The 144179-nt window shown below is 43.6% G+C and overlaps 1 protein-coding gene across 3 annotated transcripts; it reads right to left on the reverse strand.

Annotated features, from left to right (window-relative positions):
* Positions 1 to 889: 889 nt before the first annotated feature.
* Positions 890 to 111120, reverse strand: adck5 (aarF domain containing kinase 5). Of its 3 annotated transcripts, XM_059971634.1 has the most exons (15): positions 111002 to 111119; positions 82332 to 82435; positions 81074 to 81223; positions 76041 to 76116; positions 74319 to 74519; positions 70801 to 70941; positions 67344 to 67457; positions 65526 to 65657; positions 60282 to 60365; positions 51602 to 51683; positions 38135 to 38213; positions 28866 to 28957; positions 21373 to 21631; positions 16775 to 16891; positions 890 to 1496 (listed from the first exon to the last, which is right to left on the reverse strand). In XM_059971634.1, exons 1-15 carry the CDS (start codon positions 111023 to 111025, stop codon positions 1391 to 1393), a joined length of 1761 nt encoding a protein of 586 aa, XP_059827617.1. In that variant the 5' UTR covers positions 111026 to 111119; the 3' UTR covers positions 890 to 1390. The 3 variants fall into 3 exon arrangements, with proteins under 3 accessions (XP_059827617.1, XP_059827618.1, XP_059827619.1); XM_059971635.1 differs by lacking the exon at positions 70801 to 70941 and having other exon boundaries at positions 111002 to 111120; XM_059971636.1 differs by lacking the exon at positions 82332 to 82435 and having other exon boundaries at positions 111002 to 111104.
* Between the last annotated feature and the right edge of the window lie 33059 nt (positions 111121 to 144179).

The raw sequence follows: 144179 nt of genomic DNA on the forward strand, positions 1-144179 counted from the left end.
TGTCAAGAAAACAATTACTTTTTAAAAAAAAAACACAAATTAGAGAATTGAATTTCAAAGTCCAGAAAGAAAAGTATTTGCTCATTCAAGGCAGGGGTTGGTTGCAAATAGAGTACTGTCCCTGCAGATCAGTTACCAGTGGTGTTCCACGGGGATCTGTTCTAGGACCTGCTCATTGTGGTTTTTATAAATTGCTTGGATGAGGAAGTGGAACGGTGGGATAGTAAGCCTGGACATGATATAAAGGTGGTTGATGTTGTGGATAGTGTAGAAGGTTGTTGGAGTTTACATTGACAGGATGCAGCACTGGGCTGAGAAATAGCAGATGGATCTTAATCTAGAAAAAGGTGATGTGGAGTGTTGAATTTGAAGGCAGAGTACAGGGTTAATGGCAGGATTCTTAGCAATGTGGAGGAACAGGGGGATCTTGGGGTCCACGTCCATAGATCCCTCAAAGTTGCCGGGCATATTGTCAGGTAATGACGTAGCTCTACAAAACCCAGGCTACTGGTTTAAAGTCATTGTTAACTTGGTTTCAGCCTCTCCCCCTCACAACTGACTTGGGCTGAAGGCACTGTCCTGTGGTAATAAATATCTGTGGAGCACCATGGTAGCATAGCAGTTGGCATGATGCTATTACAGCCCAGGGTGGAATTCAATTCAGGTGCCGTCACTAAGGTGTTTGTACTCTCTCCCCATGGAATACGTGGGTTTCCTCCCACAGTCCAAAGACGAACCAGTAGTAGGCTAACTGGTCATTTTAAGCTGTCCTGTGATTAGGCTAGGGTTAAATAGGCGGGGTAGTGAGTGACATGGCTTGTTGGGCCAGAGGGACCACGCTGTATCTCTGAATAAATACTCAGTGTATGCACAACACAACAAAAAAAAGTAAACTTCAGTAAACATCTTTACTGAACAAAATACTTGCAGTAAAAACATTGTTTCTCTACACATGATGAAGGTTAATACTTGAGGCCGAGCCTTTGTTTCTGGGATTTTCTTACCAGGCAATCTGTTTTTGGGGAGAAATCAAGAATCTGAGTGAGCTTTGATATTATTTGGCCAAAGTCTGATCCTTAACAGAAGCTCAACTCTCCTTATTCATTGTTTTTCACGACCGTTGGTCTATGGTCTGTCCAGACTTGGCCCATGAACTGTGCTGGCAGCTGGTGTGTGTAGATCAGCAGAGTTGCACCAGGTGCTGTGCAGCCACATCACCATGGGCCATTGTTCCTTCACCGTCAGTGTGTTCCAGTACTCCTGTTCTCACCACAGCTCCATCTAAGAGGAAAGCTGCATCTTGGCATCTCTTCTGTGTCATGAGGTAAGAAAGGAAGAAGCTCCCCCAGCGAGATGGGCAGCATTCTCCCACAGCAGAGCATTCCAGCCACTACTGCACCAGGTAATTGTACAGCTCGTCATCAGGGGTCATTAGCCCAAAGTAGGCAAGCATGCGGAAGATGACCGAGATAACTTTCATCATGAGGCTTTCTGACCTGAGAGACAAACAGAGAATACAGTCACCAAACACAGCAGACAGCTCCAGCCTCGCGTTAGGGTTAGGCACGTCTTGTCACCCTGCAACCTTATCCTTCAATCTCTGAATCATGGAGGACAGCATGTGTATAAATGTCTCTCTCCAGCAGACTTCATCACGACTCCAGTATTTCTATTGTTTTTTAATGTTTAATTGTACATATGATTTTTTTTGTGCGCTATCGCTGAGCAGCAGTGAACCATCTGATTGCCCTACCAGAGTTCTCTTTAGGAACTAGTTGACTTGATCAGCATTTCTGATTTGGCTATAGTTCACAATTGCACTTAATTTTAAAAAAAAAGCCACACCTTCACTGTGATTATCCCGGCACCGAGCATGGAACAGGCTCTTCGGCCCCACTCACCTATTCCGACCAGGATGCCCACCTAGACTAACCCCGTTAATCTATGTTTGGCTCATCACCGTCAAATCTCAACCCAAGCACCACACCTGTACTTCTCCCTGATTCACTTGAAGCTAATGATATTATGATCACTAGATGCAAAGGGGTCCCCTCTGTCACCAGCCCTATCTCATTCCCTCACAGGATATCTAGTATTGCATTCTCACCAGTTAGGACTTGAATGTACTGATTAAGGAAACTTTCCTGAACACATTTGATAAACTCTATCCCATCAGCCCTCACAGTATCCGAGTCCCAGTCAATAGGTTCTTGATTAATTGAGGGTGTTAAAGGTTATGGGGAGAAGACGACAATGGGGTTGGTTGGGACAAATGGTCTAATTCTGTTCCTATGTCTTATGATCTTAAAACTTTCCTGTTCATGAACCTGTCTAATATCACAAACAGTAACTGTACCAGCCTCTACTTTTCCTCTGGCAGCTCTCGTTCCATACACTCACCTAGTTTCAGACCCTGGGGAAGAAGATTGGCCATCACATTATCTACACATGGTTTTAAAATCATACATCTGCCTCCTACACACCAGGAAAAGCAGTTCCCCCATCCAGTCTCTTTGTAACTCAAACCATCTAGTCTCAGCATCATCCAAAGTTAAAATTATATATATGTCACAGAGAAGTACAGAATATATAAATTACACCCTTTGGCCTATCTAATCTATGCAGAAACCATTTAAACTACCTACTCCTATCAACCTACAGTAGGACCACTTCTCTCATATCCCTACCATCCACGTACCTATCCAAACTGATCTTAAACATCAAAATCGAGCTCACAACCACTTCTGCTGGCAGTTCATTCCACACTCTTAAGACCCTCTGAGTGAAGAAGTTTTTCCTCATGTTCCATTAAACTTCTCACCTTTCACCCTTAATCCATGACCTCTGGTTGTAATTCTACCCAACCTCAGTGGAAAAAAACCTCCTTGCATTTACCCATCATAATTTTGTACACCTCTATAAAATCTCCTCTCAATCATCTACATTCTAAGGAACACAGTCCTAACCCATTCAATCTTTCTTTATAATTCTGGTCCTCCAGACCTGGCAAAATCCTTGTAAATTTTCACTGTACTTTTTCAACCGTGTTTACGTCTTTCCTGTCTGTGACCAAAACTGCACACAACACTCCAAATTGGGCCTCACCCACATCTTGTACAACTTCAGCATAACAACCCATCTTCTGTATTCAGTACAATGATTTTTGAAGGCCAATGTACGACCTTCCCTACCTGTGATGCTACTTTATGCACCTGTATTCCCAGACCTCTTTGTCCTACCACACTCCTCAGTGCTCTACCGTTCACTACAAGACCTACTGTGCTTGGTCCTACCAAAATGTAAAGACCCACAGTTGTCTGCATTAAATGTTATGTCATTTTTTCAGCTGATGCAGATCTCTCTGCAAGCCATGACAGTCTTCTTCATTGTCCACGACACCCCCAATAAGAATCAGATTTAATATCAGCAGCATATGTCATGAAATTTGTTAACCTTATGGCAGCAATACAACGAAATGCATGATACATAAATATAGAGTAAAAACATTAAGTTATATTAAGTATATAAATGTATTATATTTATAATTTATATAAATATAAATTAGCGCCAAAAAAAACCAGGTTGTGTTCATGGGTTCAGGTTTCATATATAAATCAGAAGGCAGAGGGAAAAAAGCTGTTCTTGAATCACTAGGTATGTGACTTCAGGCTTCTTCCCGACGGTAACAGTGTGAAGAGGGCATGTCCTGGGTGATGGGGATCCTTAATGACGGACACTGCCTTCCTAAGGTCATCCACAAATTTGCTGATCCAGTATTCTACATTGTCATCCAGATCACTGATACAGACGACAAACAACATTGGACCCAGCTCTGATCCCCATGGCACACCACTAGTCACAGGCCTCCAGTCAGAGGGACAACCCTCTACTACCACTCCCCCTCCCCGGCTTCTCCTACAAAACCAATATCTAATTCAATTTACTACCTCAGCCTGAATGCCAAGTGACTGAACCTTCTTGACCAAATTAGGAGGTCCTCCCTTGTCAAATCCCTTACTAACGTCCACGTAGATAACATGTACTGCCTTTCCTTCATCAACTTGCTCGAAAACTCTAAGATTTGTTAGACATACCTACCATGCACAAACCCATGCTGACTATCCTTAATCAGTCCATGTCTATCCAAATACTTATATAGCCAGTCCCTTAGAACACCTTCCAATAGTTTCCCACAACTGATGTCAGGCTCACCAGCCTATATTTTCCAAAGGGTTTATGTTTAGACTTTTAAAATAGCAGAATAACCTCTGGTACCTCTCCTGTTGCAATTTCTGCACTTGCCTCCTGTAAGGTCTGAGGGAGCACCTTGTCAGGCCCTGGGGATTTAATCCACCCTGGTTTGCCTCACAGTAGCAAATACCTCTTCCTCTGTAATCTGTACAGGGTCCATGAAGTGAATGCCGCTTTTCCTCAATGCTACAGGCTCTGAGTCTGTCTCCTGAGCAAATACAGATGCAAATAATGCATTTAAGATCTCCCTTATCAATTCTGGCTCTACACATGGATTACCATTCTGGTCTTCCAGAGGATCAATTTTGTCCCTCACAGTCCATTTGCTCTTAACATACTTGTAGAATCCTTGAAGATTCTCCTTCACTTTGTCTGCCAGGGCAACTTCATGACTTGTTTTAGCCTTCCTGATTTCTTTCTTAACATTCCTTGGCGTTATCATCTCAGAGGACCTGTCCTGGGTCCAGCTTGTTAAGTGCCATTATGAAGAAGACATGCCAGTGCCTCCACTTTCTTAGAAGTTTGCAAAGATTCTAAAACTGTAACAAATCTCTACAGATGCATGATTTGAGAGTAAACTGGTACCTTTAATGGAAAAGCCTTCAAGAAGTAGTGGATCACAGGTAATGCCCTCCCCACCATTGAGCACACCTATACAGAGTGCTATCACAGGAAAGTAGCATCCAACGTCAGGGTCCCCCACCATTCGGGATATGCTCTCTCATCATGGTGCAGGAGCCTTAGGACCCACATTACCAGGTTCAAGAATAGTTATTCACCCCAACACTAAACTGGTTCCACACACTGGACTCACTTTCAAGGATTCTACAACTAATGTCCTCAATACTTAGTACTTATTTATTATTATGTTGTTTCTTTTTTGTATTTCAGATCTTTCCCCACAGGCTGTTTGTCTACCTTTGTTGATTCTATTTGTACTTGCTATGAATGCCTACACGGAAATGGATCTCACAGTAGTATAAGGCCATAAAACACAGGAGCAGAACTAGGCCACTCAGCTCCATCTTTGCATCATGGCTGATTTATTATCCCTCTCAACCCCATTCTCCTGCCTACTTCCCACAACATTTGATGCCCTGACTAATTATTTTAAATATATTCAATGACTTGGGCTCCACAGCCATCTTTGGCAATGAATTCCACAGATTCGCCACCCTTCTTATCTCTGTTCTAAATGGAGATCGCTATTCTGAGGCCATTTCTTCTTGTTCTAGACTCCCCCACAATGGAAAAACAGCCGCCTCACATTCACTCTATCAAGGCTTTTCAATACTGGACAGGTTCTAATTAGATAACCCCTCACCATTGACTTTAGCATCTGAACTCCAGTGAGTACAGGCCCAGAGCCATCAAACATTCCTCATACATTAACCTTTTCATTTCCAGAATGATTCGTGTGAACCTCCTCTGAAGCCAGCATGTTTTCCTAGACAATGGGCCAAAAACTGCTCACAGTACTCCGTGTGGTCTGCCCAATGCATTATAAAGCCTCAGCATCATATTCTTGCTCTTATATATTCTACCCCTCTCAAAATGAATGCAAACATTGCACTTGCCTGCCTTACCACCAATTCAAACTGCAAATTAACCTTTCGGGAATCCTACACAAGGCCTCTCAAATTCCTTTGCACCTCTGATTTTTGAATTTTCTCCCTTTTTAGAAAATAGTCTATACTTTTATTTCTTTTATCAAAGTGCACGACCCATAAACTTCCTACATTATGTTCCACCTGACACCTCTTTGCCCATTCTCCCAATCTGTCCAAGTCCTTCTGCAGACTCCCTGCTTCCTCAGCACTACCTGCCCCTCCACCTACCTTTGTATTGTCTGCAAACCTGTTCACAAAACCACCAATTCCATCATCCATATCAATGACACACAGTATAATATGAAAAGAGGTGGTCCCAATACCAGCCCCTGCAGAACACAAGCAGCCAGCCAGAAGAGGCCCACTTTATTCCCACTCTTTGCCTCCTTGGCCAGTCTGCTAATCTTATATCTATGCTAGTATCTCTCCTGTAATATAATAGGCTCTTGTTAAGGAAAGGCCTTTTAATAATCCAAGGCAACGACATCCAGTGACTCTCCTTGTCTATCCTGCCTGTTATTTCCTGAAAGAATTCTAACAGATTTGTCAGGCAAGGTTTTCCCTTAAGAAAACCATGGTGATTTCTCCATCCTTAATAATGGACTCAAATGAAGGTCTTCTCAACCACTGAAGCCAGACTAACTGGCCTATAATTTCCTTTCTTCTACCTGCCTCCCTTCTTAAACAGTGGAGTGGCATTTGCAACTTTCCAGAAGCATTCCAGAACATAGAGACTCTTGAAAGTTCATTACTAATGCCTCCACAATCTCTTCAGCCACCTCTTTCAGAACTCTGAAATGTAACCCATCTGGTGCAGGTGACTTAGCTACTTACATAATTTTCAGCCTTCCGAGCAACTTCTCCTTTGTAATTGCAACTACACTCAACTCTGTACTCTGACAGTCTCAAATTTCTAGCATACTTGTTAGTGTCTTCTATAGTGAAGACTGACACAAAATACTCAAGTTCTTCCATTATTTCTTTGTCCCCATTTCTACCTCTCCAACGTCATTTTTCAGCAGTCCGATATCCACTCTTTGCCTCTTCTAGTCTTAATATATCTAAATAAAACTTTTGGTATCCTCTTTGATCTTCTTTGTAATAACGCCCCTATACGTTAGGATAGGACTGTTGAGTCTCATAAAAGCGGAGGTGGAGGAGTACGCCTCACAATCAACTCCTGATAGACAAATGTATCAGTGTTGTCCCAATCCTGCTCACCAGACCTGGAATAGCTTGCAATTAAGTGCTGTCCATTTTACCTTCCATGGGAGATTTCTGCAATCATTTTGGCAGCAGTATACATTCCACCTCAGGCCAATGTCAAACAGGCTCTAGATGATTTGAGTAATGGGATTAATATGCACGAAACAGCACACCCTGACACCTTCAGCATAATTTTGGGGGATTTTAACCAGGACCGTCTGAAAAAATATCACTAAATAATTACCAACAATCAATCACTTGTAGTATCGGAGGAAACAACACACTGGACCACTGTAACGCCATCACCAAAAATGCCTACCGTACTATTCCACACCCTGACTGGAAAGTCTGATCACCCGCCTGTACTTCTACTCCCTGAATACAAGCAGAGACTGAAGGCTGTAGCACCAGTAGTGAGGACCAAGAAATTATGGACAGGAGCGCTTACAGAGATTCATCTTCGAATCTGGATTAGTATGCTGCAGTTGTTATGCACTTCATTAAAACCTTTGTAGATGAGTGGGTGCCTATGAAAACTTGATGTACGTTCCCAAACCAAAATTCAGGGAAGAAGCAGGAGGTTTATCATCTGGTGAGGGTTAGATCTGTGGCACTTAATTCTGGTGACCCGCTCTGTACAAGAAAACCGGGTATGACTTGTGGAGGGCTATTTCAAGAGCCAGGAAACAATTCCAGGGGAGGTTGGAGGCAACATCAGATGCATGTCAACTCTGGCCGGGTTTGCAAGACATTACTTCCAACAAGTGAAACCCAATAGCATGAATGGCAGTGATGCTTCACTGTCAGATGAGCTCAACACATCTGGACACTACAACTTTTCCCCACTCCTCTTTACAAAACTGCTCAACCTTTGTCAGATTTCAAGGGGATCATGAGTGAATAGCCCTTTTCATATCCAGCCACAAAATTTCAATTGGATTGAGGTCTGGACTCTTACTTGGCCACTCCAGGACATTAATTTTGTTGTTTATAAGCCATTCCTGGGTAGCTTTGGCTTTATGCTTGGGGTCATTGTCTTGCTGGAAAATAAATCTTCACTCAAGTCCCAATTCTCTTGCAGACTGCATCAAGTTTTCCTCCAGGATTTCCTTTAATTTTGCTGCATTCATTTTACCCTCTACCTTCACAAGACTTCCAGAGCCTGCTGCAGTAAAGCATCCTCACAGCGTGATGCAGCTACCACCATGCTTCACGGTAGGGATGGTGTGTTTTTGATGATGTGCCAAATATAGTGTTTCGTCTTATGGCCAAAAAGCTCAATTTTGGTTTCATCAGATCATAGAACCTTCTTCCAGCTGACTTCAGAGTCTCCCACATGCCTTCTGGCAAACTCTAGCTGAGATTTCATGCAAGTTTTTTTTCAACAGTGGCTTTCTCTTTGCCACTCTCCCATAAAGCTGCCATTGGTGAAGCACCCGGACAACAGTTGTTGTACGTGCACAGTCTCTCCCATCTCAGCCACTGAAGCTTGTAACTCCTCCATAGGTCTCTTGGTGGCCTACCTCGCTAGTCCCCTTCTTGCATGGTCACTCAGTTCTTGAGGATGACCTGCTCTAGGTAGATTTACAGCTGTGCCATATTCTTTCCAGTCCTTCCATAACTGTACTCCGAGGGATATTCAGTGAGTTGAAAATTTTTTGTATCCATCTCCTGACTTGTGCTTTTCAATAAGCTTTTCGTGGAGTTGCTTGGAGAGTTCTTTTGTCTCCATGTGTGGTTTTTGCCAGGATACTGACTCACCAGTAGTTGGACCTTCCTGATACCGGTGTATATTTACCACAATCAATTGAAACACCTTTGCTGCATACAGTGATCTCCATTTAACTAATTATGTGACTTCTAAAACCATTTGGCTGCACTAGTGATGATCTAGTGTGTCACACTAACAGGGGATGAATACTTATGCAATTATTTTGTACAGGTAGTCCCCGAGTTACGAATGTCCGACTTACGGACAACTTGTACTTAAGAACTGAGGAAGGAGAACGCCGTCTGCCATTTTAAGTTGGATTGTGACGCCATCCACCATTTTAAGTTATTGCCGTCGACACTGTGTTGAGTGTGTAACTTTGTATTTGGCTTAAATTTTTCTTAGCAAGATTCACCCTGACCCGCCGCCCCTCCCCCCCCCCCCCCCCCCCCCCCCATTCCGGTCGGCTGGTGGTGCAGTGAGATCAGTGCCGGGCTTGAGAATGGAGGTTCCCAAGTTTGATCCAGTGACAGACCACTCCCGTGCCAGGTTGATGTCGGTCCAGTGACTCCCATACAATCCATGCCGGGTTGATGTCGAGCTCGCAACTCAACCTTGTAAAAAAAAAACACTGCCACCTCCAGTTTAAATTCCCACGCGGAATATTGTGGAGGATCAAATACCCAGACCCAGCACAGCCCCTACTTGTCCCATTTAACCTGTCTCAGTGTGGTGGACTTTAGGACCCAGTGAATTCAGTGCGGTGGTCCTTAGGACCCGGTGGAGCTTGGGACCCGCCACCCACACTGATTCTGTTCCGTTGATGGGAAATGATCTCGATTGAAAATAAAGTAGAAATAATGAAGCGTTTGGAAAGAGGTGAAACGCCATCGGTCATTGGAAAAGCATTAGGCTACAGTGGGTCAACAATCGGAACAATTTTAAAAGATAAAGTGAGAATAATGGAGCATGTAAAAGGCCTTGCCCCGATGAAAGCTACAATTATTACTAAGCAACGCAGTGGTTTAATTATTGGAATACATACGTATCTTAAGTGTTTTATATGCATAGAAAGATAAAATATATACTATATACTAAGACAAATGTTTGACTAACTGACGCTAAATAATACCGGATGTACTTGTTCCGACTTACGTATAAATCCGACTTAAAGACGAACTCAGGAACGGAACTCATTCTTAACCCGGGGACTGCCTGTATTTTACATTTGTAATTAATTTAGATCACTTTGTAGAGATCTTCTTTCACATAAGAGTCTCTTTCTGTTGATCAGTGTCAAAAAAGCTAAATTAAATCCACTGCTTTTCAATGTAAAACAATAAAACATGAAAACTTCCAAGGGGTATGAATACGTTTTATAGGCACTATATATATATATATATATCACAATTGATTTATTTTTTCTTTAATTTTTCTTTCTTTATTATCACATATCGCATTGAACTGCTGCTAAGTTAACAAATTCCAGGACACATGCTGGTGATAATAAACCTGATTCTGATATTATTGGTAGGCTTTCCTTCATATTTCATCTTTTCTCTCCTTGTAACGTCTTAATGCCTCCTGTTGCTTCTTAAACGCTTCCCAATCCTGTATCATATGACCTCTCTTGCTTTTATGCTGTCTTTAACTTCCCTTATCCGTCATGGTTGCCTCATCCTCCCTTTAGAATATCAATGTTCCTATATGGTAATTTGATAATGAATTTACTTTGAACTTTTTTGCTGTTTCCTTTGTCTACTTCTCCAGCTAATTTAGATCCTATTGTAACCTGAAATAATCTTCTTTACTCCACTGTAATACCAATTTTGGTGTTATCTGCAAGTTTAGTAAACAAGCCACACTCACAAAATGCTGAAGGACTCTGCAGACCAGGCAGCATCTATGGAAAAGATGTTTCATCAGACCCTTCATTAGGACTGGAAAGAAAAGATTAGGTCAGAGTAAGAAGGTGGGATGAGGTGAGGAAATAGTACAAAGTGATATATGAAACCAGGAGAGGGAGATGGGGGAGAGTGGGGAGTTGATTGGTGAAAAATAAAGGAATGGAGAATTGAATAGGAGAGGGATGAAGATCATGGAAGAAAGGGAAAGGGGAGGGAAACCAGAGAGAGGTGATGGGCAAGTAAGGAAATGAGGTGAGAGGGGGAAATGGGAATGGTGAACAGGGGGAATGGGGGGGGGGCAATTACCAGAAATTAGAGAAATTGATGTTCATGCCTTCAGGTTGGAGACTACCCTGACAGAATACAAGGTGTTGCTCCTCCAACTTGAGTGTGGCCTCATCGCAATGGTAGAACGGCCATGGATTGATGCGTCAGAATGGGAACAGAAAGTAGAATTGAAATGGGTGGCCACCAGGAGATTCTGCTTTTTCTGCCAGATGATGCTTGGCAAAGCGGTCTCCCAATCTACATTGTGTTTCACTGATATATAGAGGCCACACCAGGAACACCACATTCAGTAGATCACCCCAACAGGCTTGCAGGTGAAGTGTTTGGGGCCCTGAATGGCAGTGAGGCAGGTGGTGTAGGCGGCAGCTGTAAAACCTGTCTGCTTCCTTTTTCTGGAATAAAAACCCTCATCCAGAGAGCAGATGTAGTGGAGACAGAGGAACTGAGAGAAGGGGATGGCATTTTTACAAGTGTCAGGGTGGGAAGAGAAATAGTTTGGGTAGCTGTGAGAGTCCATGGGTTTATAATAGACATCAGTAGATAAGCTGTCTCCAGCGATAAAGACATATTTTGAGAAAGGGGAGGGAGGGGTCGGAATCAGACCAGATAAATTTGACAGCAGAGTGGAAGTTGAAGGCAAAGTTGATGAAGTCAACGAGCTCAGCTTGGATGCAGGAAGCAGCACATCGTTGATGTCGCGTAGGAAAAGTTGGTGAGTGATATCTGGTGTAGGCTTGGAACATAGACTGTTCCACGTAGCCAACAAAAAGGCAGGTGTAGCTGAGACCCATGCAAGTGCCTATGGCTAAACCTTTGGTTTGATTTTTACTAAGCCTGCCACCTACATTCACTTCTAGATAATCGATATTTATATATGGCATACAATAAGGAATCCAGCACCGCTGGACAAGGGTCAGCTATATGATCACAGGTTGTATAATGCAAAATTTGTTGTTTTGCATCAGCAGTACAGTGCAAACTCAAATTTATAAAGCACAATAACAAATAAACTGCAAAAGAGGCATAGTGAGGTGGTGTTCATGGACCTTTCAGAAACCTGATAGCAGAGGGGAAGAAGCTGTTTCTGAATCACTGAGTGTCTGTCTTCAGACTCCATTGTGGCACTGACAAGGGGGCAAGTCCTCAGTGGTGAGAGTACTTTGACTCAGCCAATATTGTACTCAATTTGCCATCTCACCCTGGATCCCATGTAATCAAGCCTACTATGTGGGACCTTACCAAAGGCCTTGCTCAAATCCACATAGGGCTTAAATCTACCATCCTATCATTATCGTTTTAATCACACTTTAATCAAATATGTCAGTCATGATTCCCCACAGACAAAGCTACGCTAACCATTCCAAATTAATTCCTATCTGCCCAAATGTAAATTAATTCTGGCCCTCAGAATTCCATCTGGTAACTCTCAAACCATTAACATTAAGCTCCCAGTTTTCACCTTGCAGTTATTAAATAAGGGCACTATGTTAGCCACTCTCCAGTCTTCTAGTACCACACCAATAGACATCTCCTGAGGGTCCTTAGACATCTCCTCTAATCTCCTGCCTGGTTAAGGAACATGTCCGAGTTATCAGACATTCTTGGTCAGTCTCACTGGGGGTATACAGGGAGGGAAATAGAGCAGGTGATGTCCGGGGATCCAGGTGCCCTTGGTCAGTCTCACTGGGGGTATACAGGGAGGGCAATAGAGCAGGTGATGTCCGGGGATTCAGGTGTCCTTGGTCAGTCTCACTGGGGGTATACAGGGAGGGAAATAGAGCAGGTGATGTCCGGGGATTCAGGTGTCCTTGGTCAGTCTCACTGGGGGTATATAGGGAGGGAAACAGAGCAGGTGATGTCCGGGGATCCAGGTGTCCTTGGTCAGTCTCACTGGGGGTATACAGGGAGGGAAATAGAGCAGGTGATGTCCGGGGATCCAGGTGTCCTTGGTCAGTCTCACTGGGGGTATACAGGGAGGGAAACAGAGCAGGTGATGTCCGGGGATCCAGGTGTCCTTGGTCAGTCTCACTGGGGGTATACAGGGAGGGAAATAGAGCAGGTGATATCTGGGGATTCAGGTGTCCTTGGTCAGTCTCACTGGGGGTATACAGGGAGGGAAATAGAGCAGGTGATATCTGGGGATTCAGGTGTCCTTGGTCAGTCTCACTGGGGGTATACAGGGAGGGAAACAGAGCAGGTGATATCTGGGGATTCAGGTGTCCTTGGTCAGTCTCACTGGGGGTATACAGGGAGGGAAATAGAGCAGGTGATATCTGAGGATTCAGGTGTCCTTGGTCAGTCTCACTGGGGGTATACAGGGAGGGAAACAGAGCAGGTGCTGTCCGGGGATTCAGGTGTCCTTGGTCAGTCTCACTGGGGGTATACAGGGAGGGAAACAGAGCAGGTGCTGTCCGGGGATTCAGGTGTCCTTGGTCAGTCTCACTGGGGGTATACAGGGAGGGAAACAGAGCAGGTGCTGTCCGGGGATTCAGGTGTCCTTGGTCAGTCTCACTGGGGGTATACAGGGAGGGAAACAGAGCAGGTGCTGTCCGGGGATTCAGGTGTCCTTGGTCAGTCTCACTGGGGGTATACAGGGAGGGAAATAGAGCAGGTGCTGTCCGGGGATTCAGGTGTCCTTGGTCAGTCTCACCGGGGGTATACAGGGAGGGCAATAGAGCAGGTGATGTCCGGGGATTCAGGTGTCCTTGGTCAGTCTCACTGGGGGTATACAGGGAGGGAAACAGAGCAGGTGCTGTCCGGGGATCCAGGTGTCCTTGGTCAGTCTCACTGGGGGTATACAGGGAGGGAAACAGAGCAGGTGATGTCCGGGGATTCAGGTGTCCTTGGTCAGTCTCACTGGGGGTATACTGGGAGGGAAACAGAGCAGGTAATATCTGGGGATCCAGGTGTCCTTGGTCAGTCTCACCGGGGGTATACAGGGAGGGAAACAGAGCAGGTGCTGTCCGGGGATTCAGGTGTCCTTGGTCAGTCTCACTGGGGGTATACAGGGAGGGAAACAGAGGAGGTGCTGTCCGGGGATTCAGGTGTCCTTGGTCAGTCTCACTGGGGGTATACAGGGAGGGAAACAGAGCAGGTAATGTCCGGGGATCCAGGTGTCCTTGGTCAGTCTCACTGGGGGTATACAGGGAGGGAAATAGAGCAGGTGATGTCCGGGGATTCAGGTGCCCTTGGTCAGTCTCACTGGGGGTATACAGGGAGGGAAACAGAGCAGGTGATATCTGGGGATCCAGGTGTCCTTGGTCAGTCTCACCGGGGGTATACAGGGAGGGAAATAGAGCAGGTGATGTCTGGGGATTCAGGTGTCCTTGGTCAGTCTCACTGGGGGTATACAGGGAGGGAAATAGAGCAGGTGATGTCCGGGGATTCAGGTGTCCTTGGTCAGTCTCACCGGGGGTATACAGGGAGGGAAACAGAGCAGGTGATGTCCGGGGATCCAGGTGTCCTTGGTCAGTCTCACTGGGGGTATACAGGGAGGGAAATAGAGCAGGTGCTGTCCGGGGATTTAGGAGTCCTTGGTCAGTCTCACTGGGGGTATACAGGGAGGGAAATAGAGCAGGTGCTGTCCGGGGATCCAGGTGTCCTTGGTCAGTCTCACTGGGGGTATACAGGGAGGGAAATAGAGCAGGTGATGTCCGGGGATTCAGGTGCCCTTGGTCAGTCTCACCGGGGGTATACAGGGAGGGAAACAGAGGAGATGACGGGGATACACTAACCCAAACTACCGTCAAACTATGAAGCAGAAAACACTGCAAACACTTAGCAAGTCAGTCAGTATCTACAGAGAGAGGTATGGAAGAGTGGTTATGGATTTATTGAGAAAGTCCAGAAGAAACAAACCTCAGGGTTGGATATGGAGACATGTATGTACTTTGATAATAAATTTACTTCGAACTTTGGTGTTTGGGTTCCAGATCTTCAAAGTTTACGAACAAAGTACAGACTGTATACGTCACCATATCCAACACTGAGATTCATTTTCTTGTGGCCGTATACACAAAGACTGCATCCAACAGGATGCAGAAACAATCATTGTGCAAAATACAACAAACTGTGCAAATACACTGAAAGAAAATAATAATATTAATAATAAACAAACAATAAATATGGAGAACACAAGCTTTTCCGTCGGAACTGGAAAAAAAGACAAGTGTGTTATACATAGGAGTGTGGGAAGACAGAAAAAGAGAATGGAGACAAAAGTTAAAAATTATTCACAAGAGCTTCTGTAAATGTTGGAAATCCAAAGCAACACACACACAATGGTGAAGGAACTTCACAGGTCAGGGAGCATCAATTTGAGAGGATTCAGTCCTGCTGAAGGGTTTTTGCCCAAAGAAGAAGAATGCCCTTAACTCCTCCTGGTGGAGTCATTGGGGTTGAGATGCCGTCATGACAAGCTTTCTACACTGATCTTTTTGGTGATTGCTCATCATGTGGCGTTTCTGTAGCATTCTCCAGGTTTTTTTTTTAAAACGGGATCGAGTTGATAGCTCAACACTCAACCTAGCATGGATGGAAAGCGTTCAAGGGAGCCGGCTGGATTCGAACTTGGGACCATTCACCCCAGAGTCAGGCGCTGATGCCACTACACCACCAGCTGGCCTCTTTGCCCAAAATATCGGCTGTTTATTCATTTCCATAGATGTTTCCTGACCTGCTGAGTTTGTCCAGCATTTTGTGTGTGCTGTTAAAAATTATTTAGCATTTGACAGTGAGCGATAAAAGAGAAATGGAAGCTTTCTGGTCTCTGACCTGTCACAGACCTTCTCCGGGTTGAACGTGCTTCTTCTCTCACTTTCCTAGCTGTGGTGAAGGGTCCCTACCCCGGCTCTGGTCCCCCCTCCACATGAGCTGCCTACCTGCTGAATGTTTATGAAGTTTCCTGGTCCCCAGACTTCCTACTCCCTCTACCTGTGGAGGTGAGGGAGGTGCAGGACAGGAGCGAGGCTGGGTCATGCAGCAATAGCTGATGTCATAAACACAAGAGATTCTGCACATGCTGGAAATCCAGAGTAATACACACAAAATGCTGGAGCAACTCAACAGGTCAGGCACTATCTGTGGAAATGAATATGCAGTTGACATTTTGGGCTGAGACCCTTCATCAGGACTGGAAAGAAAGGGAATAAGAAGGAGGGAAGGAGGGGAAGAAGTACAAGCTAGAAGGTGATAGGTGAAGGCAGGTGGGTGGGGGACGGGGGTGAAATCAGAAACTGGGAGGTGACAATTGGAAAAGGGAATGGGCTGGAAAAGAAAGAATCTGATGGAGGTGATAGGCAGCTGAGGAAAAGAGAGAAGCCTTAGTGAGGAAGTGGCATGCTCTCAATCAATTCCCAGATCACCTCATTTTTACCCAACAGATCTCCAGTCCCTATACACTCCAATCCCCCATCAAGAAGGCCTCCTGTTCTGCCACGATGAGGCCACTCTCAACACCTCATCTTCCATCTGGGTAGCCTCCAACCTGATGGCATGAACTTTGATTTCTCCAACTTCCCGAAATTAATTTTCCCCCTCCCCTTTCCCTCTTTTTCAGCTCGAGTTCCTCCAGCGTTTTGTGTGAATGGCCGTAGTGATCATTGTACTCAGGAGGCAGTGTACCCCAGTCTGCCCCTGAACCTGTGGGGAACCCCCTTTTACTTTGTACAAGCATTTATTCATCAACAAAACAATATTTAAGGTTTTATAAACTATTTAGTTTCAACTTAAAATGTGATTATTTGTATCTACAACACATTCAAGGCCCAGAGGGGTGCCACACATGACATCTCTGTGCTTACCTCAGACTAATCTCAAAATGGATCCTCGCCCACTTCATTTTCATCCACGTGAGGGGGCCGACAACCCATAATCCCCTGTTATGCTCGCTGGAGAACAGTTTGCCGCCTTGGACTGCGCTGCAAGGGAAGAGAGGCTTGGTGCTATGAGCCTGAACACATCGACTGGAAAATTTAACAACCCCCAAAATACACAAGGTGCCCAAGTTCGATCTGAACCATGGCAGTGGTGCGGGTGGCACAGTGGTCAGCGTGGTCAGGGGCAATTCCCACTGCTGTGTGTGAGGAGTTTGTTCATCCTCCCTTGGGTTTCCTCTCACATCTCAAAGACGTATGGCTTAGCGTTAGTAAGTTGTGAACATGGGGTGGGGTGCTGGAAGTGTGGTGAAACATACAGGCTGCCTCCGGCACATCTTCGGACAGTGTTGGTTGTTAATGCAGAACAACACATTCCACTGTATGTTTCGATATACACGTGACAGGCTACTGTACATGATGGAAAGAAGCTGCAGAGGGATATAAATCTAGTCAGCTCCATCTTGGGTACTAGCCTACAAAGTACCCAGGACATCTTCAGGGAGCGATGCCTCAGAAAGGCAGTGTCCATTATTAAGGACGTCCAGCACCCAGGACATGCCCTCTTCTCACTGTTACCATCAGGTAGGAGGTACAGAAACCTGAAGGCACACACTCAGTGATTCAGGAACAGCTTCTTCCCCTCTGCTATTTGATTTCTGAATGGTCATTGAACCCATGAACACTACTTCACATTTTTTAATATACAGTGTTTGTTTTTTGCATTTTTTTAATCTACTCAATATACATATACTGTAATTTATTTACTTATTTATTATTATTTGTTTTCTCTTCTATATTATGTATTGCATTGAAATGATGCTGCTAAGTTAACAAATTCCATGACACATGCCGGTGATAATAAACCTGATTCTGACAAATCTTTACCTGACAGCAGCCAGCCCTCACTCTGGGGTGACTGCTGTCTATCGATGGCAGTGTATCAGTCCAACAGTGGATCCTCTACCCGTAAGCATGCTTGCTCTTGCTGGTTGGGGTGTTGAGTATAAAGGCTGGGAAGTTATGTTGCAGCTGTACAGAACTGTGCACTTACACGGACAATGTGGAGGCTTTGGAGAGGGTGCAGAAGAGTTTCACCAGGATATTGCCAGGTTTAGAGGCTATGAGCAAAAAACAGAAGTTGGAAAAACATGAGTTGTTCTGTGTTTCAGAGAATGACGGGAGACCTGACAGAGGCGTATAAAGCAGCTCAGGACAGGAGGTGCCAGAAGCGGTGTAGCAAAGTGTCCTGCCAGAGGGTTTCAGCCCGAAACATTGACTGTGCTCTTTTCCACAGATGCTGCCTAGGCCGCTGAGCTCTTTCAGCATTGTGTGTGTGTGTAGCACATTGTCCATTCTGGTTGGGGACTGGTCTTCCCTGTCAGTGCTGTCCTCCAGTGTTCAATGGTGGAAAGACAAGCTGCATCACGTACACGTGCTCGGCTGCAGACTGCTGAGAACTGCTTGTTCTTGCCAATAACGCCCATGCACCATCAATTTACAGAACATGTACTGTGGGACCTGGGGCTTTATGTTTTTCTGTGACTGTATGTTTACTTGCTAGCTTATATGTGCTATATGTGCCTTGTGATGTGTATGAACAGGGTTTTGTTTGGCTGTATTCAGTACGATTGAATGATAAGTCAGGGGGATGTTAGAAATAATTACTTTTTTTTTACACAGAGTGGTGAGTGTGTGCAATGTGCTGCCAGGGCTGGGGTACAGGGAGATACATCAGGCACATTAAGAAAGTCTGAGATAGGCACATGGATAATAAAAAAAATGGAGGGCTATGCAGGAGGGAAGGGTTAGGTTGATCTTTTGAGTAGGTTAAAAGCTTTATAATTTCCTGCATTCACCCTATACACAGACATTCCTGTGTCTAGCATTATTTGTATTGGATATATAATCAATCTATGTATATACACTATCTTATGTAATTTTTATTTATTGTGCTTATTTTGTTATTGTTTCTTTATCTTTCTGTGCTTTTTGAACTGCATCAGACCCACAGTTACAATTATTTCATTCTCCTTTACACTCCTGTACTGGAAATGACATTAAACGATCTTGAATCCTGAAAAGGTTGGCACAACATCATGAATTGATGGGTCTGTGTTCGATGTATGAGGCAATTTTTTGCTTGAACACAGAGTGTGCTCAGTTGCTAGTATGCATTGCCTGGGAGGGCAGTAGAAGCAGATACAATATCAACTATGGAGGTCTGCATACAGGAGATGGAAGAGTGACCTGGTAGAGGTATACGAGATGATGAGAGCATACACGGGGAGAAAACACTGTGTTACATTCAGCGGACTGGCCGGATGAGATCAACAGTGAGATCCAAATGTCAAGAAGGTGGTTCCTCAATGCTCTATGAAGAGCGAATGGCACAAGGCTGAGAAGTCATGGTCATTCACGGCAAGCGAGGAAGATCACAGCGTGATGACTACTTGTACCATTGGTCCAAGGTCAAGAGAGTGGAACTGCCTCAGTGAAACACTTTTCCATTTTACAGACTCTCTAGTCATTGTTGGAAACAGACAACTAACAAAACAGATAAGTTTGTGGATAGGAGAAGCTTAGAGAGCTTGGGGCCAAACAGGGCAGATGGGACCAGCTGGACAAGCTACTTTGCACAATTCGTGCCGAAGGGCACTTCCTAGCCCACGAGTAGCTTGACCCAGAGAAAGACTTGGTCATGGCTTCCAGTCTTTGGGAGAATTATGATAACTCTGATTTTGTACATAGACCATTGAAATCAGGACAGATCTGGCACTGAATTCAGTCAACAATAAATTCCTATCACAGCTTGTCAAGGTCAGGATTTGCAGAGAACAACAGCTCTGCTAAATCGGGAAGCATCAGTAGTGATAGAGGTTGGTGTGGTCAGAGTTCAGGTACAAACACCCACTGTATCCAAGCCCAGGGAACTGGGTACAACATCAAGGATGTAACGTTGAGACTTTATAAAGCACTGGTGAGGTCCTACTTGGAGTACAGCAGGCTAGGCAGCATCTATAGGGAGAAGTGCTGTTGACATTTCGGGCCGAGACCCTTTGTCCTGAAACGTCGACAGTGCTTCTCCCCATAGATGCTGCCTAGCCTGCTGTGTTCTACCAGCATTTTGTGTGTGTTGTTGTTTGAATTACCAGCATCTGCCGATTTCCTTGTGTTTGCTCCTACTTGGAGTATTGTGAGCAGTTTTGGGCCCCTTGTCTTAGAAAGAAGGCGTTGAAGCTCGAGAGGGTTCGAAGCAGGACCACAGAAATTATTCCAGGTTTGAACAGCTTGTCATAAACCTTCTGCAGTTTTTTCCGATCCTGTGCAGTGCATTACCAACATCCACTCTGCGGTGCTACAAATGGGAAGTGGGGCAAGGGCAAGAACAACTGGATGGATATGCCACTCAGTGTGGGCTTGTCATCATAACACCACCATGGAAGGCCCCAAACCCAGCTGTGACAGGAGGAGGGTTGGGCATGGGGCTAGCAACCCCAATTGTAAAAACCCAGAGCTACAGAAACGCCACCATTAGCTCCAAAGACCTCATCCCTGGCAAAGGAAGTATCTTCAAAGATAGGCTACACTCAGGAATAACTGAGGACTCTGGCCTACACCCCTGATGGGCTTGTAATCACAAGCAATGTTGGTTAGATAAAACGTCACCAGAGAAACAGCAGCTCTTAGCAGGATCAGATGGAGAGGTGACGACTGCTGGACCAATCATGGATTATAGAACAGTCGAGCACAGCACAGATCCTTTGGCCCCTGTTTTGTGCAGACTGTCAAATCCACTCAAAACTTTGCAGACAGCAGTGGGAATTGAAGTCCAATCGGTGACCACTGGCACTGTACCACCAGCAATAACGTAATGATTAACATAAAGCTTTACAGTGCCAGTGACTCAGGTTCAATTCCCAGCACCTTCTGCAAGGAGTTTTAATGTTTTCCCCGTGACCGTGTGCATTTCCTCCCATATGCCAAAGACATACAGGTTAGGGTTAGTAAATTGTGGCATGCTATGTTGGCACCGGAACTTGTAGCGATACTTGTGGGCTGCCCCCAGCACCCCCTTGGACTGTGTTAGTCATTGACACCATCTACACATTTATGTTATATTTAAAGATACAGCACCAAACAGGGCCACCTCGGAACCACGCCACCTGGCAACCCACCGATTTAACACTACCTAATCATGGGATAATTTACAATAACCAATTAATCTACCATACCAACCGGTACACCTTTGAACTTTGGGAAGGAACCAGAACACTCGGAGGAAACCCACGCACACATGGGAAGGAACGTACAAACTTGCTTATGGAGGATACCAGAATTGAACTCGAATTCCAACGCTGCAAGCTGTAATAGTGTTGAGCTAACCGTTACACTACCATGGTGTCCCAGTTTCACTGTGTGTTTTAATATTCTGACATACATGTAACAAATGCAGCCGCTCTAAGGAGTATATCTCTATATCCTAATCTTCTCAAGTGGATTCCAACACTGCATTTGCCTGGTACCTTTTGGCCATGAGGACGTATCGGTCGACGGGCAAGCCCAGAACCATGTTGATGCTGCGCACGGTGTTGATGTTCCTGAAGACGAGCAGCATGGGCCTTGGCAAGTCCTTTAACACCTGCATGATCCTGTCAAAGTGGTGGTTGGCCATGTCCTGCATGTAAGCCCTCTCCTCATGGGTCAGGATGTTGGCCAGATGGAAGGCCGTCTCCTTCATGTTGATTGGCCGCTGCATCAAGATCTCGCAGAACAGGAAATAGTCTGCCGGGGAAGCAGGGGTGGCAAGTTAGAGGCAGGTTAAGATATGCTGGGATATCGCAGACACCCCCCAAACAGAAACTGAACATGTGCCAATAATTAAAAGATTACTGTAGTAATTCTACACCTCTGATACCCAGAAAAACCATATCACAGAGCAACAGAGCACAGCAACAGGCTCTTCAGCTCACTTGGTCCACAGCGTGGTGGCGTAGCAGTTACTGTAGCACTATTACATACTCAGCAACCCGTGATTGATTGCAGCTCTGTCAGCAGATTTCCTCCGTGTGCTCCAGTTTCCTCCCACATTACAAAGACGTACGGATTAGTACAGGGGTGGGCAAACTTTTTGACTTGTGGGCCACAAAGGGTTCTAAAATTTGACAGGGGGGCCGGACCAGGAGCAGGTGGACGGAGTGTTTTGGTAATACACTTCATAAGAGAAAATAAAATATCATGGGATATGTAGAAAACACGTGCTTTAATTTCAATTGAAAATGAACAAATGCATTACAACAAAATATCTGTCTTTGAAGTCCCATGGTATTTAGCTATTTATTGAAATGACTTTTAAAACACTGAAAATTAAATGAATAAAATACAGCTTTTTTTAATAGTAACAGTTATTATTTTAAAGCACTGAAAATTCTGTTATCCTTCAAGATATTATCATCATCACTCTCCTCCTGACTGTCTTTATTTCAAAAACAGTAGGAGATGCAGGTCTACTTGTCCTGCTCCTTCTTATTCAATTGTCCCCTGTGCCAAAACTCAACAACGACCAGCACAAAGACAGAACACTGACAGCGCGCCAGTATGCGGAGCGCGTTATTTGATCTGGAGCGCATTTTTTATTTTGAGAACGTATGTGCACCTGCGCACTACTCATGTCCATCACTTAACAGAAATGACATGTAACATGTAAGGCTTATTGAAAAAAATATTTTCAAATGCATTTTTTACATAACACAACGAAGAAACTTATTTTTAATTTCAGTGGGAACAGTGTTGTTGGTCTCCCTTTTTAGCCAGCGCATCAAAGTCTGGATTTAGTTTTGTTGTGGCGATTCTCAGGATGGATCTGAGGTGTTGGTCAGTTAACTTGGATCTATGGCTGGCTTTGTTGATGTTCATGACGCTGAACGCCTGTTCACACAAATAGGTCGAGCCGAACAAAGAGTAAAGCGCAAATATGGAGTAATACGCTGCACCTCAACAAAGGTCAATGTATATAGAGTGCGTCATCTATTGGGAAAATGCCAGAATTGCGGGGAAAAAACGTTAACAAGGTTTATTAATATAATTTCATCAAGTTCTGTGGGCCGGATTAAAAAGCTTAACGGGCCGTAGTTTGCCCATGCCTGGATTAGTAGGTTAAGTGGTCACATGGGCAGCGTGGGCCCATTGGGGTGAAAGGGCCTGTTACCAAGCTGTATATTATGCATAAAAATAATAAATTGGACTGCTTAGCCCATATCCCTCCAAACCAGAGCCCATGAACCCGTGGCTTAATGGTTGGCCTCTTTGGTCAAGAGACTTACGAATGTTGGTCAGGCACCTGCCTCAACCACTTCCTCTGGCAGCTCGTTCCTAAAGTGGTGAATTTTTAAAATTTTATTTTTTATTCAGAGTTACAATGCAGAACAGGCCCTTCTGGCCCAAAAAGCCACAAGTCCAGCAACCCACCCACACAGCCTAAGCGATTAACCCACTAAACAGTACGTCTATGGACAGTGGGAGGAAACCTACACGGGCATAGGGGGAAGCCTTACAAAGGATGCTGGAACTGAAAACGAACTCCAACACCCCGAGCTATAACAGCGCCACACTAACCGCGAAGCTACTAAGGCGCACTGGCTTCCTCTCAGATCCCCATTAAATCTCTCCCCTCTCAGCTTAAACCTCTGCTCTGCAGTTTGGTTCCCTTTCCCTGGAAAAAAAGACGGTGTAGGCATTCACCTTCTCCTTGCCCCTCATGATTTGATATACCTCTTCACTGTCACCCCTCAGTCTCCCACGTTCCAGCAAGGAAGGTTGTCACCAGCACCAGCCTACCTGCCATCAAGGGCATATAGACAGAGGTTCTCTTATCTATGCATCCCCATCCTTCCTTCTAACATGAATGTACCTTTCCCTGTGCAATTGACCCTGCACATGTCTGAAGTGAACTTGCCAGAGAATTGGTGTTCCCAATTAACGCATCTTAGTTCCTGCCTAATGCCCAGTAATTTGCCCTACTGCAATTTAAAACTTTCCCACAAGGACCATACCTATACCTATCTACAGTTATCCTGAAAGTTAAGGAGTTGTGGTCACTGTTCCCTCACGCACTGAGAGGTCAATCACTTGGCCAGGCCCCAATATGCCCCTCCTCAATATGTGAACCGTCCAAGTATTGATTTATGAAACCTTCCTGGACACACTTAACAAAATTCAGCTCTATCTAAAGAAGGTCCTAGTTTATATCAGGGAAGTTGAAATCCCCCATGACAACAACCCCAGTATTTTTACACATTTCTTAAAACTGATTACATATCTGTTCCTCGATGTCCTACTGGCTCTCTTCTCACTGCAGACGTCAGAAAGTACAGGAGCCTCAGGACCTACACCACCAGATTCAGGAACAGTTATTACTGTTCAACCAGCAGGAAGAAGGTACAGGAGCCTCAGGACGCACACCACCAGATTCAGGAACAGTTATTACTGCTCAACCAGCAGGAAGAAGGTACAGGAGCCTCAGGACCCACACCACCAGATTCAGGAACAGTTATTACTGCTCAACCAGCAGGAAGAACGTACAGGAGCCTCAGGACCCACACCACCAGATTCAGGAACAGTTATTACTGCTCAACCAGCAGGAAGAAGGTACAGGAGCCTCAGGACCCACACCACCAGATTCAGGAACAGTTATTACTGCTCAACCAGCAGGAAGAAGGTAGAGGAGCCTCAGGACCTACACCACCAGATTCAGGAACAATTATTACTGCTCAACCATCAGGAAGAAGGTAGAGGAGCCTCAGGACCCACACCACCAGATTCATGAACAGTTATTACTGCTCAACCATCAGGAAGAAGGTAGAGGAGCCTCAGGACCCACACCACCAGATTCAGAGGAGGTAACTTCACTCAAGTTCACTCACTCTATCACTGAACTATTCCCACAACCTAATGGACTCAATTTCAAGGACTCAGCTCACATTTACAATATTTATTGTTTATTTATTTACTTTTTTTTTCCCCTTTTCTATTTGCAGTTTGTTGCCTTTTGCACAGTGGCTGGCTGTCCATCTTGTTGTATCTGTTTTATTTATTGACTATTGTGTTTCTATGTGTTTATGTTGAATGCTTACAAGCAAATGATTCTCAGGGTTGTATATAGTGACATATATGTACTTTGATAATACATTTACTTTGAACTTTTTTGTATGAGGAAGGCATCTCTGAGTTTGAGTGATAGAGCAGGATTTTCAGCCCAGACTCCACATGTGCAGATCTCAGAGTAAATCTATACCTGTCATCATATACTACCTCTACAAAATGTAACACTAGACCTGACTGATGAAGGAGCTACTGGACCTTGCTGTCGAGCTCCCTGGGTTCTCCCTGTTTCGGGTAAAACCGCTCTGGGAAGAGTAAAGGAGGTGGGATATACTTCATGGTTAATAATGCGTGGTGGGACCCCTGGAATGTGCATGCCCTCAGATCCTTTAGTTCCCTGGATCTAGAGTACCTGGTGCTGCTGTGTACACCTTTCTGGCTGCCGAGGGAGTTTACGGCTGTTATCATCACAGTTGTGTATATTGTGCTGCAGGCTGATACCAACCTGGCTGTCAAGGAACTGGAAAATACACACCGGAGGCTGCCCTCATCGTCACCAGTGACTTTAATAGAGTGTCGCTGCCTAATGTTTCACTGAAGTTTTGCCAACACATCCAGGTGAGCACACGGGGAGATAGCATACTCAATCACTACTACTCTCCCTTCCGTTACGCTTACAAAATGCTCCTCCATCATCCATATGGAAAATCAGATCTCTCCTCCATTTTTCTGGTGCCAAAGAATAGACAGAAGCTGAAACAAGAGGCAGCCATAATTAAAACCGTCTACTGTTGGTCGGACCAATCGGCTGCAGGACTGCTTTGATGACGCTGACTGGAATGTCTTTCATGATGAGGATGTCTCTAAGTTCACGGATCGAGTCATGAGTTTCGTCTAGAAGTGCATCGAGGATGTTGTCCCCCAGAAATCGGTCAGGGTCTTCCTGGATCTCTCAGAAACCCTGGATGAACAGTTCCATACGAGCAGCACTTACCACGCGAGATAGAGCTTACATTGCCGGTAATCAACAAGAGCTGAAGAAATGCAGCTATGATCTGCAAAAGTCATCAAGGCAGCAAAACAACAGAGACAAGATTCAGACTCAACTTTCCACCAACAACACATGCAACTTATGACAAGGTCTGCACACCATTGCAGACTTCAAAGCTAAACGCAGTGGAGTTTCCAACATCAATGCCTCACAACCAGATGAGCAAAATCTGTTTTACGCTCGATTCGATGTCGCCAATACTGAGCCCCTGAGGAAACCTGCAGATGATGTGACCGGCAGCTTAGTCATTGAATATGCAAGTGTTTCCAACGGGTGGTCAGTCGCAAGGCTGCGGGTCTGAATGGCATCCCAGGGCGAGTACTCAGGATATGCACGGCACAACTGATAGATGTGTTTACAGATATTGTTAATCTCTCCTTCTCCCACTGTAGAGTGTCCTCCCGCTTCAAAACATCCACCATTGTCATTGTACCTAAAAAGACCAAGGTAACATGTCTGAATGACTGGCGTCCTGTTGCACCAACCTCAATAATAAGCAAATGCTTTGAGAGGCTGGTCAAGGAATACACCTTGCTATCACCCACACTGGACCCCTACAATTCACCTAATGACACAACTGATCAACAGACAATGCAAAAGCCACAGCTCTACACACCATCCTTCCACAACTGGAGAAGAGAGATGCTCAGGTGAGGATGCTGTTCTTGGACTACAGTTCAGCATTCAACACCATAATTCCTTCCAGACTCGACAAGAAGCTCAGGGACCTCGGCCTTCACCCTGCCTTGTGCGGCTGGATCCTGGACTTCCTGTCAGATCGCCAGTAGGTGGTAAGCATGGACTCCTTCACCTCTGTCCCTCAGAGCTGTGTCCTAAGCCCCCTCCTTTACTCTCTGTATAACCATGACTGTGTCACCACCCACAGCTCCAATCTGCTAATTAAATTTGCTGACTACACTACACTGCTTGGTGTAATCTCAAATAATAATGAGGCAGCCTACAGAGAAGTCATCTCTCTGACACAGTGGTGTCAAGAAAATAACCTCTCCCTCAACATTGCAAAAACAAAGGAGCTGGTTGTAGACTACAGGAGGAATGGAGACAGGCTTACCCCTATTGACATCAATGGATCTGGGGCTGAGAGGGTGAACAGCTTTTCCTCGGCATAAACATCACGGAGGATCTCACATGGTCTGTACATACCGATTGTGTGGTGTAAAAGGCACAACAGTGCTTCTTTCACCTCAGACAGCTGAAATAGTTTGGTATAGGCCCCCCCCCCCACCAAATTCTAAGAACTTTCTATAGGGGCACGACTGAGAGCATCCTGACTGGCTACATCACTGGGAAGTGATGTATGGGAAGTGTACCTCCCTTAATCGCAGGACTCTGCAGAGAGTGGTGCAGCCAGCCTAGCTCATCTGTAGATGTGAATTTCCCACTATTCAGGACGTTTACAAAGACAGGTGTGTAAAAAGGGCCCAAAGGATCATTGGGGATCTGTGTCACTCAAACCACAAACTGTTCCCGTTGCTACCATCTGGGAAACAGTGCCACAGCATAAAAGCCAGGACCAACAGGCTCCAGGACAGCTTCTTCCACCAGGACATCAGACTGATCAATTCATGCTGACGTAATTATATTTCTATGTTATATTGACTGTCCTGTTGTACATAATATTTATTATAAGTTACTATAATTGCACATTTGAACAGAAACATAACAAAGTTTTTTACTCTTCAGGTATATGAAGGCTGTAAGTAATAAAGTCAATTTGTTCAATTCCTTTCCACCATGAGGACCATAACCTCGTTGTGGTTGGAGAATTGTGTGCCTCAGTGACCTGGAGAGTAGTTGGCCGAACTCAGGGCATTATGCTTTGGCTCCTGGTCAGGTCACCCATGCCAAACAGGGTCAAAGGTTAGAGACCAGACTAAGAGTGGTCCACTGGTTCCCCGGGTTCGCAAGTTCAGCTCAGGGCAAACTGGCCAAACAAAACTGTTACAGAAATAGCAACGAAGAACCCTTCTACATCTGTGTGCAATGGTATTCAAATCTCCACCCAGGACTTGGTGGAGATTTGAGTAGTGAAAGTCGAGAGGAAGATACAGACATGATGAAGCCCTGATGGAGGACCTTCATTGCTGCCCTAAACGCCAGTGGCATACCGGGCAGCAAGTTTCTACCTTGAGATTCATTTTCTTGCAGACATAAAGAAATACATACAATAGACTTAAAACCAAAGTCTGACAAAATGTGGAAAAGACGACAAAATGTGCAATTTAAAAAAAAACTGAGAACGTGAGTTGTGAAGAGTTCTTGAAACAGAGCTTGTAGATCATAGATGTAGTTCAGAGTAACATTTGGAGCATTGAGAAAGGTTTGGGTTGCATATCTATGAAAGAATGTGCTTATGTTCGAGAGGTTCCAGCGGAGGTTCAAGACAATGATCCTGGTGATGAAAGAGTTAACAAGTGAGGAGTGTTTGATGGCTCTGCGCCTGTACTTGTTTGATTTTAGAAGAATGAGTTGAGTAATCTCATTGAAACCTACAGAATATTGAAAGGCCTGGATAGAGTGAATGTGGAGAGGACATTTCCTATACTGAGGGAGTCTAGGACCAGAGAGCACAGCCTCAGAATAGAGGTATGTTCCTTTAGAACAGAGACGAGGAGGAAATTTATTGCCACAGATGGCTGCGCAGGCCAAGTCACTAGGTATACTTAAAGCAGAGACTGATAAGCTCTTGATTACTAAGAGTGTCAAAGTTTCCAAGGAGAAGGCAGGAGAATTGGGTTGAGAGGGATAATAATTCAGCCATGATGGAATGACATAGCAGAATGATGGGCTGAATGGCTTAATTCTGCTCCTATGTCTTATGATCAAAGATGTGTTCAGACAACTCACCTTTGACTCCTAGCTCTTCGGAGTACTTCTTCATCGCCACGTCATTCAGAAGGACAATAGAACGCCAGAGTTTGCAAAGGCTCACCCGATCCCTGGAGGGGAACACAGCAGTGAGTGGCCACCAGATATATTTCAAGGTCAGGGAGGAAATCAGTCTCCCATTTTAGGAGCCTCAAGCACCCCAGCAACCTCCGGCACTGAGTGGGAGGTGGCGGCAACAGCAGGCACTCCATCTCTCAGACATGTTTCATCGTTCCAAGCAATCTATTGACAAACTTCAACTCATTCAGAACACCGCCGCTAGACTTCTAACAAAACCAAGATGACGGAACATATCATTATGATTATGATTAACATTACAATTATGTGAAGAACAAAAGGATGACAGGAGTGAAGGTAGGACCGATTAGAGATAAAGGTGGGAAGATGTGCCTGGAGGCTCTGGAAGTGAGCGAGGTCCTCAATGAATACTTCTCTTCTGTATTCACCAATGAGAGGGAACTTGATGACGGTGAGGACAATATGAGTGAGGTTGATGATCTGGAGCATGTTGATATTAAGGGAGAGGAGGTGTTGGAATTGTTAAAATACATTAGGACGGATAAGTCCCCGGGGCCTGACGGAATATTCCCCAGGCTGCTCCACGAGTCAAGGGAAGAGATTGCTGAGCCTCTGGCTAGGATCTTTATGTCCTCGTTGTCCACGGGAATGGTACCGAAGGATTGCAGAGAGGCAAATGTTGTCCCCTTGTTCAAAAAAGTTAGTAGGGATAGTCCGGATAATTATAGACCAGTGAGCCTTACGTCTGTGGTGGGAAAGCTGTTGGGAAAGATTCTTAGAGATAGGATCTATGGGCATTTAGAGAATCATGGTCTGATCAGGGACAGTCAACATGGCTTTGTGAAGGGCAGATCATGCCTAACAAGCCTGATAGAGTTCTTTGAGGAGGTGACCAGGCATATAGATGAGGGTAGTGCAGTGGATGTGATCTACATGGATTTTAGTAAAGCATTTGACAAGGTTCCACACGGTAGGCTTATTCAGAAAGTCAGAAGGCATGGGATCCAGGGAAGTTTGGCCAGGTGGATTCAGAATTGGCTTGCCTACAGAAAGCAAAGGGTCCTGGTGGAGGGAGTACATTTGGATTGGAGGGTTGTGACTAGTGGTGTCCCACAAGGATCGGTTCTGGGACCTCTACTTTTTGTGATTTTTATTAATGACCTGGATGTGGGGGTAGGAGGGTGGGTTGGCAAGTTTGCAGACGACACAAAGGTTGGTGGTGTTGTGGATAGTGTAGAGGATTGTCGAAGATTGCAAAGAGACATTGATAGAATGCAGAAGTGGGCTGAGAAGTGGCAGATGGAGTTCAACCCGGAGAAGTGTGAGGTGATACACTTTAGAAGGACAAACTCCAAGGCAGAATACAAAGTAAATGGCAGGATACTTGGGAGTGTGGAGGAGCAGAGGGATCTGGGGGTACATGTCCACAGACCCCTGAAAGTTGCCTCACAGGTAGATAGGGTAGTTAAGAAAGCTTATGGGGTGTTAGCTTTCATAAGTCAAGCGAAAGAGTTTAAGAGTCGCGAAGTAATGATGCGGCTCTATAAAACTCTGTTTAGGCCACACTTGGAGTACTGTGTCCAGCTCTGGTCGCCTCACTATAGGAAGGTTGTGGAAACATTGGGAAGGGTACAGAGGAGAGATTTACCAGGATGCTTGCTGGTTTAGAGAGTATGCATTATGATTAGAGATTAAGGGAGCTAGGGCTTTATTCTTTGGAGAGAAGGAGGAGACATGATACAGTTTACTCAGAGAGTGATTGGTGCGTGGAATGCACTGCCTGAGTCAGTAGTGGAGGCAGATACACTAGTGAAGTTCAAGAGACTACTAGACAAGTATATGGAGGAATTTAAGGTGGGGGATTATATGGGAGGCAGGGTTTAAGGGTCGGCACAACATTGTGGGCCGAAGGGCCTGCACTGGGCTGTACTATTCTATGTTCTATGTAATATATAGATAAGCCTACACGAGGAGAGGCTGTACTTGATCTGGTATTGGGAAATGAACCTGGTCAGGTGTCAGCTCTCTCAGTGAGAGAGCATTTTAGAGATAGTGATCACAATTCTATTTCCTTTAGCATAGCATTGGGGAGGGATAGGAACAGATAAGTTAGGGAAACATTTTATTGGAGTAAGGGGAAATATGAGGCTATCAGGCAGGAAATTGGAAGCATAAAATAGAAACAGATGTTCGTAGGGAGATGTACGGAAGAAATGTGGCAAATATTCAGAGGATATTTGTGTGGGGTTCTGAGTAGGTACATTTCAATGAGGCATGGAAAGAATGGTAGGGTGCAGGAACCATGGTGTACAAAGGCTGTTGTAAATCTAGTCAAGAAGAAAAGAAGAGCTTAAGTAAGGTTCTAAAAACTAGGTAATGATAGGAATCTAGAATATTATAAAGCTCGCACGAAGGAGCTTAAGAATGAAATTAGGAGAGTCAGAAGGGGCCATGAGAAGGCCTTGGTGGACAGGATTAAGGAAAACCCCAAGGCATTCTACAAGTATGTGAACAGCAAGAGGATAATACATGAGAGAATAGGATCAATCAAGTGTGAAAGTGGAAAAGTGTATATGGAACCAGAGGAGATAGCAGAGATATTTAATGAATACTTTGCTTCAGTGTTCACTATGGAAAAGGATCTTGACGATTGTAGGGATGACTTGTAGTGGACTGAAAAGCTTGAGTGTGTAGATATTAAGGAAGAGGATGTGCTGGAGCTTTTGGAAAGCATCAAGTTGGATAAGTCACCGGGACCAGACAGGATGTACCCCAGGCTACTGTGGGAGGCAAGGGAGGAGATTGCTGAGCCTCTGTGGCAATGATCTTTGCATCATCAATGGGGACGGGAGAGGTTCCGGATGATTGGAGGGTTGTGGATGTTGTTCCCTTACTCAAGAAAAGGAGTAGGGATAACCCAGGAAATTATAGGCCAGAGAGTCTTACTTCAGTGGTTGGTAAGTTGATGGAGAAGATCCTGAGAGGCAGGATTTATGAACATTTGGAGAGGTATAATATGATTAGGAATAGGCAGCATGGCTTTGTCAAAGACAGGTCGTGCCTTACGAACCTGATTTAATTTTTTGAGGATGTGACTAAACACATTGATGAAGGTCGAGCCGTAGATGTAGTGTATATGGATTTTAGCAAAGTATTTGATAAGGTACCCCATACAAGGCTTATTGAGAAAGTAAGGAGGCATGGGATCCAAGGGGACATTGTTTTGTGGATCCAGAACTGGCTTGCCTACAGAAGGCAAAGAGTGGTTGTAGACAGGTCATATTCTGCACGGAGGTCGGTGACCAGTGGTGGGCCTCAAGGATCTGTTCTGGAACCCCTACTCTTTGTAATTTTTATAAATGACCTGGATGAGGAAGTGGAGCGATGGGTTAGTAAGTTTGCTGATGACACAAAGGTTGGGGGTGTTGTGGATAGTGTGGAGGGCTGTCAGAGGTTACAATGGGACATTGATAGGATGCAAAACTGGGCTGAAAAGTGGCAGATGGAGTTCAAACCAGATAAGTGTGAGGTGGTTCATTTTGGTAGGTCAGATATGATGGCAGAATATAGCATCAATGGTAAGACTCTTGGCAGTGTGGAGGATCAGAGGGATCTTGGGGTCTGAGTCCATAGGACACTCAAAACTGCTAAGCAGGTTGACTCTGTGGTTAAGAAGGCATACGGTGTATTGGCCTTCATCAATCATGGAATTGAATTTAAGAGCCGAGAGGTAATGTTGGAGTTATATAGAACCCTGGTCAGACCCCACTTGGAGTACTGTGCTCAGTTCTGGTTGCCTCACTACAGGAAGGATGTGGAAACCATAGAAAGGGTGCAGAGGAGATTTACAAGGATGTTGCCTGGATTGGGGAGCATGTCTTATGAGGATAGGTTGAGTGAACTTGGCCTTTTCTCCTTGGAGCGACGGAGGATGAGAGGTGACCTGATAGAGGTGTATAAGATGATGAGAGGCATTGATCGTGTGGATAGTCAGAGGCTTTTTCCCATGGCTGAAATGGTTCCCACAAGAGGACACAGGTTTAAGGTGCCGGGGCGTAGGTACAGAGAAGATGTCAGGGGAAAGTTTTTTTTTTTTTTTTTTTTTTACACAGAGAGTGGTGAGTGTGTGGAATAGGCTGCCGGCGATGGTGGTGGAGGCTGAAACTACAGGGTCTTTTAAGAGACTCCTGGATGGCTACATGGAGCCTAGAAAAATAGAGGGCTATGGGTAAAGCTTAGGTAGTTCTAAAGTAGGGACATGTTCGGCACAGCTTTGTGGGCCAAAGAGCCTGTATTGTGCTGTGGAGTTTTCTATGTTTCTATGTAACAGGTGGGCTAAATGAGGTGAAGGTCACCAACATCATGAACTGCACAAATCTGTCATCATGGTATATGACGGACAGCCAACTGTTTATCTGTAACTTATTGTCATTTTTGTGCCTTGCACTGAACACACTTTCCCTGGATGAGGCTCATCAGCCATGGTTGGCAGTTCATCTAGAAGGAAAACTTGGATCTCACACTGCTTTGTAGCTATACCCACTCGGGGGGGGGGGGGCGGCTTTGGAAGTAAACCACGCAGGGTAAATCAAAGCTAGAGACTCTCAAAGGCTGTCATACGTTGAGTTCAACACTGACTGGCAACTCCTGAAATACTGACAGTGCCAAACTGTATGGGTTTCCCCATTCCTTCAGATTTATCAGCTGCATGGAGAGAGACTCCTGGATGGCTACATGGAGCTTAGAAAAATAGGGGGCTATGAGTGCAGGGGCAACAGCTTGCTCTCCATATTGTACTGCACTGGTTTTCACATCGCATAGACAGCTGGGACGCGACATCCATGGACTCACTTTCCCTGAAGGTTAGTACAGTCCTTTCTGAATTACTAAAACACAGGGACTGCAACAGAACAAGAAGCTAAAACAGAGGTGGGGAGAGACTGCCCCACAGCAGGAAAGGAGCGAAGCGGCAGAAATAATTGTGTATTTGTGTCTCTCACGGGCTTTTCACTGAGGTGGGTTTCACCTTTTTGTTCGGTCTTCTTGCATCTGTCGAGAGATTGAGAGAGGGACAAATGCAGTTTTATCAATCCAGTCCTGTGCTAAGTAGTTCCTGGCACCTGGTTTTCGAGGAAGCTTGCTCTTGCGAAAGACCACTGATAGCAACAACACTCTGAAAACTGATAATTTGTCAAGGCTGTTTCCCAATTTCCAAAACAAAAAGACATGTTTTCTCTGGAGTATAGGAGATTGAGGGTAGACTTGATAGAGGGATACAAAATTATGAGGGATATAGATAGGGTAAATGCAAGCAAGTTTTTCCACTGAGGTTGGATGGGAATACAACTAAAGGTCACGGGTTAAGGTGAAAACATAGAACACAGAACAGTACAGGCCCTTTGGCCCACTATATTGTGCCAACCCTTTAACCTACTCCAACATCAAACTAACTCTTCCCTTCACATAGCCCTCCACTTTTCTTTCATCCATGTGCCTATCAGAGCCCTTTAAAAATTCCTAACGTATTTGCCTCCACCACCAACCCTGGCAGTGTGTTCCAACTGTGAAAAAAAACACTACCTCTGACATCCCCCTGACTGTCCATTCCACCTCACCACAGATGCTGCCTGACCTGCCATGTTCTTCCAGCATTGATGGTGAAAATAGGAGATGTAGGCCATTTGGCCCCTCAGGTCTGCCCTGCCCAAAAATTTCTACAGATGTCCCGTGGAGAGCATTCTGACTGGTTGCATCGCCGTCTAGCATGGAAGGGAGCAGAAAAAGTTGTAGAAAGCTGCAAACTCACCCAGAATATTAAACCCGATTGTGATTTAGTGTGATTGATGATCAGCTCATCTACCCCAGGCCTCAACTCTCTTCTGTGGCAGTACCCCACAGCCCTCGTCTTTTCCTTATAAAAATGTATAGATTGGCTAATTGAGTGGTGTTGCAGCAGCAACCTTGCATGCAACCTCCATAAGACCAAGGAACTTCAGGAAGGGGAAGTCAAGCAAACACACGCAGGAAGGAATCAGCAGTTGAAAGGATGAGCAGTTTGAAGTTCCTGGGTCTCAACATTTCAGATGATTTAGATGAATCCCTTTAGATGAAGGGATTAAAAGTAACATTAGCAAATTTGCAGATGACACAAAGCTGGGTAGCAGTGTGAAATGTGGGGAGGATGTTATGAGAATGCAGGGTGACTTGGACAGGTTGGGTGAGTGGGCAGATGCATGGCAGATGCAGTTTAATGTGGATAAATGTGAGGTTATCCACTTTGGTGGCAAGATCAGGAAGGCAGATTACTATCTGAATGGTCTCAGTTAGGAAAAGGGGAAGTACAATAAGATCTAGGTGTTCATCAGTCACTGAAAGTAAACATGCAGGTACAGCAGGCAGTGAAGAAAGCTAATGGCATGTTGGCCTTCATAACAAGGGGAGTTGAGTATAGGAGCAAAGAGGTTCTTCTGCAGTTGTACAGGGCCCTGGTGAGACCACAACTGGAGTATTGTGTGCAGTTTTGCTCTCCAAATTTGAGGAAGAACATTCTTGCTATTGAGGGAGTGCAGCGTAGGTTCACAAGGTTAATTCCCAGGATGGCGAGACTGCCATAAGTTGAAAGATTGGAGTGACTGGGCTTGTATACTCTAGAATTTAGAAGGATGAGAGGGGATCTGATTGAAACATATAAGATTATTAAGGGATTAGACACGCTAGAGGCAGGAATCATATTCCCAATGTTGGGGGAGTCCAGAATCAGAGGCCACAGTTTAAGAATAAGGGGTAGGCCATTTAGAACGGAGTTGAGGAAAAACTTTTTCACCCAGAGATCTATGGAATGCTCTGCCTCAGAAGGCAGTGGATGCCAATTCTCTGGATTCTTTCAAGAAAGAGTTAGATAGAGCTCTTAAAGATAGCGGAGTCAAGGGATATGGAGAGAAGGCAGGAATGGGGTACTGATTGTGGATGATCAGCCATGATCACATTGAATGACAGTGCTGGCTCGAAGGGCCGAATGGCCTACTGCTGCACCTATTGTCTATTGTCTAAGATCCATCCTGGTCCCTAACTATTGATGCATCACAAAAAAGGCACAACAGCAGCTGTATTTCATTAGGAGTTTGAGGAGATTTGGTTTATCATTTAACCATATAACAATTACAGCATGGAAACAGGCCATCTCGGCCCTTCTAGTCTGTGCCGAATGCTTACTCTCACCTAATCCCACTGGCCCGCACTCAGCCCATAGCCTTCCATTCCTTTCCTGTCCATATACCTGTCCAATTTTACTTTACTATCCAGTTGTAAACTCAGCCAGCTCCACCATGGGGTTAGCCTCCCCAGCACCCAAACGGTGATGCCTTTGAGACTGAGATTAGCTTTATTTCTCACAGAAACATTGAAAAATAGTGAAATGCATTATTTGTGTCAAATCTAATCAGTGATGATTGTGATGGGCGGCCCGCAACTGTTGCCACACTTTTGGCACCAACATAGTATGTCCACAACTTACTCACCCTAACCCATACATCTTTGAAACGTGGTAAGAAACCCACAAGGTCAGGGAGAACATACAAACTCCTCAGACAGCAGGGGGAATTGAAACCTAGCGCTGTAAAGAGTTGCACTAGTTGCTATGCTATTTGTGTCAATCTCTTCTCATTGTTACCATCATGGAAAAGGTATAGGAGCCTAAAGACACACACTCAACACCCCTCTGCCATCAATTTCTGAATGATCCATGAACACTACCTCACTATTTTGCTTGCTTTTTGCATTACTTTTTGTAATTTACTGTAATTTTTGTGTATTAAACTCTACTGCTGCTGCAAAATAACGTATTTTGATGATAATTGAGGTGGTAATTTGAAAGGAGATGTGAGGGGAATTTTTTTTTATATACAGAGAGTGGTGGGTGTCAGAAATGCACTGCATGGGGTGGTGGTGGAGGCAGATACATAAGAGAGGTTTGGTCCTAAGTTTGGCCCTTCTGAGAGGTGGATGGTCCTGAGTTCAAACCTAGCCGGGTCCCAACCTGGATAGCAGCAATATCTGTGCAGGGGAAAGGCCTGGCAATCTACTTCCATATCTTACACTATAACCATACAACAATTACAGCACGGAAACAGGCCATCTTGGCCCTTCTAGTCCGTGCCGAACGCCTACTCTCACTTAGTCCCACCGACCTGCACTCAGCCCATAACCTTCCATTCCTTTCCTGTCCATATACCTATCCAATTTTACTTTAAATGATAATATTGAACCTGCCTCTACCACTTCTACTGGAAGCTTGTTCCACACAGCTACCACTCTCTGAGTAAAGGAGATCCCCCTCATGTTACCCCTAAACTTTTATCAACTCTCAACTCATGTCCTCTTGTTTGAATCTCCCCTACTCTCAATGGAAAAAGCTTATCCACGTCAACTCTATCTATCCCCCTCATAATTTTAAATACCCCTATCAAGTCCCCCCTCAATTTTCTACGCTCCAAAGAATAAAGACCCAACTTGTTCAACCTTTCCCTGTAACTTAGGTGCTGAAACCCAGGTAACATTCTAGTAAATCTCCTCTGTACTCTTTCTATTTTGTTGACATCTCTGCTATAATTCGGTGACCAGAACTGTATGCAATACTCCAAATTTGACCTCACCAATGCCTTGTACAATTTTAACATTACATCCCAACTCCTATACTCAATGCTCTGATTTATAAAGGCCAGCATACCAAAAGCTTTCTTCACCACCCTATCCACATGAGATTCCACCTTCAGGGAACTATGCAACATTATTCCTAGATCACTCTGTTCTACTGCATTCTTTAATGCCCTAACTATCCATAAGGTCACCATGAGTCGACGACAACTCAACAGCACTCAATGAGACGTTTCGATAGGCATATGAATGTGAGGTAAATGGAAGGATATGGACATTGTGTCGGCAGAAGATTTTAGTTTAGTTGCCCATTTGATCACTAATTTAATTAGACAGGTACAGCATTGTGGGCTTAAGGGTCTGTTCTTGTGCTGTACTGCTCTATGTCCTATGTTAATAAACCAGATTCTGATTTCGGTCTTCTCTGGGAGAGAGAACTCCAGAGGTTCACAACTCTCTGCAAGAAGAGATTCCTACCCAAGGTATATCTGAGACTGTATTAATGACAGAAAGCTCCATATTGATGTTGCACCATACTAACAAACAAAAACTCTTACTTTGCACTCAGGGTTTCATACAATCCATGGTCCAGCAATACCAGTTCTGCTTTCCCATCCGGACCCTTTCGAACCAACACTGCAACGAGAAGGGAATTTATAATCTATTAGTAGCAAAGAGGTGAAGGAATTAGACACAGAGTAATAGAGTAACATGGGGAAATTTTCTCACAGTCCCTGATGAAGGGTCTCGGCCCGAAACGTTGGCTACTCTTTTCTCACGGATGCTGCCTGACCTGCTGAGTTCTTCCAGCGTTGTGTACGTATTCTTTGATCCACAGCATCTGCAGTTGTATTTTTGTGTTCTCACAGTCCCTATATATCTTCAAGCTGGGCGTTTCCCTTTGGAGTGACACAGGAAAATCTTCACGCAGTCCTTACATATCTCCAAGCTGGGGCGTTTCCCTTTGGAGTGACACAGGAAAATCTTCACGCAGTCCCTACATATCCCCAAGCTGGGGCGTTTCCCTTTGGAGTGACACAGGAAAATCTTCACGCAATCCTTACATATCCCCAAGCTGGGATGTTCCTCTTTGGAATGAAGGTAGATGAGAAGCAACTTGATTGAGGTGTACGGAAAGGTAAGAGGCACAGAACAGAGAGATCTTGGGGGAGAGTGGTCCATGTCCATAAGTCCCTCAAAGCTGCCGCACAAGTTAACAGGGTTGTTAAGAAAGCATATGGTGTGTTGTCCTTAGGGAGCATGTCTTATGAAGACAAGGTGAGCGAGCGAGCAAGGGCCTTCTCTTTGGAGTGAAGGAGGATGAGAGGTGACTTGATTAATATGTACAAAATGATAAGATCATAAGTCACAGGAGCAGAATTAGACCATCTGGCCCATTTAGTCTGCTCCGCCATTCAATCGTGGCTGATCCTTTTTTCCTATCTCCTCCTCAACCCCAGTTCCCGGCCTTCTCCCCGTAACCTTTGATGCTATGTCCAATCAAGAACCTATCAAACTCTGCCTTAAATACACCCAACAACCTGGCCTCCACAGCTGCACATGGCAACAAATTCCACAGATTCACCACCCTCTGGCTAAAGAAATTTCTCTGCATCTGTTTTGAAAGGGCGCCCCTCTATCCTGAGGATGTGCCCTCTTGTCCTAGACTCCCCCACCATGGGAAGCATCCTTTCCACATCTACTCTGTCTCGGCCTTTCAACATTTGAAAGGATTCAATGAAATCCCCCTTCATCCTTCCAGCGAGTACAGACCCAGAGCCATCAAATGTTCCTCATATGATAATCCTTTCATTCCTGGAATCATCCTTGTGAACCTCCTCTGGACCCTCCCCAATGCCAGCACATCTCTTCTATGATGAGAGGCCCAAAACTGTTCACAATACTCAAGGTGAGGCCTCACCAGTGCCTTACAAAGCCTCAGCATCACATCCTTGCTCTTGTATAAAAGACATAGACTGCATGGACAGCCACAGACATTTTCCCCCAGGGCTGAACTGGTTCACACAAAAGGACATAATTTTAAGGTGACTGGAAGAAAGCATGGGGGAAGGGTGGTAGTTTTTTTTAAAACAGAGCATGGTGGGTGCACAGCATCTGCCAAGGGAGGTGGTAGAGGCAGAAACATTAGGGAGATTCAGAAATTCTTAGATAGCCACATGGATGATTTGGAAAAAAATGGAGGGTTATGTGGGAGGAAAGAGTTAAATTGATCTTAAAGTAGGTTAAAGGGTCAGCACAAAAGTATGGGCTGAAAGGCTTGCATTGTTCTGATAGTGTTGTAAAGATTCCTTACAAAAAGCAGAAGAATGCTCTGTGGTGCCTTTCGAAATCCAATGGAATGGTCATGTATTTCGCTGCTGTTTATGAGGCTGAATCCTGTAAAAGAGGGCTGCCTCATTGATCTACGTGTGTCAAACATGGTGAGGGACAATCAGAATGAAAGAGAATCAAATCCATTTCCCTTGAACACCAATGTTCTTGAATGAAAATTATCCTACACATCGATAGGGTTTCGGCCTTAATTGTCAACTGTACTTTTTCCATAGATGCTGCCTGGCCTGCTGAGTTCCTCGAGTGTTCTATAGGTGTTACATCGATACGGAACATTGTCACAGGAAAGCAGAATCCATCTTCAGAGAATCCCACCACCTAGGCCATGCTCGCTTTTCGCTGCTGCCACCAGGAAGAAAGTACAAGAGCCTCAAAGCCTGCATCGCCAGGATCAGGAACAGTTATTACCCCTCAGGTCCCACATTTGAGGTTGGTCAAGAAGGTTCAGTCGCTTGCCATTCAGGATGAGGTAGTAAATTGGATTAGATGTTGGATTTGTGGGAGAAGCCAGAGAGTGGTAGTAGAGGGTTGCCTCTCTGACTGGAGGCCTGTAACTAGTGGTGTGCCACAGGGATCGGTGCTGGGTCCATTGTTGTTTGCTATCTGTATGAATGATTTGAATGATAATGTGGTTAACTGGAACAGCAAATTTGCAGATGACACCAAGGTTAGGGGTACAGTGGACAGTGGAAAAGGCTATCAGTCCTGATGAAGAGTCTCAGCCCAAAATGTCGACTGTTTTCCATGGATGTGGCCTGGCCTGCTGTGTTCCTCCAGAATTCTGTGTTTTGCATAGCTTGCAGATGGATCTGCATCAGCGGGAAATATGGCAGATGGAATTTAATGCAGACAAATGCAAAGTTTTGCACTTCAGTAGGACCAATCAGGGTAGGTCTTACACAGTGAACGGTAGGGCACTGAGGAGTGTGGTAGAACAAAGGGATCTTGGAATACAGGTACATAATTCGTTGAAAGTGACATCGCAGGTAGATAGGGTCATAAAGAAAGCTTTTGGCAGATTGGCCTTCATAAATCAATTTATTGAGTACAGAAGATGGTATATTATGTTGAAGTGGTTTCAGACCTTGGTGAGATGTTGGGAGTATTGTGTGCAGTTTTGGTCACTTAACTACAAGAGAGATGTAAATAAGGTTGAAAGAGAACAGAGAAAATTTACATGGTTGTTGCTGGGTCAGAAGGACCATAACACAAAGGAACAGAATTAGGCCATTCGTCCCATCCAGTCTGCTCTGCTATTCCATCATGGCTGATCCCGGATCCCACTCAACCCCATACACCTGCCTTCTCACCATAACTTTTGATGCCCTGACTGATCAGGAAACTATCAACTTTTGTTTTAAATATGCCCATGGACTTGGCCTCCACTGCAGTCTTTGGCACAGCATTCCACAGATTCACTCTCTATCAGGCTAAAAAATTCTTCCTTACTTCTCTTCTAAAAAGGTCACCCCTCTAGTTCCAGGACAACCCACCAAAGACAACATCCTCTCTACATCCACCTTATCTAGTCCTTACAACATTCAGGAGGTTTCAATGAGATCCCCCACATTCTTCTATATTCCAGTGAGTATAGGTCCAAAGCTGCCAAATGCTCATTATGCTAACCCCTGCATTCCTGGAATCATCCTCATGAACCTCCGCTGGACTCTCTCCAATGAAAACATATCCTTTCTGCGATATGGGACCCAAAACTGTTGACAATACTCTAAGTTTGGCCTGACTAATGTCTTATAAAGCCTCAGCATTATCTCCTTGTTTTTATATTCTATTCCCCTTGAAATGAATGTCAACATTGTATTTGCTTTCTTTACTACAGACACATTAACCTTATGGGAGTCTTGCACGAGGACTCCTAAGTCCCATTGCACCTCTGATGTTTGATTTTTCTCCCCATTTAAGTAATAGTCTGTACTATTGTTCCTTTTACCAAAATACATTATCATACATTTCCCAACACTGTATTCCATCTACAACTTTTTTGCCCATTCTTCCAATTTGTTCTTCTACAATCACATTGCTTCCTTATCACTACCTACCCCTCCACCAATCTTGGTATCACTCACAAACTTTGCCACAAAGCTATCAATTCCATTATTTAAATCACTGACAAAGTAGCAGATTAAATATTGACCCCTAAGGATTACCACTCATCACTGGAAGCCAACCAGAAAAGGTCTCTTTTATTCCAATTCGCTGCCTCCTGCCTGTCAGCCATTCCTCTATCCATGCCGGTATCTTTCCTGTAACACTATAGGATTTTAACTAGTTAAGCAGCCTGTGTGGCACCTTATCAAATGCCTTCTGAAAATCCAAGTAAATTACATCCGCTGCCTCTCATTTGTTCATCCCAACCCTTCCCTCTCCATGACACTACCAGCCTCCCTCCCTCCTCTGATCCCATCTCTCATCCGTGCCGGGTCTTTACCATTCCCTCCAACCTTCAACTCTCTGAGGCAGAGCGCTCTGTCCTCAGTAAGGGCCTCAGCTTTGTCCCCCTTCACCCACACCTCAGGAGTTCTGCCTACGCCATGACGCTGAACTCTTCTTCCGCCGGCTCCGTCTTTGCGCTTACTTCTTTGGCAAGGACTCTCCTACCCCCACCGATGATCCCTTCTCCCATCTTCAACCCTCCTCCTCTTCATGGACACCCCGCTCTGGTCTTCTGCCTGCTCTGGATCTCTTTATTGCTAATTGCCGATGGGACATCAACCGTCTCAACTTCACCAAACCTTGCTCCAATTCCAATCTCATTCCTTCCGAACGCTCTGCTCTCCGCTCCCTCCGCACCAATCCAACCTCACTATAAAACCCACTGATAAGGAGGGAGCTGTTGTAGTCTGGCGTACTGACCTCTACCTGGCCGAGGCACAGCAACAACTCTCTGATACCTCCTCTTGATTTACCCCTTGATCATGACCCCACTAAGGAGCACCAGGCCATCATCTCCTATACCATCACCAGCCTTATCAGCTCTGGGGATCTCCCATCCACTGCCACCAACCTCATAGTTCCCACACTCCACACTTCCCGTTTCTACCTCCTACCCAAGATCCACAAACCTGCCTGTCCAGGTAGACCTATTGTCTCAGCTTGCTCCTGCCCCACAGAACTCATTTCTGCATACCTTGACACTGTCTTATCCCCCCTTGTTCAATCTCTTCCCACTTATGTTCGTGACACTTCTCACGCTTTGAATTTTTTCAATGATTTTAAGTTCCCTGGCCCCCACCGCCTTATTTTCACCATGGATGTCCAGTCCCTATATACCTCCATCCCCCACCCGGATGGTCTCAAAGCTCTTTGCTTCTTTTTGGATTCCAGACCTAACCAACTCCCCTCTACCACCACTCTCCTCCGTCTAGCGGAATTTTTCTTACTCTCAATAATTTCTCCTTTGGCTCCTCCCACTTCCTCCAAACCAAGGGTGTAGCCATGGGCACCCGCATGGGTCCCAGTTATGCCTGCCTTTTTGTTGGCTTTGTGGAACAGTCCATGTACCAAGTCTATACGGGTATCCATCCCCCTCTTTTCCTTCGCTACATGAACGACTGCATTGGCACTGCCTCCTGCACGCATGCTGAGCTCATTGACTTCATTAACTTTGCCTCCAACTTTCACCCTGCCCTCAAATTTACCTGGTCCATTTCCGACACCTCCCTCCCCCTTTCTTGATCTTTCTGTCTCCATCTCTGGAGACGGCTTATCTACTGATATCTACTCTAAGCCTACAGACTCTCACAGCTACCTGGACTATTCCTCTTCCCACCCTGTCTCTTGCAAAAATGCTATCCCCTTCTCACAATTCCTCTGTCTCCACCACATCTGCTCTCAGGAAGAGGGTTTTCATTTCAGAACAAAGGAGATGTCTTCCTTTTTTAAACAAAGGGGCTTCCCTTCTTCCACCATCAACTCTGCTCTCAAACGCATCCCTCCCATTTCCTGCACATCTGCCCTCACCCCATCCACCCACCAACCCACTCGGGATAGGGTTCCCCTTGTCCTCACCTACCACCCCACCACCCTCCAGGTCCAACGTATAATTCTCCGTAACTTCCGCCACCTCCAATGGGATCCCACTACCAAGCACATCTTTCCCTCCCACCCTCTTTCTACTCCCTACGCGACTCCCTTGTCCCCCCCATCCCTTCCCACCGATCTCCCTCCTGGCACTTATCCTTCTAAGCGGAACAAGTGCTACACCTGCCCTTACACTTCCTCCCTCACCACCATTCAGGGCCCCAGACAGTCCTTCCAGGTGAGGCGACACTTCACCTGTGAGTCGGCTGGTGTGGTATACTGCGTCTGGTGCTCCCGGTGTGGCCTTTTATATATTGGTGAGACCCGACACAGACTGGGAAACCGTTTCGCTGAACACCTATGCTCGGTCCGCCAGAAAAAACAGGATCTCCCAGTGGCCACACATTTTAATTCCACATCCCATTCCCATTCTGATATGTCTATCCATGGCTTCCTCTACTGTCAAGATGAAGCCACACTCAGGTTGGAGGAACAACACCTTATATACCAGCTGGGTAGCCTCCAACCTGAAGGCATGAACATTGACTTCTATAACTTCCGTTAATCCCCCTCCTCCCCTTCTTACCTCATCCCTGACTTATTTAGTGGTTTGTTTTTTTCTCTCTGCCCATCACCCTGCCTGTTCTCCATCTCCCTCTGGTGCTCCCCACCTCTCCCCACTACTTTCAAATCTCTTAGTATCTCTCCTTTCAGTTAGTCCTGACGAAGGGTCTCGACCCAAACGTCGACTGTACTTCTCCCTATAGATGCTGCCTGGCCTGCTGTGTTCCACCAGCATTTTGTGTGTGTTGTTTGAATTTCCAGCATCTGCAGATTTCCTCGTGTTTGCTCTTTGTTCACCCTGTTTATTACTTCCTCAAAGTACTCCAACAGAATTGCTAGGCAACATTTCCATTTACAGAAACCATGCAAATTTTTACTTATTTTATCATTAGTCTCCAAGTACTCCAGAACCTCATCCATATAATAGTCTCCAACCCTCTCTCAATCACGGAGGTTAGGCAAACTGGCCTATAATTCCCTTTCTTTTGCCATCTTCCCTTCTTAAAGAGTGAATCAAAATCAAAATCAGGCCTGTGACGTGAAATTTGTTAACTTAGCAGCAGCAGTTCAATGCAATACATAATATAGAACAGAGGAAAAAAAAGTAAATCAGTTACAGTATACGTATATTGAATAGATTTTAAAAACATGCAAAAAACAGAAATAATGTATATCACAAAAAGTGAACTAGTGTCCAAGGTTTCAATGTCCATTTAGGAATCGGATGGCAGAGGGGAAGAAGCTGTTCCTGAATCACTGAGTGTGTGCCTTCAGGCTTCTGTACCTCCTACCTGATGGAAACAGTGAGAAAAGGGCATGCCCTGGGCGCTAGGGGTCCTGAATAATTGTCAATGCCCTTCAGAGACACTGTGCCCTGAAGATGTCCTGGGTAATTTGTAAGCTAGTACCCAAGATGGATCTACAACCCTCTGCAGCTTCTTTCCGTCCTGAGCAGGAACCGCCCCATACCCGACAGTGATGCAGCCTGTCAGAATGCTCTCCATGGTACAACTATAGAAGTGGAGTGATATTTTCAATTTTCCAATCCTCCACAACCATGCCAGAATCAAGTGATTCTTGAACGATCATAACCAATGCATCTGCTATCTCTTCAGTAACCACTTCTCAGAAATCTGAGATATAGTCCATCTGGTGCCGGTGACTTATCCACCTTAAGACTTATCAGCTTGCCTTACACTTTTTCCTTTTGTAATAGCAATGGCATGCACTCCTGCTCCCTGACTGTCACAGACCTCCGGCTAACTGCTAGTGTCTTCCACAGTGAAGACTGATGTAAAGTACTTATTTAGTTCATCTGCCATTTATTTGTCTCCCATTACTACCTCACCAGGATCATCTGCCAGTGGTCCAATATCAACTCTCACCTTCCTTTTACTCCTTATACAATTGAAAAAACTTTTGGTTTACATTATTGGCCAGCTTGCCCTCATATTTCATCTTTTCCCTCCTGATGGTTTTTTAGTTGCCTTTTGTTGGATTTTAAAAGCTTCCCAATCATTCAGCTTTCCACTCAAGTTTGCTACATTATATTCCTTTTCCTTGGCTTTTATGCATTCCTTAACTTTTCTTGTCAGCCATGGTTGCCTACCCCACCATTTGAGAACTGCTTCTGTGGGAGATATCTATCCTGCACCTTGTGAACTATTCCCAGAAACTCCAGCCACCTCATCTCTGCCATCATCCCTACCAGTATCCTCCTCCAATCCACCTGGGCAATCTCCTCTCTCATGCTTCTGTAATTCCCTTTATTCACAACTGAGGTCTTCCTTGCTCACAGTGGGGACCAAAGGTGACATTCATGGTGACTGTGGATTCTTTCAAAGTCTCTGAAGTTCCTAACTAGTAAAATCGTTTCATTTTCACTCCCAGCTGTTTCTGGTGTCTCCAAGACAGAATGCTTGAAACTGCAGTGAGAAAAACAGTTCTGAACTGTCTTACTGCTTATTTCTTGCCAGTTATCAGTGACAAAAATCACTGCTTTTTGAACACAAACAAATGCAACTGATGCTATTTGAAATCTAAGCACTCTGTGGAATCTAACGGCCACACATACACGTGACTAACGCGAGTTAGAACCTATTCAGCAACAGTCTCCTATCCCAAATAAATGAAGGTAATCCCAGCAATTTTCTCAATTTATTTTTGTTCTTTAAGAGTTTTTCCAAATAAGCAGCTTCCCCAATTAACCGCTAGCCCAATGAACTGGAATCCATTGTATATACATTTTTTCTTAGTGTAAACAGTTTTTTTATTATGTATTGTACTGTACTACTGCTGCAAAACAACAAATTTCTCAACATATGCTGGTGATATTAAACCTGATTCTGAATCTGCTAACTCTTGCCTTAAAGCTCACCCCTCCCCCGAGAGGATAATCTTGGCTGTACTTGGAGTGGATGATAGGTTCTCTTATGCTCTGTGGAGGGTGATCTGTACTGAGAATTTGTGTCTGTCAGGTACAGATGCTGCCAGGGTAGAATATAACCTGCTAATGTTTTTATTGCATTCAGAGCAGGGGTTCCCAAACCTTTTTGTGCCATGGAGCCTTACATTAACTGAGGGGTCCATTGTCCCCAGGTTGGGAAGCCCTGATTTGGAGATACAGCAACCCAGCAATTTAACCCTTCCTAATCACAGGACAGTTTACAATAACCAATGAGAGGGATAATAACTGAGCCATGATGGAATGGTGGAGCAGACTCCATGGGCCAGAAGGCCTAATTTTGCTCCTCTGCCTTAGGATCTCATTAACTTTCTAACCAGTATGTCTTTGGTCACAGCGCCCAGAGGAAACCCCCACATACAAGGGAAAGAACGTACAAACTTGTTTACAGAAGACCCTGGAATTGAACTCCTGAAGCCCCAGACTGTAATGGTGTTGCACCAAGCGCTGCACTACCATAAGATATAAGAGCAGAATTAGGCCATTTGGCTCATCGAGTCTGCTCCACCATTTCATGACTGATCTATTTTTCATCTTGGCCCCAATCACCTGCCTTTTCCCCATATCCCTTCCTGCCTTGAGCATTCGAGACTCTATCAACCTCTGCCTTAAATATACATAAAGACTTGGCCCCCACAGCTGCCTGAGGCAAAAAATTCCACAGGTTTACTCTGGCTAAAGAAATACTCCTCAACTCTGTTCTAAAAGGATGCCCCTCTATTTTAAGCCTGTGTCCTCTGGTTGGAGACTCTCTCACCATAGGAAACCTCCTCTCCACATCCATTCAATCAAGGCCTTTCACCATTCAATAGGTTTCAATGAGGTCACCCCTCATTCTTCTCAATTCCAGTGAATACAGGCCCAGAGCCATCGAACAATCTTCATATGACAAGCTGTTCAAACCTGGAATAATTTCTGTGATCCTCCTTCAAGCCCTCTCCAGCTTCAGCACCTTCTTTCTATGACAAGGGGCCCAAAACTGTTCACAATACTCCAAGTGAGGCCTCACCAGTACTTTATAGAGTCTCAACATTACATCCTTGATGTTCTACCCAGTTCCCTGAGCTTGGATACAGTGGGTGTTTGTACCTGAACTCTGACCACACCAACCTCTATCACTACTGATGTTTCCCGATTTAGCAGAGCTGTTATTCTCTGCAAATCATGACCTTGACAAGCTGTGATAGGAATTTAGGTGTGACTGAATTCTGTACCAGATCGGTCCTGATGTTAATGGTCTATGTACAAAATTAGAGTTATCACGATTCTCCCAAAGTCTAGAAGCTATGACCAAGTCTTTCTCTGTGTCGAGCTACTCATGGGCTAGGAAGTGCCCTTCGTCAGCCTGTCCTGGGGATGGAGGCCAGTCTGTATGTGTAAATGGGTGGGTTGGAAAAGGGCTTGTTTTACGGCTGTTGTTATTTATGTTGTTCTATTGAACATGGTGGGCATGTAATGTTGGCACCAAAATGTGTGGCAAATTTTACAGGCTGCCCTCGGCACACCCTTAGGTTGTGTTGGCTTGTTACCACATTCCACTGTATGTTTCCATATACCTGTGATAATTGAATTTGAAGCTATTACCACCAGCTGTGGAATTTTCTCCATAAACCCTTGGTCTCTCTGCCTCTAATTTTTTCTTTTTCAATCTTTTTATTGAATTTCTTATATATAAAAAAACATATTGTGAAATTGAATAGGTTATGGGTACATTAGACTTAGTTAAATTAGTAATAGAATAACAATATCTTATTAAAATATCAGCAAAGAAAAGTAGTACATTAATCAATGTAACCTATATTAATTATACATGAAAAAAAAACAAGAATAATCATCAAAAGAAGAAAAAAAATTTTTAAAAATGCAAGAAAAAAATATATATTAAAAAAAACCTAAACTAAACTAACATGGGCAATAATAACAGTTTATATATATATGATAGTGTCAAAAACTCCGGAACTCCATACAAGAACAAGAATAAAAAGAGAAAAGGTCTGGAAGAGATCAAATTAATTCATATGAAAATGTCGAATGAACGGTCCCCAAGTTTCTTCAAATTTAATTGATGAATCGAAAATAGTACTTCTAATTTTTTCTAAGCTCAGGCAAGAAATAGTTTGAGAGAACCACTGAAACGTGGTAGGAGGGTTTACTTCTTTCCAATTTTGTAATATAGACCTTCTGGCCATTAATGTTGCAAAGGCGATCATTCGTCTAATTGAAGGGGAAAACTGGTTACCATCCTCATTTGGTATACCAAAAATTGCAGTAATAAAATGAGGTTGTAAATCAATATTCCAAATTGAGGAAATAATAGCAAATATGTCCTTCCAATAGTCATGTAAAGTGGGACATGACCAAAACATGTGGGTCAATGAGGCCACATCTAAATGACATCTGTCACATTGAGGGTTAATATGAGAATAGAATCGAGCAAGTTTATCTTTAGACATATGGGCTCTATGTACAACCTTAAATTGTATTAAAGCATGTTTAGCACACATAGAAGAAGAATTAACCATTTGTAAAATTTTTCCCATTTTTCTGTTGATATATTGTATTGAAGTTCTTTTTCCCATTCTTGTTTAATTCTACCTGATATTTCTGGTTGTATTTTCATAATCATATTATAAATAAGAGCCACTAATCTCTTCTGACAAATCATATCTGAAAAGTCTATCAAAGTTGAATTGGGGAAGGATGGTAGAACTTTATGTAAAAAATTTCTGATTTGTAAGTATCTAAAAAAATTAGATTTAGTTAACTTAAATTTGTTGGAAAGTTGGTCGAAAGACATCAAACTACCTTCAAAAAAAAGAACTCGAAAACATATTATACCTTTCCTTTTCTATATGCTAAAAGCTTGATCTGTCAGAGAAGGTTTAAAAAAGCAGTTAAGTAAGATAGGGCTATCTAGAACAAAGTTTTTCAGAGTAAAAAACTTATGAAATTGAAACCAAATTCGTAATGTGTGCTTGACAATAGGATTGGATAACTGTTTATTGAATTTAACTAAATCAGCAGGAAGAGAAGAACCAAGAACAGAGAATAGAGAATATCCTTGTGCATCATTGCATTCTAAATTTACCCACTGTGGGCACAATGGTGAATCCAAATCTAATTTCCAATATATTAAATTTCGACTCTGCCTCTAATTTTAACTGTGCAAAGCATTACGCACAATTTACTGCAACACAAACCCTTCTTCTTGCTGAAACCTAAGTTAGATACGGAAATGCGCTGCCACGGGAAGCTTTTTCTCTTAATAATGGCCACCACAGCTACACAACCTGTAGGCAAAGGAACTCTGATTGCATTGTGCTAAACAATCAATTAACTAGAAATAGACACTACCTCATTTGATCAAGAATCATTATACAACCATTGCTCTGTTGGTTTCCAGATTAATTCTATTAGGTGGCCTCCTGTCGTGAATGGATATCCTGCAATTATTGTGCTTGGTAAACGAGTCTAGTTTATTTTATTTTCTTCAAAATTACAGCACAATAACAGGCTCTTCTGACCCAACAAGGCCTCACCGTCCAATGGCATCCATGTGACAATTAACCTACGAACCAGTATGTTTTTGGAATGCCAGAGAAAACTGGAACACCCACAAGATACCGACATGGTCACGAGGAGAACGCTTAAACTCCTTACAGGAAATAAATCCGGGTCACTAGCACTGTATCTATATATATTTTGTTTTATATAAATTCCATATGAGTAAAAATTTCACTCTATTTACACCAAAAGACATGGGAGGTGAATGAAGGCAAACACACCATATGCCTTTGTAACCACCCTATCAACTTGCATGGCAACATTGAGGGATCTATTGACATGGACCCCAGGATCTCTCTGTTCCTCCACACTGTCCTGTCACTAACCCAGTCCTCTGCCTTCAAGTTCCACCTTTCAAAATGAATCACTTCGCACCATCTGCCATTTCTCAACCAACTCTGTATCCTATCAATGTCCTGTTGTGGACTATAACAATCTTTAATAATATAAGACCTTAGACCTGGGAGCAGAATTAGCCCATTGAGCCACTCCATCATGGCTGTTTTATTATCCCTCTCAACCCCATTCTCCCATAATCTTTGCCATCCTTACTAATCAACCAATAAACCTCCCCTTTAAATATACCATGGCCTCCACAACCACCTGGCAATTAATTTCACAGATTCATTATCCAATGGCTAAAGAAATTCTTCCTCATCTCTGTTCTAAAGGGGCATCCTTGTATTCTGAGGCTGTGCCCTCTGGTCCTTGACTCCTCCACTTTAGAAAACATCATCTCCACATCCACTCTATCAGAGTTTCAATATTTGACAGGCTTTAATGAGATCCCATCTTATTCTTCTGAACTCCATCGAGTACAGGCTCAGGTTCCACATGCCAACTTTTTTGGGCTGGTTTATGAATTCTGTGAGAGTGAATTTTTTGTTTCTTCAATTTGCTGTAATGTGGAGGGAGTGGGGAACAACACTGCACCAACAATGCTTTCCCTTTTCCACCAATATCTGAATGTGGGATCTACCCCTTAAAGAGACACTCATTCAAACTCGAGCAAGATTGCGTTCTCCCATAGACGAGCACTTACCGTTCCCAGGGTGGGGGTCAGCGTGGATGAAGCCGGTGTAAAATAACTGCTCTGCAAACGTCCTCACCAGTTTGTCTGCAACCTGAGGATGGGGAGGAGGAAAGGAGAGAGCCAGTCAGTTTGTGGTTCTACACTCAAAGCTGCACCACAACCTACCATGTATTGGTGTGCATTACACAGGATCTGGTGTCACACCCTGAATAATGAAAGGACAAGCACTTTTTAAACAGCCCTTGCTGCCCAAGAAACTCTCCCTGTATCATTAAAAGCCCCCAGTGTCAAATAAGTCCTTTCCCCTTCAATGTATCCAGTGGCCCTTGAAAGTGTGACAGGACATTTGCCTGAATCATAGCATCAGAGAGCAACACAGCACAGAAATAGGCCCTTCAGCTCATCTAGTCAATGCCGAACCGTTATCCTGCCTACTTCCATTGACCAGCATCTGGGCCAAAGCCCTCCCTACACCACTCATCCATGGACTTATCCAAACATCTCTTCAATGTTGCAATCAAACTCTCAACCACCATTCCACACTCCCACTACCCTCTGAGTGAAGAAGTTTTCTCTCAGGTTCCCTTAAATATTTCAACTTTCACCCTTAACCCATTTCACACATAACCTCAGTGGTAAAATCTATTATCTATACCCCTCATAGTTTTTGTGCACCTGTATCAGATCTCCCCCCAGTCTCCTAAACTCCAGAAAATAAGGTCCTTTCCTATTCAACATTCCTCTATAACTCAGGTCCTCGAGTCCCAGCAACATCCATGTAAACTTTCCCTGTACTCTTACAATCTTCTACTACATTCCACATGAAAAAGGTGCTCACAGTGTTGTACCAGAGGGCGTGGTGAGAGCGCAGCTGGGAAACCGTGTACAGATCTGATCTGTTTACCTTGGAAACTGCCGTATCAGACTGATTGTGTAGCGAATCGACTGGGCCTCCTATGAGTGGGAGGTACTGTCTTTTGGGCATGGGCCTTTGAATGAGTGTGTTTTTCGTCTCGACGGGCCCAGTTCATCACTCCCACACTGTAGGTTGCCCAGCGTGTACCATTACTAATGTGATTCAGTAAAAACGTTTAATCATACTACTCCATTGTCGTTCGTGCTCTGCACACACGTAACGTTTTGGCAATGAGGATCAAAATAAGAATAGCCACTCTACTTCAAGTATCCAATCCATTTCGGACTTCAGCTAAGGCAAAAACAAGATTGGACCTTATCTTTCAGAGGTTGATCATGGCTAGATTTAACCCTGGTCTCAGCAATTTGCTTATTGCCACAATGGGTCTACAGCAGACGTGATCTCATTGGCTCTTCACGTGGCCTTGGGTCACCTGGACAATACAAACACCTATGTCAGGACGCTGTCCATTGATTATAGCTCAGCATTTAACACATTTTCCCTACAATCCTGATCAAAAAGTTCCAGAACTTGGACCTCAGCACCTCCCTCTGCAACGGGATCCTCAACTTCTTAATTGATATACCACAATCCATACCGATCGGAAACAACATCTCCACTTCACTGATGATTAGCACTGGCGTACCTCAGGGATATGAGCTTAACTCTCTCTCTCTACACCCATGACTGTGTGGCTAGGCACAGCGCAAGTGGCACCTAAAAATTCACTGACAATGTAACTGTTGTTGGCAAAATTTCACGTGGTGGCAAGAAGGCATACAAGAGCGAAATATACCAGCTAGTTGAGTGGTGTTGCAGCAACAACCTTGCACTCAACGTCAGCAAGACCAAAGAACTGACTATGGGCTTTAAAAAGGGGAAACAAGAGAACACACACCAGTGCTCATAGAGGAATCAGAAGTGAAGACAGTGAGTAATTTCAGGTTCCTGGGTGTCAACATCTCTGAGGAGCTAACCTCGACCCAACATATCGGTGCAGCGACAAAGAAGGCATGACAGCAGCTACATTTCATACGGAAAACACAAAATACTCCACAGATGCTGGAATCAAAGCAACACAAAGCTATAGGGAATAAAAATGCTATTCCCTATTCCCAGTTCATCCGTCTCTGCCGCATCTGCTCCCAGGATGAGGCTTTCTGTTCCAGAACATCTCAAATGTCCTCTTTCTTTAAGGATCATGCTTTCCCTTCTGCCATCATCAATGATGCCCTCACCTGCATCTCCTCTCACCCCATCCTTCCGTCACCACTACAAGGACAGAGTTCCCCTTGTCCTCATCTACCATCCCACCAGCCTCCGAATCCAGCACATTATCCTCCGCAACTTCCACCACCTTCAACAGGACCCTACCACTAAACTCATCTTTCCCTCTCTACCCCTCTCCGCTTTCTGCAGGGATTGCTCCCTCCACAACTCCCTGGTCCAGACGTCCCTCCCCACGGATCTCCCACCTGGCACTTATCCCTACAAGGCTAAGTGCTACACCTGTCCCTACACTTCCTTTCTCACCACCATTCAGGGCCCCAAACAGTCCTTCCAGGTGAGTCAACACTTCACTTGTGAGTCTGTTGGGGTAACCTATTGCATCCGGTGCTCCTGGTGCGGCCTCCTCTACATCGGCGAGACCCGACGCAGATTGGGGGACCGCTTTGTCGAGCACTTCCGCTCTGTCCGCCACAACAGGCAGGATCTCCCAGTTGCCACCCACTTCAACTCTGCTTCACATTCCCATTCGGGTATGTCCATACATGGCCTCCTCTACTGCCATGATGAGGCCAAAGTCAGGTTGGAGGAGCAACACCTCATATACTGTCTGGGTAGTCTCCAGCCCCTTGGCATGAACATTGAATTCTCCAATTTCTGGTAATTCCCTCCCCCTTCCTTCCCCCATCCCAGTTTCACTCTGCCTCCTCCTCCATCTGCCTATCATCTCCCCCATGGTTCTGCCTCCTTCTAAGTAAGTGCTTTCCCCTTACATTCCTCCTTCACCTTTCCCGCCTATCCCCTCCCCCACACCTTAATCTTTCCTCTGATTGGTTTTTCACCTGGCACCTACCAGCCTTCTCCTTCCTACCCTCCCCCCACATTCTTTATAGGGCCCCTGACCCCTCCCTCTTCAGTCCTGACGACGGGTCTCGGCCCGAAACGTTGACTGTTCATTTCCACAGATGCTGCCCAACCCGCTGACATTTCATTTGGAGTTTGAAGAGATTTGGTATGTCACCAAAAAACACTCGCAAATTTCTACAGAAGTAATGTGAAGAGCCGTCCAACTGGTTGTATCACCATCTGCCCTGGCGGGGGCTCCTGCACAGAATCAAACTAAGCTGCGGAGAGTTGTAAACTTAGCCAGGTCCATCATGGGCACCAGTGTCCATAGTATCCAGGACATCTTCAAGGAGTGATGCCTCAAAAAGGCAGCGTCCATCATTAAGGACTCCCATCACCAAGCTCATGCCTTGCTCTCACTGCTACCATCAGGAAGTGTGAAGACACACACTCAACGATTCAGGAACAGCTTCTTCCCATCTGCCATCCGATTTCTGAATTGACATTGAACCCATGAGCACTACCTCACTACTTTTTTAATATCTATTTTGCTAGTTAGTTAATTTAACTATTTTACATATATTACACTTGCTGTGATTTTTTCTATTATTACATATTGGATTGTACTGGCGCTGCAAAGTCAACAAATTTCATGACATTGCCAATGATATTAAACCCAATTCTGATTCTGGAGCTTGGCTGCAAAGGAAGAAAACATTCCTGGACTGAATCAAACTCCCACCAATTACAACATCAGCAGCAAAGCTGGCGGAAGCATTAAAATTTCCAGCATTTTGTCTGTGTTGCCTTAGATTTCCAACATCTTCTCGTGTTTGTGCCTAAAACGTTGACTATTTATTCCTTTCCATAGATGCTGCCCGGCCTGAGTTCCTCTAGCATTTCGTGTGTGTTACCTTTGATTTCCAGTACCTGCAGATTTTCTCATGATTGTAACATTTCTTCTAATTTACCCCTTGAACAGGGCTCCACTAAGGAGCAGCAACCATTGCCTCCCACACCATCACTGATCTCCCATCCACTGCCTCCAAATTCATAGTTCCCTTACCCCACACCTCCCTTTTCTAGCTCCTGCCCAAGATCCATAAGCTTGCCCGTCCAGGTAAACCCAATATTTCTGCTTGTTCCTGCTCCACCAAACTTACATCTGGATACCTCAACTCCGTTTTATCTCCCCTGGTTCAGTACTTAGTACCTATATCTGTGACAATTCACACATTTTTTTCTGATCACTTTAAGTTCCGTGGTCCAGATCGTCTCGTTGTCCAGCCCCTATACACCTCTATCCCCTAACAGGAGGGCCTTAAAGCTCTCTTCTTCTTTCTTGACAACGGATCCACTCTCCTCCATCTGGTGGAACTCGTCTCACTCTCAATAATTTCTCCTTTAGATCCTCCCACTTCTTTCAAACCAAAAGTGTAGCCATGGGCACTCATACGAGTCCCAGCTATGCCTGCCTTTTTGTAAATGTTCCAAGCCTACACTGGTACTGCTCCCCAACTCTTCCAACTGCACTGGTATTGCTTCATGCACCCAACTGAGCTCGTTGACTTCATTAACTTTGCCTCCAACTTCCATTCTGCCCTCAAATTTACTTGGTCCATTTCCAATATCTCCCTCCCCTTTCTCAATTTCTCTGTTTCTACCCCTGGAGATTGTATCTTTTAGAAACACACTGATTTTCACAGCTATCTGGACTATACCTCTCCCACCCTATCACTTGTAAAAATGCCATCCCCTTCTCTCAGTTCCTCTGTCTCTGCTGCATCTGCTCTAGGATAAGGCTTTTCATTCCAGAACTAATGAGGTGTCCTCCTCCTTCAAAGAAAGGGGCTTGCCTTCCTTCTTCGAAAGAGGACAACACCTCATTAGTTCTGGGACTTCTTTCCTCCCCTCCACTTTCCACTTTTCACAGGGATTGATCCAAATGTGACTCCCTTGTCCACTCGTCCCTCCCCAATGATCTCCCTTCTGGTATTTATCCTTGCAAGCGGAACAAGTGCCACAATTGCCCCTACACTTCTTCCCTCACTACCGTTCGGGCCCCAAACAGTCCTCGCAGGTGAGAACATACTTCACCTGAAAGTCTGTTGGGGTCATCTACTGTATCGAATTGAATTGACTTTATTCTTACATCCTTCACATATGCGAGGAGTAAAAATCTTTATATTATGTCTCCATCTAAATGTGCAATGTTCGATTTATAGTAATTTGTGATAAATAGTATGTACAGTAAGATATACAATAGAACAGTCAATATAGCTTAGAAATACAATTGCGTCTGTGTGAATTAATCAGTCTGATGGCCTGATGGAAAAAACTGTCCTGGAGCCTGTTAGTCCTGGCTTTAATGCTGCGGTACCATTTCCCGGATGGTAGCAGCTAGAACAGTTTGTGGTTGGGGAGACTTGGGTCTCCAATGATCCATGGGGCTCTTTTTACATACCCGTTGCTGTAAATGTCCTGAATAACGGGAAACTCACATCCCCAGATGCGCTGGGCTGTCCGCACCACTCATTGCAGAGTCCTGCGATTGAAGGATACAGTTCCCAAACCAGGCAGTGATGCAGCCAGTCAGGATGCTCTCAATCATGCCCCTGTAGAAAGTTCTTAGAATTTGGAGGCCTATACCAAACTTCTTCAACCGTCTGAGGTGAAAGAGGCGCTGTTATGCTTTTTTCACCACACAGCCAGTATGTACAGACCACATGAGGTTCTCAGTGATGTGTATACCGAGGAACTTGATGCTGTTCACCCTCTCAACCACAGATCCGTTGATGCCAATAGGTGTTAGCCTGTCTCCATTCCTCCTGTAATCCACATCCAGCTCCTTTGTTTTTATAACTGAGGAAAAGTTTGTTTTCTTGACACCACTGTGTCAGGGTGATGATTTCTTTTCTGTAGGCTGTCTCATTATTATTTGAGATAAGGCCAATCAATGTAGTATCATCTGCAGATTTAATTAGCAGATTGGAGTGGTGGGTGGCAACACAGTCATGGGTATACAGAGAGTAAAGGAGGGGGCTTAGGACACAGCCCTAATGGGGCTCCTGTGTTGAGGGTCAGAGGGACAGAGTTAAGGGAGCCCACTCTTACCACCTGCTGGCGATCTGACAGGAAGTCCAGGATCCAGCTGCACAAGGCAGGGTGAAGTCCAAGGTCTCTGAGCTTCTTGTCAAGGCTGGAGGAAATTACGGTGTTAAATGCTGAACAGCTTCTCACATAAGCATCCCTCCTCTCCAAGTGTGTAAGAACAGTGTGTAGAGCTGTGGCTATTGTGTCATCTGTTGATCGGTTGTGTCAGTTGGCTCTGCACCTGCAGAACAAATCTGAGCTTACCGATGTGTTTGAAGCCCTGGACAACACTTAGGGGATGCAGGGCGATGTACTTCAGGCTCAGAATCAGGTTTATTATCACTGGCATGTGTTGTGAAATTTGTTCACTTCAGGTTCTCATAGCTGCAGCACACCCCAGATGATTTCATCACAAGACTGAACCTAGCACACAAGAATGCAAATCATTCTCCCGAGCAAATTTGGAGAAGCAATGCTTATCCAAGCATTGCGTGTTGGAATCCAAGGTGGGACGCCTCCCGTCCAGAAACCATGATTTGCATGCTCCACAGCTCATTACCGGGGCGGCGGTCAAGAGTGTACCTCCTGCCACATAGCAGGCCCAATCGATTCACCGATCGATCGATCTGATACGGTACATCTAAACAACAGAGATAAAGTGTAGAAGCACAGAAGGCTCTTGGGTCCCACGTCCATAGATCCCTCAAAGTTGTCGCGCAAGTTGATAGGTCTTATGTTGACCTGAATTGTCATGGGATTGAGTTCAAGAGATGCAGGATAAAGTTGCAACTTCATAAAACTCTGGTTAAACAACAATTAGGAGTACTGCATCAGGTCTGGTCACCTCATTATAAGTAGGGTACGGAAGAGGTGCAGAGGAGATTTGCCAGGATGCTTCCTGCACTGGACAGGATGTCTTACAAGCAAAGATTGAGTGAGCTAGGGCTTTGCTCTTTGGAGTGCAGGAGAATAAGCTGTGACTTGATGGAGGTGTAAAGGATATGAGATATAGATAGAGTGGGCAGCCCCAGAATGGAAATTGCTAATACAAGGGGGATATAGCTTTAAGGTGATTGGAGGAAAGTACGGGGGGGGGGGGGGATGGGATGTCGGAGGTAGGTATTTTGTACACAAAGAGTGGTGGTTGTATGTTAGGGGTGGTGGAGGCAGATACATTTAATAAACTCTGTGATCGGCACAAGGAAGATAGAAAAATGGAGGACTTTGTGGGAGAGAACGGTTACATTGATTTCAGAGTAGGTTAAAAGGGTGACACAACATCATGGGCTGAAGAGTCGGTACTGTGTTGTAGTACCGTTCAATGTATACAATGTTCAATGTATAATGAACCTGAACAAAATTTGGATGGAGTAATTACTCTGCAATTAAACTACCAAAGCAAAAGCATTAAAATACAATAAATATGCCCAGATACTGTTCTGGCCAAAAGTCAACCACATCAAGTACATGCTCAATGTTTCAGTATACTGGAACTATAATAAACCCTAGAGACTAGGCACAACACAGAAACAAGTCCTTCAGCCCATCTTGTCTACGCTGACCAAGATGACCTATACAAAGCTATTTCCGTTTCCCAGCATTTATTTAAAGATACATTTCTAAATAAACACTTCCTCTCCCATGTACCTGTCCAACTGTCTTTCAAATGTTGAAATTAATATTACATCAACCACTTCCTCTGGCTGCTTGTTCCACACACGGACCATCCTTTATGTAAAAAAAATGCCCAAGTTGATAGCTGCCAATCAACACAGAGGTGCATAGTCCACGCTCTACTCTCTGTACACTCATAACCACGTGGCTGAGAGCTGCTGTTCCTGTTGAGGAGTCAGTAGTGAAAAGGGTGAGCAGCTTCAGGACCTCGTGTGTGAAGATCTCTGAAGATCTATCCTGGGACCAACATATTGGTGCAATTACAACGAAGGCACGGCGGCAGCTACATTTCATTGAGAGTTTGAGGTTAGGTATGTCACCAAAGACTCAAGTAATTTGCTGCAGATGTACCATGGAGAGCATTCTGACTGGTTGTATCAGAGTGTTGTAGACTCTGCCAGCTACGTCATGGATACTAGTCTGCCCAACATCGAGGACATCTTCATCATATATTCAGTATCTTAAGGAACAGCTTTTCCTCTCAATATCAGATTTCTGAATAGTTCATAAACACTTGCTCTCTTTTTGCACTATTAATTTTTGATATATCCTTACTGCAATTTATAGTAATTTTTATATATTTTACTGTACTGCTATTGCAAAACAACAAATTTCATGACACAAGTCAGTGCTAATAAATCTGATTCTGAGTCTATTTAATCTCTCCCCTCTTACTGTAAACCTCTGCACTCTGTTTCTCGATTTCCCAACCATGCAAAAAAGACTGACAGCAATCACCCTATCTATGTCCCTCAAGACTGGACGGGGAAAAGCAAAAGTAATCTTTCAGAATTTCAATTCATCCTCAGCTGACCCTCAGGCACTGACCTGCGATCCTCTCTCCCCTCAAGGTCACATTCAAAGGGGACTAGTACCTGAGCTACTGGAAGGAAACAAGGCAGGCTGCCCACATGGGACAAAGACCACACTTACGTCTTTCACTGTCAAACCCTGTTGTTTGATTTCATCAGTGCTGGTGACTTTGCAGCCCTCACAGTAGTCGGCAGTCAAGATCCGCTGAAAGGGAAAGTCCACAGGTCAGAGAGGCAGATCAAATATTCACAGTTCAAGTACATTTATGTAGAGAAAGAGGAAGGCAGATTTTGTGTGTGTGGATCCAGATTTCCAGCATTTGCAGAATCTCTTGTCTCTCCAATAATAAACCAGATAGATAGATAGATAGATAGATAGATAGATAGATAGGTAGATAAATAAATAAATACTGAGAACTTGAGTTGTAGAGTCCATAAGTTGTGATCAGTTCAGCATTGCGGTGAGAACAATCTAGGTCTCAATGTAGGTCTTAGAGCTCGCTGATTTTAAATTCTGTGGGGATGATAGTGTTAAATGTTGAGCTGTAGTCAATAAACCAGCATACCCAAGGATCGAAACCTGAGGACGAATTAGAAGCCTGGAAGTCAAGACCCATTGGCCAGAGGCAAGTCTGAGTTCAAGTCCACTGAAGGCTGGAGGCCTGTACTGGGGTTAAATGTCTACGTATGTCTGTGTTTGGGAGGGAGGAATGAAGCTCGATTTGCTGTTACTGTTTTGTTACTTGTGTCCTGTGCTGTTCTGCTGAACATTGTAGGATAGCTATAATGGGGCTGGAATGCGTGGCAACATTTACAGGCTGCCCCCAGCACACCCTTGAGTTAGCTAGTTCTTAACACAAACAATGCTTTTCACTGTATGCTTTGATGTGATAAATAAACTTGAATCTTGAATGTCATGGGCTCAGATGGAAGACATGAACCACGAGCACTCACAAAGCTGAGTACAGGGGGCAAGGTAGCGAGAGAGAAGACAGAGGGGCAGGGCCAAGGGGGTCAAGGTCTGGCATGGGTAGCAAAGAACATAGTACAGTATAGGCCAGGGGTCAGCAACGTTTACCACTGAAAGAGCCAATATGGACCCATTTCCCACAGAAAAGAAAACACTGGGAGCCACAAAATGAAATAACACTGCATACAACGGGTTTTTTTTTTGCCTTTATGCTATGTATAAACAAACTATAATGTGTTGCATTTATGAAATTGATGAACTCCTGCAGAGAAAACGAAATTACATTTCTGCATGCAACAAAAACATTTTGAACTCCGAAAAAAAGACGTTGGGTTGAAGGTTACTCCATAGGTAGCCTACCTTGGATCGAAGAATTAAAAGAAAGCGCGCACTGGCGGGTGTCAGGCATTGGCAGTGGTGATGTATATTAATAGCGATCAAAAACACGTTGTAGCGGTATAGCGCTACACGCAGCGCTAAAATAAAGACACTGCAGTCAAAGGTAACTTTACTTGAACTAAACAGCCTTGATTTAAAGCCTCCCTCAACCCGTCCCCGTGGGCGCGGATGCTCCAAAAGACACGTACTCACAAACCCCCGTAGGCTATCTCCCTTAGCCGGAACGGTGGCTAATTGTGAGCCGGTTCGGATGTGCCAGGAAATGGGTCGCCACAACGTTTTTAGATTGTACAAGATCACCATAATCTTCAAATTTCGAATTACATTTCAAAAACTAACAAACTACGGGGAGCCGCAGCACAGAGATCAAAGAGTCGCATGCGGCTCCGGAGCCGCGGGTTGCCGACCCTTGGTATAGGCTATACTGCCCACCTTGTGTGTGAAGTAGGAAGTACGCAATTCTGCAGTAAGTCAAACTCCACTCAGTTGAACACAGGAATCAAGATATAGTGTCCAAGCTCCAGGTGCTTTATTGGGCAGCACACACGTACAAATGAATAAGATTAAAACGGACAGAAACTGAAATATACTATCAAGTACTTAATGTAGCAAACTTATAACAATTAAGTCACACATTCTAAAGAAATTATGAATATATCAGAATCAGAATCAAGTTTATTATCACCGGCAGCTGACATGAAATTTGTTAACTTAGCAGCAGCAGTCCAATGGAATACATAATCTAGCAAAGAAAGAAAAAAAAGATAATAAATAAAACATAATAAGCAAGTAAATCAATTACGTATATTGAATAGATTATTAAAAAGTGTGCAAAAATTTAGAAATACTGTATATTTAAAAAAGTGAGGTAGTGTCCAAAGCTTCAATGTCCATTTGGGAATCGGATGGCAGAGGGGAAGAAGCTGTTCCTGAATCGCTGATTGTGTGCCTTCAGGCTTCTGTACCTCCTACCTGATGGTAACAGTGAGAAAAGGGCATGTCCTGGGTGCTGGAGGTCCTTAATAATGGACACTGCCTTTCTGAGACACCGCTTCCTAAAGATATCCTGGGTACTTTGTAGGCTAGTGCCCAAGATGGATATATGAGGCTAGACTTAAATGTAAAATATCCAAAAACTATAAATAACATGAGTAAGCGAAGGAATGAACTTTTACATAATATTAACACAAAATTCTGCCCAAATACATTTCTCCTTTATCAACTAAAATAGCACTTTAGACGATGATTTTGATGGCACAAATGAAAGAAACGACACAGAATTGCATACATATACTTCAGTCTGACTGAAAAATTCTATTAAAAACAAAAATGGCTGCTTTTCTGCTGTGGTCCAACTGAATTTCAAAATACAAGTTAGCAGGGCTATCTGACTTTTAACCTACTTCATGATCAATCTAACCTTCCCCTCCCACGTAGCACTCGACTTTCAGGAGTACTGTGAGATGGTGGGAAGTCACTCACAGTGAAAGGCAAGGTCCTGGGAAGTGTTGTAGCACACCTAGAGTACAACTACCTCGTCCACTGAAAATGGAGTCACAAGGCGGCTTTTGGCACATCAGTCAGGTCACGAGTATAAAAGTTGGGAGGTCGTACTGTGGTTGTACAGGACGCTGGTGAAGACTACACAGACTACTATGTTCAGTTTTGGTCACCCAGCTGTGGGAAAGATGTTACGGAACTGGAAAGAGTGCAGAAAAATTTACAAGGATGTTGGTGGCACTGTTCCTTCCAGGCTGCGTGAGTGCACAGCCACGAAGCAACTGAAATACTCCCACACACTCCGCCTTTGTTGCCACACAACTAGAAAAAGCGTATGAAATGAGATCAATTTTCATTATGGTACTGTATTTTATTATATTCAACTAATAAATAAAGAATGTGATTTTTCAATTTCCTACTCTAAATATTCATAGTATGCCTACTACAAAAAAAAGTGCAGTGCAGCTTTTAGGCCATGTAAAAATTTCCTGCCATACAAGTGTGTAAAAAAAATTAGAGGGAACAATGGCTGTTACATAAGAACATAAGAGATAGAAGCAGGAGTAGGCCAATCAGCCCCTCAAGCCTGCTCCGCCATTCAACAAGATCATGGCTGATTCAATCTTAACTCTAGTTATCACCGAATCCCACAAGGCAACAGTGCCAACCAACAGGGCACCATGCCGCCCATTTTATTTTATTATTCATCCCGCCCAAACCCATGTGATCACCCGGGGGAAAAAAAACGATTTGCCAATTGAGGAAAAAAAATCTGGAAAATTCCTCTCGGACCCATCCAGGCTATCGAAAACTGGTCCAGGAGATCACATGGCTGATCTAAACCTAGCCTCATGTCCACTTACCTGCTCGCTCACCGTATCCCCTAATGCCTGTTGGGGTATTATTTCTTGGAGTAGGAGGCTGAGAGATGATAGGTGAATGCACACAGTCTTCTTCCAAGGGTTTATAAAATGATGAGGGCATAGATAGGATGGACAGTCACAGTCTTTCTCCCAGGGTCGGTGAGTCCAACTAGAGAGCAAACGTTGAAGGTGAGAGGGGAAAGATTTAAAGGGGATTTGAGAGCAATGCTTTCACACCTACTGGTGAGGATATGGAAGGAGTAGAGATGGATACAATTACTACGTTTGAAAGACATTTGCACAGGAAAGGTGTAGAAGGAAACAGGCCCAGCATGGGCAAATGGAACTAGCTCAGGTAGACATCCTGGTGAGTATGGGTGAATTAGGCCGATGGGCCTGTTTCGTGCTCTATAAGACTACGATCAGGATCTTGGCAGATCCTGGAAAGAAGGTCTGATGAGCAAGAGGGCAAGTCATTAACTATAATGACCGGGGAGTGGGATTGAAGTCACAGTGGTCTACATATTACATGGCAATCACTGCACAAGAGGCTGTAGAGGAGATGCATGAGAGTGTTGTTAGAATCAGATAGTTACTATAGATCAAGCAACTATGTCTACAACAGCTGATGCTTGAAATCTAAAATACAAACAAATTACTGAAACACAACATGCACAAAGCACTGGAAGACCTCAGCAGGTCAGGCAGCATCTATGAAGGGAAATGGACAGAAGACATTTCAGGCCAAGGCCCTTCATCAGGATGGAGTTACTCAGTAGGTCAAGGTAACTCTGTAGAGAAAGTGAGCTAACATTTTAGACTGAAAACCATTCATCAGGAGGTATAGTCATGGAGAGAAGGATTGCTTCCATGGATACTGAGGGGAGATTTAATAGAGGGATCAACACAGGGCAAAGAAGGGCCCATTTTCCTCAACGCAGGATATTTAGTGGCTTTATGGTCAATGTTAGAAATGTGTCGGAGGAGCCAAAGGGGGAGACCGGGAAAACAGGTCAAGAAGAAATATTTGTAAAGCATTAAAGATCTGGAATTCACTGCCTGAAAGTCTTGGAACGTGAAGATTCGCATCATCGGTAACAGTCCTGTTTTAATTTTATTGGAAGTAAAAACCACCAAGAGGATCATCAGGTCTCCCTCCCTCCCATTTGAGACTGTTACTGGGACTGATGCAGACAGAGGGCTCAAAACATTGTTCAGGATCCCCACCACTCCAACCACAATTTCTCTGACCCACTACCATCAGGAAGGTAATACAGGAACATCAAGTCTAGGACTGCAGACTGAGTAACAGCTTCTTCCCTCAAGGCTGTGAAACTAATGAATACCCTGCCATCGCTGAGGTTATGTCACTAGGGCAGCAAGCTGTTTACTGTTTACCTGTGCTGCACACTACATTATATTTTATTAACTAGTTTATTGTAATATTTTGTTTTATGTGCTGTGTGTGATTCGTGTTTTGTGGGTGCACAATGGCCCGGAGGAACATTGATCCAACCCATTGTATATATGTAGTCAGATGACAATAAAGCTGAAGTTGAACTGTTGGTAAAGAGAGCTGTTTTCAGCACAATCCAGATACATTCTACATTCCCCTAACCTCTGCAGAGCTCACCTTACTGGTGTGCTCCCAGTACACCTTGGGAATGATGATAAATTTGAAGTGACTGAGATCTCGTGCACAGCGCTCTGCATTACGGCCTTCGTTCTCGAAGTCCAACTCCTGGGCCAAGGTTCCCTTCAGGTCCTGTGAACACAACACAGACACGGACTCTGTAATCACTGAGTCACTTGGGACATACTGTGACAGGACCGTCCATTCTGCTATTACTTACAGGTGACGGGAACTTTGCTTTCTATCAGTTATCATTTAACCAGAGATCTGAACTCTAAAAGCTGAACTGCAGATTATTTATTAAAATAAAACATGCAATAAAAAATATCTTCAGGGAGTTTTACCCAGTGCCCAACTATTTTACTTCCAATCCTCATTCCCATTCTGACCCTTCAATCCACGACCTCCTGTCATAATGAGGCCACTCTTAGAGACAGTGGAGGAGCACACATCATATTCTGTCTGTGTAGCCTCCAATCTGATGATATAAACATTGATTTCTTCAATGTTCAATAATTTGTTTCCCCCACCCCTTCCCTCTTCTTCCATCCTCTACTGTGGCCCCCTTCTTACCTCTTCTTCTCTCAACTGCCTATCCTCGCCTCCTGGTACCCCTCCTCCTCCTCCTCTTTCTGCCATGGCGCGCTCTCCTTTCCCAGCAGATTCTTTCTTCTCCAACCTTTTACCTTTTCCACCTATCACCTCCCAACTTCTCATTTCCACTCTCCCCGACCCCTCTAGCTTCACCTTTCACCTTTGAGCTTGTCCTCCTTCCCCTCCCCCACCTTATTCTGACTTCTGCCCCCTTCCCTTCCAGTCCTGATAAGGTTCTCAGCCCGAAATGTCAGCTCTTTATACCACTCCATAGATGCTACCTGTCCTGCATTTTGTGTCTGTTGCTCTGGATTTCCAGCATCCACAGAATCTCTTGAGTTTCTGACAATTTGTTTCTTTAAACAACAAGCTGATACCATCACAAACACAAAATACTCTGCAGATGCTGGGGTCAAAGCAACACGCACAACACACTGGAGGAACTCTGCAGGTCGGGCAGCATCCGTGGAAACGAACAGTCAACGTTTCGGGCCAAGACCCTTCGTCAGGACTGAAGAGAGAGAGGGGCAGGGGCCCTATAAAGAAGGTGGGGGAAGGGTGGGAAGGAGAAGGCTGGTAGGTGCCAGGTGAAAAACCAGTAAGGGGAAAGATCAAGGGGTGGGGGAGGGGAAGCAGGGAGGGGATAGGCAGGAGAGGTGAAGGAGGAATGTAAGGGGAAAGCACTATGGGTAGTAGAAGGAGGTGGAACCATGAGGGAGGTGATAGGCAGCTGGAGGAGGAGACAGAGTGAAACTGGGATGGGGGAAGGGAGAGGGAGGGAATTACTGGAAGTTGGAGAATTCAATGTTCATGCCAAGGGGTTGGAGACTACCCAGACGGTTTATGAGGCATCCTCTACGTTGGTGAAACCCGACGCAGATTGGGGGACCGCTTCGTCGAGCACCTCCGCTCCGTCCACCACAACAGACAGGATCTCCCAGTTGCCACCCACTTCAACTCTGCTTCAAATTCCCATTCGGATATGTTCATACATGGCTTCCTCAACTGCCATGATGAGGCCAAATTCAGGTTGGAGGAACAACACCTCATATACCGTCTGGATAGTCTCCAGCCCCTTGGCATGAACATTGAATTCTCCAACTTCCAGTAATTCCAGCATGTTGTGCGTTAAACTGATACCATCATAAGCACTATCTGAAAAAATCTGGCACCAAATAAGTATAATGATATGTTCAGCATTCACTTAGCAAAGGTAACACCCACCTGCAAGACCCAGCTGAAAGCAAACTTTGGATGCATTAGCTGAATTATGGTCAAGAGGAATTCCAAGGTCAAAATATCTCCATCAAACCGGTCCCGTAGATCAATAAACTGAACCTGAAACAGGAGGATTCTATTGATTCTATTGTGGTTATTGGATTTATTGAGTATGACCATGAGAAAATGAATCTCAAGGTTGTATATGGTGATATATATGTACTTTGATAGCAAACTTACTTCAAATTTTCAGGAGTTCACCATATACTACCCTGAGATTAATTTTCTTGCAGGCATTCAGAATGTAATGCCCTGGCTAAGATTAATATCGCTATGGTGTAGGTATTTCACTTCAGCAGTTTTCTGCAAGGGCAGCAAGTCCTGCTGGTAGAATGCTTGGGTTTCGGCTAGCGATCAGAATCAGAATTATTATCGCCAGCATGTGACGTGAAATTTGTTAACTCAGCAGCAGTTCAAAGCAATACATAACATAGAAGAGAGAAAAAAATTTAATTAAAAATCATGCAAAAAACAAATACTGTATATTAATAGTAGTGAGGTATTGTCCATTTAGTTCAATGCAATACATAATCCAGCAAAGAAAAAAATAACATTAATAAAATAAAATAAAACAGAACTTAATAATAAATAGACAAGTAAATCAATTACATTTATTGAATAGATTTTAAAAAGTACAAAAACAGAAATGCTGTATATTAAAAAAAAAGTGAGGTGGTGTCCAAATGTTCAGTGTCTATTTAGGAATCGGATGGCAGAGGGGAAGAAGCTATTCCTGAGTCGCTGAGTGTGTGCCTTCAGGCTTCTGTACCTCCTACCTGATGGTAACAGTGAGAAAAGGGCATGCCCTAGGTGCTGGAGGTCCTTAATAATGGACCATGTCGTTCACTTTAGGAATGTTGTGTCAGCCTATCAGGATGTGGGATTGGAAGAATGTTCTAAAGTGAGCAGGGATGACAAGGTTTGGTGGTGGACAGTAGTCTGGTTCGCGGGTCTTTTGGAGGGAGCTGGGAGAGGACAGGAGGGAAGATGCCTGAGGATGCCGTGGGAAGGAGTGCCCCTATTGCACGAAATGCGTTATGCAGATGAATTGCTCCAAGGAGGAAGGGCCAGTACTCGTGAGAGAGAGCCCACTTATTTGAAGTGGATTTCAAGTGAAGTTTGGAATGTGGTGCGTGCATTCACACAGACCGTGGGTCCAGCGTGAAGAACGACAACTCCAGGATGGGCTCCAACTTTGTGTACACATTGGATATGTTTAACTGTAATGGGCCCTTTTTTCTTCCTCTTTTCTGCTAACTCTTCCATAAAGCTGAAATTTGTGAATTTCTTGCCAACCAATGATTGTGTATGGGCAATATTTACACAGCCTTCACTCAAACTGAGGTTTTTTTAAAAATCGGAATATCACGATGTTCCTGTTTGGTTGAACTCCAAATAACACTGATCTTACGAATATTGTTTATGAAAGGTGGCATTCTTACTGCTGAATCATGTGGCTGTCAACAGAGGTGGTTAACAAGCCAAGTTTGCTTACGAGCCCAATGAAGGGGCTACAATAGTAAATACAAAGAAACACAATAGAATCAATGAAAAATACACACGACAGAAACAGACAAACAACCAATGTGCAAAATACAAGCTGTGCCAATACAAAGAGTTAAAGAATAATAAATAAATAAATAAGCAATAAACATCAAGAAGAGAAGTTTTAGAGTCCTTAAAAGTGAGTCCATAAGTTGTAGAATCAGTACAGTATTGGAGTCAGTGAAGTTAAGTAAAGTTAATCCCCTCTGGCTGAAGAGTCTGAAAGTTAAGGTGTAATAACTGTTCCTGAACCTGGTGGCGTGGGTCTTGAGGCTCCTTTACTTCCTTCCTGATGACAGCAGTGATAAAGAGAGCATGCTGTGGATGGTCGGGGTCCCTGATGATGGATGCTGCTTTCCAGTGACAGTGTTCCATGCAGATGTGCTCAGTAGTGGGAAGGGCTTTGTCTCTGATGAGCATTTTATTATCTCCATCTTGGAGCTGAACACAGTGGTGATGTAAGGAGCAAATGAAGCTCGCAGGCTTCTGGTAGGAAAGTCACCTCAAGAGTCGAGAGGTAATAGGTTGTGCAATACTGAGGAGTGGGAAAATAGAGAGTGCAAAAAAGAACCAGGACCAGGTTCATTATTATTGACGTATGTCATGAAATTTGTTGTTTTGTGACAGTAGTACAGTGTAACAAATTATTATAAGATACAATAATATACAAAAATAAATACGTTGTGCAAAAAGGGAGCAAAATAGTGAGGTAGTATTCATGGACGATTCAGAAATATGATGATAGAGGGGAAGAAGCTGTTCCTGAGTGTGTGTCTTCAGACTCCCGTACCACCTCCTCAATAGTAGCATAGCAATGAGAAGAGGCCATGTCCTGGGTGACGGGGCACCCAATGATGGATGAAGCCTTTCTTGAGGTTTTGCCTTTTGAAGATGTCCTCAATACTGGGGAGGCTGGTGTCCATGATGGAGCTGACTGAGTTTACAACTTTCTGCAGCTTTGTCTGATCCTGTGCATTGGAGCCTCCATGCCATACGGTGATGAAGCCAGTCAGAATACTCTCTGTAAAAATTGGCTTCAATCTTTGGTGACATAGCAAATCTCCTCAGACTCCTAATGAAATAGAACTCAAAGTGATTTAGAGAGGTTGAACATGCTGGGACTTTATTCACTGGAGTCTAGGAAAATGAGGAGGTCTTTAGAGGTTTTCTAAAATCATTAGGGGTATAGATAGGGTGAATGTACAGTCAGAGGAGGGGGAAGCAAGAACTAGATGGGATAAGTTTAAAGTAAGAGGGTAGAGATTTATTAGGAGCCCAAGGAGCAATTCGGTTAGTCTGGTACCTCAAATGGATAGATTATTTAGAACTCAAAACAGTGCAGGTTGTTCATGGACATTAGACAGGGCGCTGGAAGAAATCCCCTGTTCCTTATCAGTATAGTATTGTGGGTTCTTTTCTGTCACTTGCCAGAAGATATGGGCTTTGGTTTTAAAGTGTCCTTCAAAAAACAGAATTACCAATGTCACAGAATTCCCTTGGGGTTGCAGTGAGGAATTGAGGGAATTCAGTATTTAGAAAAACACTTGATATTGCCAATTATTAATGAAGCACCATTGAAAATACCCTATCCAGATGCATCATGGCTAAAAATAACAACTGTGTCCGCAAGAAACTGCAGAGAGTTGTGAACACAGGTCAGCACATCACAAAATCCAGCCTCCTCTCCAAGGACTGTCTCCACTTTCCACTGCCTTGGTAAAGCAGCCAGTATAGTCATAAGCTTCCCCACCCTAGACATTCTCTCTTCTCACCTGAAGTCAGTAGTGTTTGTTTTTTTTTGGCAATAACATTCAGGGAGTGATTTTGTGTTTGTACAGCAGGGGAGGGAGGGACTTACTTTAACTGCCACAACAGTCCCGTCGTGCAGTTCGGCCTTGTGAACTTGAGAAAGACTGGCAGCTGCAAACGGCTCTGGGTCAAAGTGTTTGAACATTTTGTCTGGGGTGGTTTGAAAATCTTCAAGGAACAAGGAATCGATCTGCCAACATCAGAGAGAGACAGAGAGAGAGAAAGAAAGAGAGAAGGTTAAATTAAAATAAACTTTATACAAGGATTTAAAGATTAGCTTTATTTGTTATATATACCATATAACAATTACAGCATGGAAACAGGCCATCTCGGCCCTTCTAGTCCATGCTGAACGCTTACTCTCACCTAGTCCCACTGGCCCGCACTCAGCCCGTAACCCTCCATTCCTCTCCTGTCCATATACCTATCCAATTTTGCTTTAAATGACAATACCGAACCTGCCTCTACCACTTCTACTGGAAGCTCATTCCACACAGCTACCACTCTGAGTAAAGAAATTCCCCCTCATGTTACCCTTAAACTTTTGCCCCCTAAGTCTCAACTCATGTCCTCTTGTTTGAATCTCCCCTTCTCTCAATAGAAAAAGCCTATCCATGTCAACTCTATATATCCCCCTCATAATTTTAAATACCTCTATCAAGTCCCCCCTCAACCTTCTAGGCTCCAAACAATAAAGACCTAACTTGTTCAATCTTTCCCTGTAACTTAGATGCTGAAAACCAGGTAACATTCTAGTAAATCTTCTCTGTACTCTCTCTATTTTGTTGACATCTTTCCTATAATTTGGTGACCAGAACTGTACACAATACTTCAAATTCAGCCTTACCAATGCCTTGTAGCAATTTTAACATTGCATCCCAACTCCTATACTCAATGCTCTGATTTATAAAGGCCAACATACCAAAAGCTTTCTTCACCACCCTATCCACATGAGATTCCATCTTCAAGGAACTATGCACCATTATTCTTAGATCACTCTGTTCTACTGCATTCTTCAATGCCCTACCATTTACCATGTATGCCCTACTTGGATTATTCCTACCAAAATATAGCACCTCACACCTATCAGCATTAAACTCCATCTGCCATCGCTCAGCCCAATCTTCTAACTGGCCTAAATCTCTCTGCAAACTTTGAAAACCTACTTCATTATCCACAACGCCACCTACCTTAGTATCATCTGCATACTTACTAATCCAATTTACCACCCCATCATCCAGATCATTAATGTATTTGACAAACAACATTGGACCCAGTACAGATCCCTGAGGCACACCATTAGTCACCGGCCTCCAACCTGACAAACAGTTATCCGCCACTACTCTCTGGCATCTCCCATCCAGCCACTGTTGAATCCATTTTACTACTTCAATATTAATACCTAATGATTGAACCTTCCATGCACAACCTTGTCAAAGGCCTTACTGAAGTCCATATAGACAACATCCACTGCTTTACCCTTGTCAACTTTCCTCGTAACCTCTTCAAAAAATTCAGTAAGATTTGTCAAACATGACCTTCCACGCACAAATCCATGCTGACTGTTCCTAATCAGACCGTGTCTATCCAGATAATTATATATACCATCTCTAAAAATACTTTCCATTAATTTACCCACCACTGACGTCAAACTGATAGGCCTATAATTGCTAGGTTTACTCTTAGAACCCTTTTTAAACAATGGAACCACATGAGCAATACACCAATCCACCGGCACCATCCCCGTTTCTAATGACATTTGAAATATTTCTGTCAGAGCCCCTGCTATTTCTACACTAACCTCCCTCAAGGTCCCAGGGAATATCCTGTCAGGACCCGGAGATTTATCCACTTGTATATTCCTTAAAAGTGCCAGTACTTCTTCCCCTTTAATCGTTATAGTTTCCATAACTTCCCTACTTGTTTCCCTTACCTTAACACAATTCAATATCCTTCTCCTTAGTGAATATCAAAGAAAAGAAATTGTTCAAAATCTCCCCCATCTCTTTCGGTTCCACACATAGCTGTCCACTCTGATTCTCTAAGGGACCAATTTTATCACTCACTATCCTTTTGCTATTAATACTTCAAAACATTTGAACATACAGTGAAACGCTTTGTTTGTGTCAATGACCAACACAGTCCTAGAATTGTTCTGAGGGCAGCCCGCAATTGTTGTCATGCTGTTATGCTTCTGGTACCAACATAGCAGGCCCACAACTTACTCACCCTAACCCATTTGTCTTTGGGGATGTGTGAGTAAAGTGGAGCACCCATTGGAAACTCACAAAGTGATGGGACAAATGTACAAACTCATTACAGACAGCACTTGGAATCAAAACCCGATCAGTAGTCATTGGCGCTGTAAAGAGATAGCACTAACCACTACACTACCATGATGCCCCATTACAATCACCTACCACAAGAACGTGGTACAGTGAAAGAGTCATCCTTTCTTTCTGGTGCGAGGACAGATAATGCTGCATAGGGATAGACTGTCATCCCAGACTACAGAAGGTCAGTGCTCCAGGTGGTCAGAGACAGAGTCCAGATGAATGGCCTCAAACCTAAATGTCAACCACCCACTTCCCTGCACAGATTCAAAGGAAATTAATTATCAAAGTATGTATATGCCACTGTATGCTACCCTGAGATTCAGATTTAGATGCTGCCTGATCCATTGGGTTCTTCCAGAATTTTGTATTTCTGCTCAAGATCCCAGCATCTGTAGTCTCTTGGGTGTTTGATCAGACTGCAGAAGGTCCTGGCATAGAGTCAGACCAGGAATGAATAAATAAATAAAACTGAGTCCAGTTCAAACCCCAAGCAGAGAATGGTCATGGAGTCAGACTTAATCCATTCAGGGGCAACACTCACGAACTTGAGCAGGCGTTCATCACTTCTGATGGCCTGATATGGAGAGACCGGCCTGAATAACAGGAAGGGAAGCTGTGTGCATGAGGTGGGAGCTTGATACACAACTGAGAGAACAGGTTTCGTCACCAAAAGACCTGATATTGCCACTGGAAACACAGCTTCCTGGTTAGCGTAAAGATTTACAGCACCAATGACCTGTGCCCGCATGGGTTCCCTCTGGGTGTTCCAGTTTCCTCCCACTTTCCACAAACATACAGGTCATCAAGTGGAAAGCATGCTACATTGGCACCAGAAGCACTGCAATACTTGCTCACAGCCCCCAGTACAATTCTCCAGTTGTGTTGGTTGTTGATGCAAATAATACATTTCACTGTACATTACGATGTAACTATGACAAATAAAGCTAATCTTTATAAATCTCTAACTTTTAAAAAGAGACTGTCTCCTGGGTCGCTGGGTTGGACATTGGGAGAGTTCCGCAGCACTCCAAAATAATGGGATTGTTCCTGTCCACTCAGACAACTCTGGGCAGCCCATCTAACTGTGCAGTATCCCCACAGTCCAGCATTCCTCGGTCATGTGACAAATAAAGCTGATCTTTAAGTGAGCCATAAGTGATCAGAGGTTTAGACATCATTACCGTGATCACAGCTTCCAAAGGGCAGCCTGACAAGAAAGGAGCAGACATACCTCCATGTACCTCCTGTTGATGGCCTTGTCCTCGAGGACACGCAGGGAATTGATGTACTCTGGAGGGAGCAGGTGATTGAAGGAGCACAGACCCTGTCCCAGCTTGATGTACAGACCAGCATTCTTAATGGCACCTTCCACAATGAGGTCTGCAGCTCGCTGGTGACAGGCAGACATGGCAGCAATGAAGTCTGGACTATCCTGGCAGGACCCAAGAGCACAACATGGATAACTGACCTTTGCTTCTTAATTCATTTATTTATTTAGCAATACAGCATGGAGTAGGCCACACTGCCCCAGAAATCTCCAACAAACCCAATTAACCCTAACCCAACCACAGAACAATTTACACTGGCTAGTTAACCTACCCTGCACATCTTTGGCCTGTGGGAGGAAACCAAAGGACCTGGGGAAAACCCACACATTCCCGCAGGAAGTATAGAGACTGCTTACAGTGTGCACAGGAACTGACCGCTGGATTACCCCGAGTTGTAATAGCCTCACGCTAATTGCGACACTACTGTGGTGCCCTTCACTGGCTCTTACAATTACCTCTTCTTTTGCAATTTACACACAACTATTGATAGGATGACCAGCTAATGCACCATCGAGGTCTTCTTCAAAAGGTGATGCCTCGTGAAGTCAGCATCCATCATTAAGGGCCCTCACCACCCAGAAAATGTCCCCTTCTCATTGCTACTATTAGGTACAGGCATCTGAAGGCACACACTCAACCTTTTACCAACAGTGTCTTCTCCCTCACCCTCAGATTTCCAAACACTCCATGAACACTACCTCGCTATTTTGATCTATATTTGCTCGTGAAACAAAGGGGGTAATTTCACTCAACCTCACTTCCCCCATCATTGAAATGTTCCCACACCATGGACTCACCTCCAAGGACTCTTCACCACATGTTCTCGATTTTATTGTTTATTTATTATTATTACTATTATTTAATATTTGCACAGTTCATTGTCTTCTGCACTCTAGTTGAACACCCAAGTTGTGCAGTCTTTCATTGATTCTATTATGGTTATTATTTTATAGATTTATTGAGCACGCCCACAAGAAAATGAATCTCTGAGTTGTATATTGTGACATACATGTATGTACTTTAATAAATTTACTTTGAACTTAATATTTTTTAATATTTCTTATTTTTACAGCTAATCATCACTTATGTAAGGCAGAGTCCTGCTGCTGCATAACAAATTTAACAATCTACGTTAGTGATCATAACACCTGATTCTGGCACTGAAGCCATACAGCACAGAAACAGGCTGTGCCGACAAAGATGTTCCATCTGCACGCATTTGGGCCAGAACCATCTTACTCTTTCCGTTAAATTCCATAAAATCCAACCAATCAGTGGAACTGATTGCCACAGATGGCTGTGGAGGCCAAGCAGCATCACAGTAGTGTAGCTGATAGAGCGACGTTATTAGAGATTGGGGCATCGGAGCTTGGAGTTTGATCTCAGCATCCTTTGTAAGAAAGTTTGTACGGTGTGCCCACGCTGCTCTGGTTTCCTCCCACTGTCCAAACACATACTCCTCAGCCTTCATTGTACTCACTATTATGTTCTCCTTTTGTACTCCCTAATATAATTATATATGACACGATCTGTCTGGATAGGTCATAAACATACGCCTCTCACCGCATTTCAGTACAGGTGACATTATTAAACCAATACCAATATTGATAAGGCCTAAAGCTTACCTCATCTACTCCATGTAGTTTAACGTTAATGGTCCACCAGTAATCAGTAGAAATTTTTGTCCCAATGTAAACAGACCTGGATAAACAAGAACAGACCAGTGAGATGAAAAATTTGTCCAAGCATTTGCACCAATTATTCAGCCTGTTAGGTAACAATATCCTACAGGGCAGCTAAAAGTGCACACGGTGGCTAACAATTCTACTTGAACAACTCTCACCATGGATCAAATAATCTGTATCACTCATCTCCACTAGGGGAGTCCATAAAACTACAAGACATAGAAGCTGAATTAGGCCATTCTGCCCATCAATACTGTTCTGCCAGTTGATCATAGCGGAATTATTTTCCCTCACAGCCCCATTCTCCTCCCTTCTCTCGGTAACCTTTCACTCCCTGACTAATCTGAAACGATTGAATCATGGATTTTAGAAAAATGGATGGCAATTTGGGAGGGAAAGGCTGTATTGATCTTAGCTAACACAACATCATGGACTGTGCAGTATTACTCTATCGTATGTTTACCTATCAATCACCACTTTAAATATACCCAATGACTTGGCCTCCACAGCTGTCTGTGGCAGTGAATTCCACAGATTCACCACCCTCCGGATAAAGTATTCTCTCATCTCAGTTCTAAATGGACCCTTCTATTCTAAGACTGTGCCCTTGGTCCTAGACTCTCCCATCATTTGAAATGTCCTCTCCATGCCCACTATATATAGGCCTTTCAATATTCGATAGGTTTCAAAGCGATCCCCTCCCAATCTTCTAAACTCCAGAGAGTACAGGCCCAGGACCATCAAACACTCCTCATATGTTAACTCTTTCACTCCCAGATTCATTCTCATAAACCTCCTCTGGATCCACTCCAATGCCAGCACATCCTTCTTTAAATAAAGGGCTCAAATTGTTCATAATGTTCCAAATGTGGTCTGACCAATGCCTTATAAAACTTCAGCATTGGAAAAGGAAGAACTGGCAGGCGTGAGGGCAGAGATGTAACCTCACTGCTCTGACGACTCCGACCTCTGGGTGCTGTCTGTCACACGTTCCATCTGTCACTGCATGGACTTCCTCACATCTCATAGATGCGTGGGCTGGGTCTGCACATTAGCATGGCAGTTGGTGTAACACTTTACTGCACCAGCGATACAGTAAAATTTCCATTTATGTTTGTAAGGAGTTTGTACATCCTCCAGCATGGGTTTCCTTCCACATTCCAAAGAAATAAAGATTACGGCTAGCAAGATGTTGACATGCTATGTTACTGCCGGAGTCGTAGCGACACTTATGGGCTGCACCCAACACACCCTCGGACTGTGTTGGTCATTGACACAAGCGACACATTTGAATCAAAGGGGATAATGTCACTCAACTTCACTTGCCCCATCACTGAAATGTTCCTACAACTAATGGACTCACTTTCAAGGGCTCTTCATCTCATGTTCTTGATATTTATTGCTTACTTATTATTATTTCCTTCATTTTGTTGTCTTCTGTATTCTGACTGAATGCCCAAGTTGGGCAGCATTTCATTGATTCTGTTATGGCAATTACTCATAGATATATTCAGTATGCACACAAGAAAATAAATCTCAGGGTTGCATATGGTGATATAATTAAGTAGTGTAAAAAGAGAGGAAATAAAAACAGTGGGGTAGTGTTCATACTTTAATTGTTGATTCAGAAACCGGATGGTAGAGGGGAAGAAATTGCTCCTGAATCGCTGAGTATGTGTGCTTAGGCTCCTGTATTTCCTCCCTGATGGTAGCAATGAGAAGAGGGCATATCCTGGGTGATGGGGGATCCTTAATGATGGATGCTGCCTTTTTGAGGCATCGCCTTTTGAAGGTGTTCTAGATGCTGCAGAGGCTAGTGCCCATGATGGAGCTGACTGAATTTACAATTTTCTGAAGATTTTTACAGTTCTGTGCAGTGGCCCCTCCATTGCAGACGGTGATGCAACCAGTCAGAATGCTCTCCACGGTACATCTGTAGAAATTTGCTAGAGTCTTTAGTAATATACCAACTTTCCTCAAACCCCTGATAAAATACAGCCACTGTTGTGCCTTCTTATAATTGTACCAATATGTTGGGCCCAGGACAGGTGAGCGGGAAACCGGAGGACTGGGAAGCTTTTAAAGAGCAACAGAAGATAACAAAAAAGGCAATATGCCAAGAAAAAATGAGGTACGAAGGTAAACAAGCCAAGAATATAAAGGAGGATCGTAAAAGCTTCTTTAGGTATGTGAATAGCAAAAAAATAGTTAAGACCAAAATTGGGCCATTGAAGACAGAAACAGGTGAATATATTATGGGGAACAAGGAAATGGTAGATGAGTTGAACAGGTACTTTGGATCTGTCTTCACTAGGGAAGACACAAACAATCTCCCAGATGTAATAGTGGCCAAAGGAACTAGGGTAAAGGATGAACTGAAGGAAATTTATATTAGGCAAGAAATGGTGTTGGATAGACTGTTGAGTCTGAAGGCTGCTAAGTCCCCGGAACCTAATGGTCTGCATCCCAGGGTACTTAAAGAGGTGGCTCTAGAAATCATGGACGCATTGGTAATCATTTTCCAATGTTCTATAGATTCAGGAACAGTTCCTGCTGATTGGAGGGTGGCTAATGTTGTCCCACTTTTCGAGAAAGGAAGGAGAGAGAAAACAGGGAATTATAGACCAGTTAGCCTGACGTCAGTGGTGGGAAAGATGCTGGAGTCAATTCCCGGAATGGCAGGACTGTCATATGTTGAAAGATTGGAGCGACTGGGCTTGTATACACTGGAATTTAGAAGGATGAGAGGGGATCTGGTTGAAACGTATAAGATTATTAAGGGATTGGACACACTGGAGGCAGGAAGCATGTTCCCGCTAATGGGTGAGTCCAGACCCAGAGGTCACAGTTTAAGGATAAGGGGTAGGCCATTTAGAACAGAGATGCGGAAAAACTTTTTCACCCAGAGAGTGGTGGATATGTGGAATGCTCTGCCCCAAAAGGCAGTGGAGGCCAAGTCTCTGGATGCATTCAAGAGAGACTTAGATAGAGCTCTTATAGATAGTGGGGTCAAGGGATATGGGGAGAGGACAGGAATGGGGTACTGATTGGGTATGATCAGCCATGATCACAGTGAATGGCGGTGCTGGCTAGAAGAGCCGAATGGCCTACTCCTGCACCTATTGTCTATTGTCTATTCTCTATTGGAACACGGGGAGAATAATATCAGAGTACAAGGTTTTCACACTGTATAATTCAATGTCTTACAGAGGACAGTGTTGGCCAGAAAGAATGACTATCTACAAATCAGTGAATTCAAATGAATCAATGACAGTGGAAGCAGACAGACGAATTGTCTTTGTTCTTGCCGCATACTTGGGGATGGAAGCTGCCATTTTGTGAAGACACTCTACTCTCCATTTCATGAGCTTGACATGCTGGGCTTGATCAATGTTTTAAAGAAGATACAATGATACTTCAGGTAATCTACTGGACTGGAGATCGTTTCCAAATAAGAAGTTATTTGTGAGATGTTCCTTGGTTGGCTATAACATGCAGGTTTGTGAATGTTGGGGTTGTTGCCTGCCTGAAGTGATTCGAGCTCATTGCTGATTAAGAACAAAGAGCCATAAATTAATCGACTGTCACTTGATGGGAAGAGGGCAATAAATGGATGCTGGCTTGGAGCAGAGCCAGTAACAAGGTGTTAAAGGACAGACACAGGACCTGTGGCCAATGACGATGGAATGCGATATTTGAATTGATAAGGAATCGATATAAAAGTGAATGCTTTGTGTGTGCTGGTAGCGGTAACTTCGAAGAATAACCATCACAGATACAAGTGAAACACGCGGCAAGTGAATCAGGACAACGAAGAACGCCTGGCCAGCGTAAACTTCCTTGCCCGGGTAATATCCTTGCTTTTCTTTGACTACTCAGGAGAGTCAGGGATATTTAGCGGGTGTGCACATAAGGTACTTAGTGTATGAATTCACGTACTTGTTAGTTTAAACAATAAAGGTACTTGTCAGTAAATACAGATCTCTCTGTGCCTCACTAAGCATCATTATAGAACTTAAGTATTTTTTTTACAAACACAGATTAGATGAGCCTTTATAAGGCATTCATCAGACTGCTTTTGGAGTATTGAGAGCAGTTTTGGGCCCCCTATCTAACAAATCACATCTGGCATTGGAGAGGGTCCAGAGGATGTTCATGAAAATTATCCCAGGAATGAAAGGATTAAGGTATAAGGAACATTTGATGGCTCTGGGTCTGTACTCACTCAAGTTTAGAAGAATGGTGGAGGTGGCCTAGATAGAATGAATGTAAAGAGATGTTTCCAATAGTGGGGGAGTCTAGGACCAGAGGACACACCCTCAGAATAGAAGGACATCCTTTAGAACAGAGGCAAGGAGGAATTTCTTTAGCCAGAGCATAATGAATTTCTGGAATTCATTGCTACAAATGGCTTTGGAAGCAAAATCATTGGGTATATTTAAAGCAGTAGTTGGTAGGCTCGAGACTAGCAAAGGCAGCGAGAGAAAGAGTTTGACAGGAATACCAGTATGATTAAATAGCCTAATTCTGCTCCTATGTATTATGTCTAGGTACACATATAATCCTGAACATCGTTTCTGTTTTAGAAATAAATTTATCCCGCAGGTAGATCCAGTCCTTAAATGTCATATCAGCTTATCTACTGAGTGCAACCATGACAACAGAATCAGGTTTAACATCACCGGCCTATGTCATGAAATTTGTTAACTTTACGGCAGCAATATGATTTAATACATGATAATCAAGAGAAAAACTGTGAATTACAGTAAAAATATATATAAATTAAATAAGCTGAGTAAAAAAAAAATCTATAGTCGAGTCTAAAGCTTGAGAGCATTCTCTGTCCTGGCTTCTGAGAACAGGATGGAAACAACTGAAAGACCTGCTGGAAGCAGATTCACCAGAAGATACCCATGGAGAGAACTGGGCCAGAAGCAGTAAACCGCAGGAGGACGCCACAACTGGCTGTTTACCTGTAGAAGCGACCAACACCTTCCACCAGAATCCTCATCCTTCTGCGGTCCTGCGTGTCAGACACGTACCACACAGCGCCAGCAGCAGGTGGCGCAGAGAGCACCAGACCCAGCAGCACCTTTTTATACAGGCCGCGGCGATGAACATTGCTGCGGAAGCACAGGAACAGCATCACAACAGAGCTCCACACAGCATTACTGCAGCAAATAACTCTGGAGGCCTGCAGGTGGCCTGCCCTGGGGTTGGAGGTGTGCATTTCTGTCTATAGGAAGGAGGAAAGGGGAGTAGGGTGTGTTGTGCTTGTTGTTCTGCTGAACATTGTGGGCATGCAATGTTAATGCCGGAATGTGTAGTGACACAAGACATAGGAGCAGAATTAGGCCATTCAGCCCATCAAGTCTGCTCCACCATTCCATCATGGCTGATTTATTATCCCTCTCAACCCTATTCTCCTGCCTTCTCCCTGTAACCTTTGATGACCTGACTAATCAAGAACCCATCAACCTCCACATTAAATATACCCAATGACTTGGCCTCTACAGCTGTCCATGGCAATGAATTCCACGGATTCATCACTCTCAAACCTAAGTCTCCCCTACCCGACGCTGGAGTGCAGATACATCTCTACCAAAGGAGATGTCAGGAGTTCCTTCCCTCTGCTAGCCTGCAGGTCACCCTTGGCCAAGGTGTAGCATCTGCTTAGCCCCCCCACCCCCAATTAGAGTCATGTGAAGCCATGGGAGCAGTTGGTGCATATCACAAGTCATGGTTATGTAACCACTGACGCCAGGCAGACAGTCTCTGAAGAGTATTGATAACAAGCTGGGGTCACCAGTCTTGTAACGACACTGCCCAGAAAAGGCAATGGCGAACCATTTCTGTAGAACTTGCCAAGAACAATCATGGTCACGGAAAGGCCATGATTGCCTATGTCAGCAGACATGGCACATAATGAACTAATGAACCCTGGGAGAAAGAATATGACTATTTATCCTACCTTCTCATAACTGTATAAACCAATAAAAATTCACAACTCAGCCTCCTTCATCCCATGGAACAGTTCCAAGCTAATGCTTAAGCCCTCCAGTCCAAGCAACATTCCCGTGAATCTTTTTGTCAACTTCTCTAGCTAAATGACATCCTACCTATAGTGTGGTGACCAAACCTGCACACAATTCTTCAGGTAGCCTGCACGGACCTGATGGACCAGAGGGCCTGCGTCCGCGCTGAGTGACTGTGCTTGCTTCTGTAACGTACCTTATGGGCTGCGACCCAAGTTGCTGCTTGAAAACAATGGTCGGGATCAGCGGGACACGCCTCGTCCTCTGAAGTAACATACAGTGATGTCTGCACAAGCATGCCTAGCAAAGAAGAGTAACTTCGATTCACATTTCATTTGGTAAATCCCTCAAGGAACTTCATACCAGTCTGGAGCACCATTACTGAAGCCTGTGGTACAGCCGGACGGTAAATAACTCTCAACCATCAGGCTCTTGAATCAGAAGGCATAACCACACTCACCCTAACATATCTCAAGTACTCCAATCCAATTTGCCTCAAACTAGGACAAAACTTCCCCTCCACAATCAGATTTCAGAACAGTCCATGAGAACGACCACTTTTTCCACTTTTTTAAAAAATTTATAGTAATGTTTATGTATTGCAGTGTGTGTGTGTGTGTGTGTGTGTGTGTGTGTGTGTGTGTGTGTGTGTGTGTGTGTGTGTGTGTGTGTGTGTGTGTGTGTGTGTGTGTGTGTGTGTGTGTGTGTGTGTGTAGCCATGGTGCCCAAGAATTTTGCACAGTACTGTAGTAACCTTATGTATTGCACCGAACTGCTGTTGCAAAAAAAAATTCATGACACACATGAGTAATGATAAACCTGATTCTGATATGGGTCTCTATTGTGGACTGAGAGTGGGAAGAGGGCAGGGAGAATCATGGTAGGGAAATGGGGAAGGGAGCAGGAAGCATCAGAGAGACAGAATGTAATAATCAATAAACCAATTGTTTGCAATCAAATGACCTTGCTTGGTGTCTCAGGGCTGGATGTATCTACACCCATACCAAACCCCCACCCCAGCACTCCTCTGCCAGCTGTCCCAAGCCCTTCCCGTGGGGCTACACCCTTGCCATTCCCAACATCCTTTGGTCCCATCAGATTTACAAACTCACTCTCCGCTCCACATTGATGAAAATAGTACTGTGCCAAGTCTTAGCTAACCTCGCTATATGTGCCAAACACTTTTGCTCCATACTGCATGTCAGAGATAGTAAACCTGGTCCTGACTCTGAACAACTGGGATTTAAGACATATCATAAAGAAATTGGGATTTGGTAAATTGGTTTATTATTGACAGTTACTGAGGCACAGTGAAAAGCTATCTTGCATTACAACAGTGCATGGAGGTAATACAAGAACACAAAGTGGAATGTAATGTCACAGTTACAGAGGAGGTGCAATGCAGGCAGACGATAAGGTGCAAGGCCAGGATGAAGTAGATTGTGAGGTCAAGAGTCTATCCTATTGAACTAGGGAATCATCCGATAGTCGGATAACAGCTGACCTTGAGATGGTGATACTGTGTGTTTTCTATCTTTTGCTTGATGAGAGGGAGGAGAGAGAGAATGCCCTGAGTGAGATGGCTCATTTGTTATATTGGCTCCTTTACAAAGGCAGCAAGAAGCACAGACAAAGTCCATGGAAGGGGGATATGCTGAGCTGTGCTAAACGTGAGTTTATCAGTCACGTGCAGAGTGGTTACCATACCAAGCCATGATGCATCTGAATAGGATACTAGCCAGGGCACATTTCCTTTGCCACTTGAATAAGAAGAGGTGTTGCTGAACTTTCCTGGCTGTGGCATCCATTTGGTTAGAACAGGACAAGCTAACCTTCCACTAAACCAGGGGTCGGCAACATTTACCACTGAAAGAGCCAATATGGACCCATTTCCCACAGAAAAGAAAACACTGGGAGCCACAAAATGAAATAACACTGCATACAACGGGTTTTTTTTGCCTTTATGCTATGTATAAACAAACTATAATGTGTTGCATTTATGAAATTGATGAACTCCTGCAGAGAAAACGAAATTACATTTCTGCATGCAACAAAAACATTTTGAACTCCGAAAAAAAGACGTTGGGTTGAAGGTTACTCCATAGTTAGCCTACCTTGGATCGAAGAATTAAAAGAAAGCACGCACTGGCAGGTGTCAGGCATTGGCAGTTGTGATGTATATTAATAGCGATAAAAAAACACGTTGTAGCGGTGTGCTACACGCAGCGCTAAAATAAAGACTGCAGTCAAAGGTAACTTTATTCGAACTAAACAGCCTTGCTTTAAAGCCTCCCTCAACCCGTCCCCGTGGGTGCGGATGCTCCAAAAGACACGTACTCACAAACCCCCGTAGGCTATCTCCCTTAGCCGGAACGGTGGCTAATTGTGAGCCGGTTCGGATGTGCCAGGAAATGGTGTCTCCACAAAGTTTTCAGATTGTACAAGATCACCATAATCTTCAAATTTCGAATTAAATTTCAAAAGCTAACAAACTACGGAGAGCCGCATCACAGAGATGAAAGAGCCGCAGGTTGCCGACCTCTGCACTAAACTATAAGTAGTCATGACACAGTGACCTTTGCCTGTGGGGCAACAATTCTGAGTGCTCACTGCTGCTCTGTATTCATGAACCGGCTGCTGTCGATGCTGACTGAGCTGTAGGCTGACTCTGAAATGTGGTGATCTGGCTGCCCTATCACAGTGCCACGTGGCCTCATGACTCTACACCAGCACGACAGTGACCCTCTTCTTCTTGTTCCTAAGTTCTACCCATAAGGCTTCACTGCATGAACCCCAAAAATGTCATCTCTAAGTACAGTGGTACCATAAGATCATAAGACATAGGAGCAGAATCAGGCCATTTGGTTCATTGAGCCTGCTCTGCCATTCCATTATATCTACAGTCCTTTCAACTCCATTCTCCTGCCTTCTGCCCATAACCTTTGGCAACTTTACTAATCAAGAACCAATCCACTTCCACTTTAAATGTACCCAGTGACTTGGGCAAATGAATTCCACAGATTCACTGCTCTCTGGCTAAAGAAATTCCTCATCTCTGTTCGAAATGGACATCCTCTATTCTAAGGCTGTTGCTGCTGGTCCTAGACTCTCCCACTATAGGAAACATCCTCTCCACATCCACTCTATTTTGGCCTTTCAATATTCGATAGGTTTCAGTGAGATTCCCCCCCCCCCACCATCAAAGGCTCATCAAACATTAACCCTTCCATTTCGGAATCATTCTCGTGAACCTCCTCTGCACCCTCTCAAATGCCAGCACTACTTTTCTTAGATATGGGGCCCAAAACTGCTCACAATACTCCGAGTGCAGTCTGACCAATGCTTTATAAAGCTTCAGCATTACATCCTTGCTCTTATATTCTAATACTCCCAAAATGAATGCTAAGATTGCACTTGCCTTCCTTACCACAGACTCAACCAGCAAGTTTACACCCTTCCTTATCAAAAAGGCTTACCTGTACATTTGTCAATCCAGCAGCATCTGTGTCCTGCTAGTCCAGCCCTTCCCTCAGCCATGTTTGTTATGGCTGTAACATTACAGTCCTCACAGCCAATCCACACTATGAATTTGACTGCTTAATAAGGGGTATAGATAGGGTAAGGCAAACAGGGCTTTTCCACTGAGATTGGGTGAGATTAGAACTAGAAGTCAAAAATTAAGGATGAAAGGTGAAATATTTAAGGGGTATCTGAGGGGGAACTTGGTACAAGCATGGAATGAGCTGCTAGCAGAAGTGGTGGATAAGAGAAATGTGGAAAGTAGATGTATGGAGGGCTATGGACTGGGTGCAAATCAATAGGACAAGGCAGAATAAGAGTTTGGTAAGGACTAGATGGGCTAAAGGGTCTGTTTCTGTGCTGTAGTGCTCTATAATTATTAGAGAGAATATGACAAAGGGTTAAATTGAAAAGTAATCGGATGCAGCAGCAAGAAAATGTTGAGCTGATTTACCATTTCGGGTGCTGTAAATAAAATATCAGAAGATTACAAATGCCTGTGGCTCTCAATGAATGATGATGCTTATGTGTGCATGGGGTAGGGTGTGGAGTGTGGCAGTAGTATGGAATCACTCAAAATCAGATTAGACCGAGTGTGAATGAAAACTTGATTCCTATAGTTCCACCTCTTAGCTCTTGGTTGACAGTCACAGATTAAAGCAGCTATTTATAGATGTTCCAGAGCCAGAGACTGAAATATATTGCAGAGTCAGGGCCGAGTCACAGTCTGGTGTTAAACAGAATAGTGGGGAAAGGTGAAGGAAATATTAGGTTTTGCTGTGCAAGTGTCTAGGAGGGTGGTTGGAAAGATTCTGGGAAGCTTGTACAAATGATGAGGCACAGAAAGGGTAAATGGTCAGAAATTTTCTCTTCAGAAGTTGTATAAAACTTGATAAGGCCACATTCGGAATACTGTATGCATTTCAGGTTGCCCATTATAGGAGGGATGTGACTATAAGACATAGAAGTAGAATTAGGCCATTCAGCCCATCGAGACTGCTCTGCCATTCCGTCATGGCTGATTTATTATTCCCTTCAACCTCATTTCCCTGCCTCCTCCCCTTAACCTTCGATGCCCTGACTAATCAGGAGTCTATCAACTTCCGCTTTAAACATACCCAATGACTTGGTCTCCATAGCCATAGCCATCTGTGACAATGAATTCCTCAGATTCACCACCCTCTGGCTAAAAGAAATCCTTCCTCGTCTCTTTTCAAAATAATCGACTCTGTATTCTGAGGCTGTGCCATCTGGTCCTAGACTCTGCCACTCTTGGAAACATCCTCCCAACATCCACTCGATCTGTGTCCAATGGTCCTAAACTCCCTCACTACAGATGATATCCTCTTTACATTCACTCTATCTAGGCCTCTCCCCCCCACCCCCATTCTTCTAAACTCCATCAAATACAGGTCCTGAGCCATAAAACGCATGTCTTTTCATTCCTGGAATCATTCTCGTGAACCTCCTCTAGACTCTTTCAAATGCCAGCCCCAAGCGCAGTCTGTGCTGTTTTTGAGTCTGGTGGTCCTGGAGTGGATGCTATGTAGCCTCCTCCCTGATGGGAGTGGGACAAAGTGGTTGGGATTCTTCATGGTGTCACTGGTCTTTTTTCGCCACCCTTCCGTGTTGATGATGAATGGGCTGATGTTAGGTGGTGACGGTATTCTCCCTCATATTAGCAACTTCAGAACCTAACAACTGGAATGGAAACAAATCATTCTTGATCCTAAGGTACTGCTTGAGAAACTGATCATTTTCTTTTAAACATATTATAGGTCCCCTCTGGTTATGAACACCTGATTTACAGACAGCCTGTACATACAAACAAGCATTTGGGAGACTGGCAGGAAGGAAGGGGATGGATATCCAGTTGCTTGGCAGTGTGGAAGATCAGAGGGATCTTGGTGTCCGAATCCATAGGACATTCAAAGCTGCTGCACAGGTTGACTCTGTGGTTAAGAAAGCATATGGTGCATTGGCCTTCATCCATCGTGGGATTGAGTTTAGGAGCCGAGAGGTAATGTTGCAGCTATATAGGACCCTGGTCAGACCCCACTTGGAGTACTGTGCTCAGTTCTGGTCACCTCACTATAGGAAGGATGTGAAAACCTTAGAAAATGTGCAGAGGAGATTTACAAGGATGTTGCCTGTGTACAATGTACTGTGTATGTTAATCAAAATGGCTTCTTTGGTTTGCTAGAGTAGGAATGCTTTTATGTTTGATAAATGTTTTCTCTCGCAGTTGTTTAGCTTTGGACTTGCTGATATGGGGATTGTATTCATTTGTTAACCAATGGGGAATGTTATTTTGTCTTGTGAGGCTGGAAGCTTGGGGGTTTTCGCGGTCTTTTCAGGCGAGTCAGGAAGGAGACGCTGAGGAAGGTGGACGTGTGCTGCAATGCTCGGTCGACCACTGGGTAGGTCCCAGGTGCGAGGAAGTGGAGGTCGGAGGAAAGTGACGAGGGGTCGAATGGTTCGATGGTTGAGCTCCAACGATGTGCACTAAACTGACTGAACTTTGATAAGTTGGCGCCTTTTACTTTATTTTCTTTTCCTTCATATATACTGTATTGCATAGTACACTTCTGGTTTTAGTAAAATCTTTAAAGTGTATTCCATAACGGTATCTGGTGTGAGTTTGATATGGTGTGTGTGCGTGCAGCATAAACTTGATTCTCACAGCACCTGCGTGTACGGGAGGTGGGGTTGGTGAGTGGCTGGATCTCTTTTTCCCCTAGACATATACCAGCCTGTTGAGTAAGTGTTACACCTGGATTGGAGAGCATGCCTTATGAGAATAGGTTGAGTGAACTTGGCTTTTTTTTCTTCGAGCGACAGAGGATGAGAGGTGACCTGATAGAGGTGTATAAGATGATGCGAGGCATTGATCGTGTGGATAGTCAGAGGCTTTTTCCCAGGGCTGAAATGGCTAGCACGAGAGGGCACTGTTTTAAGATACTTGGAAGTAGGTACAGAGGAGATATCAGGGGTAAGTTGTTGTCTTTTTTTTTTAAAAACGCAGAGAGTGGTGAGTGCGTGGAATGGGCTGCCGGTGACAGTGGTGGAGGCGGATACAATAGGGTCTTTTGAGAGACTCCTGGACAGGTACATGGAGCTCAGAAAAATAGAGGGCTATGGGTAACCCTAGGTAATTTCTCAGTTAAGGACATGTTCAGCACAGCTTTGTGGGCTGAAGGGCCTGTATTGTGCTATAGGTTTTCTATGTTTCTATAATGTTCGCTGTGGTGACCGTAGTTCAATCTTACTAGAGTTCTCTCAGCCCAGTGTGGCAGTACGCAGTCGCGTGTTTATTTGGTTGAGTCCACTCTCAATTTTTGACATGAGATATTGGAAGCCATTGATAATCGGTGAGCACTGTATGACACAGAGGGTCGGTGCGCTCTGTATTGCATGGAGGAGAGGAGGGTAGGCTGATAACTGGTGATCACTCTGTATTGTATGGAGGAGAGGACTGTCAGCTGATAATAGGTGAGCACTGTATTGTACAAGGGGTGGTGATGGTAGGCTGATGGTGAGCGCAGTATTGCATAGGAAAGGACAGTAGGCTGATAATTAGTGAGTGCTGTTTTGCATGGAGGTGAAGACGGTAGGCTGCTGTCGAGAGTGAAGAGGGTTTTCTGAGCATCAAATGAACTTGCCCAATTTGGGCTGTGACATCCTCTCCCTCTTGAATTACATTCCCTTTACATGCCACTGACTGACTTATGGGAGCAAACATATTCCACTGGTGTGGTAGAAAATTGGAGCAATTTTTTCATTCTAAAGGCAGTCCAGTGTGGTGATTTTTGAAGAAGAGGTGTGAGATTGTCCTAGGACTACAGACAATTCTGATAAGGTTAATGATGGAAAATTACAATCTCCTGAGTCATTTCACTGTACTAGTGACACAGAAAAGTCTGTCTTTACAATTAAAGCTACTTATCAATGGGTTTTACATGGACTGGTGATCCAAGTTGTCCTGTTCCATTGTGCCTGTTCTGTGGCAAAAACTTACAAATGTAGCAATGGTCAATGGATCCAACAAAGTTGAAAGACACTTAACTACAAATCACAGCCATGTGAAACGTAAAAATGCTGATTATTTTAAACAGGTATTAGAATCTCAAAACAAACCAAGTGAAGCTTTTGTCATAGTCAGTAAAAAGTTTCAGGAAGCAAGTTATTTAGCAGATTTAAAACCAGTTCACTTGAGAATTTTTAAAAACTGTGAAAAACTGAACAAAGAGCACACCCATCTCCTGCTGCATACAGAAATCCAGTGGCTTAGCAGAGGAAGAATTCTCAACAGGGTGTTTGAGCTGAAAAATAAATTCCAGGAGTACTTTCAATAAAATAGTAGCCAGATTTTGCTAAGTGCTTTGAGGATGAGGAATAGCTGCAGAAATGAGCCTACTTAACAGACATTTCTCATCATATGAACCAGTTGAACAAGTCTCTGCAAGGCCCTGAAGGAGATGGTTTGACTTCAAGTGATAAGATTCACTTGGGATCTTAAAAGGAAACTGAATCTTTGGAAAAATCATGCTGCAAAAGGAAATCTTGAAATGTTTCCACTGCTGCTTGAGAGTGAGGAAGGGTATCAGAAAGTCTCGAGTCTTATTGAAAGCCACCTGGGAAAACTGCAGAACAAAACTGAACGTACTTTTCCTCCATTTCAATCCAAGTATATGACTGGGTGAGGGAACTTTGCTCTGAATCTTCTACTCAGTCTGACAACTCAACTTTGAGAGAAGCAGAAGAACTTTGTGAGCTTCACTCTGATCGTGCACTCAGGATGAGATTTACTGACCTGCTCCTGAACAAGTTCTGTTTTTTATGAAGGAGTATCATGCCATTCATAGGAAAGCAATGTACATTTTGCTCAGTTTTCAACTTCTTACATGTGTGAGCAAGCTTTTTTTTTTGTTTAACAACCATCAAGAGCAAGGATAGAAATCGTCTCACTTCAGTTGAAGGTAAAATCCATGCATGCTTAATCTCAATTTTGACCCAGAATGGAGAACTCATTGTTTACCTTATGAGTTTTTAAAATTTATGAAAGAGAGATTAATTTCAAGAAAGGTAAGCTAAGCTTAACGATCTGTTTTTTCAAGAAAGGTTGACTAAAAAATTCATTCTCTACTCAAAAAAGCATTGACAATTTTTTTTGGATTATTATATCTACAACTTACTGATTACGCTAACAGACTGTGAATTATACGGGGTTCCCTGAAACCTGAACATTATTTCAAAGGTTCCTCCAGGGCAAAAAGGTTGAGAAAGGCTGCCTCAGAGACAGCAGCAAGAGACTGAACCTTGATAGGTGATCAGTGCTGCTGTAAATGTATTACACTAACCACTATGCTGCCATGCTGTCCTGTACAGCTCTCAGGAACAGGACCATGTCATAACCTGGGACATCCTGTATCTGGTCACTCCCTGGTTCTGGCTAAATGATAATTTGGCAGATACATTTCTTACTTACATGACTAAACTTTATAAGGGAAAAGCAAAGAAACCAAAGATGTTGACAATATGAAGTAAAAATGCCAGAAATGCTCAGCAAGTCAGGCAGTATCTGTGGAGAGAATGTTAGCATTTTGGATGGAAAATCCTTCAACAAAACTGGTTCAAGTTGAGCTTATTGTCATCTGACTGGGCATATATACAACCAAACGACACAACATTCCTACAATTTCAGATAGAAATTTCTTTGTGGAGAGGGTGATGAGTCTTTTCCTCCCTACAGGTCTTTGGAGGATGTCAATTAGTTCATTCACACTCGAGCTCATTAGGTTTCATAGGTCACAATTTTATGGAGCATTAAGGGAATTACAGCATGGAATTAAGGACAGCACGCTACTGTAGTGGTTAGCATACTGCTACTATAGCACCAACAACTCCCATTGCTGCCTGTAAGCAGATTTATACATTCTCTCCGTGATTGGGTAGGCTTCCTTTAGGTGATCCTCCAAAAATGTACAGCACGGTGACACTCGCGGTCTACTCCAGCACATCAGAAGCCAGTGCAAGTCACTGACACAAAGCAATGCATTGCTCTGTATGCTTCCATGTACAAAAAGTTAATCTTGAATAAAGCTGACCTTTAATCAAAGTGTACGGTGATGATGTTGGATAATGGTGCCGAAGCCAAGATTAGCCATGATCTTGGTAATTAATGGAATAATTTCAAAGGGCTGGAAGGCCTAACTACACTTATTTCTGGTTGGGTTGAGTTGTTCTCTGATCTTGGCAATCCAGGATCAACCCTCAACCACCCAAGCTACACATTTTCTGAGTCATTTCCAACGCTTAGATTCTTGTAACACCTTAGTGAGACCCAAATTATTCTTGGGCCTATGTTTCTAAATTGAAGATTTTCTGTGGGTTATGTGCTAAAATCAAACAACAGAGGTGTTTAAGGAGTGCTCAGATAGGCATATGAATCTATAGATAAATATAAAAATTACCTTTATTTGCCACATACATCAAAACATAGAGTGATTTATGTCAAATCAAATCTGCAAGGATTATATTGGGCAACCCCCAAGTGTTGCCACACTTTCAGCACCAACACAGTAAGCCCACCACTCACTAACCCTAACCATACATCTTAGGAATGTGGGAGGAGAGGTTCCAGTGACGTCATCATCGAGAATGGCGGCTTAAGTCACTAGCTCCTCCGGAAAAATGTGTATTAAACCCTGTTAATCCATCAAATATAGTATTTTTTGAAAAATATTTGAACTGAAAAGAGAGGCAAGAATGGGGAAAAAGAATGGAAATACAAAAAGCGACACTGCGGAGCCTGCGGCCAAGAGGAGTGCAGCCAGCGGCTCTCCTACCCAACGGTGTGCTAGCGAGGCAGATGCTGGGCCTCGTTCAGGCGAAGCGGCGAATATGATCGAAATTCTGAAAGAGATGAGGGAGTTTCAGAAAGAAATAAAGCAACAGCTACATGATATTAAGTCAGAGCTCACCAACATCAATCAAAAAATAGCGGTGGCAGAGACTCGAATTGAGAAGGTGGAAGATCGCACTCAAAACGTGGAACGGATACTGAGTAAGACAATAAAAATATTAAATCACCAAGAAGGTAAACTGTTTGACCTGAAGGGAAGATTACGGCGGAAAAGTATCAGAATCTACAATATTTCCAAAGGAGCAGAGGGCTCGTCTATGACAAAGTTTGTCAGAAAGTTTCTGCGGAACGCGCTGGATCTTCCCTCGGCTATGGAGCTGGAAATCGGAAGAGCCCACCGTGCGTTAGTCCCGAAGTCTACCCATGATAAGCCACTCTCAATAATAATTAAATTCCTTCGGTACAGCACCAAGGCGGAGATTCTACGAAGGGCCTGGGGTAAGAAGGCAGTGTTTTTAGAGGATAAATTAATATATTTCGACCAAGATTACCCCCCCCCCCCTCGTGCTCCTGCAGAAACGTAAAGAACACTCTGAAGTAAAGTGAGTACTAAAGCAAAAAAAGATTAGGTTTCAAACTCAGTACCCTGCTAAACTTGGAGTGTTTTATGACGACGGGACGCGGTTGTACCAGACAGTGGAAGAGGCAACTACAGACATGAAGGCCAGAGCATTGCCTGTCAGCATGACCAAAGTGAGGGAAAGCCTGGCAGAGGAATTATCCCGCTCCGCTTGGGAAATAGTGCGAGAATCGAGATGGCAGGAGACGGGAGGAGGCCGAGTGAAATATATCAGGAAGAGACCGGGAGTTTCCCCAAAGTCAGACCTCACCCCCTTCAGAAGAGCCAAAAGGTTTGGCTAACTTTAAAAATGTTGAGATGCTAAACGGAAGCAAAAGTAGACGGTTATATACCTATCTCGAGAAATACTTATAATGTGGATTTTATATTACTTAGTTGTTATTCTTTATTCGCTCACTTACTCCTTTTTCCCCACCAAAATGAGAATATATGTGTGCATATATGTGTATGTATGTAATGTGTGTGTGTGTGTGTCTGTGTGTGTATGTGGAGTACACTGGGAAATCTTTTCTCTGTAATGGATTTGTTCACTGACTTTTATGAATACTGCAATGGGGGCCCTCAACTCACAAGTAGGAGGGGTTATTCCCCCACAGCTAGACAATTCCTCTAGCAAAACGCAGGGTCATCTACTAGAGACCTCAGCCTTGGAATCACACGTTCATTGCCATTTTTTCTATTATTTGCGTTTCTTGGTTCTTATTTGTTCAGGGAATAGATCGAAGTTTTATTCTAATTTCAATGACACATTGACAGATAAATACAGATGGCTAAGGACAAGGTAAAATTCATTTCTCTGAATGTCAATGGGCTACTAAATCCAATCAAACATAAGTGAATTTTATCCAAAATGAAAAAAAGAACAAGCTCATGTAGTATATTTACAGGAAGCTCATTTAAGTGATAATGAGCATAAAAAACTAAAGAGAATGGGCTTCACTAATTTGTTTTTCTCCTCATATAAATCAGGACATAGGAGAGGAGTTGCTATTCTTATCTCAAGTAAGCTCAATTTTGAAAAAGTATTCGAAACGGGAGATAAAGAGGGCAGATATATTCTGGTAAGGGGGAACATAGATGGAAATTCAGTTACTCTTTTGAATACATACGCACCCCCGGGACGTGATATTAGTTTCTTTCAGAAAATTACCGATATTATGGTAACGGAAACAGAAGGTCTCCTGATATGTGGGGGAGACTTAAATTTACAATTACAACCAAACTTAGACTCTTCCAATAGAAAAACCTATGAAACAAAATCTTTACATAAGAAAGTGAATACACTTTTTGAGAATGTTGGTTTAATTGATATATGGAGGGTCGTTTCCCCGTCAGAAGGGATTACACTCATTATTCTGCTCCCCATTCTGTATGTACAAGAATAGACTATTTCATAACATTTGGAAAAGACAAAGACAAAATAAACACCTGTGGAATTGGGACAATAGATGTAAGTGAACATGCACCTATATATTTATCTGTTGATTTTGACCTACAACCAAAGAACACTATTTGGAAACTAAATTCAAGTCTACTCAATGATCTGTACTTTAAGGAACAAATTAAAAAAGAAATTGGTCTCTCCTTAGAATTTAATGATAATGGAGAGGTTTCACCTCCCATTTTATGAGATACTCTGAAGGTGGTCTTAAGAGGGAAAATTATAGCGGTATCTTCATATAAGAAAAAAATAAGGAATAAAACATTAGAGGAATTACAAAATAGGCTGAAGGAACCAGAGGAAAAACACAAATTGAATTTGGCACAGGACACATTGGGGGAAATTAAAAGAATTACGAATGAAATTAATAGTTTGGCTATGCAAGAAATCAGGAAAAATTTAATGTTTCTGAAACAGAGACATTATGAAAGTGGATCAAAATCTATGAAAATACTGGCATGGAAACTAAAAAAAAACATAGCAGAAAATACAATTCATAGAATTAGGGACCCAAGAATGAAAATGATAAAAAATAAGCTAAGTGAAATTCAAGAAGCTTTTGAAGTGTTTTACAAAACTCTATATTCCAAAGTTCCAAGGGGAAGCATAACCCAAATTGACACCTTCTTGAATTCTCTAGTTATCCACTTTAAGCGAAGAACAAAATAGAACGATGACTGCTGACATAACTGAAGTTGAATTAAAAGCTGCAATTAGTAGGCTTAAATTAAGCAAGTCACCAGGATCAGATGGGTATACGACAGAGCGGTACAAAGAATTTTAAAATGAGTTAATTCCTGTTTTACTCCCCACACTGAACTGGGCTCTAAAAAAGGCACAAATGCCACCCAGTTGGAAGGAAGTGATAATCTCAGCTATACCGAAAGAAGGCAAGGATAAAACGAATGCGGGTCATTTAGACCAATATCCGTTCTTAATGTAGATTATTGATTATTTACCTCCATCATGGCCAAACGATTAGAGGAGTTTCTACCCATACTGATACATAACGATCAGACAGGTTTTATACGACAACGCCAGACACAAGACTATATACGAAGGGCACTCCACATTATGGATCTTATACAAAAAAAAAATCGAAGCAATAGTGATGTGTGGATGCTGAAAAAGCATTTGATTCGGTTAATTGGAATTTTCTTTACAGAGTTTTACATAGATTTGGTTTCCAAGACACAATTATTAAAACTATACAGACACTATATGACAATCCTACTGCTAGGATTAAAATCAATGGATATTTATCAAATAGTCTTACCCTAGAAAGGGGCATGAGACAGGGTTGTGCATGGTCACCACTACTCTTTGTGTTATTTCTGGAACCATTAGCTCAACACATCAGACAAAATGAAGATATCAGGGGAATTACTATTAAAGGGGCAGAGCATAAATTGGCTTGTTATGCAGATGACATTTTGATCTATCCAGGGCAACCAACATACTCTTTACATAAATTGATGCAATCTTTTGAATAATATGGTCAATTATCAGGATACAAGATCAACATAGATAAAAACCCAATAGCCCACCAAGAGGAATTGAAAGTAGATACCCCTGGGCATGGCACAGAGAGTCTTTCAAATATTTGGGCATCATTATGCCAAAAGATTTGGCAAAATTATTAGAATGTAATTATCAGCCTTTATATAAAAAAAATTAAGGAAGATGTGGCAAGAGGGAACCTGATTCCTTTTTTCCATCTCAGTTCAAGGATTGAGTCTATTAAAATGAATATACTGCCCAGACTTTCAGATCTTACCAATAGAGATTAATCAAAATCAATTCAATGAATGGAACAAGATGTTATCAAGGTATATTTGGCAGGGTAAAAGGCCTGGAGTTCGTCTCAAAACTTGGCGATTAGCAAAGGAAAAGGGGGGATGAGGTCTCTTAGAGATTATTATTTTGCAGCACAGTTGAGAGCTGTGATATGTTGGTGCAACCCATCTTATGACACTCAATGGAAAAACATTGAGGAGCGGGTACTTCCCATCCCCATACAAGCAATTTTGGCTGATAACAACCTGCAAAGGTACATAAACACTATTGATAACCCATGGGTGAAATTGACTCTTAAAATATGGAAAACTACTATAAAAGAATATAATCTAGAGGGAGATATTGCAATTCTTAAATGGTGTGCATATGACTCGGGTTTTACACCAAATAAATTGGATGCTAGATTTAAGGACTGGACAGCTAAAGGAATAACAATTCTTTGCAACATAATGAAAGAAGGAACATTGTTCAGTTTTGAAATGCTTAAAGAGAAACACATTAGAAAAACAAGATTTTTTAAATCGGTGTTTACAGATGCGACAATATGTTAATAAGATGCTTAAAAATGTAACCAAGGCAAGTACATGCTTGATAGAGCTATTTAGAAAAGCATATAATTCAGATAATGGTAGTAGAATCATTTCAAGCATGTATAAGGGGTTGTCAAATCTTAAAACATATTCGACCATACATTAAAACAAAATGGGAGAAGGAGGGAGGGATAATTATATCTGAGGAAGGATGGACAACAATATGGAGGTATCAATGGAAGCGTACCAGATCACAGAAATGGAGGAAGTTTGGATGGAAAACCTTGATAAGATATTTTATTACACCCTCTCAGAAATCTCATTATGATAGTGACCTCCCTGTTTGCTGGAGAAATTGTGGAAATCAAAATGCATATCATTATCATATTTTTTGGGACTGCCCTGTTATCAAAGACTATTGGAGGGGGATACACAATGCCCTACAAGACATCTTTAAATATGAAATACCCTTAGAGAGTAAGAACATATATTTTGGATATATACCTCAAGAATGGTTGAAAAGAGATAAATATTTAATGAATATACTGTTGGTGGCTGGTAAAAAGACACTTACTAGGAAATGGTTATCACAGGAGAGCCCAATTTTAAATACATGGATGGAAATTACAATGGACATTTACAAAATGGAGAAGATAACAGCATCTGTTAATCATAAGCTGGAACAATTTGATTCATACTGGGAAAAATGGTTTAACTACATAACACCTCATAGGCCTGATTTTATCCTCACAAATCAATGAATATGTTGTAAAAAAAAAAGATCACTCCCTACTTGTACATAGTTCTTTCATTTTGCTTTTTTTTCTTTCCACTCTTTTCTATAAGTCTGTACCTCAGATAAATACTTTGTGGAGATTTGTGATTTATATGATTATATGATATATAAGTACAATGTCTGAAATACATCTTATGGAAATGTTTGTTTGATGATAAACTTCAATAAAAAAATAAATTACCAAAAATAAGGAATGTGGGAGGAAACCGGAGCACCTATAGAAAACCCACATGGTCACGGAGAGAACGTAGAAACTCTTTACAGACAGGGGCAGGAATTGAACCTCGATCTTACAGTTAGCAGTGTAATAACTACACAATGTAACAACATTATACCAACCATTTAGCAGGGATGCGTACACAGAGGGACTAACTAAATAGGCACAGAAGTTTCTGCAGATGCTGGCAATCTTGTAACAATATACACAAAATGCGAGAGAAACTGAACAAGTGAAGCAGGATCTATCCAGGGGAATAAACAGTTGATGTTTCGTGCTGAGACCTTTCATCAGGTTTAATAGGATTTTAATAACTGGTTTAAATAGATGGCGACAATATGGTGGGCTGAGTGGCCTATTTCTGTGCTGTACTGCTCTATTTTCTATTCTATGAAGCTTTCTATTTTGTAAAAGGTTCCTTAAGATGTTATAGTCCAGGAAGGTAGTGGGGATAAGGTCCCACTGCCCATTAAATGCTCCTAATAGTGTGCGTCTCAAATAGCTTCTGATACCAATGCCAGCTACTGACCATCATGGGTGGCTTAGCTACTAAGCCTGGTGGAACCATTTCTACTGACAGGAGAAGGGGCGAAGGTGCATTACTGGCACCTTAAAACCATTTGCTTCAGGCAGATGGGGCCCTTCATCAGTGAAAAACTCTGATCTCAAACTTCAGCTGCCTTGCAGCTACACCCACTCACGGGGAAGACTTTAGGAATAAACCCATGGGGGGGAAATCTGGAGCTGCAGTCCCTAAGGCAGTCCTACATCAAGTTCAATGTTGACTGGCAACTTCTGTGACACTACTGGTGCCAAGCTTTATTGCTCTCTGCCATTCCTTTGGATTCACCAGCTCTGTAGAGAGAGGGATCCTCCGACACGGGCAATAACTTGCTCTCCATATCATACTGCCCTAACTCGTGCATCGCTTAGACACCTAGGGTGCAACATTCTCAGTCAACCCCGACCAATGGAGGGCCTCAAAAAAACTCTTCAAAATAACTTTCCAAGGTCTTTCTAATTCCAAAGATATTTACAGCACGATTTCTTCCTACTTTCCAGGCCATTATGTTAGTGCCTCCCAGAATAGAAAGCTGCTTGGGGCAAATAAGAATTTCTCTGCTTGTGGGATTATTGTGTGCTCAATTTAAGGTAGGTCAAGGTGACCTCTTTGAACTTCTGCCAGCTCCTGAAACTGGCCACTGGATCATACATTTCTGCCAAGTACAAATTCCACATTTCCAGTGCTCTCTGAGCAGCTGCAGAGAATTCTCAGGGGGTGGGGGGATAAAAGGCCAGAGGTTGTTGTACTTGTTGGTACAAACATCATACAGTAGGCAGAATGAGGGATTAGGACCTGAAGAATGAATACAGGGAGTTAGGTAAGAAGCAGGACCTCGAGTGTGGTGATCTCTCAATTACTCCCAGTGCTACATGCTAGTGAGGTCAATGATGGCACAGCCAGGTATATTAAAGGCATTTAAGAGACCCATAGATAGGTACATGGATAATAGAAAAATTAAGAGCTATGTGAGAGGGAAAGTTTAGATTCATCTTAGAGTAGGTGAAAAGCCCAGCACAACATCATGGGCCAAAGAACCTGTACTGTGCCGTACTGTTTTACCAGAATAAATTTGTGGCTGAGGTGCTGGTACGGGGACAATGATTCAGGTTCTTCGATCATTGGGATCACTTCTGAGGGAGAGACAACCTGTACGAGAGGGGCAGGTTGCACTTCAATCAGAGAGGAACCGATATCTTTGGAAGTAAATTTGCCATTGTAGTGCATAGGAGGGTTTCAACTAGACTGAGAAGGGTCGGGACTCAGAGCAGGAGAAAGTCCACCCCACCAAAGTTTTTAAATTACTAGGGGTGTATTAGTGGGAGAATTTAATTTTCCCAGTATTGGCCCACTCAGAATGTTGAGCCTTTCCCCTTTCACCTTAAACCCATGGCCTCTTATATTTAATTCCCGAATCCTGGGATAAAAAGACTGTATGCATTCACCCTATTAATGCCCCTCTTGATTTTATACACTTCTATGAGATCACTTCACAGACTCTTATTGTTCAATAAAGTCCTGGTCTATCCAATCTCTCCACAGAACTCAAACTTCAAGTCCTGGTAACATCTTTGTAAACTTTTCTGCACATTTTCTAGTTTAATAACATCTTTATTTGCAAGGCACCCAAAACTGAACTACAATGGTCTTTGTTCTGCTTAGTATTAATTGTGTTTCCTTCAAAGGTTTAGAGTTCATTTATTATCAAAATATACAATACTGAAATTCTTCTTCTCCAAGGCAGAAAACCAAGAGAGAAAAAAAAAGCAGCATGTTCATCAACCCCCAAATCCCCCTCCCCTAACAAAAAAATGGGGTGAAAAACACATGAAAAAAGTCTATAGCAGGCTCTTCCCTCTCCATAGCAGAGCAATCCCCAGTGATCAAAAGGCAGGCAGCAAGCGCTCACCCTCCACAATTGCCTCAATGTTTCAATATCCCTCGTTGCTTTAATCTGCTTGCGACCCTTCCCGCAGCCTGCTCTCCATGAGGTTCACATACACCGTCTCTGCTCCCCGGAATCCTCTCGGATACCGCAGAGCACTGAAGCACCAAAACAAACTCCAAACTTCTGCACTCATCTCAATGTTTCAATCTCCCTCATTGCTTATTCAGCAAAATGGAAGCTTTAATTGGCGAAATGGAGTCAAACATTGGCTCGCAACCCTTCCCATAGCCTTCTTGCAATGAAGTTCATGCACGCTGTCTCTGCCTCCTGGAATCCTCTCTGAGATGACAGAGCACCTCTGCCCCTCAACACTGGTGCCCCTTCCTTTACTCTCTGTATACCCATGACTGTGTCACCACTCACAGCTCCAATCTGCTAATTAAATTTGCTGACGACACTACACTAACTGGCCTAATTTCAAATAATAATGAGGCAGCCTACAGAGAAGAAGTCATCACCCTGACACAGTGGTGTCAAGAAAACAACTTCTCCCTCAATGTAGCAGAAACAAAGGAGCTGGTTGTGGACTACAGGAGGAATGGAGACGGGCTAACCCCTATTGACATCAATGGATCTGGGGCTGAGAAGGTAAACAGCTTTAAGCTTGTCGGCATAAACATCGCCAAGGATCTCATATGGTCTGTACACACCAGCTGTGTGGTGAAAAAGGCACAACAGAACCTCTTGCACCTCAGATGGTTGAAGATTTTTGGTATGAGCCCCCCAAATTCTAAGAACTTTCTATAGGGGCACGATTGAGAGCATCCTGACTGGCTGCATCACTACCTGGTATGGGAACGGTGCTTCCTTAATCGCAGGACTCTGCAGAGAGTGGTACGGACAGCCCAGCGCATCTGTAATTGTGAACTTCCCACTATTCAGGACATTTACAAAGACAGGTGTGTAAAAAGGGCCCGAAGGATCACTGGAGATCCAAGTCTCCCCAACCACAAACTGTTCAGGCTGCTACCATCCGGGAAGCGGTACCGCAGCAAAAGCCAGGACTAACAGGCTCTGGGACAGCATCTTCCACCAGGCTATCAGACTGATTAATTCATGCTGACACAACTGTATTTCTATGTTATATTGACTATGCTGTTGTACATACTTATTATAAATTGCTATAATTATACATTTGAACAGAGACATAAAGATTTTTACTCGTGTATCTGAAGGATGTAAATAATAAAGTCAATTCAATTCACTGAAACACCCAAACGATCTCTAAACAGTAAATCACAGGCTCCAATAGTTTCAGAAGTACATCCAAGACAAAAAAAATTTTTAAAAATAATGAAATAAGTGATATGCATGGTTCCATGATCTATCCAGAAGATATTAACTGAAGGAGCGTTGTATGCAGGCACAATCTTGAACAAAAATATAATTATTGTTTTATTTCCAGTATGTGTTTCTTTTGAATATTGAGTCTCTAATGCTGTGTACCTGTGATATGCTCCAAGTACGTTTTACATTGTCCATACCTGTATTTGTACATATTACAATAAACTTGACTTGACACATACTGCCCTTGGGACAGTTGTGCTAAGACTGAGATTGTCAACTACCTCTCTAAACCATATGTCTGAAAAGGAGGTCTGGGTTGAATAGGTTAGGACTTTACTCCTTAGACCGTAGGAAAAAGAGTGGAGATTTGATATGGGTATACAAAATAAGAGGCATCATGGAGATCGTGATCACATGAAGCCATGGCAGCTGATGGTGGATGATCGTATGAGTAGCTGGCGCATATCACAAGTCCTGGTGATGCGACCACTGACACCAGGCTGACTATCTCTGAAGAGTAATCATAATGGCTGGAATCACCCGTCTTGTAAAGACACCACCCAATAGGCCACAATGACAAGCCTCTTCTGCAGAAAAATTTGCTAAGAACAATCACAATCATGGAAGGATCATGATCTCCCACGCCATATGACACTGTATATAGAGAATAAAACATAGTCTGTATATAGAGAATAATACTCTGCCATAGTTGGATGCATCAGCAAGGGAGATGAGGCTGAGTACAGGGCTACGGTGGGAAACTTTGTCACATGGTGCAAGCAGAATCATCTGCAGCTTAATGTGAAAAAGACTAAGGAGCTGGTGGTGGACCTGCAGAGGGCTAAGGCACCGGTGACCCCTGTTTCCATCCAAGGGGTCAGTGTGGACATGGTGGAAGATTACAATTACCTGGGGATATGAATTGACAATAAACTGGACTGGTCAAAGAACACGGAGGCTGTCGACAAGAAGGGGCAGAGCCATCTCTATTTCCAGAGGAGACTGAGGTCATTTAACATCTGCCGGAAGATGCTGAGGATGTTCTATGAGGCTGTGGTGGCCAGTGCTATCATGTTTGCTGTTGTGTGCTGGGGCAGCAGGCTGAGGGTAGCAGACACCAACAGAATCAACAAACTCATTCGTAAGGCCAGTGATGTTGTGGGGGTGGAACTGGACTCTCTGACGGTGGTGTCTGAAAAGAGGATGCTGTCCAAGTTGCATGCCATCTTGAACAATGACTTCCATCCACTCCATAATGTACTGGTTAGGCACCAGAGTACATTCAGCCAGAGACTCATTCCACTAAGATGTAACACTGAACGTTATAGGAAATCATTCCTGCCTGTGGCCATCAAACTTCACAACTCCTCCCTCAGAGTGTCAGACAACCTGAGCCAATAGGCTGGTCCTGGACTTATTTCCACTTGGCATGATTAACTTATTATTATTTAATCATTTATGGTTTTATATTGCTATATTTCTGCACTATTCTTGGTTGGCGCGGAACCCAATTTCCCTCGGGATAAATAAAGTATGTCTGTCTGCCTGACTGTCATACAAAATTATGAGGGGTATAGATAGGGGAAATTCAAGCAGGCTCTTTCCACTAAGGTTGGGTAAGACTAGAACTAGAGATCATAGGTTAAAGGTGAAAGGTTAAATATTTAAGGTGAACACGATGGGGAATTTCTTCAGTCACAGGGAAGTGTGAGTGGAATGAGGTGCCAGTGGAAGTGGTAGATATGTACTTGATTTTAACATTTAAGAGAAGTTTGGAGAAGTACATGGATGGCAGGGCTATAGTCCAGGTGCGGGTCAACGTGACTAGTCAGAATAACAGTTTGGTATGGACTAGATGGGCTGAATGGCCTGTTTCTGCACTTTCATGCTGTGTCTCTATAAGTTTCCAGAGGTCTTACTCGAGGTTCACCCAAAGCAGCTGAGTAATTGGGGTAGCTCTGACCTGCTGGGTGCCGACTGAGGCAGACATTAAGTGCTGCTGAAGGATCATTAACTCAGTGAAACCACACTCCATTCTGCTGAAGATTTGCTCGTCTTCCAGTTCGAGATGTCCAACTGCGGGAAGAAGATGGAGCCAGCCAGCAACGCTATCATAGGCGCCGTCCTCAAGACAGGTCACAAAGCAATTCCCTTCACTTTCTTCACATCTTGATTTTTTTCCAGATATGGTTCTGCTACTGTTAGAGCCTGTAATTGACATCCTGGTGGTGTTATCTTGGACCAATCGGGCAATCTAGTGCTTTAGGGTTCCATAAGGCTGCAACCAAAGCAAGCAGCACAGAGGCCAGGAAGCCTGGAGCCACGTGCGATTCCATCTTTCGCCAATCAAAGCACCGAGGAAGACTGAAATAATCGAGGTGGGTGTTCAGCGCTGTCTACCAGCCCCTCACTTGCTGCTGCCAGAAAAGGTGGCTGCATGTGGCGGTCTTTCGCTCACTGCTCCCAAGGTCTTTGCATTTGAGTGATCTTTTTCTCACACAATGTTGTCGGCGGATGGGGCCAGAGCAAGGTTTAATCACTGTGGATTGTAGATTTCAGTTTTTATTATATGTTCTAGCTCTGGTTCCTCTTTTTTTGTTACTCCTATTGGGCGATTTTAGACTCAGGTAGCCTGCAGATAGTGAACAGTGATCTTAGCTGTACCAAAACGTGTATTTTAATAAGCAGATAATCAACACTGACTGATCTGATTGTACTAAAATATGCATTTTGTGTTTTATATTGTTTTTTGTTGCTGTTTGTGTGTTTTTTTGCATGTATGATGTTTGGTGTTTTTCTTTGAACGGGTTAGTTCCATGATTTTTCTTTCTTTCTTGGCTGTCTGTGTGGAAGGGTCGTAAAACACATACATACTGTGATAATAAATGTACTTTGAACTGGAACATTTCAGGCTGTAGGAGTTCATGCCGAGGGATGCAATGGAGCTTTGCGCAAGTCTTTGTAGGGGAAGAACTGCATCTCAGACTGTGGCTGCTAATAGTCATCCAGGGCACATGCCCCATAGTGGTGCAGCATGGCTGTCTAGCGGTTAGCGTAATGCTTATGACACCAGTGATCAGAGTTCATTTCCCACCACTGCCTGTACGGAGTTTGTATGTTCTTCCCATGACCGCGTGGGCTTCATCCAAGTGCTCCGGTTACTTCTCACATTCCAAAGATGTACAGGCTAGAGTTAGATATGAGTATACTATATTGGTGCCAGACACTTGCAGCCTGCCTCCCACACATCCTCGGTCTGCTGGTCATTGACACAAAGAATCCATTTCAATGTACTTATACCAAATAAAGATCATCAACACACACAAAATACTGGAGGAACTCAGCAGGCTAGGCAGCATCTATGAAAAAGAGTAAACAGTTGATGTTTTGGGCCAAGACCAAAGTACAAGGTGGTAGGTGATAGGTGAAACTACAAGAAGGGGAAGGGGGAGGATTAAAGATCATGTTTAATCTTTAAAAGTAAAAGCCCACAAACACTATAAGGTTTGCATGACTCAAAGATTGGTGCCCTGTATACAGAAAAGAGCAAATGCATAGGAAAGGTAATACTATGAACATACAGAATGATCTATAAAGTAAGTCCAAATAACCTTCACCAACTTACACAGATGCACCAGCCAGCTCAGCCTGTCCAGATACATCACAGCTTGGTACGTCAGTTGCTCTGCCCGAAACAGCAAGAAACACAACTTAGTCCATCGCTGAAACCAGATACGCCTCCATGGACTGTGTCTACACTTCCCGCTCCCTCAGGAAAGCACCGGCATAATCAAGGACTCTCCCAATCCAGTAAAAACCACCAAGAGGATCAACAGGGTCTGCTTCATCCCTATTTGTGACATTTACCGGGAGTCTTGACCCACTACCATCAGGAAGGAGGTACAAGAGCATCAGGACGAGGACTGTTAAACTGGGTAACGGCTTCTTCCCATAGTCTGTGAGACTAATGAACAACCTCCCACCACCAAGGTCTCGCCACTAGTACATGAACAATTTACTGTAGGGTTTACCTGCGCTGTGCAATACATCCATTTTGAATCATATTTTATTAACTTATTTATGATAGTCCTTTGCTTAATGTGCCATGTGTGATAAACGATTTGTGGGTGCACCATAGTCCAAAGGAATTTTGTTTTGTTTGGTTGTATCTATGTACAGTCAGATAACAATGAACTTGAACTTTATTCCCTTTTTCTCCCCCTCACCAGTCGAGTAGAAGATAACAAAACTCTGAAAATAGAAACAGCCAGACACAAGGACAGCTTCTACTCCACTGTTATCAGAATCTCTGACAATAAAAGATAAAGTCCCAAATCTAACTCCCAAGTCCCAAACTTTACCCCACTGTGGCCCTTGTGGCCCTGGATTTTGCTCTGTTGCTATAACACTATAGTCTGTTTTCTTTTGCATTTCCTTGAGGAACGATTGGAAAGCAGGAAAGAATTTCACTGTATCTTGGTACATGTGACAGAATCAGATTTATTATCACTACCCTATATGTGGTGAAATTTGTTGTTTTGCAGCAGCAGCATAAGGCAGAGACAAAATTACTAAAAATTACAAAGATAATGAATGATGCCAAAAAAAAGGAACAACATTCAGAAATCTAATCACAAACAAGAGAAAGATGCTGGAAATCTGAGCAAATACACACAAAATGCTGGAGGAACTCAGCAGGCCAGGCAGCATCTATGGAAATGAATAAACAGTCGACGTTTCAGGCCAAAATCTTTCGGCAGGACTGGTGAAAAAAAGCTGAGGAGTAGATTTGAAAGGTGGGGGAGAGGGGAGAGAGAAACACTAGGTGATTGGTGAAACCTGAAAGGGGTGGAATAAAGTAAAGAGCTGGGAAGTTGATTGGTGAAAGAGACAGAAGGCCATGGAAGAAAGAAAATGGAGGAGGAGCGCCAGATGAAGGCAATGGGCAGACAAACAGATAAGGTGAGAGAGGAAAAGGGGAGTGGAAATGGTGAAGGGGGGCTGGGGGGGCATTACCAAAAGTTTGAGAAATCGATGTTGGTGCCATCAGGTTGGAGACTACGCAAATGGAATACAAGGTGTTACTCCTCCAACCTAAGTTGCTTCATCATGACAGTGGAGAAGGCCATGGATGACATATCAGAATGGGAATTGGAAAAGGAATTAAAACAGGTAGCCACTGGGAGATCCTGCTTTTTCTGGCATACAGAGCGTAGATGCTCAGCGAAGCAGTTTCCCAATCTACACCAGGTCTCACCAATATACAGGAGGCCACACAGGAGCACCAGACACAGTATATGACACCAACAGACTGACAGGTGAGGTGTCGCCTCACCTGGAAGGACTGTTTAGGCCCCGGAATGGTAGTGAGGGAGGAGGTGAGGGGGGCAGATGTAGCACACATTCTGTTTACAAGGATAAGTGCCGGGAGGGAGATCAATGGGGAAGGATGAATGGACAAGGGAATAACATAGGGAGCGATCCTTGCAGAAAGCTATCTCCAACGGAATCCCATCATCAAGCCCTTCTATCTCTACCCCCTACTTTCTGCTCTCCGCAGGAATCGCTCCCTATGTGACTCCCTTGCCCATTTGTCCCTCCCCATTGCCCACTGATTACCCTCCTGGCACTTATCCTTGCAAGTGGAACATGTGATACACCTGGCTCTACACCTCCTCCCTCACTACCATACAGAGCCCTGAACAGTCCTTCCAGGTGAGGTGACACTTCACCTTTTTACTGTGTTTAGTGCCCCTGGTGTGGCCTCCTATACATTGGTGAGACCCAACGTAGATTGGAGACCACCTCGTCGAGCACCTATACTCCATCCACCAGCAAAAGCAGGATCTCCCAGGGCCACGCATTTTAATTCCACTTCCCATTCTGAAATGTCCATCCATGGCCTCCTCCACTGTTGTGATGAGGTTGAAGGAACACCTTATACTCCTTTGGGTTAGGCTCCAGCCTGACGGCACAAACAATGATTTCTCAAACTTCTGGTAAACCCCCCACCCCCTCTCCTTTACCATGTCCCAGCCCCTTTCCCCTCTCTCACCTCATCTCCTTGCCTGCCCACCTTCTCTCTCTGCTGCTCCTCCCCACCTTTCTTTCTTCCATGGCCTTCTGTCTCTTTCACCAATCAACTTCCCAGCTCTTCACTTCACCCCTTCTCCTCCTCCAGGTTTCGCCTACCACCTGTGTTTCTCTCTCCCTTCCCCAACCTTTTAACTCGACTCCTCAGCTTTTTCTCCCCTCCTGCCGAAGGGTTTCAGCTCGAAACGTCGACTGTACTCTTTTCCATAGATGCTGCCTGGCCTGCTGAGTTCCTGCAGCATTTTGTGTGTATTGCTCACATTTAGAAATATGATGGTGGAGGAGAAGAAGCTATTTCGGAATCACTGAGAGTGAGTCTTCAGACTCCTGTAACTCAACCCTAATGGGAGGAACGAGAAGAGGCATGACGATAATGAAGCAGCGTATATTAAAACCCTTTGCACGAGTCGAACACTGGCAAGACAATAACTCACAAAACTCCAGAACGTACTCACATTACAAATACATAGAACTATGAATGTAGGGACTACAACCTATAAATAAAGTCATGCACTTTTTTAAATTTCTTCTACACATTTTTTAAAACAGAGATGAGCAGAGCTAAAGCTGGCGCCAGAGGGCAACTTCTTGCAGCTCATCAGTGAGACAGTTAAATTCTTCTATTCTGATGTCTCTCTTTTCCTTTTCAGATGGGTGGGGTCCTATTGGGATCTTTGATCTACAATGGCACACCAAAACTGCAGTTCTGCATGACAGTGTGTTCCCATACTTGGAGCTTGCCAACCAGCTGCATTTCGGTATGTTTAGATTCGGCCTGAAGTCAGGCTCTGGACACAAATTCTCGCCAGTGTCGCGTAGTGAGAGGCAGAATATCGAAGACAATGAGAGCGACTATCAGAGGCTCTGCACTGACTAATCGATTTGCCATTTCTCAAGTCAGGGAACTTGAAGTAAAAAGCAATGCTTCAGACTGACTGTTACATCAAAATAGTGACTGTTGTCTCCCCTGACACTGTGGGAAGAGTGATACCTTGTTAGTGAGAGACAGAGTTGCAGGATGTCGAAATGTTGAAGTGAACAGTTAGTGTTTTTTTTAGGAACTGTAGACCATAGTCTCTCCTTGGAGGCTCTGCTACCGCTGGCATGGTGGGTCATGGGAATGCTAATGCTTTGTGCTAGAATAATTTGGGGTGGGGGAAGGGGAGGGTTGATGCTGCTTTGTGTGGGGGGGCAGGAGGCGTTAAGGTTTGTATGTCTTTTTTCTGTCATTCATTCTTTAGGGGTTTTTCTTTTGTTTCGAGGATGTCTGCAGAGAAGAATTTCAGGTTGCATATTGTATACATTCTCTGATATTAAATGGAACTTTTGAATTATATTTATTTAGTGATACAGCGCAGAGTAGCCCTTCCAGTCCTTCAAGCTGTCCCTCCCCGAATAACCCTAATCGAATCATGGGACAATGACCAATTAACCTGCTCAGTACGTCTTTGGACTGTGGCAGGAAACCAGGGCACCCGGAGAAAACTCGCACATCCCACAGGAAGGACATACAGAGACTCCTTACAGAACGGCACCTGAATCGAAATCCGAACTCCAAAATTCCCCAACCTGTAATAGTGTCACGCTAACCGCTATGTTAAGGCGGCATCCATCATTAAGGATCCTCATCACCCAGGAAATGCCCTCTTCTCATTACTACCATCAAGGAAGAGGCACAAGAGCCTGAAGACACACACTCAGTGATTCAGGAACAGCTTCTTCCCCTCTGCCATCAGATTTCTGAATGGACAGTGAACCAGTGAATGCTACCTCACTGTTTTTTCCCTCTGTTTGCACTGCTTAATTAATTAAATTTTTTAATGTATACTGACTGTAATTAATATTTTTTATTTTGTATTGCAATGTACAGCTGCCGCAAAACAACTAATTTCACGACATGTGCCAGTGATATTAAACTTGTTTCTGTAAAAGTGGCCTCTATTTATAAAGCCAATAATGGGTATGATGTTTAACCCAAATGGCTTGTCTTCACCAACACCACGTCCAGGTCCACAGCCATTATGTTGATGCCACGGCCAAGAAAGCTCAGGAGGCTAAACAAATTCAGCCCGTCCCCTTTGACTCTCACCCATGCTCCACAGAAAGCATCGGAGGATGGTTTGGCAACTGCTCTGCCCGTGACCACAAGTATCGGCAGAGTTGTGGTCACAGCTCAGCACATCACAGAAACATCTCCATGGACTCCACAACTGCAGCAACAAAAAGAAGGCACGATAGCAGCTATATTTCATTAGGAGAGATTTATTTGGTACGTCACCAACGACAGTCACAAATTTCTACAGATGTATCATGAAGAGCATTTTAACTGGCTGCATCACTGTGTGGACTGGGGGAGGTGGGGGGGGGGTTACTGCACAGGGATCAGAGAGTTATAAACTTAGTCAGCTCCATAATGGGCACTACCCTCCAGAATATCCAGGGCATTTTCATGGAGAGATGACTCAAAAAAGGAGGCACACACTCAGTGACTCAGGAACAGCTTCTTCCCCTCTGCCATCCAATTTCTGAATGGACACTGAACACTACCTCTACTTTCATTGCTATTTTTGCACTACTTATTATGTTTGCCTATTCATCATACATACTTACTGTAATTGAGATGTTTTTCTCTAGTATTATGTATTACATTGTAGTGATATTATGCCATATGCCAGTGATATCAAACCTGATTCTGGTCCTGGTACCCCACTTCTCTGTAAGGCGACCAGCATAATCAAAGACCGCCCCCCAACCATTTCACTCAAAGCCTGAAAGCACGTACCACTAGGCTCAAGGACAACTTCTGTTGAACGGTCTTATACAGGTACATTAAGATGGATTTTACTTCAGTCTACTTCAGTATGAACTTGCACCTCACTGTCTACCCGCACTGCACTTTCTCTGTAACTTTATTCTACATTCTGTTATTGTTTTACCTTGTTCTACCTCAATACACTGTATTATATGATCTGTATGGGCAGTATGAGCTTTCACCGTATCGCGACATATGTGACAACATTAAACCAAGACTGCCCATCACCCCCTCTCCCCCTCTCCCTCCCCGTTTCCCTGCCCTGCATAGGGCGCCCTCTGCCACCTCCATCCCGGCTCGTGATCCGCCTCCTGCCCCACCTTCCTCCCTCCACAGTGCGATCTCGTCCCCGCCTTTACCTTCAGCAGCGTGTCCCTCCACATGCTTCAGCCCCCCAAGATGCCGGACAACCCGCAACGCCTGTCTCCGTCTCGCTCCTCCGCCTCCTAGCAACAATCCGCCCCTTCCCTTTACGTCATCCTGCTGAGGGCGAGAACTAGTGGAGCCACGTGATACTGATCTCGCCCCACTGGTTGATGGATGTTGTAGTCCGTTCCGCTTGCCGCCCGAGACATTTCCGCAATTTCCTGACGCAGGGTCTCGGCCCGAAACGTCGACAGCGCTTCTCCCCGTAGATGCTGCCTGGCCTGCTGTGTTGTTGTTCCGCAATCTACAACAGGTTTCTCATCACCAGCAAGTGTGACATTTGTTAAGTTAGCAGCAGCAGTTCAATGCAATACATGATAATATGGAAAGAAAACAGTTAAACAATCACAGTAAGTAGATATATATAAAGTAGATTTAAAATTGTGCAAAATCAGAAGTTATATATAAATATTAATAGTAATATAAAATATAATCATATATCAATATACATTAACTCAACCTATCACTTAAAATAAATGCTTAGAAACCAGATAGAGTTTATGTTGACTCTTACAGATGCAGCTTGAACTGCTATTCCCAAGATTTTCTTTTATTCTCTGAGTGACGTTTCCAGCAAACGCCAGTGTTTTTATTTTCAAGCATTTACCATAAATTGACAGTCCAAGAAAACTACTCTACCGTGTTTCTCTCTGCACTTTGTGTGTGTAGTCTTTAAGATTTCAGTATTACACAAAAACAACATTAAAATTATCTTTTTATAAATATCCATTGAGTCCAGGGCTTAAATCGGTTGATCATAGAAACATAGAAAACCTACAGCACAATACTGGCCCTTCAGCCCACAAAGCTGTGCCAAATATGTCCTTACCTTAGAAGTTACTAGGCTTACCCATAGCCCTCTATTTCTCTAAGCTCCATGTACCTATCCAAAAGTCTCTTAAAAGACCCTATCGTATCTGCTTCCACCACCATTGCTGGCAGCCCATTCCACGCACTCATCACTCTCTGAGTAAAAAACTTACCCCTGACATCTCCTGTCTACCTACTCCCCAGCACCTTAAACCTGTGTCCTCTTGTGGGAACCATTTCAGCCCTGGGAAAAAGCCTCTGACTATCCACACGATCAATGCCTATCATCTTATACACCTCTATCAGGTCACCTCTCATCTTCTGTCGTTCCAAGGAGAAAAGGCCAAGTTCACTCAACCTATCCTCATAAGACATGCTCCCCAATCCAGGCAACATCCTTGTAAATCTCCTCTGCACCCTTTCTATGGCTTCCACATCCTTCCTGTAGTGAGGTGACCAGAACTGAGCACAGTACTCCAAGTGGGGTCTGACCAGGGTTCTATATAGCTGCAACATTACCTCTCGGCTCCTAAATTCAATTCCATGATTGATGGCCAATACACCGTATGCCTTCTTAACCACAGAGTCAACCTGCGCAGCAGCTTTGAGTGTCCTATGGACTTGGACCCCAAGATCCCACTGATCCTCCACACTGCCAAGAGTCTTACCATTATTGTTGCCACAGTTTTAGAGATACAGCACAGAACGAGTGCTTCTGGCCCAAGGAGCCTAGCAACACACCGATTTAACCCTGGCCTAATCACAGGACAATTTACAAAGACCAATTAGCCTACTGACTGGTTCATCTTTGGACTGTGGGAGAAAACCAGAACACCTGGAGAAAACCATTCGCTGATGGGAAGGAACATACGGGCTTGCTTACAGAGGCCAGAACTGAACTCCGAACTGGTTTAAGATGACATTGGTGAAGCACAGTGACAACTTGCAAGGAAGAAACAAAACAAAAAAAAAATCACTGTACTAAGCATACTTTTTTCCGGCTGCAATTGCTGCAGTCAATAGCCTGCAACATCTCTTCTGGAGTTAAGCTGTTGAACCGCCTGTGCAACCTGGCTGAAGTGTCAAAGGTGAAGGATGGTTGTGGTGTGGCATGTATGGACTGAATCGAGGCAGCAGGGCCCAGGTCTGGAAGTAGGAGTGAGCCATTGTTTAGCTGTTGCTGGAGTAGACTGGTTCAATGCAAGAGAACCATGTCGTGGCAGCAGGGCCTGGGCCCAACAACAAGGAAAGACGAGAAGTTTGATCGATTTAAGAGCCCAGCACAATTGGGACGGTCAAGTACGGGCCAACTCGATGCAGTGGGGACCAGGCACAAAAGTATATCAAAGCAGGAGGGCAGTCCAAGAGTGAGGAACAACCTGAGGTTCATTTGATTCAAGTTCGGCCAGCCGATGTTCACATTAAAAAAGTCAGGGTGTCAAGGTCAGGTTGTCAGGGTCACGGCTGAGGGAAAGGCCTGTGTTCAGGTTAAAAAGGTCAGGATGTCAAGGCCATGGGAGAGGGACTGGCTGTTATTCAGATTAAAAAGATTAAGGTGTTGGGGCAACAGGAGAGGGACAGGTCAGTGTACAGATTAAAGAGGTCAGGGTGTCAGGGCCATGGGTGAGGGACAGGCAGGTGTTCAGATTGAAATGGTCAGGATGTCGTGGCTGAAGGAGAGGGACGGGCTGGTATTCAGATTATAAAGGTCAGGGTGTCGGTGCTGAAGGAGAGGGACGGGCTGGTATTCAGATTGAAAAGGTTGGGGTGTCGGGGTTGAAGGAGAGGGATGGGGCTGGTATTCTGATTACTGCTTCACATGGTTTACTCATCCCTGCGCTGAACTGAGACTGTGGCCTGCAACTAACAGGCTCCTGGACTGACTGCAGTGATGACTGGCTTCATGGCTCTGGACTCACTTTCGTGAACTTCAGTTCTGAACGTTATTCGCTTTCTTTCATTGTTTGCATAGTTTGGTTGTTTTTCTGCATAGAGGGTGTTTGGCAGGCTTTTTTTTAAAACTGGTTCTAATGTTTCTGTGCCTTGTGTCTGCCTGAAAGGAGACGAATCTTAAGATTCTATATAGTATACATACTTTGATAATAAATATACCTGGAACTTGTTATAGTGTCTCTCTAACCTTTATGCTCTGTGTCAATCTACCCCAAGTACCTAGCTTCAGTGAGAAGCTGATTGAAGTTTTCTTACTTCACTTATTTTCATGTTCAGCCACTTACCCTAAGGTTCCTGGTCAGGCTCCGATTCAGATTCAGCTATCAGACGAAGTGTACATTGAAACATAGCATGAACTACGTCACAGACAGCAACATACAAGAGTGTTCTGGGAGAAGCCCGCAGATCAATTTCAGTTCAAGTTCAAGTTTAATTGGCATTCAACCATAAACATTCAGGAGTACAGCCAAACTACAGTCCTGTGCAAAGTCTTATTCACGTATATATAGCTAGGACACCTAAGACTTTTGCACAGTACTGTAGTAACTTTATGTATCTCACTGTACTGCTGCCACATAAAAAGCACAAGCAAATTTCAAGACATACGTGAGTGATGATAAACTTGATGCTAATATGGGTTTCGCCTACCGACACAACTGATCGACAGATGACGCAATAGCTACCGCTCTACATACCGTCCTTACACATCTGGAGAAGAGTGAATCTTATGTGAGAATGCTGTTGTTGGACTACAGTTCAGCATTCAACACCATAATTCCATCCAGGCTCAACAAGAAGCTCAGAGACCTCGGCCTTCACCCTGCCTTGTGTAGCTGGATCCTCGACTTCCTGTCAGATCACTAGCAGGTTGTAAGAGTGGGCTCCCTCACCTCTGTCCCTCTGATTCTCGATACAGGACACCCTCAAGGCTGTGTACTGTCTTTTCCTTTACTCGCTGTCTACCCATGAGTGTATCGCCTCCCACAGGTCCAATCTGCTGATTAAATTTGCTGATGACATTACATTGATAGGCCAAATCTCAAACAATAAACGAGGTGGCCTACAGGGAAGAAGTCATCTCTCTGACACAGTGGTGTCAAGAAAACAACCTCTCCCTCAATGTCACAAAAACACAGGAGCTGGTTGTGGATTACAGCAGGAATGGAGACGGGCTAACCCCTACTGACATCAATGGATCTGCGGTTGAGAGGGTGAACAGCTTCAAGTTCCTCAGCATCCACATCACCAAGGACCTCACATAGTTTATACATACCAGCTGTGTGGTGAAAAAAGCACATCGCCTCTTTCACCTCAGATGGTTGAGGAAGTTTAGTATGGGCCCCCAAATCCTACAACTTTCTACAGGAGCACAATTGAGAGCATCCTGACTGGCTGCATCACTGCCTGGTTTGGGAACTGTGCCTCCCTCAATCGCTGGACTCTGCAGAGAGTGGTGTGGACAGCCTAGCACATCTGTAGTTGTGAACTTCTCACGGTTCAGGACATTTACAAGAACAGGTGTGTAGGAACATTGGAGACCCAAGTTATCCCAACCACAATCTATTCCAGCTGCTACCATCCGGGAAACGGTACTGCAGCATGAGAGCCAGGACCAACAGGCTCCAGGACAGCATCTTCCACAGGCCATCAGACTGATGAACTCACGCTGTTTTCAGTGTACTCTATGTTACATTGACTGTTCTATTTATTATAAATTGTTGTAAGTTACTATGATTGCACATTGCACATTTAGATGGGGACGTAACAAAGATTTTTACTCCTCATGTGTGAAGGATGTAAGAAATAAAGTAAATTCAATTCAATTCTCTGTTGTGGACTGAGAGTGGGAAGGGGGCAGGGGGAGGGGAATCATGGTTGGGAAAAGGAGAAGCGGGGGGGAGTGGGAAGCACTAGAGCGACATTCTATAAACCAACTGATTGGAATCAAATGGCCTTGCCTAGCGTCTTAGGGCTGGGTCACGTCTGCAACTGCACCATCACCTCCCACACCCCCTCCATCCCCGGCACTCCATCTCTGCCACTCTGCCTCCCACGGTGCCTCACCCTCACCATTCCCAACATCCTTTGCTCCTGCCAGATTTACAAACTCCCTCTCCACTCCACATCAACAAATTTCACAACATGTGCTGGTGATAATAAACCTGATTGATTCTTCTGACAAATACAGTACAGTGCAAAAGTCTTGGGCACCTTAGCTTTATATACATATATAGCTACACAAAAAGGTAATTGTGTCAGGAGGTGGGGACAAGGGTGTTGGGAGAGGACCCTCAAGCAGGACACAAACAAGTCTTTCGTAGGTACAATAAAATATCGTTTATTACTCGCTACACAGAAGATCAGGAAATCAAGGAGGACAAAGAGGAACACGAACCTTGGACTAGGGGACTAGGGACTAGGATCACCGCGGACCTGGGACTTGGAAACAGGGAACTGGGATTGCCACGGCCATGACTTGGACAGGGGGAACATGGACAGCCGCGGACCTTGGACTTGGAGACTGGAACCTTGATTCACCGCCGCCAGACACTTGGACACCATGGATCGCTGCAGCCAGAAACGTGGACACCAAAACAGAGGATAAGGAACCTTGAACCAGGACTCCTCCTTCAGATCAGGCATCGAGCCGGGACTCTTCGAGGGGTAGACACAGACAATGGGCAGGAACGTCGAGCCAGGACTCCGCCTCCAGATCAGGCATCGAGCCGGGACTCTTCGAGGGGTAGACACAGACAATGGGCAGGAACGTCGAGCCAGGACTCCGCCTCCAGATCAGGCATCGAGCCGGGACTCTTCGAGGGGTAGACACAGACAATGGGCAGGAACGTCGAGCCGGGACTCCGCCTCCAGATCAGGCATCGAGCCGGGACTCTTCGAGGAGTAGACACAGACAATGGGCAGGAACATCGAGCCGGGACTCCGCCTCCAGATCAGGCATCGAGCTGGGACTCTTCGAGGGGTAGACACAGACAATGGGCAGGAACATCGAGCCAGGACTCCGCCTCCAGATCAGGCATCGAGCCGGGACTCTTCGAGGAGTAGACACAGACAATGGGCAGGAACGTCGAACCAGGACTCCGCCTCCAGATCAGGCATCGAGCCGGGACTCTTCTTCAGGGAGTAGACACAGACACTGGGGCATAAATGTCGAGTCAGGACTCTGCTTTCAACTCAGCCCTGGTAGATTGACCTTGACCGGACCCACTCTGGTGACGGAAGGCTAATTGCTGGTACTCCGATGCGGGCTGGATCACTCTGGCTTGTCGTAGCGACGGCAGTGACTTGCGATGACTTCTTAACACTCTCGCCCCAAACGGCTAAAGCCAGGGGCTTATAAGCTGCCGGTTCAGGTCAAGGGTAGATTACCTTGATTGCCAAGCTCAAACGATGCGTGAAACGAAATTAGAAGGGAACAAGGAGTCAATGGTCTGGATCGCAACCTAACTAAATTTAAAGGGGGACCGATCCGGACCATGACAAATTGCTTAATAAATCTCAAAGTTTGAAATGAATTGGTTTACTACTGTCACAGATGGTGACTAGTGGTGTGCCTCAGAGATCTGTATTGGGTCCAATGTTGTTTGTCAAATACATTAATGATCTGGATGATGGGGTGGTAAATTGGATTAGTAAGTATTCGGATGATACTAAGGTAGGTGGCGTTGTGGATAATGAAGTAGGTTTTCAATGTTTGCAGAGTTAGGCCAGTTAGAAGAGTGGGCTGAGCAATGGTAGATGGAGTTTAATGCTGTGCTACATTTTGGTAGGAATAAACCAAATAGGGCATACATGGTAAATGGTAGGGCATTGAGGAATGCAGTAGAACAGTGTGATCTAGGAATAATGGTGCATAGTTCCCTGAAGGTGGAATCTCATGTGGATAGGGTGGTGAAGAAAGCTTTTGGTATGCTGGCCTTTATAAATCAGAGCATTGAGTATAGGAGTTGGGATGTAATGTTAAAATTGTACAAGGCATTGGTAAGGCCGAAATCGGAGTATTGTGTATATTTCTGGTCACCTAATTATAGGAAAGATGTCAACAAAATAAAGAGAGTACAGAGAAGATTTACTAGAATGATACCTGGGTTTCAGCACCTAAGATACAGAGAAAGGTTGAACAAGTTAGGTCCTGAGAGGCAGGAATTATGAACATTTGGCGAGGTATAATATGATTAGGAATAGTCAGCATGGCTTTGTCGAGGACAGGTCGTGCCTGATGAGCCTGATTGAATTTTTTAAGGATGTGACTAAACACATTGATGAAGGAAGAGCAGTAGATGTAGTGTATATGGATTTCAGCAAGGCATTTGATAAGGTACCCATGCAAAGTTTATTTAGAAAGTGAGGCACGGAATCCAAGGGAACATTGCTTTGTGGATCCAGAACTGGCTTGCCCACAGAAGGCAAAGAGTGGTTGTAGACGGGTCATATTCTGCATGGAGGTCAGTGACCAGTGGTGTGCCTCAGGGATCTGTTCCGGGACCCTTACTCTTTGTGATTTTTATAAATGACTTGGATGAGGAAGTGGAGGGATGGGTTAGTAAATTTGCTGATGACACATAGGTTGGGGGTATTGTGGATAATGTGGAGGGCTGTCAGAGGTTACAACGGGACATTGATAGGATGCAAAACTGGGCTGAGAAGTGACAGATGGAGTTCAACCCAGGTAAGTGTGAAGTATTTCATTTTGGTAGGTCAAATATGATGGCAGAATATCGTATTAATGGTAAGACTCTTGGCAGTGTGGAGGATCGGAGGAATCTTGGTGTCTGAGTCCATAGGATGCTCAATGCAGCTGCACAGGTTGATTCTGTAGTTAAGAAGGCATACGGTGTATTAGTCTTCATCAATTGTGGAATTGAATTTAGGAGCCAAGAGGTAATGTTGCAGCTATATAGGACTCAGGTCAGACCCCACTTGGAGTACTGTGCTCAGTTCTGGTCGCCTCACTATAGGAAAGATGTGGAAACCATAGAAAGGATGCAGAGGAGATTTACAAGGATGTTGCCTGGATTGGGGAGCACGTCTTATAAGAATCGGTTGAGTGAACTCGGCCTTTTCTCTTTGGAGAGACGGAGGATGAGAGGTGATCTGTTAGATGTGTATAAGATGATGAGAGGCATTGATCATGTGGACAGTCAGAAGCTTTTTCCCAGGGCTAAAATGGCTGCCACGAGAGGGCACAGGTTTAAGGTGCTTGGGAGTAGGTACAGAGGAGATGTCAGGGTAAGTTTTTATGCAGAGAGTGGTGAGTGTGTGGAATGGGCTGCCGGCAACAGTGATGGAGGCAGTTACGATAGGATCTTTTAAGAAACTTTTGGATAGGTACATGGAGCTTAGAAAAATAGAGGGCTATGGGTAACCCTAGTAATTTCTAAAGTAGGGACATGTTCGGCACAACTTTGTGGGCCGAAGGGCCTGTATTGTTAGATTATGAGGACTCTCAGTCCTTGTTCGTTGTCATTTAGAAATGCATACATGCATGAAGAAATGATACAATGTTCCTCCGGAGTGATATCACAAAATAATAAAAAGGACAAACCAAGACTCACACTGACAAAACCACATAATTATAGCATATAGTTACAGCGGTGCAAAGCAATACCGTAATTCGATAAACGCAGACCATGGACGCACTTTAAAAGTCTCAAGTCCCGATCGACTCCAATCGTCCCGATATCAGGCAGCAAACGGGACAACTCTCCCTACTATAAACTTCCAGGCACTGACAATGCCTCGGAAGTACCCAACGACAGCAGACTCTGTCCATCCGAAAACTTAGAGCCTCCAACTAGCCCCTCCGATACAGCCTCCCAAGTGCCATCCTCTGCCAAGCACCTTCGACCTCGTCCCAGCCGCCAAAACAAGCAAAGCCGAGGTCTCGGAGGCCTTCTCCTCCGGAGATTCCGGACCGCACAGTAGCAGCAGCAGCGAAGCGGGCATTTCAGAAGCTCCTCCAGATGTTCCTCCACGCTCTCACGTCTGTCTCCATCAAATCAGGATTGTGCACGGATCCCTACTTAACAAGAAACGGATATCCATCTCCAGAGAGGCCGCGCGCACTGCATCGCGCCGCCAGCTTCTCCTCCTCTTTGTGCTGTAGGTTTTCTATGTTTCTATATTTCTAACATAGAAATACAGTTGTGTCAGCATGAGTTAAGCAGTTGGATGGCCTGAAGAAGCTGTCCCAGGGCCTATTGGTCCTGGCTTTTATGCTGCAATACCGTTTCCCAAATGGTAACAGCTGGGCCAGTTTGTGGTTGGGGTGACTCGGGTCCCCAAAGATCCTTCGGGCCCTTTTTACATACCTGTCTTTGTCTTTGTAAATATTCTGAATAGTGGGAAGTTCACATCTACAGATGCGCTGGGCTGTCCACACCACTCTCTGCAGAGTCCTGCGATTGAGGGAGGTACAGTTCCCATACCAGGCAGTGATGCAGCCAGTCAGGATGCTCTCAATCATGCCCCTGTAAAACGTTCTTATGATTTGTTGGCCCATGCCAAACTTCTTCAACCATCTGAGGTGAAAGAGGCACTGTTATGCCTTTTTCACCACACAGCTTGGTGATGTTTATGCTGAGGAACCTAAAGCTGTTCACCCTGCCAACCCCAGATCCATTGATGCCAATAGGGGTTAGCCCGTCTCCATACCTCCTGTAGTCCACAACCAGCTCCTTTGTTTCTCTGACATTGAGGGAGAGGTTGTTTTCTTGACATCACTGTGTCAGGGTGATGACTTTTTCTCTGCCTCATTATTATTTGAGGTTAGGCCAATCAATGTAATGTTTTCAGCAAGCAAAGAAATGGCTCCTACAATTGTTCAACCACTGTCCGGCAACACACAAGCTACCTTATATTTGGCCGAAGTCACGTGTAATAGCAGTATTAAGGCCCAGAAAAGATCCCTCAGATCCGAAGAGTTTTTGGCCAATCTCACTGCTTTGCCACATCAATAATCTGTCTGAACGCCTGATTCTCAATAGGATAGCACCAACTGCAGATGGGAAGATAATTCCAGAGCAAGCAGGTTTCCGCCCCAGCAAATCAACAACGAGACAACTGCTCAACTTCACACAATATATCGAAGATGGTTTTGAGCCAGGGATGGTAACAGGTGCTGTTTTTGTAGACTTGTCAGCAGCTTACGATACACTGAACCATAGACGTCTCCATCTGAAAGATACTAGAGATGACAAAAGATATTCACTTAACACAGCTGTTAGAAAGCACGCTTCAGGATCACCGGTTCTGTGTGGAACTAGGTGGGATCACAGCAGGCGATCCTAGTTCGAAAGAATGACCTTCCTCAGGGAGGTGTGCTCGTTCCGCTGCTGTACAACACCTACACGGATGACCAACCTATAGATGGCATCACATGCCGTTTTATATATGCTGATGACTTATGCATCACTGCCCAAAGCACTGATTTTAACACCGTAGAGAAAACGCTTTCTGAGGCCTTGGAGGGACTAACATCCTACTCTGAAGAAAACCACCTCCATGCAAACCCATCAAAGATGCAAGTTTGTGCATTCCACCTCAGGAACCGTGAAGCCAAATGACAGCTTGAAGTGACCTGGTGTGGAGCCACACTGACGCATCGCGAGCACCCTGTCTACTTAGGAGTTGCCCCTGACAGATGCCTCACTTTCAAGAACCACATCAATAAGACAAGGGCAAAAGTGAGCACAGCAAACAACATCCTGAATAAGCTCACCAACACAAAATGGGGAGCAAGCTCAAAAACATTGCGAGCCAGTGCACTTGCTCTTTGCTGTTCCACTGCCGAATACGCCTGTCCTGCACGGGAAAGATCTCATGCTAAGAAGATGGATGCCGTTCTGAATTCAAGCTGCCGACTTATCACAGGTTGTTTAAAACCGACAAACACCAACAGCCTATATATCCTGGTGGGTTTTGCTCCCCCTGATATAAGAACGGTAGCCAGCAAGAAAGAATGACTCCGTCAAACATCAGATGAGAAGCATCCTCTACTTGGTCGTACACCTACACCCAGCTGCCTGAAGCCAAGGAAGAGCTTCGCGAACAGTGTTGTTCCATTACAATCAACCCCATCTGAAGCCTGCATCACCTTGTGGAAAGATCGGCTCGCCAGCCTCAAACAACCCCCAGTGATGGAAATTCCACCGGATGAAAGCCTTCCCCCAGGAGCTAATGGCAACTGGACAACCTGGAAGTGCCTTAACAGACTGAGGACCGGTGTAGGTCACTAAGCAAACGGGGATGTACAACCAGCCCGACAACTTGTGAATGTGGAACTGAGCCGCACACGATGCAATGTCTCCCGCAGAGCCCCTCGCTAGAGGAACCCTGTACTGTTGCAGATCTTGCTGAATCCAGCAACAAGGTGCAGAAATGTGTCCAGTTCTGGCTGGGCCATGTACAGACCGTCCGTGGACAAGATGAGAAGAGGAAGCAAATTTAATTAGATTGGAACTGTGGTGGTGACGCAATTGTGGGTATGCAGAGAGAAAAGGAGGAGGCACCTGTGACGAGGGGCAGGGATGGTCTACAGTCTCCAAAAGGACTCCAGGAGGTAGAGACAGCATGTATGAACTTCATTTTGAGAAGGCTGCGGGGGTCATGGGTATACAGAGAGTAAAGGAGGGGACTCAGTACACAGCCATTCTTTTTAAATTTAATTTTTTATTGAAGGAATGACACAATACAGAATACATAATGCATTACATTTTCCTCCATTTTGCTTTTATATCTTACCCCTAAACAAACTGCCCCTCACCCTCCCTCCATGAACATACCATGGCAGCTAATGTATTCATAATATAACAGTTCGCAAATACAAGTACGGACATTTCACAGCCAAACCCCAACACTACTTCAAGACGAAGGCCCACACACATCCGCAACACGTCAGATGATCCAGAATATACTCATATTACAATTCATCAGCCACCCTGTGAGGTAAACCATATGCGTGTTAAAAGAGAGGCAACTTCCCAAGTACAATCAAGTGCCCTCAACTAGTAGGTAATTCCTTAAGACTCCCAAAATATGACAAAAAAGATCCCCATTTCGAATAGAACTTTCTCACAGACCCTCTCAGAGTGCATTTAATCTTTTCTAGTTTCAGAAAAAACATTACGTTCTCTAACCAAGCAGCAGCAGTTGGAGGAGTGGCAGATTTCCAGACCAGCGAGGTTCTCCCACGGGCCAAAAGCGATGTAAATGCAATGATATCCGACTGGTTTGCATTTAAACCCAAAGCATCATCCGCCACACCAAATACAACTATAAGCAGGCAGTGTCACCCCCAAAACGTCACTGATAATTTTAAAAACCAGAGCCCAATAGCCATCAAGCCGAGGGCAAGACCAAAATGTATGCACTAAACCAGCCAGAGAGAAGGAACACACACAAAATGCTGGTGGAACGCAGCAGGCCAGGCAGCATCTATAGGAAGAAGCACGGTCAACATTTTGGGCTGAGACCCTTCATCAGGACTAACTGAAAGGAAAGATAGTAAGAGATTTGAAAGTAGGAGGTGGAGGGGGAAATGCGAAATGATAGAAGACTGGAGGAGGTGGGGTGAAGCTGAGAGCCAGAAAGGTGATTGGCAAAAGGGATACAGAGCTGGAGAAGGGAAAGGATCATGGGATGGGAGGCCTCGGGAGAAAGAAAAGTGGAGGGGAGCACCAGAGGGAGATGGAGAACAGGCAGAGTGAGAGAAAAAAAGAGAAGGGGGGAAAAACTAAATATATCAGGGATGGGGTAAGAAGAGGAGGAGGGGCATTAACGGAAGTTAGAGTAGTTTTTTGAAGAAGTTACGAGGAATGTTGACGAGGGTAAGGCAGTGGATGTAGTCTATATGGACTACAGCAAAGCCTTTGACAAAGTTCCACATGGAAGGTTAGTTAAGAAGGTTCAGTCGTTAGTTATTAATGTTGGAGTAATAAAATGGATTCAACAGTGGCTAGATGGGAGATGCCAGAGATTAGTGGTGGATAATTGTTTATCGGGATGGAGGCCGGTGACTAGCGGGGTGCCTCAGGGATCTGTTTTGGGCCCAATGTTGTTTGTAATATACATAAATGATCTAGATGATGGGGTGGTAAATTGGATTAGTAAGTATGCCGATGATACTAAGGTAGGAGGTGTTGTGGATAATGAAGTGGGTTTTCAAAGCTTGCAGGGAGATTTATGCCGGTTAGAAGAATGAGCTGAACGTTGGCAGATGGAGTTTAATGCTGAGAAGTGTGAGGTTCTACATTTTGGCAGGAATAATCCAAATAGAACATATAGGGTAAATGGTAGGGCATTGAGGAATGCAGTGGAACAGAGAGATCTAGGAATAACAGTGCATAGTTCCCTGAAGGTGGAGTCTCATGTAGATAGGGTGGTGAAGAAGGCTTTTGGAACGCTGGCCTTTATAAATCAGAGCATGGAGTACAGAAGTTGGGATGTAATGTGGAAATTGTACAAGGCGTTGGTAAGGCCAAATTTAGAATATTGTGTACAGTTCTGGTCACCAAATTATAGGAAAGATATCAATAAATTAGAGAGAGTGCAGAGACGATTTACTAGGATGTTACCTGGGTTTCAGCACTTAAGTTACAGAGAAAGGTTGAACAAGTTAGGTCTCTATTCATTGGAGCGTAGAAGGTTGAGGGGGGATTTGATCGAGGTATTTAAAATTTTGAGAGGGATAGATAGAGTTGACGTGAATAGACTGTTTCCATTGAGAGTAGGAGAGATTCAAACGAGAGGACATGATTTGAGAGTTAGGGGGCAAAAGTTTAAGGGAAACATGGGAGGGTATTTCTTTACTCAGAGAGTGATAGCTGTGTGGAATGAGCTTCCTGTAGAATTAGTAGAGGCCAGTTCAGTTGTGTCATTTAAGGTAAAATTGGATAGGTATATATACAGGAAAGGAGTGGAGGGTTATGGGCTGAGTGCGGGTAGGTGGGACTAGGTGAGATTAAGAGTTCGGCACGGACTAGGAGGGCCGAGATGGCCTGTTTGCGTGCTGTGATTGTTATATGGTTATATAGTCAATGTTCATGCCATCAGTTTGGAGGCTACCCAGCCGGTATATAAGGTGTTGTTCCTCCAACCTGAGTGTGGCTTCATCTTGACAGTAGAGGAGGCCATGGATAGACATATCAGAAAGGGAATGGGTTTTCCGGTGACATCATTGTTGAGAATGGCAGCTTAAGTCACTAGCTCATCCAGAAAAACATCTATTAAGCCCCATTAACCTATCAAATATAGTATTTTTCAAAAAATATTTGAACTGAAAGGAGGGGCAAGAATGGGGAGAAAGAATGGAAATAAAAAAAGCGAGACTGTGGAGCCTGTGTCCGAGAGGAGTGCAGTGAGCGGCTCTCCTACCCGACCGTGTGCTGGTGAGGCGGACGCTAGGCCTTGTTCAGGCAAAGCGGCAAATGTGATCAAAATCCTGAAAGAGGTAAAGGAGTTCCAGAAGGAAATAAAGCAACAGCTACATGATATTAAGTCAGAGCTCGCCAACGTCAATCAAAAAATAGCGGTGGCAGAGACTCGAATTGAGAAGGTGGAAGATCACGTTCAAAACTTTGAACAAACACTGAGTAAGACAATAAATATATTAAATCACTAAGAAGGTAAACTGCTTGACCTGGAGGGAAGATCACGGCAGAAAAATATCAGAATCTACAACTTTCCCAAAGGAGCGGAGGGCTCGTCTATGACGGAGTTTGTCGGATAGTTGCTCCGGGACGTGCTGGAGCTTCCCTCAACTATGGAGCTGGAAATGGAGAGGACCCATCGCGCGTTAGTCCCGAAGTCAACCCAAGATAAGCCACGTTCAATAATAATTACATTCCTTCAGTACAGCACCAATGCGGAGGTTCTACGAAGGGCCTGGGGTAAGAAGAGAGTGTTTTTAGACAAAGTAATATATTTTGACCCTCCCCCCGCAGTCCTGCAGAAAAGTAAAGAATACTCTGAAGTAAAGCGAGTACTAAAGCAAAAAAAGATAAGATTTCAAACTCCATACCCTGCTAAACATCGAGTGTTTTATGACAATGGGACGCAGTTGTACCAGACAGTGGAAAAGGCGACTACAGACATGAAGGCCATAGGGTTACCTGTCAGCGTGATCAAACCAAGGGAAAGCCTGGCAGAGGAATTATCCCGTTCCGCTTGGGAAATAGTGCGAGAATCGAGAAGGCAGGAGACGGGAGGAGGCTGAGAGAAATATATCAGGAAGAGACCAGGAGTTTCCCAAAGACAATCCTCACCCCCTTCAGAAGAGTGATAAGATTTGGCTAACTTTAAAAATATTGAGAAGCTAAACGGAAGCAAAAGTACATAGTGATATACCTATCTCAAGAAATACTTGTTATAATGTGATGTGGATTTTATATTACTTAGTTGTTATTCTTTATTCACTCACTTACTTCTTTCTCCCCACCAAAATGAGAATATATATGTGTGTATATATATGTGTGTGTGTGTGTGTGTGTGTGTGTGTGTGTGTGTGTGTGTGTGAATACACAGGGAAATCTTTTCTGTGCAATGGATTTGTTCACTGACTTTTATGAATACTGCAATGGGGGCCCTCAACTCACAAGCAGGAGGGGTTATCTCCCACAGCTAGATATTTCCTCTAGCTCAACACAGGGTCATCTACTAGAGACCTCAGCCTTGGAATCACACGTTCGTTGACATTTTTGTTATTATTTGCGTTTCTTGGTACTTATTTGTTCAGGGAGCAGATCGATTAAGTTTTATTCTAATTTCAATGACACATTGACAGATAAATACAGATGGCTAAGGACAAGGTAAAATTCATTTCTTTTAATGTCAATGGGCTATTAAATCCAATCAAACATAAGAGAATTTTATCCAAAGTGAAAAAAAGAACAAGCCCATGTAGTATATTTACAGGAAACTCATTTAAGTGATAATGAGCATAAAAAACTAAAGAGAATGGGCTTCACTAATTTGTTTTTCTCCTCATATAAATCAGGACATAGGAGAGGAGTTGCTATTCTTATCTCAAGTAAGCTAAGTTTTGAAGTATTTGAAATAGGAGATAAAGAGGGCAGATATATTCTGGTAAGGGGGAACATAGGTGGAAATTCAGTTACTCTATTGAATATATACACTATTGAATATAAGTGATATTGGTTTCTTTCAGAAAATTACCGATATTATGGTAACAGAAACAGAAGGTCTCCTGATATGTGGCGGAGACTTAAATTTACAATTACAACGAAACTTAGACTCTTCCAATAGAAAAACCTATGAAACAAAATCTTTACATAAGAAAGTGAATACACTTTTTGAGGATGTTGGTTTAATTGATAAATGGAGGGACCTTTTCCCCAGCAGAAGGGATTACACTCATTATTCTGCTCCCCATTCTGTGTATACAAGAATAGACTATTTCATAACATTTGGAAAAGATAAAGACAAAATAAACACCTGTGGAATTGGGATGATAGATGTAAGTGACCATGCACCTATATATTTATCTGTTGATTTTGACCTACAACCAAAGAACACTATTTGGAAACTAAATTCAAGTCTGCTCAATGATCTGTACTTTAAGGAACAAATTTAAAAAGAAATTGGTCTCTACTTAGAATTTAATGATAATGGAGAGGCTTCACCTCCCATGTTATGGGATACTCTGAAGGCGGTCTTAAGAGGGAAAATTATAGCGATATCTTCAAGTAAGAAAAAAATAATAAAACATTAGAGGAATTACAAAATAGGCTGAAGGAACTAGAGAAAAATACTAATTGAATTTGGCACAGGATACATTAAAAGAATTACGAATGAAATTAAAAGTTTGGCTACACAAGAAATCAAGAAAAATTTAATGTTTCTGAAACAGAGACATTATGAAAGTGGATCAAAATCTATGAAAGTACTGGCATGGAAACTGAAAAAAAAAGATAGCAGAAAATACAATTCATAGAATTAGGGACCCAAGAACAAAAATGATAAAAAATAAGCTAAGTGAAATTCAAGAAGCTTTTGAAGTGTTTTACAAAACTCTATATTCCGAAGTTCCGGGGGAAACATAACCCAAATTGACATCTTCTTGAATTCTCTAGATTTACCCACTTTAAGTGAAGAACAAAATAGAACAATGACTGCTGACATAACTGAAGTTGAATTAAAAGCTGCAGTTAGTAGGCTTAAATTAAGCAAGTCACCAGGATCAGATGGGTATACGACAGAGCGGTACAAAGAATTTTAAAATGAGTTAATTCCTGTTTTACTCCCCACACTGAACTGGGCTCTAAAAAGGGCAGAAATGCCACCCAGTTGAAAGGAAATGATAATCTCAGCTATACCAAAAGAAGGCAAGGATAAAACGAATGCGGGTCATTTAGACCAATATCTGTACTTAATGTAGATTATAGAATATTTACCTCCATCATGGCCAAATGATTAGAGGAGTTTCTACCCATACTGATACGTAACGATCAGACAGGTTTTATACGACAACACCAGACACAAGACAATATACAAAGGACACTTCACATTATGGATCATATACAAAAAAATAAAATCAAAGTAATAGTGATAAGTGTGGAAGCTGAAAAAGCATTTGATTTGGTTATTGGAATTTTCTTTACAGAGTTTTACATAGATTTGGTTTCCAAGACACAATTATTAAAACTATACAGACACTATATGACAATCCTACTGCTAGGATTAAAATCAATGGATATTTATCAAATAGTCTTACCCTAGAAAGGGGCATGAGACAGGGTTGTGCATGATCACTGCTACTCTTCATGTTATACCTGGAACTATTAGCTCAATACACCAGACAAAATGAAGATATCAGGGGAATTACTATTAAAGGGACAGAGCATAAATTGGCTTGTTATGCGGATGACTTTTTGATCTATCTAGGGCAACCAACATACTCTTTACCTAAATTGATGCAATCCTTTGAACGATGTGGTCAATTATCAGGATACAAGATCAACATAGATAAAACCCAATTACTTTCATATTACTATAGAAAGAGAAATTGAAAGTAAATAAGGAGATATCAATGGAAGTGTACCAGATCTCAGAAATGGAGGGACTTTGGATGGAAAAACTTGATAAGATATTTTATTACACCCTTTCTGAAATCCCATTATGATAGTAACCTCCCTGTTTGCTGGAGAAATTGTGGAAATCAAAATGCAAATCATGATCATATTTTTTTGGGACTGCCCTGTTATCAAAAACTATTGGAGGGGGATACACAATGCCCTACAAAGACATCTTTAAAAGTGAAATACCTTAGAGACTAAGACCATATATTTTGGATATATACCTCAAGAATGGTTGAAAAGTGATAAATATTTAATGAATATACTGTTGGTGGCTGGTAAAAAGACTCTGACTAGGAAATGGTTATCACAGGAGAGCCCAACTTTAAATACATGAATGGAAATTACAATGGACATTTACAAAATGGAGAAGATAACAGCATCTGTTAATCATAAGCTGGAACAATTTGATTCGTACTGGGAAAAATGGTTTAACTACATAATGCCTCATAGGCCTGATTTTATTCTCACAAATCAATGAATATGTTGTAAAAAAAAATCACTCCCTACTTGTACATAGTTCTTTTCTTTTGCTTGTTTTTTCTTTCCACTCTTTTCTATATGTATATCTCAGATAAATACTTTGTGGAGATTTGTGATATATATGTACAACGTCTGAAATACATCTTATGGAAATGTTTGTTTGATGATGAACTTTAATTAAAAAAAAAGAATGGGAATGGGACGTGAAATTAAAATGTGTGGCCACTGGGAGAGAAGGAACACCTGTCACAGCCAGCGTCTGTCCCGGGATATATGTCAGCAAGCCTGGCTTTACTTAAATGTACCCTGTGTAAAACTTTAAAGTGTATGAGCCCCAGTCTAGCACATGATGACGAGGAATGAACCCTATTCAATGCTTTTGCCCAATATTCCTCAGCCAGATCCATACCAAGGTCATCCTCCCACCTACTCTTAGTTTTGTTTAGATCTAAAGACATCAGCTGAAAGTATAGTGCAGAGATCAGCCTTTTATTATTAAAGCTAAGAGTGAGTTTTTCCCACAACATAGCAGATGGTAGATCAGGAAAAGAGGGAAAATTTTCCTTGACAAAGTGGCGAATCTGCAGGTATTTAAAAAAAAGATTATGCGGGAGGCCATATTTACTGCACAGGTTATCAAAACTATCAAATATATTATCAGTGTACAAATCCTTCATGCGCATAAGACCATTCAAACCCCATTGTCTAAAAACTGAATCAAGTGTGGAGGGAAGAAATAGATGGTTTCTATGAATGGGACCCAAAACTGAAGCTGATGTGAACTTATAGTGGCAGCGAAATTGATTAAAAATTTTGAGGGTGGAGAGCACAACCGGGTTAGATGTGAATTGAGATGTTCAATGGCAAGGAAGAATATGCTAAAGCTGGGAGAGACGAGGAGTAGCAAGACCCTGTCTCAAGCAGGCACCAGTTTATATCAGGCCGGTGGAGCCAAAATAATACCTTTTGAATGTTTGATGCCCAGTAATAATGAATAAAGCTAGGAAGGACCATTCCACCTATGTCATGACCTCTTTGGAGAATGTGCTTATTAACCTTTGGGATCTTATTTTCCCGAATAAAGGAGGTTATAGCTTGGTCAACTGATTTGAAAAATAACTTAGATCAGAAAACTGGCAAGCACTGGAACAAGTAAAGAAATCTGGGAAGTATAGTCATTTTCACTGATTGGATTCTCCCAGCTATAGTAAGGGGTAAACTGCACCATCTCTCAAAATCAGCCTTCATTTGGCTAACCTGAGGCCTGTAGTTAGCTTCAAACAGAGATGTAAAAGAGCGAGTAACGTGTATTCCTAGGTATACAAAACCATCTTGAGATAAAGGAAAAGGCAAAGATTCCTGTTGGATCTGTAGGGCCAAGTTATTAATGGGAAAGCATTTGCTTTTTTGAAGGTTCAGTTTATAGCCAGAGAAGGCTCCAAATTGACCGAATAATGACACAATAGCAGGACTGCTACCTACAGGGTCACTAACATAAAGTAAGAGGTCGTCAGCATATAGGAATACACGGTGTTCTATGTCCCCTTTCCTAACGCCTTGGAGTAATGTAGTTGACTTCAGTGCAATAGGAAGAGGCTCAGTTGCAATTGCACAAAAGAAGGGACAATGAGCAGCCTTGGCGACTGCCATGTGTTAATGGGAAATAGATCAAGAATAATTCGACTGTATACATGCTAAAGGCAAGTGATATAATAGCTTAACCCAGGCTACAAATATTCTGCTAAATCCAAATTTCTCCAAAACACTAAACAAGTATACCTATTCCACTCTATCAAATGTCTTCTCCGTGCCCAAGGAGATAACAACCTCCAGACTCGGAGAGTCACTGGGTGAATAAACCACATCAGCCAGTCGGCGGACATTTTTAAAAAAGTGGTAGTTTTTAATAAAACCTGTTTGATCATCTGAGATTATCTTGGGAAGGGGGTGTTCTAAATGGTACGCAAGCACTTTAGCCAAAATTTTCATGTCCACATTCAAAAGTGAGATGGGGTGATGTGATCCGCATTGAGTCGGGTCCTTGTCCTTTTTAAGAAGATGTGAAATAGATGCCTGTGAAAGAGTAGGGGGTAAGGAACCATTCTCCAAAGATTCCTGAAATACTTTTAGAAGCACCGGTCCAAAGATTCCTGAAATACTTTTAGAAGCACCGGTATGAGCTTATCCTCAAATTTCTTATAAAATTCTATCGGATAACCATCAGAGCCTGGGGACTTACACTCTGCATAGCCATATTGGCATTATTAATCTCTTCCTGCCCAAGAGCCCAATCTAAATTCTCCACCTCCTCTGGTTCAAGAGTTGGTATTTCCAAATTATCTAAAAAAGGTTCCATATTTGTTATATCTGAAGGAAACTCTGAGGTATACAGAGAGGAATAAAAAGTTGCAAAGATGTTATTAATGTCTTTTGGATTGCTTGTCAAGTTTTGGTGCATGTCTCTTATCTGGGGAATAAGTCGTGATGCAGCTTGATGCTTCAACTGATGAGCCATAAGCCAGCTCGCCTTATCACCATATTCATAATAGAGGCCACATGTCTTAAGAATTAATTGTTCTGATAGGTTTGTAGATAGAAGATTAAACTTCGCTTGCAAATCAGCCCGACTTTTATATAATCCCGCAGTGTGTGCCTCAGAATATTGTCTATCCAGATCCAAAATAGATTGTGATAACGCTTGTATTTCCTTCCTACGCTCTTTATTGGCATGTGAAGTATAAGATATTATTTGACCTCTCAAGTAAGCTTTTAAAGTTTCCCAAAGTAAAGAGTACGATACTGACTCAGTTTTGTTAGTCTCAAAGAATGTGTCAATGTTAGCTGATATATAACTACAAAATTTCTCACTGGAAAGCAAAAGGAGGTTAAGTCTCCACAGAGACTGTTTTCTGATGTTTAAAGGAAAACATAAGTCCATTTTCACGGGCGAGTGATCAGATATAACTATAGCAGTGTACTCAATTTGTCTAATCATTGGTATCAAGGAGCTATCTATAAAGAAATGGTCTAGCCTGGAATAGAAGTGGTGAACATGAGAAAAGAAAGAGAATTGCCTAACTGATGGATTCAAATATCTCCAAGGATCCATATAACCATTTTGTTCCATAAACATTGAGTAGGCTTTTGCCATATCAGAAGATGTTCCCTAGAGTTAGACCTATCAAGCAGTGGGTCAATAGCACAATTCAAATCTCCTGAAAAGATTAGCTGGTGTGTATCCAGGTTAGGTATTAATGACAAAACCCTATTTGCAAGGTGGACGTCATCCCAATCAGGGGCATAAATATTTACCAAAATGGCAGGTATCTGAAAAAGAGATCCAGGAGACTATAATAAAGCAACCATTAGGGTCACTGATTACATCAGATGATGTAAACTGCATTCTTTTGGTGATTAGTATTGCCACCCCCCTGGACCTATTATGAAATCTGGAATGAAAAACCTGACTAATCCATGCTTTACGTAGTCTGTTATGGTCTTCCACTCTTAACTGTGTCTCTTGTAGAAATCGTATATCTGCTTTTAATTGTTTCAGATGAGAGAAAACTTTAGCTCTTTTAACAGGACCATTGAGCCCCTTTACATTCCAAGAAATAAACCTCAGAGGTTTACAAACCTCAGCATCACCCATGTTAACCACATCAAAAGACACACCGGGCCCACAATCCAGAACAGTGCGAGGGTACAAGCTGCACACAATAACGCACAATGGAAAGAAAGTCTGGCCAATCCGTAACACACGAAAGGATAAGCTGCCATGGTAATCCCCCAAAACACTCCCCCCACCCCTTTACACAAACAAGAAAAAACAATTAACCCCCAAAACCTAGATCTGCCTCCCCAACTGAGGATGATCACAAACATTACCAAACAAAAAACATCCAAAGTGTTCCCCATAAAACCAAAACTTTCAATCTAATCTAGAGTGGCTCCCCTCTTTAAAATTTGTACACTCCCTTAATCTACCTTTAATATATATAGACTAAAGATAACACAGGTTAAGCAAAGCATGAAAAACAAAAACACTAGGAAACTAAACACCAGAGATACAAATCTCAAATATTAACATTTTGCGGGTTGAAAGTTCTTGTTAGTCAGATTCCGCAGCATGGCAGTTCAACCGGATTGCTTTCCACAAATTAATCAGGAAAAAATTAACAAAGAAGTGGATTGCGTAAATTACAGTTTGCCTCGGCAGGAGGATGCTTCAAGGCTGCATGAATAACCTAAAAAAGTCATTGCTCTTCTCGTTCTTCTTCTCCCCGGCGCAAATGATAAAACTCTTTGGCTACCTCTGGTGTATCAAAACAATGCTTTTTACACTCATGGATGACCCAAAGCCGGGCAGGATACACGAGGCCGAACCTGACCCCTTTCCCGTAAAGCAGGGATTTCACCTCCTTGAACGCTGCTCGTTTTTTCCCCAGCTCCGCACTAAAATCTTCATGAAAAAACACCCGATGCCCGCAGAAATACAACCCCTGCTTCCATCTACTGATGATGCATTGCTTATCTTGAAAGAAGTGAAAGAGAACCAGGAACGTTCTTGGCCTCGTTTGCTTGGCTTCAGAGACACTAAATGGTTTAGGCCCGACTCGGAGAGCGCGCAAAAGCACGAGAGGCCTTGGGAAGAAATTTGCCCCTAGCACCCCGTCAAAAAATTCGGTCATAAATTTAACAGGGTCCAAACCTGCCAACATTTCAGGAATGCCGCCCACTCTCAAATTGGATCTCTGTGATGGATTTTTGAGATCATCTAGCTTTCCCTTCAGAAATGCATTTTCGCTCTGCGACGCTGCAATGGCAGCTTCAACACTCGCCAGTCAGTCACTATAGTCATTCAGGCCATCTTCAACCTCACGAATGGGTTCATCATGTGACTCGTAATAAGACATAATTTGTTCCATGGTAGCATTCACTGGTGACAAAGCATCCTCAAGTTCTCTTTTTAGGGCAGAATGCACCGCTTGTGTCATGTCAGTAGGAAGCACTAACTGAAGCCTCTCCAGGTCATTGGGTAGCGCAGGTCCAGCACCATGCAATGGTGCCATTACCGTAACATCAGCTTTCTTGCTCGAGGCTTCGCTGTCTTTTATATAACCATATAAGCATATAACAATTACAGCACGGAAACAGGCCATCTCGGCCCTTCTAGTCCGTGCCAAACGCCTACTCTCACCTAATCCCACTGACCCGCAGTCAGCCAATAGCCCTCCATTCCTTTTCTGTCCATATACCTAACCAATTTTGCTTTAAATTACAACACCAAACCTGCCTCTGCCACTTCTACTGGAAGTTCATTCCACACAGCTACCACTCTCTGAGTAAAGAAACTCCCCCTCATGTTACCCTTAAACTTTTGCCCCCAACTCTCAAATCATGTCCTCTTGTTTGAATCTCCCCTACTCTCAATGGAAAAAGCCTATCCACGTCAACTCTATCTATCCCCCTCATAATTTTAATTACCTCTATCAAGTCCCTCCTCAACCTTCTATGCTCCAAAGAATAAAGACCTAACTTTTTCAATCTTTCCCTGTAACTTGGGTGCTGAAACCCAGGTAACATTCTTATAAATCTCTTCTGTACTTGCTCTATTTTGTTGACATCTTTCCTATAATTCGGAGACCAGAACTGTACACAATACTCCAAATTTGGCCTTACCTATGCCTTGTACAATTTTACCATTACTTCCCAACTCCTATACTCAATGCTCTGATTTATAAAGGCCAACATACCAAAAGCTTTCTTCACCACCCTATCCATATGAGATTCCACCTTCAGGGAACTATGCACCATTATTCCTAGATCACTCTGTTCTACGGCATTCTTCAATGCCCTACCATTTACCCTGTATATTCTATTTGGATTATTCCTACCAAAATGTAGAACCTCACACTTATCAGCATTAAACTCCATCTGCCATGGTTCAGCCCACTCTTCTAACTGTCCTAAATCTCTCTGCAAACTTTGAAAACCTACTTCATTATCCACAACGCCACCTACCTTAGTATCATCAGCATACTTACTAATCCAATTTACCACCCCATCATCCAGATCATTTATGTATATTACAAACAACATTGGGCCCAAAACAGATCCCTGAGGCACCCCGCTAGTCACCGGCCCCCATCCTGATAAACAATTATCCACCACTACTCTCTGGCATCTCCCATCCTGCCACTGTTGAATCCATTTTACTACTTCAATATTAATACCTAACAATTGAACCTTCCTAACTAACCTTGCATGTGGAACCTTGTCAAAGGCCTTACTGAAGTCAATGTAGACAACATCCACTGCTTTAGCCTCATTAACTTTCCTCGTAACCTCTTCAAAAAATTCAGTAAGATTTGTCAAACATGACCTTCCACACACAAATCCATGTTGACTGTTCCTAATCAGACCATGTCTATCCAGATAATTATATATACCATCTTTAAGAATACTTTCCATTAATTTACCCACCACTGACGTCAAACTTACAGGCTGATAATTGCTAGGTTTACTCTTAGAACCCTTTTTAAACAATGGAACCACATGAGCAATACGCCAATCCACCGGCACCATCCCCGTTTCTAATGACATTTGAAATATTTCTGTCAGAGCCCCTGCTATTTCTACACTAACCTCCCTCAAGGTCCTAGGGAATATCCTGTCAGGACCTGGAGATTTATCCACTTGTATATTCCTTAAAAACGCCAGTACTTCTTCCCCTTTAATCGTCATAGTTTTCATAACTTCCCTACTTGTTTCCCTTACCTTACACAATTCAATATCCTTCTCCTTAGTGAATGCCGAAGAAAAGAAATTGTTCAAAATCTCCCCCATCTCTTTCGATTCCACACATAGCTGTCCACTCTGATTCTCTAAGGGACCAATTTTATCCCTCACTATCCTTTTACTATTAATATAACTGTAGAAACCCTTTGGATTTATTTTCACCTTACCTGCCAAAGCAACTTCGTATCTTCTTTTAGCTTTTCTAATTTCTTTCTTAAGATTCTTTTTACATTCTTTATATTCTTCGAGCACCTCATTTACTCCATGCTGCCTATATTTATTGCAGATCTCTCTCTTTTTCCAAACCAAGTTTCCAATATCCCTTGAAAACCATTGCCCTCCCAAACTTTTAACCTTTCCTTTCAACCTAACAGGAACATAAAGATTCTGTACCCTCAAAATTTCTCCCTTAAATGACTGCCATTTCTCTATTACATCCTTCCCATAAGACAAATTGTCCCAATCCACTCCTTCTAAATCCTTTCGCATCGCCTCAAAGTTAGCCTTTCTCCAATCAAAAATCTCAGCCCTGGGTCCAGTCCTATCCTTCTCCATAATTATATTGAAACTAATGGCGTTGTGATCACTGGACCCGAAGTGCTCCCCAACACATACCTCCGTCACCTGACCTATTTCATTCCCTAACAGAAGATCCAACACTGCCCCTTCTCTAGTCAGTAGCTCTATGTATTGCTGCAAAAAACTATCCTGCACACATTTTACAAACTCCAAACCATCCATCCCTTTTATAGTATGGTCTTCCCAGTCTATGTGTGGAAAATTAAAATTTCCCACAATCACAACCCTGTGCTTACTACAAATATCTGCTATCTCCTTGCAAATTTGCTCCTCCAATTCTCGCTACCCATTAGGTGGTCTATAATACACCCCTATAAGTGTTACTACACCTTTCCCATTCCTCAATTCCACCCAGATAGTCTCCCTAGACGAGCCCTCTAATCTATCCTGCCAGAGCATCGCTATAATATTTTCTCTGACAAGCAACACAACACCTCCCCCTCTTGTCCCTCTGATTCTATCACACCTGAAGCAACAAAATCCAGGAATATTTAGTTGCCAATCACACCCCTCCTGCGACCATGTTTCACTAATAGCTACAACATCATATTTCCAGGTATCAATCCATGCTCTAAGCTCATCCACCTTTCTTAACATGCTCCTAGCATTAAAATAAATGCATTTAAGAAATTCTCCACCTCTTCCTCTCTGTTTATCTCTAACAGTACAATGAATTTTACTGTCTTCTTTATCTTCCTTCTCCCATACATCTGTTCCTACACTCTGGTTCCCCTCCCCCCTCATTTTCCCTAGTTTTACTTTGGAGGTGCATTTTATTTGCCATTTCAGTGTCCAGCAACATCCCAGGTTGTTCACAATGTTAAATATTCAGTTATCTTGAGCGTACGGCAAAGATAAACAGGTAGATTTTCAATAAAGATCAGGAGCCACACTCACACACACCTACTCACACCATGCTCAACCCGCAAGTCCAGTACACAGCCCTGAGGTCTCCTGTATTGAGAGTCAGAGGGGTAAAGATGAGGGAGCCCACTCTTACCACCTGCCAGCGATCTGACAGGAAATCCAAGATCCAGTTATACAAGAGAGGGTGAAGGCTGAGGTCTCTGAGCTTCCTGTCAAGCCTGGATGGAACTATAGTGCTGAATGCTGAACTGTAGTCCAAGAATAGTTTTCTCACATAAGCATCCTTCTTCTCCAGATGTGTAAGGATGGTGTGTAGAGCTGTGGCTATTGTGTCATCTGTGGATCAGTTGTGTTGGTAGGTGAATTGTAGGGGGTCCAGTGTGGGTGGTAGCAAGCTGCAGATGTAAGTCCTTGACCAGCCTCTCAAAGCATTTCCTATTATTGCGGTGAGTGCGATAGGCCCCCAGTCACTCAGAGATGTTACCTTGGTCTTTTTAGGTGCAGGAATGATGGTGGATGTTTTGAAGCAGGGGGGCTCTCTACACTGGGAGAGGGAGAGATTTAAAATGTCTGTAAACTCACCCGCCAGTTGTGCTGTGTGGATCCTGAGCACTCGGCCTGGGTGCCGTCCGGTCCCGCTGCCTTGCGACTGTCCCCCCGTTGGAAACACCTGTGTACCTCAGCCTCAGGGATGACCAAGCATCTGCTCTAGCTCTCCCCAGGGGCTCATCGGTGTCAGAAACATCGAATCAAGCATAAGAAAGATTTAGCTCACCTGGGAGAAAGGCAGCGATTTTGGAAACGCCACCACCTTGAAATCTGCGAGGGTGGGCAGTTGATGGATTCTGTTCGAGGCATCGCTTTTTGAAGATGTCCTCAATGCTGGGGAGGTTAGTACCTGTGACGGAGTTAGATGAGTTTACAACTTTCTGCAGCTTTGTCTGATCCTGTGCATTGGAGCCTCCATGCCAGACGGTGATGAAGCCAGTCAGAATGCTCTCCACGGTACATCTGTAGAAATTTGCTGGCGACTTTAGTGACATACCAAATCTCCTCAAACTCTTAATGAAGTATAGTCTCTGTCCTATCTTCTTTGCAAGTACATAAATACGTTGACATCCAGGAATTTGAACCTGCTCGCCCTTTCCAAAGCTGATCCCTCAATGAGGATTGGTGTATGTTCCCTCCTGAACTCCACAATCAAGCCCTTGGTCTTACTGATGCTGACTGCACAGTTGTTGTTGTGACATCACTCAACCAGCTGATCCGTCTCACTCCTGTACTCCTCATCACTATCTGAAATTCTGCCAACAATCGTTCCAGAACAGAGGGATCTGGGAATGCAGATCCCTAATTCCTTGAAAATGGCGTCTCAATTAGATAACATCTATAGGAGAGCTTTTGGCACATTGGTCTTCATAAATCAGAGCACTGAGTACAGGAGATGGGATGTTCTGATGAAGTTATATAAGAGATTTGTGAGGCCTAATTTGGTGCATCATGTGAAGTTTTGGTCACCTACTGATTGGAAAGATGTAAATAAGTTTGGAAGGGTTATAAGCATGTTGCTGGGACTTGAGGACATGACTTATAAGGAATGAATTGGTTAGGACATTTTTCCCTGGAGCGTAGGAGAATGAGGGGAAATTTAAAAGAATGTGGGGTATGTATAGAGTTAATGCAAGCAAGCACTGAAGTAGGTTGAGAGTAGAATTAGAGGTCACAGATTAAGAGTAAAAGGTGAAATGTTTAAGGAGAATCTGAGGTGTGATTTCCCCACTCAGACGGTGGAGGGAATGTGGAACATGCTGGCTGTAGAAGTAGTGTGGGTTCAATCACAGGTTTCAAGGGGAGTCAGAGTAGGAGGGCTTTGGCAATAAAGGGTTGAGGCGAGGTACCTTACTTGTGAGGAATAGGAATCGGAAGTATGTCTGAGAGACCAGTGTTCTGTACTGGGTGTTGGATGTGGGATGTCCGTGCGGCACAGATGGCTACACCTGTGCCAGGTGCATTGAGCTGCATCTGCTTAGGGTCTGGGTTAGGGAACTGGAGGTGCAGCTCGATGACCTTCATCTGGTGAGGGAGAGTGAGGAGGTGATAGAGAGGAGCTATAGGCAGGCATTCACACAGGGGCCTCAGGAGACAGTTAAGTGGGTAACAGTCAGGAGAGGGAAGGGGAAGAGTCAGATACTAGAGAGTACCCCTGTGGCTGTACCCCTTCACAATAAGTACTTCTGCTTGAATACTGTTAGGGGGACGGCCTACCTGGGGGAAACAACAGAGGCTGCACCTCTGGCACAGAGTCTGGCCCTGTGGCTCAGAAGGGTAGGGAAAGGAAGAGGATGGCAGTAGTGATAGGGGACTCTATAGTTAGGTGGTCAGAGAGGCAATTCTGTGGACGCAGGAAAACAACACAAATGGTAGTTTGCCTCCCAGGTGCCAGGGTCCAAGATGTTTCTGATCAGATTCTCGATATCCTGAAGTGGAAAGGTGAACAGCCAGGGATCGTGGTGCATATTGGTACCAATAAAATAGGCAGGAAGACGGAGGAGATCCTGAAAACAGACTACAGGGAGTTAGGAAGGAAGTTGGGAAGCAGGACCACAAGGGTAATTATCTTGGGATTACTGCCTATGCTAGGTGACAGTGAGTATAGGAATAGAGCGAGGTGGAGGATAAATGTGTGGCTGAGGAATTGGAGCAGGGGCAGGGATTCAGATTTCTGGATCATTGGGACCTCTTTTGTGGCAGGCTTGATCTGTACAAAAAGGATGGGTTGCACTTGAATCCGAGGGGGACCAATATCCTGGCAGAAAGGTTTGCTAAGGCTATTGGGGAGAGTTTAAACTAGAATTGCTGGGGAGTGGGAACTGAATTAAAGAGACGGAGGAAGGTGCTGTTGGCTCACAAATAGAGAAAGCTTGTAGGCAGTATGAGAGGGAGGACAGGTAGGTGATAGAGAAGGGACGCGCTCAGACCAATGGTTTGAGATGTGTTTATTTTAATGCAAGGAGTATCATGAACAAAGCAGATGAGTTTAGAGCGTGGATCAGTACTTGGAGCTATGACATTGTGGCCATTACAAAGACCTGGATGGCTCAGGGGCAAGAATGGCTACTTAGAGTGCCGGGTTTTAGATGTTTCAGAAAGGACAGGGAGGGGGGCAAAAGAGGTGGGGGCGTGGCAGTGCTGATCAGAGATTGTGTCATGGTTACAGCACAAGAGGAAGTCATAGAGTGATTGTCTACAGAGTCTCTGTGGGTGGAAGTTAGAAAGAGGATAGGTCAATAAATCTACTGGGTGTTTTTTATAGACCACCCAATAGTAACAAGGACATCTAGAAGCAGATAGGGAGACAGATTCTGGTACGGTGCAATAATAACAGGGTTATCATGATGGGAGATTTTAATTTCCCCATTATTGATTGCCATCTCCCTAGAGTGAGAGGTTTAGATGGGGTGGAGTTTGTTAGGTGTGTTCAGAAAGGTTTTCTGACACAATATTTAGATAAGCCTACAAGAGGAGAGGCTGTACTTGATCTGGTATTGGGAAATGAATCTGGTCAGGTGTCAGATCTTCAGTGGGAGAGCATTTTGGAGATAATGATAGGCACAGACAAGTTAGGGAAACTTTTAATTGGAGTAAGGGGAAATATGAGACTATCAGGCATGAACTTGGAAGCATAAATTGGGAACAGAAGTTCTCAGGGAAATGTATGGCAGAAATGTGGCAAATGTTCAGGGGATATTTGAGGGACGTTCTGCTTAGGTACATTCCAATGAGACAGGGAAAGGATGGTAGGGCGCAGGAACCATGGTGTACAACGGCTGTTGAAAATCTAGTCAAGGAGAAAAGAAAAGCTTATGAAAGGTTTAAAAAACTAAGTAATGATAGAGATCTAGAAGATTATAAGACTAACAGTAAGGAGCTTAAGAATGAAGTTAGGAAAGCCAGAAGGGCCATGAGAAAGCCTTGGTGGACAGGATTAATGAAAACCCCAAGGCATTTTACAAGTATGTGAAGAGCAAGAGGATAAGACGTTGAGAGAAAAGGACCAATCAAATGTGACAGTGAGGAGATAGCAGAGGTACTTAATGAATACTTTGCTTCAGTATTCACTACGGAGAAGGACCTTGGCGATTGTAGGGATGACTTACAGCGGACTGAAAAACTTGAGCATGTACACATTAAGAAAGAGGATGTGCTGGAGCTTCTGGAAAGCATCAAGTTGAATAAGTCACCAGGAGCGGACGAGATGTACCCCAGGCTACTATGGGAGGCAAAGGAGAAGATTGCTGCACCTCTGGCAATGAGCTTTGCATCATCGATGGAGACGGAAGAGGTTTCGGAGGATTGGAGGGTTGCAGATGTTGTTCCCTTATTCAAGAAAGGGAGTAGGGATAGCCCAGGAAATTATAGACCAGTGAGTCTTACCTCAGTGATTGGTAAGTTGATGGAGTAGATCGTGAGAGGCAGGATTTGTAAATATTTGGAGAGGCATAGTATAATTAGGAATAGTCAGTACGGCTTTGTCAAAGGCAAGTTGTGCCTTATGAGCCTGATTGAATTTTTTGAGGGTGTGACTAAACATATTAATGAAGGTAAAGCAGTAGATGTAGTATATATGGATTTTAGCAAGACATTTGATAAGGTACCCCATGCAATGCTTATTGAGAAATTAAGTAGGCATGGAATCCAAGAGGACCTTGCTTTGTGAATCTAGAACTGGCTTGCACACAGAAGGCAAAGAGTGGTTGTAGATGGGTCATATTCTGCATGGAGGTTCCTGACCAGTGGTATGCCTCAGGGATCTGTTAGAAACATAGAAAACCTACATCACAGTATAGGCTTTTTTCCAGGGCTAAAATAGCTAACATGAGAGTGCACAGTTTTAAGGTGCTTGGAAGTAGGTACAGAGGGGATATCAGGGGCATGTTTTTACGCAGAGAGTGGTGAGTGCATGGAATTGGTGCCAGCGATGGTGGTGGAGGCAGATACGATTGGGTATTTTAAGAGACTCTTGGATAGGTACATGGAGTTTTGAAAAATAGAGGGCTATGGGTAACCTGAGGTAATTTCTGAAGTATATGTTCAGCACAGCATTGTGGCCAAAGGGCCTTTATTGTGCTCTAGGTTTTCTATGTTCCTACGTTTCTAAGTTTGGATTAGTACATGGATGGGGCAGGACTGGAGAGCTCTGGTACAGGTGCAGGTTGATGGGAATAAGCAAAATAACAACTTGATACTAGCCAGATTGGGCAAAAGGTCTGTTTCTTTGCTATGATGTTCTATGAATCCATGAGTCTAAGGAGAAGCTGTCTCTGAATCTTGCCAGAATGTGTTTATTTAATGTATTTATTTTTTAGCATTCAGCTACCAATGGCAAAACCAACATTCATTGCACATCCCTAGTTGCCCTTGAGAAGGGCATGTTGAGCTAGTTTGTTGAGTGGCTCCACAGTGCTGTTTTGGTAAGAGTTCCAGTCAGCAACAATGAAAGAACGAATCGTCAATGGGGAACTTCACTATGTAGGTAGATTGGGAAAATCAGATTGGTGCTGGATTCCAAGACGGGGAATTTCTGAAGTGCCTTAGAGATAGTGTTCTAGCTCATGGTTGAACCCACTAGAGGATCAGCTATTCTGAATTGGGTGTTGTGCAATGAACCAGAATTGATTAGAGAGTTTAAGGTAAACAAATATTTTGGGGAAGTGACTATAACGTGATCAAATTCACCATGAAATTTGAGAGGGACAAGCTAAAGCCAGATGTATCAGTATGGCAGTGGAGTAAAGGGAATTATTGAGGCATGAAAGAGGAGCTGGCCAGAATTGATTGGAAAAGAACACTGGCAGGGATGATGGCAAAGCAGCATTGGCTGGAATTTCTGGAAGCAATTCAGAAGACACAGGATATATACATCCCAAAGAGGAAGCAATTTTCTAAAGGAAAGATTATACAATTCTGTCTAACAAGAGAAGTTAAAGTCAGCATAAAAAACAAAGAGGGATTTGCCTGGTGGGTACTGATGGAGTAACAGCTCTCTGCTGGTGTTCCTAACTTACTTACTTTTGTCTCCAACCTGTAGAAATACTACTGTTAGACAGGTTATTATATTACTATGACTACCAAAGCAGCTTTGGAAGCTATTGCGGGCTCAATTCAAAAGCTTACTGAGGAGTCTCAACAGTTCAGAAAAGAAGCGTTGGCTGATTCGCAACATATCATTGCTGAAATTAAACAAATAGGTATGTAATTAGAAGATATTCAAGCAATTCTAACCGAGCATGATAAGAAGATAAAGGCACATGAAGAGGTTATTACTATACTGAACGAGAGAATGGATGATTTGCAAAAGCTGTATGAAAAACAATCCAAGTCCAATGAAATACTGAGACAGAAGATTATTGATTTGGAAAACAAAAGTAGGAGAAACAACTTAAGAATCTTGGGACTTAAAGAACAAACAGAAAGAGATAATCCTAAAGAATTCTTTGCAAACCTTTTG

Source organism: Hypanus sabinus, chromosome 6 (assembly GCF_030144855.1).
Source record: "Hypanus sabinus isolate sHypSab1 chromosome 6, sHypSab1.hap1, whole genome shotgun sequence".
In the NCBI taxonomy this organism is placed as follows: Eukaryota; Metazoa; Chordata; class Chondrichthyes; order Myliobatiformes; family Dasyatidae; genus Hypanus; species Hypanus sabinus.

Excerpts from the sequence above, each read along its gene's own strand:
- adck5 (XM_059971634.1), bottom strand. The coding sequence starts at position 111,025 with ATGTGGAGGGACACGCTGCTGAAG. Across the intron at positions 60,366-65,525 it reads ACTGGGAGCACACCAGTAAG|CGGATCTTGACTGCCGACTA; the intron begins GTGAGCTCTGCA and ends TTTCCCTTTCAG. Across the intron at positions 51,684-60,281 it reads AGGGTTTGACAGTGAAAGAC|GTTGCAGACAAACTGGTGAG; the intron begins GTAAGTGTGGTC and ends CCCCATCCTCAG.